The sequence below is a fragment of the Eubalaena glacialis genome, chromosome 12 (genome assembly GCF_028564815.1).
Source record: "Eubalaena glacialis isolate mEubGla1 chromosome 12, mEubGla1.1.hap2.+ XY, whole genome shotgun sequence".
NCBI classification, from domain to species: Eukaryota; Metazoa; Chordata; class Mammalia; order Artiodactyla; family Balaenidae; genus Eubalaena; species Eubalaena glacialis.
In genome coordinates this window covers 50,874,868-50,987,856 of record NC_083727.1, presented here as the reverse complement: position 1 = coordinate 50,987,856, position 112,989 = coordinate 50,874,868, and the positions used below count along the sequence as shown (strand labels likewise).

At 43.2% G+C, this 112,989-nt stretch overlaps 5 protein-coding genes across 15 annotated transcripts; 1 reads left to right on the top strand and 4 right to left on the bottom strand.

The window, feature by feature from the left end:
• Positions 1-10,899: 10,899 nt before the first annotated feature.
• On the bottom strand, positions 10,900-24,630 carry CD164 (CD164 molecule). The gene is made up of 6 exons (XM_061207093.1): positions 24,331-24,630; positions 21,351-21,434; positions 19,866-19,940; positions 18,368-18,403; positions 14,297-14,353; positions 10,900-12,635 (listed from the first exon to the last, which is right to left on the bottom strand). Exons 1-6 carry the CDS (start codon positions 24,512-24,514, stop codon positions 12,469-12,471), a joined length of 603 nt encoding a protein of 200 aa, XP_061063076.1. The 5' UTR covers positions 24,515-24,630; the 3' UTR covers positions 10,900-12,468.
• A 7,124-nt stretch (positions 24,631-31,754) lies between these two features.
• Positions 31,755-67,610, bottom strand: PPIL6 (peptidylprolyl isomerase like 6). 3 transcript variants are annotated; one of them, XM_061207090.1, is made up of 8 exons: positions 67,497-67,610; positions 64,591-64,686; positions 61,282-61,470; positions 58,131-58,193; positions 57,880-58,027; positions 48,093-48,149; positions 37,217-37,352; positions 31,755-32,347 (listed from the first exon to the last, which is right to left on the bottom strand). In XM_061207090.1, the coding sequence occupies exons 1-8, from the start codon at positions 67,596-67,598 to the stop codon at positions 32,236-32,238; spliced, it is 903 nt and encodes a 300-aa protein (XP_061063073.1). In that variant the 5' UTR covers positions 67,599-67,610; the 3' UTR covers positions 31,755-32,235. The 3 variants fall into 3 exon arrangements, with proteins under 3 accessions (XP_061063073.1, XP_061063075.1, XP_061063074.1); XM_061207091.1 differs by having other exon boundaries at positions 32,331-32,347; positions 37,206-37,352; XM_061207092.1 differs by lacking the exon at positions 64,591-64,686.
• SMPD2 (sphingomyelin phosphodiesterase 2) lies at positions 67,588-71,065 on the top strand. Of its 3 annotated transcripts, XM_061207088.1 has the most exons (11): positions 67,588-67,851; positions 67,977-68,263; positions 68,461-68,557; positions 68,673-68,749; positions 69,101-69,194; positions 69,350-69,439; positions 69,684-69,766; positions 69,894-70,026; positions 70,122-70,226; positions 70,408-70,561; positions 70,669-71,065. In XM_061207088.1, the coding sequence occupies exons 2-11, from the start codon at positions 68,214-68,216 to the stop codon at positions 71,049-71,051; spliced, it is 1,266 nt and encodes a 421-aa protein (XP_061063071.1). In that variant the 5' UTR covers positions 67,588-67,851; positions 67,977-68,213; the 3' UTR covers positions 71,052-71,065. The 3 variants fall into 3 exon arrangements, with proteins under 3 accessions (XP_061063071.1, XP_061063070.1, XP_061063072.1); XM_061207087.1 differs by having other exon boundaries at positions 67,588-68,263; XM_061207089.1 differs by having other exon boundaries at positions 67,599-68,263; positions 70,672-71,065.
• A 142-nt stretch (positions 71,066-71,207) lies between these two features.
• On the bottom strand, positions 71,208-82,733 carry MICAL1 (microtubule associated monooxygenase, calponin and LIM domain containing 1). Of its 4 annotated transcripts, none has more exons than XM_061207083.1 (26): positions 82,407-82,733; positions 81,966-82,129; positions 80,579-80,912; positions 80,278-80,485; positions 79,894-79,998; positions 79,571-79,675; positions 79,305-79,460; positions 78,479-78,579; positions 77,484-77,741; positions 77,115-77,230; positions 76,785-76,911; positions 76,503-76,584; positions 75,762-75,909; positions 75,142-75,332; positions 74,857-74,948; positions 74,689-74,730; positions 74,380-74,463; positions 74,108-74,264; positions 73,718-73,794; positions 73,157-73,427; positions 72,946-73,040; positions 72,566-72,679; positions 72,348-72,441; positions 72,063-72,162; positions 71,876-71,949; positions 71,208-71,484 (listed from the first exon to the last, which is right to left on the bottom strand). In XM_061207083.1, the coding sequence occupies exons 3-26, from the start codon at positions 80,834-80,836 to the stop codon at positions 71,336-71,338; spliced, it is 3,204 nt and encodes a 1,067-aa protein (XP_061063066.1). In that variant the 5' UTR covers positions 80,837-80,912; positions 81,966-82,129; positions 82,407-82,733; the 3' UTR covers positions 71,208-71,335. The 4 variants fall into 4 exon arrangements, with proteins under 4 accessions (XP_061063066.1, XP_061063065.1, XP_061063067.1 ...); XM_061207082.1 differs by having other exon boundaries at positions 80,579-80,880; XM_061207084.1 differs by having other exon boundaries at positions 74,857-74,945; positions 80,579-80,880.
• A 7,549-nt stretch (positions 82,734-90,282) lies between these two features.
• ZBTB24 (zinc finger and BTB domain containing 24) lies at positions 90,283-106,400 on the bottom strand. Of its 4 annotated transcripts, none has more exons than XM_061206949.1 (7): positions 106,273-106,400; positions 104,623-105,606; positions 101,784-101,951; positions 101,201-101,284; positions 100,433-100,516; positions 92,587-92,668; positions 90,287-91,800 (listed from the first exon to the last, which is right to left on the bottom strand). In XM_061206949.1, the coding sequence occupies exons 2-7, from the start codon at positions 105,575-105,577 to the stop codon at positions 91,080-91,082; spliced, it is 2,094 nt and encodes a 697-aa protein (XP_061062932.1). In that variant the 5' UTR covers positions 105,578-105,606; positions 106,273-106,400; the 3' UTR covers positions 90,287-91,079. The 4 variants fall into 4 exon arrangements, with proteins under 4 accessions (XP_061062933.1, XP_061062932.1, XP_061062934.1 ...); XM_061206951.1 differs by lacking the exon at positions 90,287-91,800 and adding an exon at positions 99,464-99,581 and having other exon boundaries at positions 92,604-92,668; XM_061206952.1 differs by lacking the exons at positions 90,287-91,800; positions 92,587-92,668 and having other exon boundaries at positions 100,449-100,596.
• Between the last annotated feature and the right edge of the window lie 6,589 nt (positions 106,401-112,989).

The following is a 112,989-nucleotide window of genomic DNA, read 5'->3' as shown; positions in this document are numbered from 1 at the left end:
AGTCTTTTTGTTCAGACAGGAAATTTTATCTTGGGTAAAGGAATAAATAAATAGATGAATGGAACGGAAGAGACAAGAGAAACGTATTTACATACATAAATTTATATATGATATATGTAGCTTTTCAAATTAAGGAAAAGGTTGGGTCTATTTGAATTAGATTAAATCATCACCTTACACTATACACAATGAATGCCAAATGGATTAAATATCTACATGCACACACACATGCATATGCACAGACATACAAACTTATTTCTGAAATAGGACATAAAAAACAAAAGGAAGATTGATGACTTTGACATCAAAACTAAAAATTCAACATGATATGACCAGGTATGATACCACTTACGATTTATGACCTCTCAGCTCCAAATTCATCCTTCACTGTCTTCTATGAAATAATGAATCTGGACCCTGTAAACATTTCTTCTTTGCCACCTGGCAAGATGTTAAGCTTTGTCAGTAGAGGGTGCTGGAGGGACCCTGGAGAAGGAAGAAGGGTTTCTATTCCAGGTTCTGGGGTCCTCCTCTAGGCAGGCTCCTGCACTATGCATGGCTTCTGCAGCACCAGGTTCCTGTAGCACATGCAGCTTCTGCAATGCCCAACTCCAGTGGTGCATGCAATTCCCTGGTGGAGTGCCACTGGCATGGCACCTCCTGTGAAGGGGCTTCTCCTGCCCCAGCACCCCTTTGGATGCTTCACAGCCTCAGTGAACTTCTCTGCCATTCAGCCTTGGCCACACCCTCTCCCATGAGGTCTGGATGTCAGCCCAGGAGGGTAGTGGCGGCTCCCTGTATCTGATATTCCTATATTCTTTAGAACTCTCTTTATTGCTTACCAGCCAATCCTCCCATTACTTCAATCCCTTGTTAAATAATTCTTTATATTAAACTTTCCCTGTTTGATTTCCATGTGATTTCTGTCACCTAAATGGCCCACGACCAATATAGAACTGATACCAGTAATGGAGTGGTCCTAGGAGACAGACCCACAAAGATGGGATTTGGGGATTTGTTTGGTTACATCCTTGGGCTTGAACACAATGCCGAGCTCCTTGCTAACGGGAAATGGAAGCCTGTGTGTAATCCTTTGCATGCAGTGGAATGACAATTAACCAAGCTACCACCTGTCGTAGACTGTGACGAAGTACCTGCTGAAGCACTACCTTGGGAACCTAAAGTGCTCCTACATTGACTCTCATGGCAGTAATGATGACCATAAAGACTGTGATGTGGGATGGAGTTTTGTTTTTTTTTTAATTTATTTATTTATTTTTGGCTGTGTTGGGTCTTCATTTCTGTGCGAGGGCTTTCTCTAGTTGTGGCAAGCGGGGGCCACTCTTCATCGCGGTGCGCGGGCCTCTCACTATCGTGGCCTCTCTTGTTGCGGAGCACAGGCTCCAGACGCGCAGGCTCAGTAGTTGTGGCTCACGGGCCTAGTTGCTCCGCGGCATGTGGGATCTTCCCAGACCAGGGCTCGAACCCGTGTCCCCTGCATTAGCAGGCAGATTCTCAACCACTGCGCCACCAGGGAAGCCCCCGGGATGGAGTTTTTTAAATGCACTTCAGCACTTAGGGAAGAAAATGACAAGCTCAGGTCCTTTAATTCCCAGCTCAAATCATGGCCCTGAGAACCAGAGAGCTTCGATAGTAGCCTTTTAAAATCTCTTATTTCTTGTAGTTAGGAGGATAATACTGCTAAAAGTCAAGTACAAATTTTAATTGTGCAAAATGCTAAATTACAAAGACAGTTGGATTTACAATCTTGTTGTTTCTCACTGGTGTTGAAATGGGCTCTCTCATTTCAGTGGTGATGATGCACTTCCAGAGTAGCAGAAGCCAACTGCCAAGACAAGGTGGGACATCTATCACAAAGGGCAGCAGGGACATATGAGTAGTCAAAATGCCTTGGCACACAGAGATCTTTGGTGGTTGATGCGTCTCCATGAATGAAATCCTATGGGCAGCCAACTATTGATAGAATATTGCTTGATCTACACAGGAAAAACTCTGGTAGCCAAAACCTGACTTGAGTAGGCACAATGAAGAGTTACAGCCTCTCATTCAGATTCCAGACCTAAGTCAATTCACAGACCAGGGCCCCTTAACTACAGGAGGTTAGATCCCCTTGAAGGTACATACCATAAATCTTCCTCCATTTTCCTAGGGATCTGTAATTATTTGCTAGAGTGACTGTTCATGAGAGGAAAAAAAAAAAAAAATGTAGACCATTTGGCATTTACTAGGTACTACCACCTCTAAATTAATTCTACCTTTAAATTAATTCTAATTCCTGGGAGCCCAAAACACCACTATGGCTCACCAGTCAAAATGAGGCTTACAGTGAGGTGATAGAAGCTTAGCTCAGGTCCAAATTACAGTAGACCCAGTTGGTCCAGTGTGGTTATTTCCCTACTTCCTGAATGTATATAATTGGAATAGACATAATTAGCAACTGAAAGGATTCGAATATTGTTCTCTGACCCATTAGTTAAAGGCTCATTATTGTAGGAAGGGATAATGAAAAGCCCCTGGAACTTCCCCTTTCTATCAAGAAACTAGAAGCAGTAACTGGGGAAATTGCAGAGATTAATGCCATCATCAAAGACTTGAAAGTAAGGGTGGTGATACCTTTAACATCACCACTTAACACACCACTTTGGCCTGTGCAGAAAACAGATGGATCTTAGAAAATGACTAGGGACTATCAGGTTCACACCTTAACCAGGTAGTGATTCCAACTGCAGCTGCTATCCCAGATGCAGTATCTTTTTTTTAAACGTCTTTATTGGAGTATAATTGCTTTACAATGGTGTGTTAGTTTCTGCTTTATAACAAAGTGAATCAGTTATACATATACATATGTTCTCATATCTCTTCCCTCTTGCGTCTCCCTCCCTCCCGCCCTCCCTATCCCACACCTCTAGGTGGTCACAAAACACAGAGCTGATCTCCCTGTGCTATGCGGTTGCTTCCCACTAGCTATCTATTTTACGTTTGGTAGTGTATGTATGTCCATGCCACTCTCTCTCTGTCACATCTTACCCTTCCCCCTCCCCATATCCTCAAGTCCATTCTCTAGTAGGTCTGTGTCTTTATTCCCGTCTTGCCACTAGGTTCTTCATGACTTTTTTTTTCCCCTTAGATTCCATATATATGTTAGCATACTGTATTTGTTTTTCTCTTTCTGACTTACTTCACTCTGTATGACAGACTCTAACTCCATCCACCTCACTACAAATAACTCCATTTCGTTTCTTTTTATGGCTGAGTAATATTCCATTGTATATATGTGCCACATCTTCTTTATCCATTCATCTGATGATGGACACTTAGGTTGCTTCCATATCCTGGCTATTATAAATAGAGCTGCAATGAACATTTTGGTACATGACTCTTTTTGAATTATGGTTTTCTCAGGGTATATGCCCAGTAGTGGGATTGCTGGGTTGTATGGTAGTTCTATTTTTAGTTTTTTAAGGAACCTCCATAATGTTCTCCATAGTGGCTGTATCAATTTACATTCCCACCAACAGTGCAAGAGTGTTCCCTTTTCTCCACACCCTCTCCAGCATTTATTGTTTCTAGATTTTTTGATGATGGCCATTCTGACCGGTGAGAGATGATATCTCATTGTAGTTTTGATTTGCATTTCTCTAATGATTAATGATGCTGAGCATTCTTTCATGTGTTTGTTGGCAATCTGTATATCTTCTTTGGAGAAATGTCTATTTAGGTCTTCTGCCCATTTTTGGATTGGGTTGCTTGTTTTTTTGTTATTGAGCTGCATGAGCTGCTTGTAAACCTTGGAGATTAATCCTTTGTCAGTTGCTTCATTTGCAAATATTTTCTCCCATTCTCAGGGTTGTCTTTTGGTCTTGTTTATGGTTTCCTTTGCTGTGCAAAAGCTTTTAAGTTTCATTAGGTCCCATTTGTTTATTTTTGTTTTTATTTCCATTTCTCTAGGAGCTGGGTCAAAAAGGATCTTGCTGTGATTCCAGATGCAGTATCTTTAGTGGGGCAAATAAGTATGCCCTTGGCACTTGTTATGCTGTTATAATGCCTTTTGCTCCATATCAAATTGCAAGGACCACAAGAGGCAGTTTGATTTTACCTGGAAGGGCCATAATATACCTTCAAATTCTTGCCTCAAGGCTTCGTCAGTTCTCCTGCTCTGTCATGATATAGTTCATAGAGACCTAGAGCATCATGATATTCCACAAACATCACACTGATCCACTACATTGACAAAATTACGCTGATTGGATACGATGAGCAGGAAGTATTAAGTACTTAGGTGCCTTAGTAAGACTCGTAAGAACTAGAGGGTGAAAGATAAATCCTACAAAACTTAACTGCAACAAAGTTTCTGGGGGTTTAGAGCATGATGAACCCCCAAGATGAAAGACATATTGCTTCATCTCATAGTATGTTACCATGAAAAAAGAGGTATGATGCTAAGTAGGGCTTTTTGGATTTTAAAGGCAAACATATACTATATTTGAGTGTGCTACTTCAACCAACCTAGAGAGTCACCCATAAGACTACCAATTTTGAGTAGGAAATCACTCAGGAAGGCCCTGTTGTGAATTTGAGTTAAAGTATAAGCTGCTCTGCCATTTAGGTCCTATGATCCAACAGAGCCAATGATACTAAGTGTCCAGGAATATAGGGACACAGCATGGAACTTCTGTCAAGTACCAGTAGGAGAATCACAGGGCAGACCCCTAGGATTTTGGAGCAAATCTTTGCCCTCTTCTGAAGATAACTATTCTCCTTTTGCACCTTGGTAGAGACTGAATGTCTAACCAAGGGAGATTAGGTGATCATGTAGCCCGAGCGTCCCATCATGATTTGGGTGTTGTAGGACCCACTTAGTCATAAACTTGAGCATGCACAGCAGCAATCTATCATCAATGGAAATGGTATACAATAGACTTAGCTTGCTTGAGCTGGTCTGCAAGATAAAAATAGTGTTCTTGAACACGTGGCTCAGACTCAATACCAACTCCCATTGCCTCTTCTCTCTCAATCCATACCTCTGACCTGAGGTGCTCTAACAACTAGCTGGCCAAAAAAGAAAAAAAAAAAAAAAAAATCAAGCCTGCTTTATAGATAGGTCTGCATATGTTGGTTCCACCCAAAAGTGGACATCTGTAGCACCAGGGGTGGACCTGAAGGACAATGGTGAAATAAAATCCTCCCTGTGAGAACTTTGAGAGTACATTTGGTTGTCCATCATGTCTGAATGAGAGATGACCACAGCTACAGATCTATACTGATTCATGGGCTGATGCTTTGGTTATCCAAGGACTAGGAGGAAACAGGATAGAAAGTCTGGTGATAAGGAAGTCTGGGAAGAGGTATGTGGATGGACCTCTGAGAATGGTCACACACTGTGAAGATATTTGTGTCCCATGTCAATGTCCAGCAAAGGTCATCCACAGCAGAGGAGGCTCTTATTAATCCAGTGGACAAAAAATAATGTACTCCGTGGGTGTCAGTCAACCTCATTCCCCAGCTACCCTAGTGCTTGCTCACTGCGCCCATGAACAATATAGCATTGGTGGCAGGGCCAGAGGCTTTGAATGGGCTCAACAACGTAGACATCCCCTTCCTAAGGCTGGCATGCACTACTGACAAGTGCCTAATCTGTCAAAAGAGCTAAGACCAATACTAAGGCCACAGTACGGCACCAATCCCATGGGTGATAGTCATCCACCTGGTGGCAGTTTGATTACATTGGACCCCTTCTATCATAGATGGGGCAGAGATTCAACTTCACTAAAATAGACATGGATTCTGGACATGAATTGCCTTCCTGTCCATAATGCTTCTTTCAGCATTACCACCTGACCCATGTCATATACTCATAGAATGCCTTACCCACCATCATGGCATTTCCTATAGCATTTCTTCTAACCAAGGAAACAATTTCACAATAAAGGAAATGCTGCAGTGAGCTCATGAAATTAACATACCCCAACACCCAGAAGTGGCTGGTCTAATTGAAAGGTGCAACAGCTCACCGAGTACTCGTGCATAACAGTTGGGAGACACCACCCTGCAAGGATGGAATTCTGTCTTAAAGGTAGCATCTGGCTTGAGATGGAGTATATGGGTCCAAGATCAAGGGGTGGCAAAGGGAGTGGCTCCTCTCACGATTATACTTCTCATCCCAGCAACCTCGAACTGGGCTGGTTTGGAGGTCTTAGTTTCCAAGGGATGCTTCAACTAGGGACACAACAATGGGCCTACTGATCTAAGATGAGACTGCCGCTTGGCCAGGATTCTTTTGCCACGAAACCAATAGGCAGCAAAAGGTTTTACTACACTGGCTGGAATGATCAATTCTGATCATCAAAGGGAGGTTGTATTGCTGGTACATAATTGAGGCAAGGACTATATCTGGAACACAGGGGATTCTCTGGGTACCTGAGAAACAGAAAAGGTTAATGAAAAATGACAGCGACCAAAACAGGTAGGACAATTAGAGGATTCAGAACCTTTGGTAATGAATATTTGGGTCACTCCACCAGGTGAAGAACCCTGACCAACTGAGGTTCTGACAAAGGGCAAAAGAAATATCGTATAGTGGAAGTTCATAAATTTAGAAACAAGGGCTTTGAATCTACCCCTTGTTGCCTGCTCCATCCATTATTATGGTGAAAATGGAGCTGGGCCATATGAATACTTCTTTTGCTAGGTGGCATGTTTTGTCAGTAGAAGGTACTGGAGGGACTTCTCTTCCTGGTTCTGGGTAGATTCTTACAGTGCCCAGCTCTAGCAGTGCATATAGCTTAGCAGTACAGTGTCACCTTACCCTGCACCCCCTGTTGGATGACCTCACAGACTGCCACTGGTGTAGTATCTCCTCATGGATAGCTTCCCTGGCACCATCGCCAAGGGATTTACAGCTCTCACAAGCTTCATCCCAAGAGCCACGGTTGTATCTTGATTTCTGGAATCCAGCCACAAGGAACATAGATAGTGGCTATTCCCTAGATTTGCTATTCTCTTTACTGCTTTGCAGATTTTTATTTCTTAAAACATTACAGATAATATGCCCCATCACTCCAATCTACTCCTACAGTTAATACTTCTGTCAAATCTTCCTGTTCATATTATGTGGCTTCTGTCTCCTGCTGAAACAGACACCAAAATCAAAGACTTGAAAATAGTGATTGAAGAAAATCCACTGACCATGGGTTAGCACCCAGCATATTTTAAGATTAAAAAATCTACAAAATGTTAAGACGATAGAAAAACAGGCAATTCACAGAGGAAGTACAAATTAATTATAGTCACCAAATAAATCATTCTACTTACCAGAATATTAAAATTTAACTTTGCCAATAGCAAGGTAAGGATACAGAAAACATTCTGGTATCTGCTGGTGGGGACTGGAAAGCAATCTCAGTGTGTTAAAATTTTTAAAGTGGAAACCCTGTGACGTAGCTGTCCACTTCTCCATGTTTACTCTAGAGAAATATTCATACATAAACAAGGTGACAGGTACAAAGATATTTAGAAAACAGTAAAAACTACAAATTACAAACAACCTAATTGTGCTTCAATAGGTAGATACTTACAATATTCACACTACATATACCAACAGAGAATTTAAGAATTTGGTATAGCTAATGAGTGGAAAAAAGTTGCAGGATAATGTTAAAATAAAAATCCACATCATATATTTTTTTAAGGGTACATTTAGTTATCTGTATATAAATTGCTGAGGGGAAGAGTTTAACACCAAACCAATTCTAGTAATTACCTCTGGAAAGTGGAGGAGGGCAAGGAAGGGGAAGGGGCTAGGGATGGTCAAAGCAGACTTTACCTGTAATAGTTCAAGAAAAAAAAATAATATGTATTTATTACTTAAATAATTAAAAATTAAAATTAAAGTCCTATCTTGAACTTTTTCTTCTGGCCAAGATGAAATAAGAGACTGGATATACCCTGAAACAAATGAAAAACTAGACAAAACACATTAAACAGTGGTTTTCAATACATTGGACTTTAGGCAAAGGAGGATAGTGATCCCCGAAGGAAAGAAAACCACCGACCCAGCTTACTGCCTTGAATTTCTAAGCCATGATGCAGGAAGGAAACAACCAGGCAGAGCTCAGTGGACTTCCTGAGTTGAGGAGATGGAGCTGAAAGTTAAGGGAGACGAAGGGAGATGGAGTTCCCAGGGCAGAGGACCAGGGAGGAGAGAACTACACAAAATGGAACTCCAGAGATTTGCAGAGGGCACCCCTCCCCTCAAGTATTCAGCAATGTATTGGTCAGCACATGTACATGAGGAAACTACCCAAGGCTGGGGAAAGGTTTAGAGGAAACAGTACCTGGAACGCACACAAGTCTAGGAATAGAGGCTGTTTCCACTAGCCCAGACCAGAAAGCCTCTTAATCCAGGGGGCACTACGTACACAGAACTGGGGAACAATTAGCCCTAGAACAAATGCTCTGGTCTCACCTAACAAAGCTTAAAAGCAAGACCTGAAAGGATCCAACTGTTTTCATAGTTTTCAACTATGTCCCAGAACAAAAATAACCGGTATCCAACAAGTTAAAATTTATGTCTGGCATGCAATAAAAAATTACCAAGCCTACAAAGAAGTAGGAAAATATGACCCATAATGAGTGGGGAAAAAAAAAGTCAATGAACAGAAACTGACCCAGATGTTAAAAGCTGTTATATGTTCAAAAAGTAAAGACGGAACATGTAGAAACATGAAAAACACCCAAATTGAACTTTTAAAAGTGACGACACCTGAAATGAAAAACACACTGGGTAAGATTAACAACAGATTAGACATAGCAGAAGTTGTTAGTGAACTTGAAGATGGTAATAATCTGACATGAAATAGAAAAAGATTTTTTAAAAACCTAAACAGTGCATAGGTAAACTGTAAGTCACCTTCTAGCAGCCTCTGTGTAATTAGTCTCCAACACAGAGAATGGAAAGGACAGAAAAAGATACCTGACGAAATAATAGCTGAAAGTTTTCCAAATGTGACGAAGAACCGTAGATCCAAGAAACTCAACAAACCTCAACCACAAGAAACAAAGAAAACTGCAGCATAGCACATCACAATCAAAATGCTCAAAATGAGTGATAAGGAGAAAAATCTTTAAAAAGAGGGAAAAAAAAACCATGTACTGAGAAACAAAAGATAAAGATGAGATTTCTCATAGGACACGATGCATGTGAGATGTTGGATCAACATCATTAAAGGGTTAAAAGCAAAAATGTCAACCTAGAATTCTATATCCAGTGAAAACGTCTTTCAAAAACGAAAGCAGACACAAAAACTGGAAGAATTCATCAACAATACCTGTACCATCAAAACCAGAAATGTTCAAGGTTAAAGGACATCCTTTAGGCAGAAGGTAGATACCACCAGCAACAGGTTATCTACACAAATTAAGGAAAAGCACAGGGATGGTAACTACATGGGGAAATACACAGGACTTTTCATTATCATCAAAATAAAAACAAGAAAAAAACCTATTGTGAACACCATTCTTATCAAAATAACAATTTTTCTCTAGCAATGTTTTTGGGAGCCTTCAATCCACTCTTCTGGGTTTTAAGGCTGATAGGTGAGTATTTATTCTCTCTTCTTAGTCCAAGTTCTGTGATTTAATATAGACTATAATGTTGCCCCAAACATGGGCCTAAAGAACCAGATTTCACATACCAGCATGTGGCTTGGTCCTAGATATTTATACCAAAGACTCTGAACAGAAACCCAATTTTACTTTATATGCAATCTGAATAAGGCAGAAAGTCACAAACAAGCTTTCAGATATCTAACAACAGATGGTATTCTCATAAATACTTGCTTAACTAGCACATAAGTAGATGATTTCTAATGATTTGAGGAAGATCAACTTGCATGTCAATCCCACAGGCATACCAAGTCCTCCCTCCAACTATCATTTCTAAGGCTATGTTCTCCACTGATGAATACGTCCCTTAGTTACTATCTGCTAGTCTTCAGGAGCGATGAAAAACTGAGGAGACAAGCCATCCCCCAACAGACTAAGGTAAACTCACTAGCATCAAACTTCATAATCAAAATATAAAAACATACTTTAGTTAATAAAAAAGAGCAGATTAATCCAACAAACATGTAGATTTATTTTAAATCAGTTTGGTACATGATACAGATTGGTTTTGCAGTTTTTAATGAACTGAAATAGAAATTTCTAAATACAGCAGTGTTTGTGCAACAAATATCTGTAAGGTAAAATAAGGGATTTTAATAGAACTACAATCTGAATGAACAAATCAGATGAAAAATCTGAAAAGGTTTCTATATACCTTCTGGATTAAAAAGAACCCAAAAATTATTAATGGCCCAAAACACTAAACTGCTAAAGGAAGAGGGGAAAAGCCTGTGAGTTCTGTTGTAAGAGCTCTTTTTGTAAAATCTAATTCCATATTATGATTCTGTTAGAGCAGTATTCAAAATTACAGAAGATGAGAGGCTTCATCAGCTATATTTTCACAAAAATAGCTATAGTGTTAACATTAATGTGTGGCAAGGTATTCCTATCTAGGTAAATGACAATTATACCATTGTAGCTAATTTTTACCACTTTGGGAGAATGGAAATTCTGTATATTTTCAACTGAATCTTGTATCTTAAAGCACTCACTAAAAACTAATAGCCATGGCACCATAATAAAATTTTTTGTGAGGTACCTAAAATATTACTACTGAGGGAAACAAAAATGTGAGGTAAGCCTACCTTTCCCCAAAAACCTTTGAAGCCAGAGATTTTAAACAATTAAGGCACTTGAAAACATTAGGTATATGTACCAATGTGCAAGTAAAACAAACTTTAGCTGTACCAGCAAGTAAAGAAGAAACAGTAAATCTTCATTTTAAGAACCTTTAATTATCTAAATGTAAGGAATTTTGGCTTATGAAATGGACCAAAGCAACTTGTCATTTCTTACTATAAAATATTGAAAACCAAGTGCTAAACACAGCCACTATAGGCTAAAGAAACTAAAACAAAAAACCTTTATGACCTAGAAAAGCAAAAGCTCATTTTAAACTGATTTAAGCCTCTGAACTAATCCAATGTGTCAAAGGCAGGGAAGAAGTATCCCTCTAAACCTGAAAAAACTAGTGCTTCATAAGGAAGCTAAAGAAATAAAAGTATGCATGCTTATTATACTACAGCAATTGAAACTGAGAAGAAGAAAGGATGGAAAAGGAGAAAGAAAAAGTACAACCTGTTTATCCAGGGCAATCATCATTAAAAATGTACAGTAATCTGATCAACTAAAATTTTTTCTGAAATTACACTGCTCACATTTGCTGTCTCAAAACTTAAAATGATTGTCTCATTTAAAGAGTTAATAAATGATTCTAAAACAACTTCTTTCTTTCTTGCCTTACAGAAGTTACTTTTCCAGAAAGCTTCGTGGAAATCCTTTTAAGGTACAACAGTTTTAGGATAATTTGTTGAAGTACAAAGGAAAATATAATTAAATCAACTTTATCTCTATACTTTTTAACAGCCATAAGCAAAATGCTGGGAGATTCAATAGATGAAGGCTTTTGACTTTGTATAACATCCTTTAAGTTACTCAGGCTTGAAATAAAGTAGGTACGTTTTCAATTAAATACTAACAGTATGGTATCTAAAAGCAGGTTTACTACTGCTCACATCAACAGTTACATCCTCAGACCAACCTTTCCCTTCATTAATGTGAAAGAACAAATCACCAACATTTTAAGTTAGTCTACCTTTCAGTCTGTCTTTTAAGGCACTGTTCTTTATTTTCTCAATGATATAAGGTGCTTTACAAGTATGAACAATAACCTGCTACACTTTGTTTTGTATCCTTTCCATTCATTTCTTTAAATCTGGAATGTAATTCCCTGTATGGCATCTTTTTTCTAATGTAGAAAAAATAACTTATCAAGCACAAAATTTTACTCTAAAGATACTAAATTTATAAATTTATTCCACTTTTGCAATGACAGCCCAAAATCCACCTGACTGATGCTCATTTGGCACATTCTTCTCAATTCTGGTCACTAAACTACATCCTGAGTTAGGATGAAAAAATGCAGCTTTCAGGCTTTAAAATGACTACATGTAAATTGCCAAAAGAGTCATGAGGTTGTCTGAGCAGGACAATGTTTTCCATCACTTACAGAGTTACATTTGGCATGTCAAGAGAGAACATAATCCCACAGCAGCAGCCATTTAAAATAAAAGAAGACAGCCACAAGGATTCATGCAGAATATTTTAAATATTCCCGTTGAGCAAATAGATTTAACTGATTTTTCTTCAAGGGCGATGCTCCTATATACATCCTTTGAAAAATTAAAGATCCTAGAATAGCGTCTTCCATGTGGGACATCTTGAAAGATAATATTTTGGTTTCAGTGAGTTACACACCAGTCCTTGTTAATTTAGCGGGTCTGTTTACAGAGTGTGGTAGTTTCGTTCTTTAGATTTGCAGAATTTATAGAGAAAGAAAATTACAGCCTGCACACCCAAGACAAGGACAATTCCTCCAATGAAACTGGCTGCATCAAACGTAGACTTCCGCGCAGGTTGTGAAGTCGGAGTTAAAGTGGTATTAGTTGTACCTGTTAAATGAAATGAAAGAAATAACAACACTTAATAAGTCTTATGATCCTCTATGATAATTTCAAGACTCACCTGAGCTTCTTTTTTGCCATGTGTTAAATTCTATAAAGTATTTCCTCTTGTGTCAAGTCTTTACAGCTTCCTAATTGAGGAAGACAACCATTTATCAATCCCGTTCTTCATTCTATCCAGCAACATCAAATGGTCAATGCTGCTATATAATTTCAAATATGAAAATGACAAAAATGACTCTCCTGGCACATTATGCCCTGGGAACATGTCAAGCACTTTTAAAACTTGGTTTCTTCAGACTACATATTTTAGTTAATTGCTAAAGTAAATATTAATATTTGTGTTTAAAATTTATACAACTTTTGCATTTTACTAAATATATAAGGTAAATAAAAATTTGATTACTTTTTCAAATTACAAAAATAATCTTAATAATCTACAATTATAATCTTATAAATCTGCAATTTGTAATTCTAACAAGCAGAACTCATCATTAAAGGCATTTAAATTTTACTCTGCAAATTTTATAATGAAAAAGTATTACCAAAGGAAATAAAGCACAAAAATTTAAATTCCTTTTCAGGCAGTAAAATGTTTCAACAAGAAACAAAACAAAAATTCCTTTTCAGAGACTAAAATGTTTCAAGTGGAGCACCATCCACTTTAACAAAAAGCAATTTCTTTCTTTTTTTTTAAATTTTTGGCTGTGCCACGCGGCACACAGGATCTCAGTTCCCTGACCAGGGATCCAACCTACGCCCCCTGCAGTGGAAGCGTGGACTCTTAACCACTGGACCACCAGGGAAGTCCCAGCAATTTTATATTTAAAATAAATTTTATTTTCTTAACTGGAATAGCAAATATACACTGGTTCCTGTGGCTGTATAAGTTGGCCAGCTTTAAAATTAATTACAACTGTTCTGTATTTCTTCTTGTGAAGACAGAATGGCTTCGCTGCAATTTAGAGAAAGGTAGCACAAGAATGAAACCAAAAGGATCAAAAAAACCATAAAATATTCACGAGAATCAAAACAGTATTATAAATATGGCTGGAGGGAAGGGTTCCTAACCTGTGTACCTACAGTGCCCTGTGGCATAACCTAAATATGATTTAGTTAATAACATGTCAAATCCTTAATTAATAAAAAGTTAATTTTCACACACACTATCAAAGGTTATAAAGGAATATAAGAAATGGTAAGAAATATGAATGAGGTGCACATTTGGTAGTGATCTTGGCTTTTTAGACCCTTCACAGCAAAAAGGATGGCTATATTACCTTCACTCAAATTGTCATGGTCTAATACAGCACACAACCAATCCCTAACAGTAATCAGTATTTAATTTTTAAGCTATAAGAAATTAGATTTCACCTACAGGTTGTACTAAAAGGGTTTTGGAAAACCATTACCATTTAATTCTAACATGTCACGCCAAATGTGGTTACACTTTAAAAATCCAGAAGAGGACTCTCAGCAAACATATCATTATTGCTTTAACAGCCTACTATCTTGGTCCTCCAAATACAAGAGATGAATTTCAGTTCATAACTATTCATGAATAAAATTGGACAGTGATAGCAGAAATAGTAAAAGGCAACACTGCACACACATCCTACCTCACTGTTAGTTTAAAAAACCTCAATTACCTGATGTAGTAGCTGTGGTGGAAGCTGTAGAAGGGGAAGGCAGAGTTGTGGTTTTAGCTGGAATGTAAACAAAATGTATTAAAAACTTAAATTTCTCAATTATCTAGCATCTTTTAGAAACACTACTACCACTTCAACATGCTTTCAAATTTTTTAGAGAATAAAGGCCAAATCTCAGTTAATGGTTCACTAACATATCTATGCATCCAAAATATTAGCTTTGAAGTGTATTTTAAAACATTAAGCAATCATAAAATTCTATCTATGTTAACATCTATGTACATATCTAAGTATAAAAATTTATGTATACACCTGGATAAAGTTGCAAAAAGACACACAGAAGGGCAAGAATTAGTATTTAGGTGAGGGAACTACAAGTTCTTCCCCAATAATCTTGCTTCCAAGACAAAAACTATTAACTTAATAAGTCATGGTAAGAAACAAATACAATTCAGTCTATGTAAGTATCAAGATTTGCTTATCTTCTTCATTTCAAGGGCTTGGCAAACTTTTCTTAATGAGGCAGACAGTAAATATTTTAGACTTTGTGCACTGTGTGATGCACCAGCAGTCAAAGACAACAAGCAAATGAATGGACGTGGCTGTGTTCCAAAAAATTTTATTTAAAAGAACAGGTGCCCTGGGGCCATAATTCCCCATCTAAATGATGTCAAGAGCCCAAGGGTAAGCTCTCATCTACCATACTGCATGAGTGTCTCTAAAGAAATGCACTCATGGGAAGAATCAGTTTGAATGTAAAAACATTTTAGGAACTAAAGCACTATATTGAGACTTCTGATAGTAGCGATACTACTAATAGATATTAGTAAACGCTATGATATGTTCACACACATTTATTTGTACCCCTTTCTCTCTAACTGTAAGCACCGCGGTCCAGCTCTTGGTTGGACAGTTAGGTCATCTTTCATTTCTGCATGCTATGAACATCTTACAGGGCAATATTTGATCTCATCTCTGATAGGACTGATTCTTATACAGAATTCCTAGATTAGAGGGTATGGTTATTTTAAGACTCACAATCCCTTCAAAGTTTTTGTTGCTTATACAGTCTATGAAACAAAAAAATACACTTCATAAATTAAACATATATCAAATTCTTTTCAATCTTAAAATACTAATTTTGTCTGACAACATTAGGGGAAAAAATTGGCAAATTTGCTATTTGTTTCTCACTACCCACCCTCTGAACATGGTAAAATATATATATATATATATATATATATATATATATTTTTTTTTTTTTTTTAATTTTGAAATCTGCACTGGTTTAAATCTCTGAAGCACTAGAAGCCCACTACAAAATCAATGAAGGCAGAGCTATGAGGTTTAATTTTTGGGTATTTGTAGAAGTTGCCCTCACTTTTTAAAAAATAATTCATTTTTTGAAATAGGCAAAACATTTACATATTTTTACTTTTGACCAAAGTATTACACTGGTAAAAATTTCAAAATCAGGCACTACTTAGGTAATACCTTGTTGACCTACCCTATGTTCCTTTCATTTAAAAAAATAATTCATAGGTTATAAAAGCTGCTACTGGTGATAGAAAATTTAGAAAATACAGTAGAAGCATTTAAGTGATTCTATCACTCTGAGAAACATGTTACTTCCTGCTGGCCATTTTTCTAGACATATATACAACAAAAAAATAAAATTGTACTGGAACTACTTAACACAGTTTGTTTTCTACTTAATATATATTTTCCACTGTATTTCTAATATAATTTAGTCATTCTACTGTAAGATATTATGTTACCTATAAATATTTTTATGTTTATAATACTTATATTATTTGTACTGGTGGAAGACTATATAATTAACCCCATTGAAAGCCTATCTACATAAATCAGATTCTCCTTGCATTGTTTCTTTAACAGTTCCTTTATTTCTCACTTGCTCTCTTCAGCAGCTGACACGGAAAGAGGCCATTATAAACGCTGCTCTTCAACCACTAATTACCACTCAATTGATGCATTTTCTGCAAGCAAGCCCTGACTTCCTTCCACTTCACAGAACCAAAGAGAGAGAAAACAAAAGACACTCAAGGAGATCACAGGAGAACCCAGTATGGAGCAAGTAGAACTACATCAAGATTCATAAGGAAGAAATGAAAAGCAACCCACAATAGTTTTGGGGAAACTATTTCCTCCTCTCCCCCTCTCTGTTCATATCCTACCTTCTGGAAATTCATATTCTTTCACTATCTCTGCTTTCATCAACTTTTAACAACATCCTCCTTGTCAATGACTTCTGGTTTTATGAGCACACCACTGTTTGCTCTGCAAAATACGTCCTGTAGAATTTGCAGATTTCCATGGAGTGACTACTCCCATTGTAGCCATTACTTCAAGCTGCCAACATAGCATCACCGAGGGTACAGGTGGGATGAGCTGTGCCAGCAGAAGCCGGTACAAGCTAGCTCAACACTGCCAAAGTCTTTCAAAATGAGTTCTTAGCTTTGTTTCACCATTTGACCACTTTTTCCTCTGAAAAACTACACTTAAAACACATACACACACAAACACGGGTTTCCTTAGGCACACGTCTCTGGGCTTACTTCTCTGCCCATCCCTACTCAGTTTCCTATCCAGTCCTCCTCCCACCTCTTAGACATTACTGTTCCCAAGAGCTTGGTCCTCAAGCCCTGTTCTCTCTCAAAGCTGCTCCAGTGGACTCTACCACTGCCTACACTGGTTAACTTATCTGTGCTGTGTAGCAAAGAGTTCTCCCATCACCTCAATCATCAAGTGCTTTCCTTTCTACTTCCTAAGCCAATTTGCATACATCTGCAACTCCTCCGCTATCAGTTCTCTAGGATTACTACAACAGCATATCTCATTTGTGTTCACTCTTGCCTCTTTCCAATCACCTCTCTACACAGTTAAAGTAAGTTATTTTATTAAAATGCAAATCTCATCATGCTTCAAACCCACCAGCAAAGTATACAATGGCACTTCCCAATCTGGCTCTTGACCTGTTGACTGTCCAGCTTAACTTGTTCTTGCCTTGTAGTGGACACTCCAAATGCCAATTCCCTGACTTTATTATATTCTTTTACCTCTCCTTCACATGAGCTAACCAGCCTGCTCCACTTGGGAAGTTCCCCTCAGATTTTACCAGTGTAATTTCAAGACTCAGTCAACATCTCCAGGAAGCTGTCACCACATATTACTCAACACACACACCTTCCTACAAATCCCCCAACACACTGTGCTTCCTGACCTTTCATAGTTCCTACAACAGACAAAATACTATCTTACTTGTGTTCCTATATCCCTATCTTCTAGCCTAGTACTTGTCCTGGAGAAGAGGTTTTTTAATTATTTACTCTTACTATCAAATTGGTAAAGATTTATACAAGGAGATATTATTTAATGCTGTTGAAGATGTGGTAAAAAACTTTCCAGTTGTTGACAGGAATGAAAAGCATATCTTTCTGGGAAGCAATCAGTATTAAGAGTCTTAAGATAATCATATCCTCTGACACAGAATGCTATTTGAATCAGTCCTACCAGAGATGACAGCAAATACTTTCCTATAAGATATTCACTGCATGAAGAATGAAAGATGACCTAACTATCCAACCAAGAGTAGATGGGTAAAGTGCATACAACAATGTGTGCAGTAAGAGGGAGAACAACTCAAATCTGCATGGGCATATCATCCAATTTCCTAATAAGTATATTTATTTGGATACACAGAGAGAAAAGTCTGGAAGAACTGAAAACCTTTTGGTGTACCTATGGATGATGAGAATTAATTTCCTTTAGGCTTCTATATTTCCTTAGAGTTCCACAAAATGCACAAAAAGCTGTTTGCAGACTCAACGTACAAAGCTATGGCAAATCTGCTCAAATTCAATGAACGTGAAACACTATAGTTATGCTTCACTGTCACAAATAGTACACATTAATGTAATTATTGTAGTCCAAGACTATGTCTACTCATTTTTAAAATCATACTAATGATTTTTAGATATTTAATTACTAAAGTTATTCATCAAAAAAAGCTTCAAAGGAGGGGGAAAAGAGTCAATTATCTTGTATTACCTGTAGAATTGGTTGGCAATGCTGTGGCAGTGGGCACTATTTAAAAAACAAACAAACATGTAAGTCGAAGCTGTCTAAAATATCACAACCTGTAACACTATTTCCCAACCTGCAGTCATCTGAGTACCACTTTTACAATGTTTTCATTTAAGTGCCACATATGGAGTAGATAGTTGCTCTGTCCCAATATTGGCCTTCCCTTCTTTAGAAATAGCACCAATTTTTAGTGACACCCTCCCATGCAAAGACATTTCTTAGCCTCCCCTGCAGCTAGGTAGCCATGTGCAACTGCTAGGAAGTATCTGTAAGGTAGGGGTCTCTCACTTTCCCTTCCTCTTCCTGTTGGCAGGAAAACCATTTTGATGGCTGGAACATAAGCATTCACCTTGGAGAATAAGGTCAAAGCCATTTCTGAGGAACGACACAGTAAAAACCTAGAAGGAGCCTGGGTCTCTAATGGTTGTAGAGATGCCTCTCTAGCCCTCTAGCTGCACTGAAACCCAGATTTACTTTACACGAGAGCCAAATGCATCTATCAATTAAACCATTTTAATTTGGGGTTTTATGTCCTTGATAGCCAAAACTAATTCTAACTGATACATCAAATGAGTAGAATTACTTATTCAGTTTTTCTTCAATGTATTTTAAAATTCTATACTTAATCTTACTTCTAAGCAATATCATTATAAAATCACAGGTACACACACATTAAAATAAGTATTAAAACTGTTTGTTCATTTACCACCTAAACCATATTAGGGACTCTACATTGGGTATAACTGATCTCATACTAACGAAAGTTTCAGTTACAAAGTTCAAGTTGGGATGGGGAGAGGGGAGAGGAATGGGGAAACCCCTACCAAAATTAAATAGTTACAGGTAGTCTTTCAAGGTTACTGACACACTCCAGAAAAATCTTTTATTCTATTTATTATCTACACACCAAATCAGGAGTTTGACTTTCCAATTAATTTATAATCGTTAGAAAAATCAGTTTTCATCTAGGAATTTTTTTAAACTATTTCCTGGGCAAAGAGTAAAGGTTAAATAATCAAGTTTCCCAAACCAAAGTACAGAAAATGGAGGAATACAGAGAGGATTCATTTAACCATAGCACAAACTATGCTCCAGACTGTGATAATCACCAGTACCATAATCAAGAAAGTGCCAGAACAAGGTTGTCCAGGCCTGTAAAATGCAAATAAAGAGAGGGTGTAAAATACAGTGAGTATCTGGAAGAGTTAAAAAAAAAAAACTTAGAGGAGGAAATATCTGTACCTACAGCACTCCACAGTATGTACCAGCAAATGACTAAATCAAGCTTCAGAACACTGTTCTTTCAGCAATCAATATGAATATACTATTCAGATCCAAGTTTGTAACGAGATTAGAATTATGGAAATGCTTTAAACCAAATATTGAAATAAGGCTTCCTGAGGCAATGATCTTCCGTACCTCTTCGTGGCCACTTTTCCCAGACGCCAATGTGAATACTTACCAGTACAGAATTCCGTGCTGTTCACCACCTTGCAATCACTAACTGTTGAATTATCTGAACAGTAGCTTTCACCTGCTATTGGAAGGGGACGGGAAGAGCATCAATTATTCACATTATCTCTGACTTTGTTACTATGCTCCAGAGTTGCTTCCAAAAATCGAACTCAGGTATAAACTCTCTAGAAGTCCACAGATAAACAAAATACTTTATTATCTTTTTCCCATTGTTTTAGACATATTGCACAGGATCTCTCCAAACATCCTTTTAAAATCCACATGAATATACTGAACAGATAAGTCAGAAACACGTATATCTCAGAATTGTGGTACTATACCAGGAAGGTTGCTAGAATCCACAAGAGGGCTGAGTCAGTAGGGAGAAGTCCTTAGAAACTAATAAAGGCTTAGTAAACACAGGAGGTGCCCCACAGCAGCAGTGGGATCTCTGTTCCAGATCTCTGCTTTAGTCTTCTACACTTTCTAAAACCACTTTCCTGGATGGGAAGACTTGTAACATCAGCAAGGGAAAAAGCCTTCCCCAACATATCCTACAGTAAGGCAGGCATTCAATCTCCAAAACTTGCCAACTCTGCCATACAAGAGGGGAGGGGCACACTCTTAAACTCCATTTTATCAGCTAAAGAAAAGTGACCCTTATACAACAAAGAAGTTAATTTAATTCAAACTTAAGCTAATACCTTAATTTTAAAAGAGGCTTTTAAACTTTGTTACATAGTGACAATTTCCAGAACTCTTAAATTTTTCAATGAAGAATAAAAAAGCTTAACATGTAGCTTTGGCTTTTTCTTTACATAAAAAAAAAACCTGAGAGATTGTTTTACTGATAAGAAAAAAATGCAACCATCTTACCTTAAGAAAACAATAATTTATGCTGTAATCCGGTGGTTCTAACAAAAACCTTATTGGCATTTCAAACTATCTCCATCTAGCTCTTTATCCCTCAATCAAAGATAACTTTAAAACTTAACAATAGCACAAAAAAAGTCACTTTTTCCCACCTCATTCTCCCATATCTAAGTATCCAACAATGCTTCATAAGGTCTCTTTATAGTTCATCTAGTAGGACATCTACAGAATATAAATGCCTCAAACATTTTTCTGGGGAACAGTTTTCAGGGGAAAATCCCACAGCTTTCTTTCACAGCTAATTTCAGTGTACTAGTATACTTAACCTAACCACAAAGGTCTAAAATTTCTCTTCCGTTTAAAGCTATTGAGCCTTAATTATCAAGTCTAAGAAATTAAAGGGGGGAGCATGGGAGACAACAAAAGATTTTAGGGAGAGTATTAAGCAATTGGTTAAAGTTTAAAGGAAAAGTATTTGATTTGCAAAATAAATAGTGCACACCATCCCAAATGTTTTACATAACTTTCAAGTGTTCAAGAATACCTTGCAGTATTTTTTAAATGTTAGAACAAAACAATATTGAACTCTCAAAATTAAAGCAATCCCAAAGTTTCTTACCTTTACATTCTATCCAAAAGCAGGTAGTGTTAGCAGCATTAGCATCAAAACAGGAAACACAGTTGTTGCGGCTTTCACAGATTTCTGGGGGTAAGAGTGGGGGTTAAAATATATAAAATCAATTAATTGGTATCTCATTTTGAGTTTGTACTAGTCACCTTTTATAAACAGCAGCAAGTATTACATACAGTACCAGACTTACTAATTCAGGAAAATGGCAAAACTTTATAACCCATCCACAGATGAATGGATAAATATGTTATACACATACAATGGAATACTATTCAGCCATTAAAAAAAAAGAAATCCTGTTATACACTACAACATGGATGAACCTTGAGGACGTTATGCTAAGTGAAAATAGCCAGTCACGGAAGAACAAATACTGCATGATTCCACTTATATAAAGTATCTAAAATGGTTAAAGTCTGAAGCAGAAAGTAAAATGGTGGTTGCCAGGAGCTGGGAGAGGGGAAATGGAGGTTTGCTGTTCAATGAGTATAAAGCTTCAAGCAAGATGAAAAATTCTGGAGATCTTCTGTGCTTATAGTTAATACTGTACAGTACACTTAAAATCTATTAAGAGGGTAGATCTAACGTGTTTTCTTAAAACCACACACAGAAAAAAAAAAAATTATAAAGTGGCTTACTAAAAAATTCCTATCATTATAAAAAACTTATGAAGCCAGAGGTCAACTCAAGAGAAAGGGGGGAAAAAAGCACAAGCTAGTGGGAACGCTCAATATTTCTTGGTACCTATCTAAACAACCCCTTTTTGCACAGCAACTATTTCAGACACTCAAGAGTTTCTTGAGGCATCCTTAAAAAAGAAAAATACTGGAAAAAAGGTTGTTTAAAAAAGAAAAATACTGGAAAAAGGCCAACACTATACACAGGGAAATCACTGCCCCAAAACATCAGATGCAAACTGGAATTTTTAATAGTAATAAAGATTTATTACAGGTTGAACCCAAGCTCCGATGATGCCTATGCTGAAAAATCTGAGATCGTAATTCATAAATGGTCCACTCTTTCCGGGGTTTTCCATGACGGGAGGGTAAGAGACAACACATCTGGAGGGGGCTACAGTCACATAATTTAACAAGTTAGCAAGGTCTTTGTCAATAATTTAAGCCAAACGGCTCTGAGACAGGACATCAAAGGCAGCTAACTACAAAGTCTGGACAAACAAATGGACTATAGAAATAGGCTCTATACATTTTCCTAGAAGCTAGATGCCTCCAAAAAACATTCTCATTTGCTTTCCCCGTGCCTAAAAAATAGTTCTGCACAAAAACATTGCATTTCAATATTTACCAGAGATTGGGACATATACTGTACCCTTTGGGGAGTGGCAGGGAGTCACAAAGTAGAAATAAGTTCTTCAGAGGTTTGTATACACATGAAAAATGCTAGTTGTTTAAAATCTTTTGTGCTTGATGATGAATATTTGGGTAGCACAGTGTATGTTAACTTACAACGAACTAAACTTGCTGCCTTTCAGACTGCAGTTTATCCAACCACCACTTAACATAAAACACAAATCATCTCCTTTGCACTCATTTCAATTACACAAATGCAATTAACATATTTCCAAGCCTCTCTTTAAACTCACACACACGCCACCCCACTCCCCCCCCCAAAAAAAAATTCTAGGAGGAAACTACCAAATAAGCGGAAAACGAAACAAATTCTGCTCTATCATCTTAGAAATAGTGCGGTTAGAATCTCCAGTATTGTACTGCAATTTCCTTTCTTCATTAAAAGATGTTTGAATTTTGCCATTACATCTTTCTAAATCTAACAAATAACATTAAGTTTACTATATATATAATTAAACTCCTACAAAATACAAAAACTAGAGAAGATATTGTAAAACAACGTGATCGGCCTGAAAAAGAAAAAAAAAAAGGTAAAAATTCTTACACTTCAGCAAGTCTTCGGTCTATATGCCAGTTACTCCTTACTCAATATTAACTAGGATAACCAATCACACTAGACTGCAAGTTCTAAATATCTAAGGAGGTTCTTCACCTTATCTAAAATTTATCTTCCCTCCTCTCGCGCAGTGTTGTCACGGCATTGACAATTTCTGCTGTAAGATTCAGTGTATGCCTCAACCAGTCTCCAAATCGACTGCAGAGCTTAACAAAAGGTCCTGATCGAGTTTTAGAAAAACGATCAAACCTGGGTTCCAATCTCAGCCTCACAATCTACTAAACATACGGTTCTGGCGGAGTTACTTTATCTCCATCCACCTCCTAGGTTTCACCACTTATCTTATAGTTTAGCCTAAAATACTAACAGATATATGCGAAGCACCGGGTACACGAATGGGTACTTTTTCTCCTTTGCACACAGCACGGAGTGCAAAACTTTAATTAATTAAATGCTCAAGCCTCAAATATATCCCGTACCTACCCGCCAAACCGATGTAATTAAATCTCAAGCGACTTATTTTTTCAGACCTAGCGCTGAGACACCAGCGAGCATTAGCCTGCAGCGTCTCTTTCCTTCTTTCGCCAACTTCGGGAGAAGCTTCCCTTCGAAAAGAAGACCTGGGTGGATAAACGACTAACCCCCGAGACAGGGAGTTCGGTCTCATCGCCAACTTTGGAGGCGGTAGCCTCGCCCCATAATCAACCTCACTGCCGCCACCACAGAAGAAAGCCACGTCCCCTTTTCGGAGCCTGAAGTGAGGCTGGAGATTACGAGGCACTTTTAAACACCACCTCCGGGCAGGACACTGTTGGGTCGTAAACAGCCCAACGGCCCTAAGGCTCAGCCGCCCCTTCCCCCCGGGGCGATCCCCAACCGCGGCCACCTCGGCCCGTCCCCGGCCGGATTCGGACGGGCCGCCATGTTGCCGGACCGCGGCCCGCCCCGGCCCCGCGCGCACCACCCGCAGGGAGAGCGGCTCGGCCGGGCGGGCGGGCTGGCGCGCGGGCGAGAGCAGAAAGCCCGTTGGGCCGGAGCCCACCTGGTGCTGGAGTGGTGACCGCCGGAAGCGTCGGCGGCGGCACCGGGGCTGTCGTGGTGGTGTTCGGTAGAACCGAGGGTGCAGTCTCGTTCAGGGCCAGGGTGGTGTCCTCAGCCGCGGTCATCACGCAGAGCGTGGCCAGGCAGCCAGCGGCCAAAAGCAGCGGGCGGAAGAGCCCCGACATCGCGTCCTCCGCGCTGGCCTTGGAGAAAAAGCTAGGACACCCAACACTGCGCCCGTCCCTCCGTCCCCTGCGGCGCCGCCTCTCAGACTCCACTCCCCCCGCGGGAGCGCTCCGGTGTCACGTGAGGGCGGCGTGCGGAGGCGGGGAGCCGGCGATACCAACTGGAATTCTACGGCAGGGGGAACAGAGGAATCGAGAGGAAACTGAGGGAGGATTTTCCCCCAAGCGACTGTACTGGCCAAGCGAAGAAACTGCCTAGACACAGGAACCTCTTTTATTTGCCCTCAGGTTGCCACACAGGGCATGGCTAGGCTTTTCTCGTTCCTGCAATAGAGAAGGCTCCCCCCCGGCTTGGATGGAACAACCTACATGATGTGGCGACTGCGTCCTCGCGAATGACCGGCTTGGTCCCACGTGACCTCCGGGGCAGCATCTCCCAGACCTGAGATTCGCTGGGCGGAAGTTGCTTTCAGGCGTTTTGTTGAGAAAGAATTAAGTTTGTACTGTCCTCCCGCGTTCCCAACGTGCTTGCATAAGTATCCTTCGTAGGACCCGCGCTTTTTTCCTTCAAAGTCGATTTTCCTGGAATTCTGTAACCTTGTGCTGGGACACCCCAGGGAAATGGAGGCACCACGCGGTTAAGGAGTTTCTGCTCCGCCGCCCACGTAATGTGAGCGGCTGAAACACCGAAAGCGGTTTCCTGCCTTCCAGCCGGGAACGCACACTGTCTACCTCTGTCACGCCTTCCCACTCTGACTTATCTGAATTTCGTGACGATTTCAGTTAGCGGTAGCAGCAGCCAGTCTGTGCCACCGCTGTAGTCGAAGAATCAAACAAAGACGCTATGGGTTGGAAATCCATCTGGTCTGTTCCCACCCCTACTTTACAGATGAAGAAACCGAAACTTAGAAAAGTGACTTGACCGAAAGTTACAATTGCTTGGCGTCAGGGCCGGATTTCGAAATGCCTGTTAATATTCTGTCACTGCTCGGGCTTTTAGTAAGGGTGAGCGCCATCTGATGCCCAACTCAAAAATATTCACAAGTGCAGCCATGCTTGTATCAAATGGTAAAACTTAGGTTATAAAAGCTGTATTTAACGCTGTTTTCAGCTATTTGTATTTATCATCTAATTTTAATTACGTGCATTTAGTCTAATAAAATAACAACATCAGTTGCTTTTGAGATCTGCTTTTCTATGGAAACCCCAAAAAAGAAGACTGCATAAGCGCTTTATCATTTTTTACCTAAACTTGAAGGCTTTCCTAACCCTAAAATCGAATCAGTGGGATCCTTCTGTACCCTCAGGACTATGAATATTTGTTCCATGAACTACACTAGTTGGAGATTTGCTTGGATGTAAACAAGAAACTCGGTTTTTGACTGATCCAACCTACGGCCAGAAGCGTGAGAGTACAGCCAAGTAAGTGAGGTCTCATTATCAGCCTTCAAACAAAGAAAGGTATTTCTTTTCTCAGGATACTTCTCACACGGTATTTATTTAGCACATAACCATCTGACACCAGACCAAATGAAGGCACGAGTCAGCTTTTTTTTTTTTAATATTTATTTATTCATTTGGTTGCGCCGCGTCTTAGTGGTGGCTCGCGGGCTCCTTAGTTGTGGCATGCATACTCTTACTTGTGGCATGCATGTGGGATCTAGTTCCCTGACCAGGGATTGAACCCCGGCCCCCTGCATTTGGAGGACAGAGTCTTAACCACTGCGCCACCAGGGAAGTCCCTCATTGTAGTTTTGATTTGCATTTCTCTAATAATTAGCCATATTCAGCATCTTTTCATGTGCCTGTTGGCCATCTGTATGTCTTTTTTGGAGAGATGTCTTGTTTAGATCTTCTGCCCATTTTTTGATACAGTTGTTTGTTTTTTTTGTTACTGCGTTCCATGAGCTGTTTATATATTTTGGAAATTAAGCCCTTGTCGGTTGCATCCTTTGCAAATATTTTCTCCCAGTCCGCAGGTTGTTTTTTCGTTTTGTTTATGGCTTCCTTTGCTGTGCAAAAGCTTATACATTTGATTAGGTCCCGTTTGCTTACTTTTGTCTTTATTTATTTTGTCTTGGGAGACTGACCTAAGAAAACGTTGCTACGATTTATGTCAGAAAATGTTTTGCCTATGTTCTCTTCTAGGAGTTTTATGGTGTCATGTCATATTTAAGTTAAGCCATTTTGATTTTATTTTTGTGTATGGTGTGAGGTAGTGTTCTAACTTCACTGATTTACATGCGTATAATACAGTTTTAACATGTATTAAACCTTGTGTAATATTTAAATAACTTTCAACAAAATTAGAGGATTGTAATAAGTGAAATATTAACAGTGAGCTAAAACTGTATATTCATATTCTTACTGTTCACATTGTGATTAGGGTTGGTGATAAAATACTAGGTGCTCTCCACTTTGACTATGGTATTTCCTTGATAATTGTTCCAGGGTTTCATAGGGGAGCATTATACTTTAAAGCAGGTGTTCTCAACCTTGGCTGAAAATAGGAACCACCCAGACGTTTTGAAAAATACTGATGCCTGGGTACTGATTTAATTCATCTGTAATAAAGTCTGGGCGTCAGGAGTTGTAAAAACTCCCCAGGTGTTTCTTGTCTGCAGCTTAGGTTGCAAACTACTGCTTTACCCTTGCTTCTCAAAGCGTGGTTCATGAACCAATACCATTCATACCACTTGAAAACTTGTTAGAAATGCAGGTCAGGCCTCACCTCAGACCTCCTGAATCACAATCTGCATTTTAACGAGATCCATATGTGCACCTATTAAAGTCTGAGAAGACTGCTTTACACTATAACCTGTGGAGAACTATTCTATTCTCCTAAGTGGCTGCAATTCTTAGTGGTGAATCCTCTACAAAATTGCATCAAGCAAGACATGTTGTGAAGTTTTTGTTTCTTTATTTGGGTTTTTGCTTGTTTTACAAGGATATGTAAGGTTATGGTACAAGCAACACAAAACTACTGGATATGCAGGAGTCTTGGAGCCCAGCCTAGGTTCCCTTTAGGCTGGCACTTGAGACATTTATTTTTATTTCTATACTGCTTTAAATCCTGGGCAGGCTAGGGCTTTTCCCATTGTATCTCTTAGTCCTTTAGGAAACTGAAGGAAGACTTGTTAATAACTCATCCCTTAGGAACAACCCCCAAGTTCAAAGTAAGCTACACCCAGGCAGCTTTCTGATATCCAGCATTACCTACTACTTCCCCCTGTGCCCAGGCATCCTTTGTGCTCCTCCCAATCCTGTCTTGTAGTGCTGCTTTTCAGCCGGAACACACCCTGATGGATATTCTGCTTATTAAAATGTTCAACTGATTCTGTACTGAATGGTAAGGAGCACTGCCTGAGCAGCCCAAGGGTCCCAGTCACTCTTCTGAAACCCCAGACTGCCCTGTTGCCTCTCTAGAAGCGGAGGGCTCACTTCCAGCCCAGCCAAGAGCTCTAGGACCCTGCACCAGGCCTCTAGTTGCTGTCCCTTCTGATTGGTCAGTGTTTGCATACCTCCCTGCTGCTTTGATGAAATAAAAGTTTCTTGTCTCATCATTTTTTCTCATTCTTTTCTTTTGTCACACTTTAGTGTTTAATAACTTTTATCTTTGTTCTGGACACCTGTATGCCACAAGTCTCTCATGTATCTATGACTTTCATATATCCCAGTGGTTCTTAACGTGTGGTCTCCAGGCCAGCAGATCAGCATCACCTGGTACATGTTAAAAATGCAAATTCTCCAACCCACTCCAGATCCACTGAACCGGAAACTGGTGTGAGGCCCAGGAATCTGTGTTTTAATAGGCTCAAGCATTTCTGATGCTCACTGAAGTAGAAGAACCTATGATTCACCACGTTTTCAAAGCCCCCTATCAAGTGTCAAACTTTGTAATTTGTGTTTTATGTGTTACTACTGAGTTTGTTACATTTTGTATGATGTATAAAATTTATTGGAGATATGGACCTACTAGATTTGCAAGCTTAAGTTGCGATTCCATTTTGGGAAGGGTAGTGGATGGTATAAGCAATATAGTAGTTTAAAAAATGAGTTTCCATGAGGGAAAGAGTATCACTAGGTTGGTAGAGATTAATTTTGAGGATATACCTTTGAATTAATTCAGTCAATTGGAAATTAGTATGTTAGTGAGAATAGCTAACACTGAGCATAACAGGGACTTGCTGTTCCTTAAAATGATGATGATGTTCTTTCTGTCAGTGGCAGTTTCTCTGTTTTTTGTGGGTTGACATTCCAGATGGGAAGATAATTTTTATCAAATTTCTGCTATGTGTCAAGGATCATTAGTGGTGTCTTCACAAATTACCTCAATCCTCAAACCACTATGAGATAGATGTACCCTGATTTTACTAGTGAAATTGAAGCCCAAAAGTAGATAATAGTATTGTTATTGATTTTATAAATTTACTCAGGGAACCACTGAAGTTTTAGAGCCTGAAGGGAGCTAACAACTTCTTTACTCCTATTTGTTCTTTTACAAATGAAGAAAATGCAAGGTTAAGTGATTTGGGCACCATTTTGCTAGCTAGCTGGGACTAAAACAAACACACCTGATTTTAAATATGTATCAAATGTAAATAGTATGGAATCCTGAGGTTGCCAGCCTATTCATTCATTAACAAATAGCTGGCATTGTTTGGAGTTGGGGAAAACATATTCTTTAGATAGAATTTAAAATATTTATCTCAAATCTCCCAAAATAAAAAAAATGAAAAGATACCACACTCTGCTTATTCACATGGCTTGGTGTAAGACAGAGCATATGTACTTGACTTTGCCATATCAGCATTTAGGGCTAGGTCACATAACTAACATTTTGTACAAAGCATCAGAATGCCTTTATTCTCATATTTGTAGACTTGGAAGAATTTAGAATTCCTTCTGTTTAATCAAATCAGAATCTTTCATTTTGGTTAAATCAAAGTCTTATATTTGGAGTTAATTGGGATAAGCTTCTGAGTCCTTTGTAACAATCAGTTTCTCCAAACGATATAGTTAAACATAAATCATTCTAAGACAATATATTCTAAGACAGAAGTATCAGTGCATGTACCTTTAAATGATGGCAGTAAGAACCACTGCATATACAGATCTGTGACTAAAGTTTCTACACAGCCTAAAAGTGGGAAGTGAGAGCAAACAAAGTGACCATGAACTTGCTTGCCATCCTTTAGGCGGTTAGCAGAGTTCTACCTTTATATTGCAGCCAAACTGAAAAATAAGGGGAGCTGGCATCAGTTTCTTAAACCCATGCAAATATCCCAGTTCTTTCACAATATCAGATAAATGCTTAATGCCCTAATACACAGGTTCATTGCCAGTAAGAATTGCTCTGCTGCTTGTTATTACATGACTAATGCCTGTAATGTTTTAACCAGGACCTTTGCAATGTGTCAGTTTCTTTCATCCCGTGCTTCAGGAGTTGCTGAGAGCCTCTGCGGCAAGCCCAGCGCCCCTTTGTTTGAGGTGTCACCAGTGTGACTGGAGGAACCCCTCCAAAGGCCCAGGGAGTGGATCTGGAGGCTTCATACAAACAGCTTGAATTCTCAGGTTGGCCAAAACTCCTAAGAGTAGAAGAAGAGGAGATACCTCCTCTTCAGTGTTTCCCAAATCTGGCTGTGAATCAGTCATTGAGGAGTGTTTTAAAAATACAAGTTCCTAGACAACACCCTGAAGGTCATATACCAGGATTTTATTAATCATACGTGTATCGAACACTTACAGCATAATTGGGCATATTCTAGATCCTGTCTACGAATTCCTGATCCCCTGAACCCTCACAGCAGCTCTGTGTGGTAGGTACTACTGTTTTGAGATGAGGCAATAGAGGCACAGTGAAGTTCTTACCTGAGTTCGTGCAGCAAGGGAAGGGCAGAGCCAGGATTCAAACTCAGGCTGCCTGGCTCTAGAACACACGTGCTTAACACGCTGCTGCCCCTGGGTCACTTGAGAACGTGACACAGGCAGAACGCTTCCTCCCCATCCACCTCAGATCTTAGGATAGAACCATATGGCAATAGCAATGAAGCTGTTATTAGAAAGAGAAAGAGAGGAAGGGAGGGAGGGAGGGAGAGAGAGAGAGACAGGAAAAGAGAGAAAGGGAGAGGGCAGAGAGAGAGAAAGAGAGCGCGAAGGAGAGAGAAAGAAAGGAAGGAAGGGAGGAAGATAGATGTATATATAGATGCCCGATGGCAGGAGTTGGGGATGGTGGGGAGCAAGAGAGTAGGTTAACTGTAAAGGGCTAGCCCGAGGGAGGTTTTTGTGGTGCTGAAAAAGTTCTGTGTCTTTATTGTGGTGCCAGTCACACAGATCTACAATATACAGGATAAGATGACAACTCTGCCATTGTCAATTGCCTGGTTTTGATGTTATACTATAATGTAAGATAGGACCCCTGGGGAAACGGTGATCTGTACACAGGACTGCTCTGTTCTATTTTTGCAATTACTTGTGAATCTATAATCATTTCAAAATTAAAAAGTTTTAAAAATCCTTTGCCTCCCTTTGGCAAGCCCCAAGTCAATTAGGGGGCTGTCTCCTTAAGATCAGCTCAAAGAGAGATTGTGCTTGGAAGACAAACCTTCACTTAAGGGCAAGAAAAGTGCAGTGGGTCTGGGCAGAGCAGCAGTTCAACAGCAGTGGTGGCGGCAGCTGAGCGCGGTCACCACTAACAGAGGCAAGCACCTCACTGACTGCAAAAAGGGGGCTGAAACATGTTGCGTATGTCTTGCAGTGATTCCCAAGTGACCAGTGCCCAGGAGGCTTAACTAAGAACCTCTGGGGAGAGAGCTAAGCGAATGCGCAGAATCCCTGTCCCACATCTAGAGACTCTGCAGGTCAAGGACAGGGTCCAGTAGTCTTTGTTGAAAAACTTCCCTAGGTGACATGGGTTTGAGAATCTCAGCTTAAGGAGCAGCTGATAACGCTGGATCCCGGGAACATCTCAGGAGTCCACCACCACAGGGACTCTAACCGAAGCCCTTGGTTTTCATAGAGTTGGTATGGCTCAGAGACAAGCATTCTATTCATAAAACCTTCTAAAGTGTATATCCTTTTCTGAATGTTATGTATAAACAACGAAATATTACAATGAATTTTTTTCTGTTGCCTCTCTTCTATTTGGTTATTTACCAATTTTCTTATGGCAGAAATATAATTACAGACACCAACATAATTCTGTTATAGGTACAAATGTTTTAGGATTCAAAGGCCATTAGGTACTGCTGCTACATTAAGAATGGTTTTGGCTACAAGTAACAATAATCGACCAAGAAACAGGGATCTATTTGTCTCAGATAGCAAGAAATCTAGACATAGGGAGTTGCTGGTATTGGTCCCGCAGCTCAAGAATTGGGGCTGACACCTCTGTTGTTCTCTTGGCCTTTCCTTCATGGCTCCAGCCTCTCTGCATTCAAGACTGGATAGAGGGGAAGGGGCAGGACCACTGGCATTCTGCTGCTGTCTCACTGGCCAGAACAGTATCCCATGGCTACTCCTAGCTGCAAAGGAGGCTGGAAAATTGTGTATTTTGCTTTAGGCAAGAAAGGAAAATGGGGAGGGATTGGGTGTTGGGAGAGCTAACCTACAGCGTCTGCCACAGCTTTCAAATCAAATTTTAACAAGCACTGTTTAATTAAATCTAGAAACAGCTGATCAGATGTACAATAATAAATTGTCAGAAAATACTGATAGGAAGGTTAGGCATAAAGCTCTCCACTGTCAATAATTACACATTGTTGTATTGGTCTTTCATTCTCTGTTGGAACCAATTCTAGTTGATGAAGAACATCTGTTCCTTCAATCAATTGCCTATATAGGAGAAAAAAATGGAAAATCCAGTCAGTCATAAATTTTCACATTTAGCTTACATTCCTAAATTGAGTCCTATCTAGCTTAGCTAAGGCTGTTTCCTACAAATTAAATTAACGTCAGTCATAAATATCTTAAATAGCTCTAGATATGTCCACTTTGCCATGCTCCTCCACACCTGCTCCGGGACCCTTCCAGTCTGTTATCCTCACTGCCATCAGAGCGATCTTTTAAAAATGCTAATGTGGTCTCACCTCCCCCACTTAAAACACTTCAATAATTTCCCATCATCCTTATGATAAAGACCAAAGGTCTCTCCCATGGCCGGCCTCCCCACTCCCCTCGAGGGTGCCTTGCAGCATGCTCCCTTGCTCTGTCGGCTCCAGCCAGACTGGCTCTCAGCACTTCAGCCACCGCCCCATGTGCCCTTCCTGCCACAGCTGTCTCCTTTGCTCTTGCCTCCCTCTGTCCCCTGGCCTGGTCATCTCCTGGCCTTCCTTCAGATCTTAGCCATCACTACCTTGGGGGATGTTTCCCAGACACCGCCCCCCTCCCCGCCCCGCTTATGTCAAGTTCCCCCTCTCCCTTATAGGAGTGATCAGGGATAAATTTGACATTTATTTCTATGCTTCTTGGATTAATTTCTGATTCTCCCCTGAGGGCAGAGATCATGCTTTTGCTTAGTGCTCAGTGCCTGGCACAGAGTGGGCACCTCATTGCCATCCACTGAATACATGAATAAAAGACAGCCCAGAGCCATGCTAGTTCAGGTCTCTGTACATGTTCGCTGGCCACAAGCCAGAACTCCCCGAGTGGAACTAGACTTCTCATGGTTCTCTCAACTAAAAAAAGGCAGCAGAGGCCAGAGAGATAGCTCTAAACATAGGACTGTGCCCTCTGCCAGTGTTTGGGTTGAAGCAGTGGTTAAGGGGAAGGTGCAATTTCCATTTCATGATCCTTTATGGGGACAGTGTCAGTGCTGACACTGACCATCTCTAGTCATTTCTTTTCTGGGGGGCTCTATTTTTGCCATCCCAATTAGAAAACATGACACAGAGCAGGACACAAGATACATTCTGAGGATGAAGAGCAGGGAGTAAATGGACAGATTCACCTCTGTCCAAAGAGGCTGTGAAGCCTATTCTCCACATTGGTTTCACAAATACTGAATGGGCACCTACTGTGTGCACCTTTCCACTGTGACAGGTGTTAGGGCACAAAGTAAGTGAGACTCAGTTCCTATTTCAAGTTGTTCACAGTGTGCCAAAGAGGACAAAGAGGCAGTTTGATTTTGGTAGTTAGGGGGGTATTTCTGACCTAAGCCTTGAACGGGATTTTGGCAGACTGAAGGAAGGCAGAACGTAACAAGACAAGCAAAGGCCCAGAGGCTGTTCTGGGAGGGATGGTACTCTGGTCTGGCTGAAGCTCAGCTGCCGCTCAGCTGCCATGTTCAAAGCTTCCAAATCTACATCTCTAGCCCTTGCCCAGCTTGAATACCTACTCCTGGTATTCAGGAGTTGCCACCTGCCTGTCATACAGGTATCTTCACTTGAAACATAACTTGTCCGTCTTGAATTCATGATCTTCTCTCCCATATTCTCCTTCTTGTATTCTCTACTGTGGTGAATGGCACCAGCCATCCAACCAGTTCCAAAATCCTAGGAGTTCCTCCAGATCTTCACTGCCCAATATGGTAGCCAATAGCCACAGGTGGCTACTTAAATTAAATTAAATTAATTAAATTTAGTTCCTCAGTTGCACTTGCCACATTTCAAGTGCTAAGTGGCTTATGTGGCTAGTGGCTGTCATATTGGGCAGCACAGATCATAGTACATTTCCATCACTGAGAAAGTTCTGTTAGATACCATTGCTCTATACCTTTCCATAACCTCACCACCAACATCTAAATAGCCATAAAGTCTTGTTGAATCTAATTTCCAAATATCTTTTGAATTCTTCCATTTATCCCCTGCTCATCTGTACTGCCAGTGCCTTAGACTAGGACTTCATTTATGGCCTACTATTACCATTGCTTCTTTTTTTTTTTTTTTTAACATCTTTATTGGAGTATAATTGCTTTACAATGGTGTGTTAGTTTCTGCTGTATAACAAAGTGAATCAGCTATAGTATACATATATCCCCATACCCCCTCTTGCATCTCCCTCCCACCCTCCCTATCCCACTCCTCTAGGTGGTTACCATCGTTTCTTAACTGGCCTTTCTACCTTCATTTTCATCCTTTGCCAATTAATTCCTCACTTCTGCTAAAAAGAGATTTTTTTCAGAACAAGAACCTGGTCATGTTGCTCCCAATTTAAAATTCTCCCATGGCTTCCCAGCCCCTTCAGGTGGGGGTCTGTGCTCAGCAGCATGGCACCCACAGCCCTTTGAGAGCCGGGACTTGGCTGTCTCATCTTCTCCAGCCTCTACTCTCTCCATTTCCCCCTGGGCTCTAAGCTCTAGCCAAACTAAATGACTGGTAGATAGGATACTCCTTAGGGTCTCTCTACGGAGGTTCTTCACTCTTTCTAAAATTTATTTTACTCACTTTGATTTCCAGCCTTCTCTATCTGGCTAACTTCTACATGACTTTCAGTACTCATTTCACCTTCTCATGAAGCTTCCCATGACTCCTCCCCACTTTAGGGGTCCCTTATAATTAATTAATTCCTCCCCAGCACTATCCCCAACGTATACCCCTTTGACCTATGTATGTGTGAATGGAGATCTTACAGGCTTATATTTTGATATTCTTTCCCTGTGAAACCACAGGGCAGGGCCATCAACAAGACTGTGGGTTGATGCAATCTCCCCTAAAGGGCATTCCCAGTGTCATCCATCTGAAGACAAGGCAAGTTCATGTACCAGAAACTAGGGCTTGGAAGGAGGGTCTGTCTCAAATAGGAAAGGAAATTTCTGTATCTCTCTGGACCTTGCTAACCATGTCTGGGCTTCTGGAAGCTCAGATAAACCTGCGGGTGCTCTGTGATGATAGGGAAGAGAAAGCATCTTCCACTAGAGGCAGCTCTACAGCAGGGAAGGAGGGTATCCCTGAAGGAGTTAGTTATATTTTGTCAGATTATCTAGTTGCCTATTATGGTATTACTTTTCTGCTTCTCGCCCAGCGTTCTGTCAGGTCTTGTTTAAATATTTCAGCCCAGACTCAGCTGTAACTTGGAGGCTTAAGGGAAAAAAATTGAGATTATACTTAGGCTAGAGCAATAAAAGCAGTGCAGCGCCTCCCTGAGGCCAGTGTGTTGGTGATAACAAATTAGTGCAAGAGATTCCCCTAAAGATGAATCACATAGAAAAAGGCAATCACCAAAAGGAGACCAAGCACTCCTCCTCTCCACTACCATCCTGTAGGATCTGCATTGGCTTTTACTAAGGAGTTGGAGGGTACTTATTGCCTTGCCCTCTCTCCTGTATTCCCAGTGCCCTCTCTCCTGTATTCCCAGTGCACTCTTTACAGGGCTTGCATGTTCATGTCTCACTGTCTTACAGTTGTTGGGTTTTCCAACACACTATATAGGCTCCCCGAAGGGCGGAAGTTGTGCCACATCACTCTTGCCCCAGGACTGAGCACCGGGACTAGCACTTGTTAGGTGCCTAATAAAATGCTGGTTGAATGAATGGGTCAGAAGGCCAGCAGCAGTGAAGGCTGAAAAAAGATGCGGGGCCAGAGGGTGGAGGACCTGGAATGCCGCTCTGCACTCTAGGCTCTATGCATCTGTGGGTGGAGGTGGTGAAGGAGGCACTAAATTTTTTAGAGTAGTCATGTTTGCGTTTGAGAAAGGTACCTTTCGGAAGGATATAAAGGATCACCTAAGCATATGGTTGAGGGCAAGATACTACCAGCAAGATGACAGGAAGATATTTAAAAGATCTAAGAAATTGTAAGAATTATTTGGATTTAAAAAATAATTGAAGAATGCATTTCAAAATCAGAATATAGTTTATTAAGACCAGGGAAGATGGAGGAAAATGCATTATTTTAGCTTATGTAGCTGTTAAAATCATCTCTTTAAAGAAATCTCCTTTGGATGAAAATATACTTTCTGCTTTTTCAACCTGGAAATATCACCTGCATTACACTGAAGGAATAATTGTGCTTAAATTTTTTTTTTAATTGTGCTTAAAATTAACATTGGCCTGGAATTTTTTCTGAGGATGAAGAGTCAGTAATTATCCCTGTGGAGTAGCTGGAATAATCTAATATTCAGAAAAGTTCTGACCCTTATACATCATTTCAGGAAAGACAAAGTAAGCTTCAATTTATATTCATTTCAGTAATCAAACAGAGATATGAAACACGGGAGTGATGAAAAGTATAGTCACCATCCATATTCGGTCCACATGCCTATAAGCATCTTGCTAATAATATTCTAGTAATTATTACCTGAGATATTTCCATATTTTAAATTGCTCAGTAAAATAAAAAGTTACTTGTAGCTTGGACGATTTTATCTCTCTCTTCACAATGTTCATGGACAATTACATAAATGGCTTCACCTCACTTCTGCATCTAAATATATCTAGATTATTAAGAACTATGGTGTTAATAGTTACTAAGAATTGACAATATCCTTGAGGCTGAAGATCCATAGAAGGATGGATGATAGATGGATGGATGAATGCACAGGACATTATAATGGCTGTGCCTAAATGGTTTCCGTGTTTATTATAGATAGCAAGCTTCTTATGAAATACTTATTTCTGAACATGTTTGTCTACAGTATTTGTATTACCTTTGCTTTTAAATTCTATTTTTAGTTACCCGTAGACTATGTACAATACTTACCCACATCTTTTTGAACCACATTTTTACATATATGAATATTATATAGACGAACTTACAATGCACATACCCAAAAGCCACATATTTTCTGTCTAGATAGGGAGCTGCTTGTAGTGTGATGTAGAATTGTGACCCATTGCTGTGACGGCCTTTGTTGACCATTCCAAGAACTCCCCTTTTATTATGAGGAATTGAGAAGTTTTCATCTAGAAAAGACAATATGCAATAGGTCACTAAAATATTTCTATTTTCTTGATTGATAGTAATACATAAAGCACAAACAATGCTTGGTAACAAGGGTTCCCAATCATATTTAGCAATATATCCCAAATTGTAAATATTCTATTTGTTTCATATTACTTTCACTCAACTGGGCTGTTAAAAAAGAGAAGCTGGAAAGTCTTAGACCTATTTGAGCATTTACCTTTAGTTTATCATTAATATAGCTAAAAACAAGTGTGCTAAGAAAATAGATAATGTAAAAGGAAGAACTTGAAATTAATAATATAAAAGGAAGCACATACCTTTTTTTAGGAATAAAAGTCAGCAAACATTCTTGTATTGTTTTGGCAGTAATATTTTATTCAAACTATCAATGTGATTATTAAAAATGACTCCTTGGAGAAACCTTTCACAGGCAGACCCTTCCCCTCACAGCATCTTCTGCAGACCTCTATTATAGTCTTTAAAACACTTTATATAATTGTTTACAGGCTGTTTCATGTTTGTGAAGGCAGGGGCTTTATCTCTTCATCGCTTTACCCCCAGGGCCTCCTAGCACATTACTAGGCACATGTGTGGCCTTAAATATTGATGATGAAAATAAGTTAATTTATGCTTATTTTTAGTAGTCTTTAAACAAATTTTAATCTCAAACCTTATATGGGTTGACCAAGATTTTGTGGAAAGTGATTTTTTTTAGTGTAAGATTAACAAGTAAAGAGAATTATACGGTGATTATCGGGCCACCATTTTCAGGAAGAACCATTTCCAGCATGAAATAAGATTTGCCTCCAAACTCAAAAACACAGAAGGAAGTAATAGAAGAGAAATTCAGTAAAAGTTTTCATTCAATAACTTTATCAAATTCTGGGAATAATTGAGAGATATGAATATTAACTGTCAAGATTTTCTTAAACTGCAATTGCTGAGTATTCTCATTTTACGTTTCAGAGCTAAGCCAACAAAGCAATTAAGCCATATCTATGGTGGTTACTTTTAGCTTGTTAAACTGCACACTGAATAAAGACCTCTGAAATCTTATGAAATGAAAATAAAGTATTTTTGTGCCAATATAGCTTTATAATTACGTTGATACTCCATATTCATTTCAGTGGAATAGAGAATAGCCCGTTAATTTCACAGAAAATCACATGGCATAGAAATCTGCCCAAGCAGAGATTCAGAGAGTTTTAACAAAATGGTATTTGTCATTGCTCTTAGATATTATGATCAATTTTTCTTAAATTCTGAAAGTAATTGGAAAGAAAATTTATAGAGTTGTAATATTTTTACCAAAAATTCTGTGATTATGGGAGAACTTTTAAAGCATTAAGGGTGTAACTTTGTTTGAAAGAGAAATCAGAATTCACCTGCTGAAGAAAATCAGTTTCTGAATTTATTTAATATAAAACTCATTCTGATGTTTATAATGAAAGCAACTACTGCTTTCTCAAGTTTGGGGAAACTGCCTCTATTCTCTCTGGTAAGGGAATAAGCAGACAATTTGGGACATTTCTATATAATTTTCTGAAGACAATAATGTCAAGTAGAAATTGGACTTGAATCCTGCAACATCAATTTTTTAAACCTACTGCCCTAATTTTACCAGCATATTTAAATAATAATAGCTTTTCACTAATTATTTATTGTTACATAAAAGTAAATTGGGTGTGCTACCTAGCATTTTTAAACTGCTGCTTTAATGAAATATTTTATTTTTAAAATTTTTAATTTAAGTATAGTTAATTTGCAGTATTGTATTAGTTTCAGGTGTACAGTGTAGTGATTCAGTATTTTTACAGATTATATTCCATTAAAAGTTATTACAAGATAATGGCTATAATTCCCTGTGCTATATAAGATATCCTTGTTGTTCTTCTGTTTTATACATAGGGGTATGTATCTCTTAATCTCATATCCCTACCTTGCCCTTCCCCCCTTCCCTCTCCCCTCTGGTAACCACTAGTTTGTTTTCTATATCTGTGAGTCTGTCTCTGTTTTGTTATATACATTCATTTGTATTATTTTTTAGATTCTACATATAAGTGATAACATACAGTATTTATCTTTCTTTGACTTATTTCACTAAGCATAATATTCTCTCAGTCCATTCACATTGCTACAAATGGCAGTATTTCATTCTTCTTTATGGCCGAGTAATATCCCATTGTATATATATATATATGTATATATATATATATATATACACCACATGTTCTTTATCCATTTATCTGTTGATGGACACTTAGGGTGCTTCCATAGCTTGGCTGTTGTAAGTAGTGCTGCTTTGAACATTGGGGTGCATGTATCTTTTCGAATTAGTGTTCTTGTGTTTTCTGGATATATACCCAGGAGTGGAATTGCTGGATCATATTGTAGTTCTATTTTCAGTTTTTTGAGGAACCTCCATACTGTTTTCCATAGTGGCTACACCAACTGCATTCCCACCAGTAGTGTACAAGTGTTCTTTTTCTCCACATCCTCTCCAGCATTTGATATTTGTAGACTTTTTGATGATGGCCATTCTGACTGGTGTGAAGTGATACCTCAGTGTAGTTTTGATTTGCATTTCTCTAATAATTAGTGATGTTGAGCATCTTTTCACCTGCCTGTTGGCCATCTGTATGTCTTCTTTGGAAAAATGTCTATTCAGGTCTTCTACCCATTTGATAGGGTTGTTTTCTTTTTTTTTTTTTTTGATATTGAGTTGTATGAGCTGTTTACATCTTTTGGAGATATTAACCCCCGTCGGTCATATCATTTGCAAATATTTTATCCCATTCAGTAGGTGTCTCTTTGTTTTGCGGATGTCTTTCTTAGCTGTGCAAAAGCTTTTAAGTTTAATTAGACTATTTGTTTATTTTTGCTTTAATTTCTTTTGCCTTAAGAAACAAAGATGCAAAGCAATCTACAGATTTAATGCACTCCCTATCAAAATACCCATGACATTTTTCACAGAACTAGAACAAATAATCCTAAAATTCATATGGAACCACAAAATACCCCAAATTGCCAAAGCAACCTTGGAAAAAAAAGAACAAAGCTGAAGGTACCACCCTCCCAGACTTCAAAATATACTACAAAACTACAGTAATCAAAACAGCATGGCACTGGCACAAAAATGGACACATAGATCAACGGATCAGAATAAAGAGCCCAGAAATAAACCCACGCACCCATGGTCAATTAATCTACGACAAAGGAGGCAAGAATATACAATGGAGAGGAGACAGTCTCTTCAATAAGCTGGGAAAACTGGACAGCTACATGTAAAACAATGAGATTAGAACATGCCCTCATGCTATATACAAAAATAAACTCAAAATGGATTAAAGACCTAAATGTAAAACCTGAAACCTAAAACTCCTAGATGAGAACATAGGCAGAACACTCTTTGACATTGAAATATTTATTTTAAAACATGTTGATTGTGTACATGACGTTAGGAATAAATAGCCAAGTGTTTATCAGTACTTGAATGGATAGATTATTCGGGTATATTCATAATATTAAACAGTAGTGAAAATGAGAGAATTCCAGCTATAGACGACATGGATGAATCTCATAGGCAGTGATAAACAAAAGAAACAAGACACAAAGAATGCCTGCCATATGAGTCCATTTATATAAAGTCCAAAAATAGTCAATAACTCTGTTATTTAGGGATCCATACACAAGTGTTTAACAAGAAAAGCAAGGAAAAAGTCAGGTTAGTGGTTACCTCTAATAGGGAGATGGAGTTATTATTGAGGATGGACAAATGGGGTGCTTCTGGCATGCTGGCAGTTTTTATTTCTTGACAAAGATGGTAATATGGGGGGTTGCTTTATAATTTTTTTTTAAGTTTATTCTTTTTAATATATTTAAAAATATATTTTTATTTATGTATTTACTTGGCTGCGCCTGGTTGCAGCATGTGAGCTCTTAGTTGCAGCATGTGGGATCTAGTTCCCTGACCAGGGATCGAACCCAGGCCCCCTGCATTGGCAGCACGGAGTCTTAGCCACTGGACCACCAGGGAAGTCCCTATAATTATTTTTAAATTGTACATATGCAGTTTCTCTATATAAGATAAATCTCACAATTTAAAAAAATGAATAGCCCTTAATTGGCTACCCAGACCACATTATCTTCAGTTCTTATTTCTACTAAAAAATACTTTTGTATAACTTAGTTGCATTATTGAATATTGACAGTGCATCAGGCTCTCTGCTTTTTATTAATGTTCACTTTCATTTAAAGACAAGGAGGGACCTCCCGGGTGGCACAGTGGTTGAGAATCCCCCTGCCAATGCAGGGGACACGGTTTCGAGCCCTGGTCCAGAAAGATCCCACATGCCGTGGAGCAACTAAGCCCGTGGGCCACAACTACTGAGCCTGGACTCTGGAGCCCGTGAGCTACAACTACTGAAGCCCATGCTCCTAGAGCCTGTGTTCCGCAACAAGGGAAGCCACCACAATAAGAAGCCCATGCACCACAACAAAGAATAGCCCCCGCTCGCTGCAACTAGAGAAGGCCCACACGCAGTAACAAAGACCCAACGCAGCCAAAAATAAATAAATAAATAAATTTATTTTAAAAAATAATAAAGACAAGGAGATCTAGGAATTAGACAAATGGATTTTAAGTGGTATATCTGTGAATTAGAGCACATGCTAATGTTAAGAAACTGTTCTACTTAATGTAACAAGGATAATACTGTATTTAAAAAATATATTCCTTTTTTTCTTCTGCTTTTCATATAAATAACATTTTCTCTAGTCAGCTCAAGCCATGGAGTCACCAATCCTTTGAGAGTGGGAAGGATTAGGGATATTATATAAGGAATACAAGGTGGCGGGGGGAAAGGGTTGATATTCAGCTTCTGACTTCAAAACAGGATTTGGGAAGAGAAAAAAAGTTGTGATTCAAAATAAAGCAGGGCTTCCCTGGTGGCGCAGTTGTTAAGAATCTGCCTGCCAATGCAGGGGACACGGGTTCGAGCCCTGGCCTGGGAAGATCCCACATGCTGTGGAGCAACTAAGCCCGTGCACCACAACTACTGAGCCAGTGCTCTAGAGCCTGTGAGCCACAACTACTGAGCCCATGTGCCACAACTACAGAAGCCCACATGCCTAGAGCCTGTGCTCAGCAACAAGAGAAGCCACTGCAATGAGAAGCCCGTGCACCACAAGGAAGAGTAGCCCCTGCTTGCCGCAACTAGAGAAAGCCCATGCACAGCAATGAAGACCCAACGCAGCCAAAAATAAATAAATAAATTTTTAAAAAAATAAATAAATAAAGCAAAACAGACTTTCCTCAAGTTAAAAAAAAAAGATTAACCAATTTATAAAACAATCAACTAATTGAATTATACATATATTTCATTCTTTTAAATTCACTGTGTTAAGCTTAATAAAAGTGATTTTTGTGGTTGTGATTGTTTTTAACAAGCCCTGGGTTTTAATTCTGCACCTCATGGAAATACAGTCCAATGAGAGAAATGTGGAGGAAGGTCTGGCTGTCAACAACGTATTAACATTCCATGTGGAGGCGGGGGTGGTGAGTATAAATGGAGGAGGGAAACCCATGCTTTAGCTGTACTGAGTACTGGCCCTGTGCTCTCTCTTTCAGCCACTCATTTCTCCTTCTGGAGCATCTCTCCTTTTCACTTGATTGTGTGAAGTGAAACACACAGACAAACTGAGGAATCAGAGCTTCCCTAAACCCACCGGGCTCCCTGGGCACCAGAGGAGCCAGGCATCCAGCTGGAGACTGAATCCCCATAGTATCTAAGGATGGGAGCAAAGGGGAATGGACGGTGGCACAGGGATGTCCAAAGGGGCAAGTGAAGAAATGAGCCAAGAGATCAGTCTCCTACTGGACAGAAGACCCAAGTTCTGCCCAGAATTGCACCTCCAAGCAGAAAGAGTTTGGGTGATCTGATCATGGCCATGGGGTGGAGAGGTATGGTAGACTCTCATCAGGGATTAAGGATGCCAGGAAAGCTGCCCAAACGTCCTTTCCTTGTCTGCAACATCTTATTTTCAGACCCAGCTCAGAGCTGCTGTGGGTGCCGCCCCCAGATCTCCCAGGCAGCTGTTCTTTCCTTTTTCATACAGCACTGGGTTCTTCCTCTGTAATGGCGATGGGCACCGCGCCTGTACTTTATCTGTTTAAATGTCTGTCTGTACAAAAACACTAAAATCCTGGAGTGTGGAAACTTGGTCACATCATCTTTGTTTCCTAAGGTCGTAGTACCATGTCGGCACCTAACTAAGAGTTTAAAGTTCTATGAGTAAATAAATGAGTGGTGTCACTTGCATGATTTCATTTGATAAAGCTGTCTCCACATGAATTTAGAAGGAAAACTAGCTTTTACTTTTCCCTTTTCCTTTGGCCATTGATTGAATATTATTTTTTTAAACCTTTTCATTGTATTAAAATGTAGACACAAAAAGCCATGGAACACTATAGTTAGAATTATTGTTAAAAGTTATTATAAGGCAAATACCCTTTTAACCACCATTCAGACCAAGAAAAAGAACTTTGCCAGCCTTCCCTCCACAGGTTCTACCTCTATCCCTTTCTTTTCTTACACTTTATCTGTTAATGAACCTAAGTTATTTCACCTCTAGAATTTCTCCCAGGCCAGAGTTTGCCGATTGCACACACGGTGCAGTTCAACAGGTTTCTCTGTTCCCTGTCCTGTGGGTTCTGTGCTAATACTTGTGTTGAAGATGCAGATTGTTTCACCTTGATTGATATATTAGGGAGGGAATGACTTGAGCATGATTAATCTCACCCCTGCTTTAATGCAGTTCCCTCCAGGAGAACCACCAGGCGAATGTAGGAAACTGCCTCTGCTGAACTGAGCTAGCAACCCAGGAACACACACACCTCAGACGTGACCAGCCACATCCGTCACCACGTATGAGCTGCGTCCACCCACATCTGGAGTTACAGCTTCCCTCTGGCTGCAGAGAATGCTCCTTCCGCCACCTCAAGATCACTCACAAGCTGCAGCTCTTCCCATGCCACCTCCACAGATGTCAAGGAGTTTTCAGGGTAAAGTGCCTTATTTATTATGGTACTGATGTATTTCTTGACCACATAATATATATAAAACTGTGTTACTGTTTTTATTAGGTTATTAACTTATTTATTAATGTGTCACCGAGGAATTTTTTTTACCTCAGTTTTGCCATAAGTCCTGTGGTTTTCATTGCATGATTTTACATAACACAGAGATTTTTAAGAACACATTATAGCAGAACTGATTGCATTTCTTGCAAATTGGAAGCTAGGTCCAGCAGCTTCATCAGACTCTTGTTCTGTCCCTTTGGTAGTGTGTCCTCTCAACAGAAGGCTCATACTGTCTGATTGTCTCTGTTTTTGTGAAGTTAGCTGATGCAGCAAATGCCTACATCCATTATTTCCCTGGAGGCAGCAAAATGGTGACATTCTAATTTTATTTTTCCTTTTCATTATTAATTGGAGTACTTTTATAGCAAGATGTTTCCCCTTATCTACAGTTTGGTATAGTTCCTATAGGAAAGGCAAGATAAATGCTTGATTCTTTACCTATATTTCAGTTTTCAGGATAATGAATTCATTTCCTATCATTCCCCCAGAGGTGAGCAAGTAGGTTTTATTTTATAATATAATATCATTATGAACTCATGGATTTAAAATATTTGTTGGGTTTCAATCAACTGTAATTACTATTCAAATTATTTCATCTTTGGCCAGTGAGAGACTCTTCAAGTTGGCTCCTGAGCCCTTTGCCATGACCCCAGTAAATCTTTAATAGCACTCCTGGCTATCTGATGCCATGATAGCATGACTGAGGTTCCAGGCTCATTTCAAAATTTCCTGTCTCAGAACTGGAATCTGCCATTTGTCCCAGAGGCCCTGGTTTCTTTAATCAAGAAATGACATTTCAAAACAACAATCTAAATTCCAGGAGTGTATGTCATTACTCGGCTGGTCATTGTTTGCAGATGAATTCCATGGGCAGAACTATAGATACAGGTATAGATTAGATATAGATATAGATATAGATACAGATATACTTCTTGAGTCTAAAGTGATATTTCCAATTCAAATTCAGGACTATGGAATATTTTACTTATTAACCTCTATCGTATTTCATCTGTATTTCCTTTCTTCCACATTGAAGATTCCAGTTCTCAAGGACACAGGAAATGATGAAATTAGAAATTCCCATAATTACTTACTTGTTTTTTCCTACATTATATATATAACAATCTCAAAATAATATTAATAATACCATCACCAATAAAATTTACTGAAAATAGTTTAAAATTTTGCATATATTCTCCCCATTTCTTTCATTTAAAAAAAATTGTTAGACTAAGCATGTAGTCATTGTATACCATACTCTCACCCTTTTAATCCTCATTAAATTTTAGTTTTATAAGTAACTATATGATTAATGCTCACCACCAGTTCTTCTTTCAGGGTCCCTCTTGTAATTTGGCTGAATGAAACTCATGCTACAGTCACTGATTCCTCAGGAAGGACTCATGACAACACTATTCCCTAAAGTTTTACATGTTGATAACTCTGTGTGCCCTTTATAATTTAAATTCAGTTTGACTGGATATGAAGTCCCCAGTTCACTTTTCATTTCCTTGAGCCATCCTAAATATATTACTGTATTTTCTTCTGGCATAAGAGTATGATGATAATGTACTTTTCTTTCCCTTATAAATCACTTGCTGTTTTTGCCTACCTGCCCAAAGAATTTTTTTCTTTCTCTTTAGTATCTAATAACGTTAGTAAAATATGTCTGGTGTTGGTTGTTCTGGTTCAGTATTGTCCGGTAGCTGTGTGTTCTTTCAGTAAGTAGTTTCAAGTTTTTAAACAGATATTTTTTACTTGAGGTATAAACATGCAGTAAAATGCATATATCTTAGATGTTTACTTTGATGCATTTTGACAGTTGGGTATAGTTGTGTAATCACCACCCAAAACAAAATATAGAATATCAAATCCTTTTTTATTTCAGGAAAGTTTTCTTTAATTATAATTCTTAGTGTTTGTTCCGTTCCCTTGCATTGGTTTAATTCCTTAGGAATACTTATCATCTGTATGCTGGATCTTCTCTTTCTATCTTTAATATTTATCACTTTCTTGTAAATCCTTTTTATCTTTCTTCATCTCTTTTTGGTTTAAAAAAAATTTCCTTCTTCTACCTTCTACTTCTCTTATTTTTTTATTTTTTGGCTATGCCACACAGCATGTAGGATCTTAGTTCCTCAACCGAGGATTGAACCCATGCCCCCTGCATTGGAAGGGCAGAGTCTTAACCATTGGACTGCCTATTTGGTCTTGTGTTCCTTCTAATTTGCTCATTTCTGAAATTTTCTTTTATTGTTAATTCTTTTCTTTAGTTCTGTAACCTCATGTCTAAAGCTTCCTCATTTTGATTTATGAGTTCTTTCCTGTCTTATATCATTGTCTTCATGTCTTTTAGCTCGTTTTGAAATTGTTACAGTTTTGCTCTGTTCTGTGAGCCTTCTTTCTAGGGTATTTTCATTATCTGTAGTGATGTTACTGTGCTCCTTTTTTTTTTTTTTCTTAAATAATCATGAAAATTTCTGCTGCTTTTTAATGCAACTTTCGTTTTATGTAAAATTAGTATTCCTCAATGTTTAGAAGTAGGTGTGGCTTTAGAAGGAAGGTAGTTTTCCTAACTTCACAAAGTTCCCTCTTGTGCTGTTTTCATGTGTTGTTCGGCTGTGTGGGAACTTGCTTTCTGAGATTTTCTGACTCTGTTGCCTTTCCCTCTTTATCACTGTTGTCCCGATAGCTGCATAATTTTTATTCCATTCCCAGCACTTCTTCCTCAGTGAGGGCCTGTCCTGGAAGAGAGGCCTTTCAGATCAGTTTTGAGAGTTTGCAGAGGTTAGACTGCTCCAGCCTCCTCAAGCCTTATGAGGGGCTCCATGCACTCACCTGCTATTGCCTATTGTGGGGTTCTGTACTCTCAGCTCTGTCAGATGCCCTGCTTTCTCTCACATACATGCTGATACCATCCAGATTTTGTGGCTGTTGGTAGTTTGTCCTTACCTGTTTATATTTGGAATTCATGTAGATACCTTGTCACCTAGTTTTGTTGTGTTGTCCATGGGTCTTTAGTTTTCCTATCTAATTTTTTTTTGTCTGTATGTATGTTGGGATTTCAAAAAATTAAAGAACTATGCCACCACCACTATCATCTTCCCAGAATCCCCAACAGCAGTCTTAGTAGGATGATTATCAAGGTACCAATTCTAAGTGTGAGCATGGCAAAGTACAAGCCTTAAAAATATAAATTCCCTTCTACCCCTACAATCCTAATTCTAGAAACTTATCCTAAAGAAATAACATAATTAGGCAAGTGAAAAATTTTATGTACAAAGCTGTTCTGAACTGGACTGGGATGCCTTCCCACTTACCCTATTTTAAACTCCCACTTTTAGTATGTGTACTTGTAGTATATTACCCCAAACACTATCTTATTTGGGGTTGTGAAATCATCCAGTCCTGTTAAATTTGAATAATCAATTAAAATATGACTGACAGGGACTTCCTTGGCAGTCCAGGGGTTAAGACTCTGCGCTTCCAGTGCAAGGGGCGTGGGTTCAATCCCTGGTCGGGGAACTAAGATTCCACGTGCCACGCGGCCAAAAAATAAATAAATAAAATATGACTGACAAAATTTAAAGATACATACCTTCAAATGTTGGTCCATAAATTGACTCTCCACCATCTCCTCTTCCAGCAACTATATCTGAGAAACAGCAATAAATAAACATTAACATTCTGAGACTAAAAAAGAGAATACAGTAATGGCAGGGAAAGAATGCTTTAAATTATGATTCCACTTATAACAATAACTAGAGTAAGTTACCTAATTGTTCAATATCTATACCATGAAAATATTTCTATAATGATTTCACTTTTATTTTGTAAGTACTTTTACATTCATGATCCCATTTTTTTTCCCTCATAACTCTGAAATAGGTTAAATTTAATGCAAAACCTTTGAAATGATGAAGTATTAAATTATAATTGTGGTCACGATTTAAAGAGTGTGTGTTCATATAAATTCTGCTTATTTCACAAGTTATTCCATGATACATCTTGCTTTTCAGAAAAATGGAAAGATTAAGCTGAGAGGATGAAATAGGAACAGTAAGGTCTTTTTAACACAAGAATAAAAATAGATACTCTAAAAAGAATTAATGTTCAAATTTTTATTCCTTATGGTGATAACTCATTTATCTGGTATTTTAGAAAAGAAGTTCCTTTGTAATATAATGAGGTTTTTTAAAAATGGTATTTATAGGACTTGTTTCACATTATATGCATTATATGCATATTTTGGCTTAGGCAGTGATCCTACTATAAAAATCCTCCATGCAAAAGTTATTTTTTTTATCGATTCACAGCTACCAGGGAAGCAAAGCTAGCTTTAATGAAACTAGAGGTCTCTGAGGTCTGTGTTTTCCCCATCACCCCCTTTACTTCCTTCAGCTCTCTAGACCACCCTCCTTGAATAGTGCGCAATAAATAACTGTTGAAGGACTGTGCCATTTAAACTCAATATGAGTGCTTTATCTATAATAAAAGAGTCTGTGCTATTTTAAAGAAATCTGATGCAAGCATGGGGAGAGAATTTATGCAGGACAGGGGCATATAGCATTTAAATTATACTATTCCTAAAGCTGGTTCAGAAGTTAACTGATAAACCTTAAGTCTCCAACTACTCTGCCTGATACTTCTGCCCGCCCCCCCCCCCCCATTCACCCCCCAGCCTATGGCTATTCTCAGGAGCCTGCTGCAATAGCCCCAGGCTAAATCCAGGTGTGCAGAACTTGAATGTCCTCTAGCACCAGTTCCTTCAGCTCAGGCAAATCTGCCCAGGTGATTCCCCTCCCCTGCTAACTTATGTAAACACCAGTGACACTCCCTTGCTCTCTGTCTCCAACACCTGCCATTACTCTTGCCCTTTGCTTTAGATCTCCCAGGTGAATATTTTATATTGACACCATTTCAATCAGTATTTAATATTTTTTGTGTCCATAACCCACCCCCTTGAATTCAGCTTTGGATATCTAATATTATTTCTATACTTCTGACAACAAATTCAGCAATGCAGAATAGTGGTTAAAAGTAAACTTCAAAGTCAGATGATTTTGATTTCAATCTTGATGTTGGTTACCTTTTCCAAAACTGTTTCCTCATCTATATAGACAGGGATAATGGGAAGTGCCTCCCAAGTAGTTCTGAGGGTTAAAGGCAGTCATGTAGGGAGAGCACATGGTGTGGTGCCTGGCAGAGTGTCATGCTCCTTCATTAGTGGCCATTATTATTGTGCAGCATCACACACTTATGGAATGTATCCTCTCATTATCATCTTTACCATCATTCTCATGACCATGATGATGATAAAATGTATTAAACTATTTCTCAAGAGATCCTTCTAAAGGCAGTAGGCCTGTGGGAGCCACAAAGAGGCTTAATAACTGCCAAAGTGGCTTAATAACTTGGTATCTTCATTAAGTTCATACTTCAGAAATGAACAGAATGTATGTTTCCTGTTTAACTATCTGTTCATTCATTCATTCATTCTTTTAACAAATTCTTAAAAAGCGTCTACTATATGCCAGGCACTGTTCTCCAACCTGAGGATGTAACAGTGAACAAAATAGATAAACATCTCTGCCCATATGGAACTTATATTCTAGTGAAAAGAAACAATAAATCAGTTAACAAAGAAATATTAATAGTATGTCCAGTGGTGAAAAGTGCTAGGAAGAAAAATAAAGCTGGGTAAGGGGATAGGAGAGCAGCAGAGAAGGGGGTGAGGAGAGGTATATGGAGAGGAAGGTGGCAGTTTTTGAATAGGGTGGTCATGTAGTCCCTGCTGAGATAAACTCTTAGCAAAAATCAGAAACAGATCAGGGGTTGATGCAAGGGCATACATGGAGGAATAGCTGGGTGTAGATATCTCAGGCAAAAGAAACAACAAAAGACCTCAGGGCACACATATGCTTGATGTGCTAAGGAACAGCAAGGAGCCGAATGTGTGGAGCAGAGTGAGCAAGAGGGAGGGGTCAGAAGATGAGATGGGGTTGGGGGGAGAAGGAAGGCTGTGTTGGGCCTGTTGGGCCCAAAGGGCGAGCAGTAGTGCCTGGAAGCATCCTAAGGCACAGCACCAAACCACACTTAGCTCCTGTACTCTGAAATTCTACTCACAGCCCTGTGGGAATCTGACATCTGAAGGAAGAGAATACTTAAAAAGCTTGGCACCTTCAATATACCATGTCACTGAATCCTCACCACAACCTGTGATATTATAATTATGATTAAGAAACTTATTCAGAGATGACAAATGCCTTATCCAGCATGGTACAACTTATATGTATCAGTTTGGATTTGAATTTAGTAACCAGAATTTCTTTTCCAAACTGTCCTTAAACATCACTGCCTTCTGATCTGAAACCATGGCCTGAGACCTATACACTTACTATTTGGAAATTTTACTTCAAATAAATAGACAAGTAACATGGCCTACTTTTCCCAAATTTTGCTCTGGGGCTCACATCGGTGAGGGGAGGTCTAGCCAAAAGCAAAACAAAGAAGAACACAGCATCCGGAAGCCCAACACATCAGTCAACACTGAACTAAGTATCAGGAGACACTGATATGGGCCCTCTTTTTTTTTTATTATTTTTTTAAATTAATAATTTTTTTTGGCTGTGTTGGGTCTTCGTTGCTGCTTCGGGCTTTCTCTAGCTGCTTCGGGCTTTCTCTAGCTGCTTCGGGCTTTCTCTAGCTGTGGTGAGCAGGGGCTACTCTTCGCTGTGGTGCACGGGCTTCTCATTGCAGTGGCTTCTCTTGTTGCGGAGCACAGGCTCTAGGCGCGTGGGCTTCAGTAGTTGTGGTGCGCGGGCTCAGGAGTTGTGTCTCGCGGGCTCTAGAGCACAGGCTCAGTAGTTGTGGCGCACGGGCTTAGTTGCTCCGTGTCATGTGGGATCTTCCCGGACCAGGGCTCGAACCCATGTCCCTGGCATTGGCAGGCAGATTCTTTTTTTTAATAAATTTATTTTATTTATTTATTTATTTTTGGCTGCGTTGGGTCTTCATTGCTGCATGTGGGCTTTCTCTAGTTGCGGCGAGCGGGGGCCACCCTTCACTGCGGTGCACGGGCCTCTCACCGCGGTGGCCTCTCCCGTTGCGGAGCACGGGCTCCAGGCGTGCGGGCTTCAGTAGTTGTGGCTCTCGGGCTCCAGAGCACAGGCTCAGCAGCTGTGGTGCACAGGCCCAGCTGCTCCGCGGCATGTGGGATCCTCCCGGACCAGGCCCCGAACCCGCGTCCCCCGCACTGGCAGGCGGACTCCCAGCCACTGCGCCACCAGGGAAGCCCCGGCAGGCAGATTCTTAACCACTGCGCCACCAGGGAAGTCCCGATATGGGCCCTCTTGAGGATTGTTTTATACTAACAAAAAATGGAGAACAGTCTAAATGTTCACTAATGTGAAATTAATTAAATTGGCATAGCACTAGGATGAAAAATTAGGCAGACCCTAAACATTTTATGTGTTTATGTATATTGACATATGAAGATGAATACTATATAAAGTGAAAAATAATTAGGTTAGAAAACAGTATTGGTGATATCTCATTTTAGAGAAACTGAAAAAAAAACAGTTGATTTACATACAAGATACTTGGATTAAATCTACATTTTCCTCCTCATCAGCCTCAGAATGTTCCAGATTATAGAAGAATAATGAAACATTATTAATTTAAGCCCCTGCATATTTCATCAAGTTCAAGCAAATCACCTTCCACACTAAGCCAATTAATTTTAAATTGCTGCCTGATTGCTCCCTATGGGATATCTCCTAAAAAGCCTCCAAATTTAATTTTGTGCTGCTAATCAGGCACCTAGTCTGTGTAAAGCCAAAGGACTGACCTGAACAGAAAGCAAAGATGGAGACCAAGATGCTTTAGATCTTACTTCAGTTGTAACAATGTAACATCTTTGGTGAGAAATAAGCTGTTTTCTTTCATTCTGTTTTCAAATTTCCACCTTTAGTATGTTTCTTAAAAGCACTGTATTTTCTACATACACTTTTTTTTTAGGTGAGCATTTAAAATTATCTTTCGGTTAAAAAAATGTTATCCTACTTTTTTCTTAATTTTTGAATTTTTTTTTAATACAGCAGGTTCTTATTAGTTATCTATTTTACACATATTAGTGCATATATATCAATCCCAATCTCCCAATTCATCCCACCACAACCCCCACCTCCCCGCTTCCCCCCCCTTGGTGTCCATACATTTGTTCTCTACATCTGTGTCTCTATTTCTGCCTTGCAAACTGTTCATCTGTACCATTTTTCTAGATTCTATGGCTTAATATACAATATTTGTTTTTCTCTTTCTGACGTCACTCTGTATGACAGTCTTTAGGTCCATCCATGTCTCTACAAATGACCCAATTTCATTCCTTTTTATGGCTGAGTAATATTCCATTGTATATATGTACCACATCTTTATCCATTCGTCTGTCGATGGGCATTTAGGTTGCTTCCATGACCTGGCTATTGTAAATAGTGCTGCAGTGAACACTGGGGTGCATGTGTCTTTTTGAATTATGGTTTTCTCTGGGTATATGCCCAGTAGTGGGATTGCTGGGTCATATGGTAATTCTATTTTTAGTTTTTTAAGGAACCTCCATACTGTTCGCCATAGTGGCTGTAGCAATTTACATTTCCCACCAACAGTGCAAGAGGGTTCCCTTTTCTCCACACCCTCTCCAGTGTTTGTTGTTTGTAGATTTTCTGATGATGCCCATTCTAACTGGTGTGAGGTGATACCTCATTGCAGTTTTGATTTGCATTTCTCTAATAATTAGTGATGTTGAGCAGCTTTTCATGTGCCTCTTGGCCATCTGTATGTCCTCTTTGGAGAAATGTCTATTTAGGTATTCTGCCCATTTTTTGACTGGGTTGTTTGTCTTTTTAATATTGAGCTGCATGAGCTGTTTATATATTTTGGAGATTAATCCTTTGTCCGTTGATTCATTTGCAAATATTTTCTCCCATTCTGAGGGTTGTCTTTTCATCTTGTTTATGGTTTCCTTTGCTGTGCAGAAGCTTTGAAGTTTCATTAGGTCCCACTTGTTTATTTTTGTTTTTATTTCCATTACTCTAGGAGGTGGGTCAAAAAAGATCTTGCTGTGATTTATGTCAAACAGTGTTCTTCCTATGTTTTCCTCTAAGAGTTTTGTAGTGTCCGGTCTTACATTTCAGTCTGTAATCCATTTGGAGTTTATTTTTGTGTATGGTGTTAGGGAGTGTTCTAATTTCATTCTTTTACATGTAGCTGTCCAGTTTTCCCAGCACCACTTACTGAAGAGACTGTCTTTTCTCCATTGTATATCCTTGCCTCCTTTGTCATAGATTAGTTGACCATAGGTGTGTGGGTTTATCTCTGGGCTTTCTATCCTGTTCCATTGAACTATATTTCTGTTTTTGTGCCAGTACCATATTATCTTGATTACTGTAGCTTTGTAGTATAGTCTGAAGTCAGGGAGTCTGATCCTTCCAGCTCCGTTATTTTTCCTCAAGATTGCTTTGGCTATTTGGGGTCTTCTGTGTTTCCATGCAGATTTTAAGATTTTTTGTTCTAGTTCTGTAAAAAATGCCATTGGTAATTTGACAGGGATTGCAGTGAATCTGTAGATTGCTTTGGGTAGTATAGTCGTTTTCACAATATTGATTCTTCCAATCCAAGAGCATGGTATATCTCTCCATCTGTTTGTGTCATCTTTGATTTCTTTCATTAGTGTCTTATAGTTTTCTGAGTACAGGTCTTTTACCTCCTTAGGTAGGTTTATTCCTAGGTATTTTATTCTTTTTGTTGCAATGGTGAATGGGATTGTTTCCTCAATTTCTCTTTCTGATCTTTTGTTGTTAGTGTATAGGAATGCAAGAGATTTCTATGCATTAATTTTGTATCCTGCAAATTTACCAAATTCACTGAATAGCTCTAGTAGTTTTCTGGTGGCATCTTTAGGATTCTCTATGTATAGTATCCTGTCATCTGCAAACAGTGACAGCTTTACTTCTTCTTTTCCAATTTGTATTCCTTTTATTTCTTTTTCTTCTCTGATTGCCGTGGCTGGACTTCCAAAACTATGTTGAATAATAGTGGTGAGAGTGGACATCCTTGTCTCGTTCCTGATCTTAGAGGAAATGTTTTCAGTTTTTCAACATTGAGAATGATGTTTGCTGTGGGTTTGTCGTATATGGCCTTTATTATGTTGAAGTAGGTTCCCTCTATGCCCACTTTCTGGAGAGTTTTTATCATAAATGGGTGTTTAATTTTGTCAGAAGCTTTTTCTGCATCTATTGAGATGATCATATGGTTTTTATTCTTCAATTTGTTAATATGGTGTATTACATTGATTGATTTGCCTATATTGAAGAATCCTTGCATCCCTGAGATAAATCCCACTTGATCATGGTGTATGATCCTTTTAATGTGTTGTTGGATTCTGTTTGCTAGTATTTTGCTGAGGAGTTTTGCATCTGTATTTATCAGTGATATTAGTCTGTAATTTTCTTTTTTTGTAGTATCTTTGGTTTTGGTATCAGGGTGATGGTGGCCTCGTAGAATGAGTTTGGGAGTGTTCCTTCCTCTGCAGTTTTTTGGAAGAGTTTGAGAAGGATGGGTGTTAGCTCTTCTCTAAATGTTTGATAGAACTCACCTGTGATGCCATCTGGTCCTGGACTTTTGTTTGTTGGAAGATTTTTAATCACAGTTTCAATTTAATTACTTGTGATTGGTCTGTTCATATTTTCTATTTCTTCCTGGTTCAGTCTTGGAAGGTTATACTTTTCTAAGAATTTGTCCATTCCTTCCAGGTTGTCCATTTTATTGGCTTGGAGTAGTTGCTTGTAGTAGTCTCTTAGGATGCTTTGAATTTCTGCGGTGTCTGTGGTAACTTCTCCTTTTTCATTTCTAATTTTATTGATTTGAGTCCTCTCCCTCTTTTTCTTGATGAGTCTGGCTAAAGGTTTATCAATTTTGTTTATCTTCTCAACCAGCTTTTAGTTTTATTGATCTTTGCTATTGTTTTCTTTGTTTCTATTTCATTTATTTCTGCTCTGATCTTTATGATTTCTTTCCTTCTACTAACTTTGGGTTTTGTTTGTTGTTCTTTCTCTAGTTCCTTTAGGTGTAAGGTTAGATTGTTTATTTGAGATTTTTCTTGTTTCTTGAGGTAGGATTGCATCGCTATAAACTTCCCTCTTAGAACTGCTTTTGCTGCATCCCATAGGTTTTGGATCATCACGTTTTCATTGTCATTTGTCTCTAGGTATTTTTTGATTTCCTCTTTGATTTCTTCAGTGATCTCTTGGTTATTTAGTAACATATTGTTTAGCCTCCATGTGTTTGTGTTTTTTACATTTTTTTCCCTGTAATTGATTTCTAATCTCATAGCGTTGTGGTTGGAAAAGATGCTTGATATGATCTCAGTTTTCTTAAATTTACCAAAGCTTGATTTGTGACCCAAGATGTGATCTATCCTGGAGAATGTTCCATGTGCACTTGAGAAGAAAGCGTAATCTGCTGTTTTTGGATGGAATGTCCTATAAATATCAATTAAATCTATCTGGTGTATTGTGTCATTTAAAGCTTGTGTTTCCTTATTAATTTTCTGTCTGGATGATCTGTCCATTGGTGTAAGTGAGGTGTTAAAGTCCCCCACTATTACTGTTTTACCGTCAATTTCCTCTTTTAAAGCTGTTAGCATTTGCCTTATATATTGAGGTGCTCCTATGTTGGGTGCATATATATTTATAATTGTTGTATCTTCTTCTTGGATTGATCCCTTGATCATTATGTAGTGTTCTTCCTTGTCTCTTGTAACATTCTTTATTTTAAAGTGTATTTTATCTGATATGAGTATTGCTACTCCATTACTACTCCAGCTTTCTTTTGATTTCCACTTGCATGGAATATCTTTTTCCATCCCCTCACTTTCAATCTGTATATGTCCCTAGGTCTGAAGTGGGTCTCTTGTAAACAGCATATATACAGGTCTTGTTTTTGTATCCATTCAGCAAGCCTGTGTCTTTTGGTTGGAGCATTTAATCCATTCACATTTAAGAAAATTATCAATATGTATGTTCCTATTACCGTTTTCTTAATTGTTTTGGGTTTGTTTTTGTAGATCCTTTTCTTCTCTTGTGTTTCCTACTTAGAGAAGTTCCTTTAGCATTTGTTGTAGAGCTGGTTTGGTGGTACTGAATTCTCTTAACTTTTGCTTGTCTGTAAAGCTTTTGATTTCTCCATCAAATCTGAATGAGATTTTTGCCATGTAGAGTAATCTTGTTGTAGGTTCTTCCCTTTCATCACTTTAAATATACCATGCCACTCCCTTCTGGCTCGTAGAGTTTCTGCTGAGAAATCAGCTGTTAACCTTATGGGAGTTCCCTTGTATGTTGTCGTTTTACCCTTGTTGCTTTTAATAATTTTTCTTTGTCTTTAATTTTTGTCAATTTGATTACTATGTGTCTCGGCATGTTCCTCCTTGGGTTTATCCTGCCTGGGACTCTCTGTACTTCCTGGACTTGGGTGGCTATTTCCTTTCCCATGTTAGTGAAGTTTTCGACTATAATCTCTTCCCATATTTTCTCAGGTCCTTTCTCTCTCTCTTCTCCTTCTGGGACCCCTATAATGTGAATGTTGTTGTGTTTAATGTTGTCCCAGAGGTCTCTTGGTCTTCATTTCTTTTCATTCTTTTTTCTTTATTCTGTTCCATGGCAGTGAATTCCACCATTCCGTCTTCCAGGTCACTTATCCGTTCTTCTGCCTCAGTTATTCTGCTATTGATTCCTTCTAGTATATTTTTTCATTTCAGTTACTGTATTGTTCATCTCTGTTTGTTTGTTCTTTAATTCTTCTAGGTCTTTGTTAAACATTTCTTTCAACTTCTCGATCTTTGCCTCCATTCTTTTTCTGAGGTCCTGGATCATCTTCACTATCATTATTCTGAATTCTTTTTCTGGAAGGTTGCCTATCTTCACTTCATTTAGTTGTTTTTCTGGTGTTTTATCTTGTTCCTTCATCTGGTACATAGTCCTCTGCCTTTTCATCTTGTCTGTCTTTCTGTGAATGTGGTTTTCGTTCCACAGGCTGCAGGATTGTAGTTCTTCTTGCTTCTGCTCTATCCTACTCTCTTGTATTACTTTTTAACCTGGAATATTCCTGGTAACACACTTTAGATTTGTTTAGTTTAATAGGGAATTTTTTAAAAGAGTATGACTATCTTAATTCATCATTTGGCCATATAAAACATCCTTTAAATATATATATATAACATCTAATATTAAATATATCTAATTCTATATGAATTTCACAAAGGCAGATAAACAAAAGTTTGGACATTTTGATTTAATGTTGCAACTAAGTTGTATTTAAGCTTTTAAACTCACCTCCTCCTTGTATCCAACCATTCCGTACCACTCGATGAAAAATGGAACCTGTGTAATGTAGCCTGATGCCACTTTGGGAAAACCCTGCTTTTCCTGTGCACAGGATCTGAAAATTTTTACATGTTTTGGGACATGTATCACAATATAGCTAAAAATAAAGATAAAAGGTTCAAAGATTAAAAACTTAACATTTTGACAGAGATTCTCACTCCCCCCAACTTATTAAAAAACAACAACCAAAAACCTCTTACCTCAAAAATCAATCTTCCAATTGGATAAAAATCAATAGAAATGTCCAAGAACACAAAATTATGCTATTAAAATTAGAGAGAAGAAGGTAATACAGGTCAGTGTTTTAGCAGAAGGTTTTAGAAATGACCAAAAATATAATAGAATAGTGTTTTCAGTGATAAGATGATTGACAGCATTAACAGTAGATAATGTAACAGCAAAATTAAAAGAATGACTTAAGGATCTTTGTTTCATTATACCAAAATTTTACTACCTAAATAACATGCTTTTTAAAACCCTTAAGTGGTAAAGCTCTGAATCACATTAACCTATCACACAAGACTGACAGCACATGGCCTAGATATCCACTGCATCACAAACTGGGTGTGGAAAGGAACACTGGTCATTCCCTCTGGAAAAAGCAGCAGACTGGGAATTCTTTTCTTTCCTGAGTAATTCTGGGAAAAGATCCAACATGAGCCCATGGATTTGGTTACTGTGTGTTCTGGATTTTCAGAGACTGCACAGATTAGCTGAGCAGAGCCAGGCCATAGTCTTTCTGAGCAGGAAAATAAGGCCACTATATGAATAGGAGATACCATACCAGGGGTAGGAAAGAGAGGATGCTGTGCTTTTGAGTTATTTCATTCATGACCTCATACTCCCAGATGCCCCCAGCTCTTGTTTTCAATTGACATCCTTTCTGGTAGAGACAGCTAACATTTGTGAGCCCTTGTCTAGCCCTACAAAGAGGCATCCAAAGTGAAAACACTGTTCTCCATCACAGTAGCATTCATTTAGGGAGCAGAACACATCTAATGGAATACATTTCAACTCTTAGGCACCATTCTCATATATAAAAATGCTGCCTGATTTAACAAGTACATAAGAATCTAGGAGGCATAATGAAAGAATCTAGGAGGCATAAATGAAATCACTTTTAGTTGTATCACTATCATTATTTTATGTCGCTCTAAGCTTTTTTTTTTTTTAATTAAAAGACTGAAATAGTATTGTAATATCTGGCATCCAGGAATGAAGTATTACATCCATACTTATTATAATTAATTTGTTTGTGCCTCTAAGCTTCTGTACTACAAGTTCTTAATTATAAAAGAATATTATAACTTTAGAATAAGAGGTATAATATAGTAAACTTCATAGGTTTAGGAGGAAAAAGGACATATTACAAGTCATAATTGATTTCTGAAGTGAGTGAGTCCATTCAGACATCATTAAACTTCCCTGGGCATCGATATATTATCTTTATGTGGTTGTCAAGAGTTGATAATTCTAAAAATTCTAATGAAAAGAGAGTAAGTGACTGTGACACAAGATAATGTCACCTAGCAGCCAAACCTAATTGTCTGCTATATCGTTCCAAACCAGAAGTAAACAAGTCCCTGGGTTTTACTCAGCACGAAAAATCTAGCCTCTGTGCAAAAAATCCAAGGATTTTCTCCGGAATCTGGGTCCTCTCTCCTTACTGCCACTAATTAATTCAGGCTGTCATTATTTCTAGCTCACACTACTATAGCAGATTTCCAAATGGCCGCCCTGCCACCAAGCTTTCCCCACTGTACCCTGTTTGGTCACAGCCCTGAAATTTTTTCCGAAACACCAAAGAAGATGATGTCATACTCTTGATGAAAAGCTCTGTTGGCTTGCTTCCTTCTGGATGAAATCTAACTAACTGGTTAAGAGTGGACAGTAAGTTCAACCTTTCTCTAGTGGATCTGGTTTTGGGGTTTGTTTGGTTTTTGGTTTTTTTAAACATCTAAGCACCTTTCCTATTTGAGAAACTCCTCACAAGGTTGCACCAGCCTCTGGAGAACCTCCTCTCTTTCCCCACTGTGTGTGAGCCAGGGTGTGGGCATATAACCTGAGCTCGACAAGTCAGGTGCTCCTGCCCGGGGCCTTAGATGTCTAGGAAGTGACAAAGACCCAAGGAGAGCTGAGAAGTTATGCTCGGTGAAGGCAGCATTAGGGCCATTGGGCACCCATGGCAGCATCCTGGCTGCACATTCCTGGGGCGTGACTCTGGCCATGTTTTCCTGCTGCCAGGTCTCCCTTGGTTCCTGCCTGCTTTCCAAAGCTGGTTCTCCAGCTTTCCTGTCAATTGTGAGGTTACCAACATCCTTTTAATACATACTTTTTCTCCTCAAGTTAATGAGAACAGCTTGGTACTGTTGGCACCAAGAATCCTGACTGATTCTCATTTTCCCAGTGTCATTTCCCACTAATTCTGGCCTCCCTGCTGTCCCCTGCCATTCTCAGAGTACACCATGTACTTCTAGACTCCTGTCCCTTTGGGAATGAACTGCTATGAATGTTAACTTCCTCCCCACACCCTAGAGTTTCAAGCATTTTCCAAGTGCATTGTTTATTCAACAAAATATTCACTGAGCACCTCCAATGTTTCAGATTCTGTTCAAGGCAGTGGTTGAACAAGGGTGAACGAGACAAGGTCTTTGCCTTTGCACAACTCAGATCCTAGCACTGGGTCTTTATGTAGGCACAGGCCACCATGGGCATGAAATAATTTTCAGCATGTGGTAGCTGTTGGCTACAAGGTTTCTGAGCAAAATTACATACTTTTACCTCTATTGCCATTCCACCCTGATGGCTGTCTCTTGCTCTCTGGACCTCACACTTCCTAACTGTCCTCTGCCGTTGGAAACCTCCCCAATGCCATAGCTTGTCTAGTCCTGCTCTTGCCAACTATGTGTCATGCTTTAAAACGTCACCTTCTCAAACTTGCCATTCTCTAGTGCAGTAGCTGTCACTTAGGTGTTAGAAAGTATTAATTAAAATATTTCATGCTAAAGGTGAATGAAGGATAGGCTTGACCTTCTCTGAGGGGGAAGGTCTTAATATTTTTAAATAGATGGCAATTAATGTATATAAGCTTCTAGCGGGGAGTAGGAATGTTTGAACAGGGATGATCTTCTCCCGGTGCCATCTGCCTGCTGTGAGATAGGCTTGCTTTACACACCACCAAGCCAAACCCTGCCATGAATCCTTTGCAACTGGATCATAAGGTCATTGAGAACTTAACCTAGTCTCTTACTCTTTTATATTCCCTTTGCTAGGTTATCAGTAATTAATGGTCAATCAATGTAAATGCTCAAAGATTCCACTATTTTCCTTTAAAAAGTTAGTGCAACTTGCCTTCGTGTCTCTTAAGAATTTGGCAGAATAATCCGTAGTAAGTGCTTCATAAAGTGCAGGAGGCTTAAAATCAACTATATCCCACACTTTGTGGGCCCATTTCTGAAGATCAAGTGCATCACCCAGGAGCTGATCGTTAATAAAACACATCACATAGGAAGAATATTCCCAGATTTCATTCTTAAGTTCCTGTAAAGGAAAAGGACCAAAAAAATGTAAAGGGGGGTGGGGGTAGGGATGGGGGGGAACCTAGCTAAACCCACAAGCCAGAGCTTGAATCAACCCTAGGGCTGAATCTTTAAAAAATATATTTTTTGCCCTCTTTCAGAATTTTGCTCTCAAAGGGAATTTAAGAACATTTTCAAGACTCTGACGGTGTTGAAATCAAAGAATGACCTAACAGTGATCTTTAAAATGGTACGATCTTAGAAAATAGATGGTAATCTGGTAATAAAAGTCTGTGTGCATAGCATACTTGTTATATTAATTTGAAAACAAAATGCAGTCTTTTAGCTTCATTTCTGAAGCACATTTTACTGTATGCATAGTTGGTTAGGGGTCCTAAATAAGACATGGTTTTCAATGGGAAGGATGGAAAGAACGCTTTTTTGATGGAGGGAAATCAGACCAGGTGAGGAAATGCCTCCTGAGGGCCAGGAGCAGTTTGCGGGGCACGCCAGGGGCCGTGAGGAAGAGAACTCACCTCTTCCATTACAATTTTTTTTTTTTTTTAACTCAAGTAATTTATTTATTTTTTGGCTGCGCAGCATGCGGGATCTTAGTTCCCCGACCAGGGATCAAACCTGCACCCCCTGCAGTGGAAGTGCGGAGTCTTAACCACTGGACCACCAGGGAAGTCCCTCCTTAACACTTTTAAGCCCTAAGCCCCTCAGAATGAAGTGCATTGGTGTTTTCATCCATACAGCACTGCCAGCCAACCTCCTAAACCTCAGTGTGTGGCCACTGAGTAATGTGGCCTCTGAGTAGATCTGGTTTATTATTACCTGGTGCCAGTCCTGGCAAAGCCATGCATCATCTGGGACAGCTGTTCTCCAATTTTAGTGGGCAGTCAGAATTACAGATTCCTGAGCCCCACCCCAAGTTTCTGATTCTGGGATGGGGCCTGAGAATCTGCATTTCTAACAACATCCCATGGGACGCTGCTGCTTTGGCTGGTCTGGAGACCGCACTTGGAGAAACGCCGGTTTGGGGAACGGTTTGCCTTCAGCTGCCAGCGTGCTCCATTCCCGGCTCTTCTCTCAGGAGGAGCTCGCTTCAGATTCCTCACTTCCTAAACTTGTTCATGCTGAACTGTCAATCGCTGAGCCTATGGGTCAGTACTCCCTGGAATGTTGAAATTCATCAGGGTTCTCACATTTTACGGGACACAAAACTTTAAAAAGGGGAGGGAAAGTTTAATTGTGGATATTTTAGCTAGCCTGGTAGGAGAAATGCAGTAGCAGGTACAGTTTACTCGGAGGCTGAAGGTTACGTGCCTTGTCTGGGTGTCTTCTATACATGAGGAGCCCTCATCGCCTGCCTCAAGATAGCAGGCTGGACCCGATGTTTTCTAGGGCTTTCCAGCACTAAGATGTATGATGTTGCCTTTTTTTGGAGGGGGAAAAAGGGCCTTCCCAAAGGCTCTGAAGCCATCCCTCATGGTTGGCATTACATTATACTGAAGCAGTGAGGCCAGTGCAGACTAACCTCAAATGTGCTAAGAAGCACTATGTATAACATAAGATAATGCTTATGTGAAAGGAGAACAAAAAGCTGGCCTGAAGAGGAAGAAGAGGTTAAGGTGGCAAGTATCCAGGAGATGAGGGAGGAGGAGGGAAGAAAGGAAAGACAGAAGTTAAGGATATGTGGGAAGAAGCAGCATTGATGACCTAGGAAGCCTCATTCAGGCCCCATGAGAAAAGCAGAAGGAAGAGAACACAAAACAGCTCAAGGTTAGCAACCCAGGCTGACAAGGGTCAGAAACTGGAGAATGGAATCCACACCAGTCTTTCAGAGTATGGTGGGAATACGGAAGAGGAATGGGTGCAAACCACGAAGCGTGAAATCATGGCTCTCCTGTAGGTGGAGAGCACGATACGATAGGCAGTTTAGGAAGTTTGGTGATAAAAATTAAGAAAAACATACTGTTTTACGTTAGGGTGCCCAACTGTCTGGGTTCGCCTAGGACTGTCCCAGCTTTAGCACTGAAATTCGTGCATTCCAGCAAACCCCTCAGATCCAGGCAAACCAGGACCACTGGTCACCCTAGTTGTTGTAATGATTAGAGTTAATATTTATAGAAGTCATTAGAATAGTGCCTGGCATATAATAAGCACCATAGGTAAGTGTTTGTTATGGTTCTGTTTGAATTATATAATGAAAATGTACTGTGGCTGTGAAAATGGTATGAGACTTAACATATGGTATTCTTGACTCAGTCTTGCACCGTTCATGTGACTGAGCAGAGAGTGAAGTAAAGCCACACTATCTGCATGATAAATCACAGGACATCCTTGTGCAATCTAGCACAGGACAATCAAAACTGCTCTGGTCAGGGGAAATGGGATCTCATCAGCCACTGAGAGATGGGGTTGGGCAGGGAAGCCAGGACTGGGACTCTACAGGACTGGGCCAAGGGTGACAAGCAGGAGGCGTACCCATTCTAGCCTGCCCCCCAACATGAGCTGTATCTGAGCCAGGATGCCACATGTTCCAGGCAGCACTACCAGTTAATCAGGGATGGCACCCAAGAGGAAACCAATCTGCCATCCCTGGATAAGCTCTGCCAGCCTTAGGGTCTGGAGTTCTCCAAGGGTACTGTTAGGGGGGAGAATGCAGAGAAGGAAGCTTCCATTAGGACACGGCTACCCTGTGGGAAGTTGGCGCCTACCATCAGAGCTCCCCTAGGCAACTCTACATGCTCCCCTGCTATATCTGTGCTGGACACCACTGAAACCTTCCAGAGTTAGGGCCAAAAGGAGTGCCAGACCACAGTAACCTGAGTGCGCGAGTGTCACAGGAAGTATGAGTAAGTGATATGCCGGGAAAGAGGGGCAGGAGTAAATAGCAGCACTGAGAGTTTAAAACTTACCTTTATCATATGCTTTCCAAAAGAAAATTCTGTAAATGTTTGACTCTTTCTTAAAATCAGCTTGGTAAAATGACTGAAATAATTTAGGAAAAGTGCATAATTTAGAGAAATAAAATCTAGTTGTATCAAAATTACTGCTTCAGTTTTTCCAAACCAATGCATATGTAAATAAATCAGGCAAAACTTGGCTCATTTCCCACACCCCAAATATCCTTTACCCTTTTTTTCTCCTGTAGATATTGATCCCATGCAAATTCTTGAACAGGAACTATTATAGGGTCTTCAAATTTGGATGGATAATTACTCTTCAGACTCTAAGTTTCAAAATAGAATAATTATTTTAGAGTAAGTTCTCTTTTAAAGTAGAAATCATTCCGCCCAATTTTTATGGGGTCTTCAGGAAGTTTTATGCAACATACACCCAAGCCACAGTCTGGCTTAGATGCCCCTTGCCAGCTCCCAGAGGCCCCTGTGCTTACCTCCAGTAAGTCCCTCCCCAGGCCATACTAATTGGTCTCTCATCTGAAGAGAATAAGCTCCTTGAGGGCAAAGACTATGCCTTAGTTTCCCACTGGCCTCAATATTTGGTACATAGTGGACCATCCACACATAGCAACTGCATAAACAAATGTACGAGTGAGTTTATGCCAATAGTTTCGTGACCTGCCATGTTCTTTTAGGACCAGTTTTTCCCTAAATTAAACTCTTACTAAACCTCAGTGGATCTATGGATACTTTTAACTAAAAGAAATGTTATTGCTTTAATTCACTGACATATGAAGAATGACCAAAAGGATATTGTTGTGGTTATACCCCTTGGGAAAAAGAGAAGTAAATATTAAATGTGTTTTGGTCTAGACATTGAGCATGTATTGACTTAATGTATTTTGTTTTGTCTGTATGAATCAGAGAAAATTCTTACTGGTTAACAACATCTGTCAAAAAAAAAAGTTTTGGTTCCTGTTATGTTACACTTTGCCTCCTCCTAAAGCAAGGGAAGGCAGTTGAGGCAGTAACAGTTAGGCATCACCTTTCTGAGCAGGTCTGAGAAGTAAATGGACCAACAGGGAAAAGTGTCATCTGGCCACTTCTGTTGTGGTCTAAGGGGACACTGGCTTGGCATGCTTCATCAAGGGTGGATAGTCCAAGGGGGAGAAAGCCAGGATGTGAGTGTACCCTGCCTTGGGACCAGAAGAGGGCAACAGCAATCTGGCCATTTCCTTCTTAGTCTGCTGTACCCACCCAACAGCTGATGTGTCCTTTTTCTCAATTCCAGTGTCTGTGCTCTGTCTGAGGCAGTCGTGCAGGATGACTGCTGTTTCTGAGGGACCATCTGGAATAACTAGTAAGCCCGATAGTTTTCAAATTAAGCATACTTAATCATGCTTTCTTCATAATTTGTTCCAGAATGGACTACATTATGTAATACTCTTTATAAATCTAAATCTTTCAGTTAATTAGGCATCAGGGATTGCTCACAAGTGATCATGTTGGAAATATATTCAAGGATCCTTTATTAACATAGAACTAACTGAATTTACATTCATATATTTTCATATTCAAATAGAGCTACAGTAGGCAAAATTTAAGAAAGTGAAAATTAACATTATTAATATAATAAAGACGTTGTTTTCTTGACTTAGTGTCCTCTGCAACAGGGGTTGGCAAACTGTGCCCAGCAGGTCAAAGCTGGCCCACTGCCTGTTTTGGTAAGACTTGAGAACTAAGAATAATTTTTAGATTTTTAAACAGTTGAAAAAGAATCACAAGGAGAATCATTTCATGTCCTGTGAAATTATATGCAAGTCCAACTGCAGTGTCCATAATAAAAGTTTTATTGGAAAACCACCATTCATTTACATACTGTCTGTGGCTGCTTTTGCACAAGGACAGAGTTGAGTAGTCATGACTGAGAAGCTATGCTCCAAAGGCCTAATAATTTTATATGTGGACTTTACAGAAAAAAAATTTGCCAACATCTTCTCTACAGTGTGGAGAAAACATGTGCCTTCAGAAAAGGAGCTAAGAAAAACAAGAGAAAAAAAATCCCTCACACTTATTATGTACAATTTGGGCCATATAACTTTGCTGATCCTATCAGCCCAGCTAACACAGTCCATAATTTCTACTTCTTTTAATGATCCATGTATCATTTTCACAGACTTCTTATCACTTGTTCTCTTCATCTTGATGTAAACTTTACCTATTTCACAGATTAGTCACTATTTCCTGACTTGATTTAAATTCAAACTAACTCTGTGAACTTGGAGCAGGTAAGAAGTTAGGAATTTCTTAAGATTTCTTCTATTTGGGAACATTTTGTGTCAAGTATCCAGCTGGGTACTTAGGGAGATACAGACATGAATAAGGCATTGTCCTGGAGTCTAGTGGGGCTTTGAAGGAGAGCAGCTTGGCATAATCTTAACAGCATTTCTGGAGCAAACCCCAAAGAAGTGCTGAATTTTACATTTCAACGTTTTATACACTTCTACATTTCTGCTGCATTCGGGTTTTAGGAATGCTGTGGCATTACTGACCTGGCCTAATTCTTACAGTTACTTAAAGTGTTTTTCGTTTTACATTGTTCTGCATGTTTACAAAGAAATGTCTGTATTCTCCAAAGCACTTGTGGGTCATTTGTTAAGAAATCCCGTAAGCACCTAATTCGATTGGAATGCAGTGACTGCTATAGAAACTTTAAAGAAAACAACAACAACAAAAACCCTCCCCGAATGAATAGTTTTCAAAAATCACTTGGGAAAGGAGTTTGTAAAAAAAATCAGCTAGTTATAATGGTAACATTTTTTTCACAAAGTTTTAAAATCTGTAATTTCAGTTAAAAATTAATGTGGGATAAAATGTGTGTTAATGTAGAGGTAGGAATCACCTTTATTCCCAACAAGGTTCTGAACGATTCCTTCGCTCGGATCTCCCTTTAAAGGTAGCCCTTCTCGAAGTGGAACTCCCGCCTGGACCGGCCCTCGCCCTCTGCACGCTGAGATCCATCCAGAGACAGCCCACCCCGGCCGGGACATCCCCTCCCTGAACCTCGACCCCCGCCACCAGGAGGCGCACGACCGGAAGCGGGAGGGGCCTTCCGCCCTTGTGGTTTCTTCGCGGTTACCTCAGCGGCGCTCTTCGCAATTTGAAAGCTGGAGCTTTTGAAGAGCCCCACCACCTTCACCTGCAGCGGCTGCTCGGGCGGCGTCTGCGAGCTGCTCGCCATGGCTGCGCGCGGGGACTCCGCGGGTCACAAACACAGCGCGTCGCCAGGGCAACCGCGCGGCCCCGCCCCCGCCGCTCGCCGGAAGGAGGGGGCCGGGGGCGGGGCGGTCGGCGAAGGCCCGGCCTTTCCTCAACTTTGTGTCTGTTGCTGTGGAGGCGGCCGAGAGGCTGGAGAGGACGCGTGGGAGGCCGCCACCAGCGACGAGCTCCGGAGAAAAGGAACGGGGACCCCACGCCTCGCGTGCTTCAGCGTGGTTCGCCGCCGCCCCCACCCCCACCCCCCCGCCCCCCCCACCCCCCCCCGACCTCCTCTGGGACCCCAAGCCCAAGGTCCTCCAGCGCGGTAGTCGCCTCCCGTCAGCGCCTGATTTCACCGCAGATCGCCTTTCCGGGTTGCCGCGCAGCCAGATTGGGGCCAGCCGGCCGGTTGCCCGGGTAACGCGGGAGGCAGTCCCCGGGCGCGTGCACTTCGGCGCCGCGGCCTTCCCGGGAGAGCGGGAGCAGGGCGACCACCTGTGCGCGGTGCCCCGCGGGGAAGGCCGCCCGCCCGCCGCTGTCCCCAACGCGGCCGTCGCTGCGGAAGCCGAGCCGTCCCGCGCCGCCGAGCGTCCCCGCCATGAAGCCCAACTTCTCCCTGCGACTGAGGGTCTTTAACCTCAACTGCTGGTGAGTGCGCCCGCCGACCCGGGTCTGGGGCCGCCGCCCTGCTCGCCAGAGGCAGGAGACCTTCCTCACAGCCGGGCCACGGCGCTCCCCTGCCCTACCCCTCGGGGTGCGGGGCAACCCCTCCCTCCGGGGCCCGCACCTGGCCGTTGCTGCCCGAGCGCCCCAGCCGTCACCTCCCCTGCGCTTTTCGTCCTCAGGGGCATTCCCTACCTGAGCAAGCACCGGGCCGACCGCGTGAAGCGCCTGGGAGACTTTCTGAACAGGGAGAGCTTCGACCTAGCTCTCCTGGAGGAGGTGGGGCCGCGCGGAGCTGGTGTGGAGGCCCGGCGGGAGTGGGGGCGGCTGGGGCGCGGGCGGGGGCTCCCGCCCTGGGGGAAGGGCCGGCAGGTATCGTCACCCCTCCCCTCAGGTGTGGAGCGAGCAGGACTTCCAGTACCTGAGGCAGAAGCTGCTGCCCGCCTACCCAGCAGCGCACTACTTCAGGAGGTGAGAAGCCCACTGGCCCAGAAGCCTGGTCTCGGAGCTGGAGGCCCTTGGCCCTGCCAGCCCTTCCCCATGCTTCCTGCGCCCGCCTCCCTCTTCCCCGGCGTCGTCTCTTCTGGGTGTGGGAGCGGGCGAAGGTGGAATGAGGAAGATCTAGCTCTTCAGCTCATCAAATTTATCATCAGGCCATCCTGTCAGCCCACGTAAAAGCCGTCGCCTTGAGCTTCGATCTGGGGTGGTACCAGCAGCAGAAGGAGAAAAAAGCTGATAAGAGCTGGGAGACGGGGGAGGGGAAGGGGGCTGGGTATTTCTCTCCCTGCTTTTGCGGCTCTTGACTAGGACTTGGCTTTTCAGCGGCATCATTGGCAGTGGTCTCTGTGTCTTCTCCAAACACCCAATCCAGGAATTCACCCAGCACGTCTTCACCCTCAATGGCTACCCCTACATGGTGAGCCTGACCTCTGACCTCTGACCTCTTCCACCTCCCTTCCCCACCCCGCCGCCCGCTAACACATGGTAAAGGAGGTGGCCTTCCTAGGGCTGCAGGGGATGGGCAGAAAGAGGGTAGCAGCGCCCTGAGCTCCCGCCCCCTCCTGCCTACAGATCCACCACGGTGACTGGTTTTGTGGGAAGGCCGTGGGGCTGCTGGTGCTCCATCTGGGTGGACTGGTGCTCAACGCCTACGTGACCCATGTGAGTGAGGCCGGCAGTGCTTAAGGCTGGGGCAGGCGGCCTGGTCCTGGGAGGGAGAGATGGGACTCCTCCTCTAGCCAGGCTGCCTTGGGGTGAGGTGTGGCGGCAGCATCTCCTAAGGCCAGTAGGCAAGGTTCACACATATTTTACCAAGCAGCGTGCCAAGTGACAGACGCAAGCTTGATTTACTCCTGCCTTTGGGAGCCTCAATCTCATTTGCAATTGTCTCCTCTATCCTGCTCAGCTCCACGCCGAGTACAATCGACAGAAGGACATCTACCTAGCACATCGTGTGGCCCAAGCTTGGGAACTGGCCCAGTTCATCCAGTGTGTGAGCCTGGGCTCGACAGGGGAAGTGGGATGGGGTCCAGGAACCGAGGGGTGGCTAAGGCCCCACTTTTAGGGCAGAGCTGATGAGGGAAGAGTTCCTGCCTCACCATCTTGGTTCCCCCAGCCACACGTCCAAGAAAGCTGATGTGGTTCTATTGTGTGGGGACCTCAACTTGCACCCAAAGGACCTGGGCTGCCGCCTGCTGAAGGAGTGGACGGGACTGCACGATGCCTTTCTGGAGACTCGGGACTTCAAGGTGAGGACCTGCCTGATTATTTCCCCACCTACACCCCCAGCCTCTCTCCCTCCTCCTTTCCCCTGCATCCTCATTCAAGCCCACTATTCACCTAGGGCCCTGAAGAAGGCTGTACGATGGTACCCGAGAACTGCTACGTCAGCCGGCAGGAGCTAGAGCAATTCCCCTTGGGCATCCGCATCGACTATGTGCTTTATAAGGTCAGGCCTCTCCCTGCAACATGCCTTCACCCTCTGTCTCTCTTCATGGCTCACCAGCCTATCCTGATTCTTTGTCCAACTAGTCTAGTCTTTTATCAGTGGCGGCTGGAGAATGGGATAGTCAGGAACTGGTTCTCCGGGAAAGGCGCTCTCAGAAATTTCTCTCTGGCTCTTTTTCTAGGCAGTGTCTGGGCTATACATCTCCTGTAAGACTCTCAGAACTACTACAGGCCACGAGCCTCACAGCGGCAGCCCCCTCTCTGATCATGAGGCGCTGATGGCTACTCTGTGTGTGAGACACAGCCCCCCCCAGCACAACCCCAGCCCTACCCATGGTGAGTCAGCCCCATCCTTTTCCTTGGCCCATCCCCACGGGGCAGCCCCATCCCTCTCTCAGACCCTCACTCTCCCTCCCCACTGCCGCGCTTTGTTCTTGGACCAGCAGAGAGGTCACCGCTGATCAGTGTGCTAAGGGAGGCCTGGACAGAACTGGACCAGGGCATGGCTCAAGGTCGCTGGTGGGCCACCATCGCTGGCTACGTGATTGGTCTAGGGCTTCTTCTCCTGGCGTTGCTGTGTGCCCTGGCGGCTGGAGGAGAGATCAGGGAAGTTGCTGTACTGCTCTGGACCCCCAGTGTAGGACTGGTGCTGGGGGCGGGTGCATTCTATCTCTTCCACGTGCAGGAGGCCAAGGGCTTGTGTCGGGCCCGAGCCGAGCTCCAGCATGTGCTGGGAAGGGCAAGGGAGGCCCAGGACCTGGGCCCAGAGTCCCAGCCAGCCCTGCTCCTGGGGCAGCAGGAGGGGGACAGAGCAGAGGAACAATAAAGCTTGACACTTTGGTGGCGCTGCCCTTTTCCTTGTAGAGGCAGTGATTGGGGCCAAGGGTCGGTGTGATTGTCACAGTGTAGACCTTCAGGCTCCTACACAGCTGCCCTCCCTGCACACTCCCCCACCTCCCCCCTGTAGGCAGCCAAAGTCCTGTTTACGGCAGAAGCTTTTTTATTGTAAACAGTGAGGCCTCTCCCAGGCAGCCCCGGTGAACAGGGTGGCACTGTCCTGGGGTGAGGCAGTCTTCCTTGCAGAGAAGAAGACAGGCAACCTACCCTCTTCTAGCCCTGGGGCCCTGGCCCCGAGGGCAGCTCGCTGAGCCTGCGCTCCTCCTGGAAGCGGATGAGGGCATCTCGCTGGTTCACCACATCCACTAGCTTCCTCAGGACCTCGTCCTCAGCCTGCTGGTCGGCAGCTGTCTTTAGGGTTTCTGAAGGGAGGAGGTGAAACTTACTTAGAGAACAGAGAACGGGGAGGGCGGCAGGAGAGGCACAACCTAATCCCGGCCTGTGTGACTTCTACAACCCCAGCTGTTTCCCACTCTGAATTTGGTTTATCAACACTAATGGTTTTCTAGCATTGTTTAGCAGCAACACCACTTTTAAAGGAATCTTGTGTAAAAGCCCAATTGTGCAGCTGTGATTGAGCTGAAGGTGCGGAATGTGGGCCTGGAGCCCCATCCTCTGGCTTCCTCCAGTTCAAGAAGCAATTCAGAAGGCAGTTCAGCCTCAGAGGTGCTCAGACTAGAGGACTGTTGCCTGGGCAGTATCTGAGATCACGAGGCTTGTGCAAATACCAGCCTCTCCCCACATCCCACCTACCTTCCCGGTTCATGTAGGTTCGCAGTTCTTGGTCCAGCTGCCACTGTTTCTCCTCCAAGTTCAGCTCCTGCACCCTGTGGGGGGCAGGGATAGAAAAGGCACAGGTGTCTAGGGTGACCGAAGACCTGGCTGTGGGGCCTGGCTCACACGCCATCGTCCCCCACGCCCCAACTCCGACACCCCTTACGTGATCATGAGCTCAGCCTCCTCGGCCACCAGGCTGTTTTTCTTCTGAACAAGCTGTAGCAACTGTTCTAGCCATAGTGCCTTTTGCTGTTCGGGGGAACCTGACAAGAAGGAAGAAGAGGGGCCAGTCAGGCCTCTAACCAGGGTCACAGGAATCACAGCATGAGGAGCAGAACCTGCTGTGGGCCACAGCCTGGTAGTGTGGGGGGGGGGTCGCTGGGGGTGGAACACAGGGCCAGGAGGCAGAGGTGTCCTAGGCTCGCTTATCCTCCCTGTCTTCACTCACTGCCTCGGCTCCTCAAAGCCAGCTCCAGCTCCGTGCCCTCGGCCTCCAGCTCCCTCAGAGCAGCCTCGATCTCATTTTGTCGCCGTTGGATGGCCTGAGTACAAGACAGGAGGCCCAGGAGTCTGTGGATTGCTCCAGAACAGAGTCCCGGAGGAGCTCTGATCCCCAGTCTCAGAACTCTGATCCCGTTAGAACGTCCGGGAACCCCTAGACCGCACCTGAGCCTTGCAGAACCGCTTCATCTCCTCCTCCTTAGCACGGCGTAGCAGAGTCCGACGCCACGTTGGGTAACTGTTCATGGTGCCTGAGTTCTTAGCCAAGTTCCACAGAACCTATGACAGGGTCAGGTGGAGAGGGGTTGGGAAAGCTCCATTTGAAAGGGACCAGAAAGACCCTGGGCTGGAAGTGGGATAAGTTCTGATAGAAAAGGTGGAGGCCTAGAGACATGAAAGCGTCAGACTAGGTGACAAGACATTCAGAGACATTTGGGCTCAGAAGAGGTTGGGTGCTGTGGGTTTCTCCCGGGCAGGGGCCAGGGTATGTTTAGTGGATGCGTGCTGGCTTGGGCAGAATAGGTGGCCAGGTTCCTCCCACTCACCTGTTCCGTGTCTGAGTCCAACGGCACGTCTTCCTCTGCTTCCTCGTCACTGGAGCAGGGACTCTCTTCTTCCTCCTCCTCCACGGCCACAAGAACTGAGCAGAGAAGTGGACATGGGCTGAGATCCCCAGGACCTCCCTCCCCATTCCCCACATCCCTGTCCAAGAATCCGAATACCACCCGCCCATCCCCACCCTGGGCCAGCAGCTACCTTGAGGGCTCTGGACTGGCATTCCCCAGCCCACAAAGCTTCCCTCTAGGGCCTGGCGGGCCAAGACGGAGCAGCTTCGGGGGGGCTTGGGTGGAGCCTCCATTTCCGGGTCAGGGGTGAGATGAAGGGAAGATAACCGCTGGCGTTCTGGGCTGGAGAGGCGGATCAGCCGACGGGTGGGCTGGCTTGGGACAGGACTGGTCCCCTCCTGGGGGGCCACGGGAATCGAGGGGCGTGATGGCATGTTATTCTCACTGTGTATGGGAAGGTCCTAGAAGAGCCACCATATGCTCTGGTCAGTGACCTGCCCAGTGTGGGTTGAGGCAGCCCCTTGAGACAGATGTGGGCCCTGGCGTTCATTCATTTATGCCGTCTACGGAACAGTGTCAGGCAGTGTTCTAGATACTTGGGATTCATCAATGAGTAAGACAGGACAGAGATCCCTGCCATCATGCCGTTTACACTGTAGTGGAGAACATTCAGTTACCCCCAGCAAAGCCTCGGGCTTAGAGAGCCCTTTCCTCTTTCCCGCCCCCCATCCCACACTTCCACAGCTTTTACCTGACTCTCAGGGCCTCTGTCGCTGCTATCCTCTTTGTGGCCTGGCTGGGGCAGGTGCTGGAGGCAGTAGAAATGTCCTGGGAAGGCGGAAGAGGGGAGGAGCCATCAGATGTAGGCAGCCCGGTGACCAGATGTTCAGTTTATCAGGGAAGGTGGGGGTGACAGGCCTCTGTATTGGCTGATAAATTTCTACCAGCCTCCTGGCTTCTCAGAACCCATTTGGGGCTTTGGAGGGGACAGAGGAGACGGAGCTCAGGAGAAGAAAGTGTCATCTTCAGCCTGTTTCTACCTCACGCCCAGCACCCCGGTTCCCCTCCACCTTCAAGCTCCTGGCCCCCCCAAGCAGGGCCAGACCCAGAGTCCCTCTGAATGCCTCCCAGGCCCACTCACCATCTCCTGGGTGCTGCCCGTAGCCACTTGGCCATAATGTGGCCTCACAGATATGGCAACGGAAGCAGCTCCGGTGGAAGAAACGGCCATTGGCACAGAGGCGTTCCAGGATATAGAGGTGTTCCCCACACAGTGCACACAGATCCTCGGCACTGGCCTGCACCAACCCCCAGGCCGCAGGTCAGCTGGAGTCCAAGGCAGCTGCCAGGTTTTTCCCTTCCCCTCCCTGCCCTTCCAAGGCCTCTGCCTGCAGACAGGGCCCCTGTTCTCACCTCCTGGTATTGGGATGGGGGTGCCACTGGTACATCAGGCTCTGGGACAGGTGGCTCCTCAGTACTTGGGGTCTCAGCCTCTACCTAAAAAGGTAAGTGCTCAGGCCCAGAGGTAGAGGGGCAGGATCAGCTGGGGAGTCCATGTGTACAGATGAATAGAAAGGACTGGAAGGGAAAGGGAGTGAGACTAGGAAGCGAGACTGGATGGGGGTGTTACAAGGAGCTGGGGTGGCGAGCGAGGCCTGGGGGGACAGGACATGGGAAAGAGTACCTCAGGGAAGGGACTGTCCGGCCCCTGCGTGCATTTACCTCCACGCGAGGCTTCTTGCCACCAGCATCCTCCCCGTTTCCCTGCAAGAAGTCCTACATTCTGAGCTCCCAGTTCTCCCCTTCCCCCATTCTGGACATCCTCCTCATCACCCCAGGGATCCCCACAAGGAACCCACTGCCCAGGCCAACCCCACCCAAACTCCCCACCTGGGCCCGGGTCCGTTGCAGGGTCCTCTGCAGTTTGCCAAGGAACAGTACAGCGCTGGCGGTGCCCGAGGAGCCTTGGCTGACTGGGCCTGCTGGGAGAATCAGGGTAGATGGGGGGCCGATACTGTACCCCCAGAACAGACAGCTATGTGCCAGCCCAGAAGGATAAAGGAAATCCCAGGCTGTCCCTTAGAGGGCACACACGGGCGCGCACACACACACACACACACACACACACACCCCCTCCCTCTTCACCCCACCCCGTCCTACCCGCCTCTGGTTCACCTGGGTTGTGAGGTGTGCTCTTGAAGGCACTATGGAAGTGGCTGAGGTAGGCAATGAGGCCCAGTGGGTCATTCCCTGCCACCATTGCCTGTGCGGACAACACGGGCGTGATGCCCAGCTCATGCTCTGCCATCTTCAGCGCCCAAGAAGTCGCTTCCAGAGCCCCGACTCCCTGCAGCTCTGAGGGTTCCCTGTGGGGCGTCAGGGAGAAAGGCCAGTGGGAGACCAGAACTTGCCCCATGGAAGGGGGAGAGACCAGTAGGGGAGGGACATCGGGAAAGGGAGGAGAGGGCATAAAGGGTTTTTTATTCTCTGTGCTACATAACCCCCACCCCCCAATGACAACAGCATCTGGCCTTGGGGGGCTTCTACCATTCACAAAACTCTCCGTATTGAATGCATTTGATTCTCATGGGCAGGCAGAGTCAGGTGGGAAATCTATCTCTAGGGAAGCGAAGTGACTAGAGCAGGATTATTAGCAAGGGGTGGCCTGGGACACAGCTGGGTGTGCTAACTGCTACACAGTGATCGCCCACCATTCCACACTGCCTGGAGAGGGAGGGGCAGAGGCATGAGAGGGATGGGCTATCAGGGACCCCCAAGCCCAATTCCTGACTCACAGTAGGCCGGGCCGCAGCCGGTGCACGAGGGCACACAGAGCCAGCCCATCCGCCCAGGAGGAAGACAGGTTGGTGACATGGACCCCTGGGTACCCAGCCGTCTGCTCCTGGCACCAGTGTAGCAGCTCCTCCTGGGTGGCCACCGACCCTGGGAGAGGAAGCTGCGCTGTACTGAAGGCACTGGGGCCCGCAGAGAGAGCCCAGCTGCTGGGTGCGGGGTCTATATGGGAGGGGGAAGCAGGACCCACGCCTACTGGGCACCAGCTTAACACTCACTGTCAGCAGCACCTCCTTCATCCCAGTTTTCTCATTTGAAAAAATCTTTCTGGCAATAAAGTACGGGAATGAATAGAGTGAAACCACTGCTGGCCACAGAGAGGGTAGCAGGCTATGAGCTGAGGGGCAAGGGAGGCCCAGAGACTAAAAGGAGAGGCAGGTTTGGGGTCTGCAAGGCGGGAAGGGGCAGAACAGCTGAGAACAGTGCAGCTCAGCTGCCATCCAGCTGTTGCGTTACAGTGGCTGTTGAAGTGCTGAAATACTCCACACTAGTTGGCAAATGGCTGCTGCTGAGCACCCCACTGCCCTGCACTCTCCAGGAGGCCCCAAACATCCCCACTGCCCAGCAGTGTTCCAGCACCCTGCTCCCTGCCGCCAGCGGCTACCACTGCTCTGATCACTGGTGCTTGTGCCTCACTGCTTGGTAAATATTTTGGACATGGCCCCGGAGGAAGGCCTGCTCACCAGTGGCCGGCTTTCCTGAGTCTGTCTTGTCACTCATTCTCCGCACAGGCTCCTTGGCCTCCACATCATACAGGTCTCGTACCTAAGGCAGCCCCTCTCAGGTCTCCAGGCAGGCGGACCACACACCCCACCCCACCCCCCGCCCCAGTCCATGGGGGAGGGGCTGCCTGGGTGGGACTCACCCACAGGGCAGGGACTGGGCAGACCACAGGAGGGAAGGCCTGCCCTGGGGTGTGGGAGCTGACCCGGGAAGTCTTGGCGGGCGGTGCCAGGGGTTCTGACCTGACTGGGGGTCACGGCCCGGAGGTTCAGGTTGGGATAGCGGGAGGCTGGGTCCAGCCCATACTGGGCCACATTGCGGTGCATGTTTTCTGGGGATGTCTGTGACAGGAGCTGGTACAAGCTCTCTCTGGGGAGATGAGGGGGGGGGACGGGCACAAGTGGGAGGGCACCATCAGCACCCACCCCTCCAGAAGTGCCAGGCCTTTCTTTCGTTCTCTTTTCCCTACGCCCCCATCTACTCAGCCAGCATCCCTGACCCTACTCCTGACTCTTGTCCTATATCCAGCCCTGCCCCCACCCCGCCCCCCAACTCCCCAAGTCAGGCCTCACCTCTCTGCCAACACCTCTAGGGGCCCAGCGCCCTCTGCCCAGCGCTTCACCATCCAGGCGGCGTCAAAGGCTGCCAAGAAGCCCCGGGCCACTCCAGTGCCCAGGGGCCAGAAGGGCTGCAGGGGCAGAAGGACAGGAAACAGCTCAGGGAGAGTCCAACAAGGGTGTCCACGCCCAGATGACCCCAGGGCCATAGCAGAGGGGGCCCTGACACAGCAAGCCACCCTCTGCTCCTCCTTACAAGAAGCAGACCTTTTTATACCCCCTCCTTCCCACGAGGCTGCTTCCTCCCCCAGCCAGGGAACCCCTGTGCCTCCTCACAAGGGGTCTGGAGAGCCCCTCCCCAGTCAGGGGACACTGACCCCTCACCTCCACCAGGCAGTCCCCAACCAGCCCCAGCAGCAGGCGGGCGCCATGCTTCTCCTGCACCCGAGCAGAGCTCTCTGCCCGCATCATGCTTGTGAAGTCAAAGGCAGAGACGTCGGGCCGCCCGTGGGCATCCTGGGCAAACTCCAGCTTCCCGAGCTTGCCATGGGTGGCGAAGTCGGCAGCTGCCCGAGCAAAGCGCTGCAAAGCCTCGGGCACCACATTGGCACTGCCCAGCAGCCGGTCGGTCTCCGGCCAGTCCTATGTGGCCAACAGATCAGAACCAGCAGGGTCAGTTGGGCCATCACGTCCCCGTAGGTGTAGAAGGTACACATCCAAAGGCCCCAATAACGGGCTTCCCCAGACTACACAGCAGTTGAAGGCTGAGCTGGGAGGAGAATTTGAACGTCCAGCCTCCCACGCTCAAGCCCCGTCCTCAACTCTCAGCCTGCCGCTCGCTGGGGGTCCCAGGTCCCAACCTGCCTCCAAGGCCCAGTATCATTACTGTTACCATACACCTGCTTTGGACAAGTCACTGAACTTCTCAGAGCCTGTTTCCCCATCATTTAGAGATAACGTACCTAACTTCTCAAGGTACTCATGTGGATTAGGTGAGAAAATGAACATAAAGCTCTCAACAAAGTACCTATCACATAGTAGGTGTTCAACTAGTTCATTCAGCAAATCCTTTCAGGGTGCTACTACATAGCAGGCACCATTCTAGGCACTGGGAATCATCAGCAAACAAGAGACAGACAAAACCCCTGCCCTCATGGAGCTTACATTGTGTAGTCCCGTGGCTGGTATAAGGTGTTTAGCCCAGAATATGATTCGGCTTGCCACGTAAGTCCCAGGGGAGAAGAGCTTATTGAGGTGGAGGAAGTGCCATCGCAGAGAGGATGGACTCCCTCCACACCCAGGGGGAGACTGTGTCCAGGCCTGGCCCCTACCTCCCAGGGCCCCCCACCCACCCCTCCCTGCCTGGGCCCAGGCCCCACCTGACGCAGCACCCCCAGCCGTAGCAGGCACTGCTTCTTGGCTGTCATCACAAAGTAGTGGGTGTCATCCTTGTAGTACACGATGTTCTCCAGATCAATGCCTGTGGGGACAGGGCAGGGTGCAAGGGATGTGCCTCCACCTCATCATGTGTCACCTCTCCAAATACCCCAGCCATGCTTGACCTCTGAGAGCTGGGATCACAGCTCAGCCTGCAGCGGCACCTCCACCCACACACACAGGGGGGCCCATGAGTTCTGGTGGCACAGTGGACCATCTGTCCCAGGCCCAGGAGGCCTAAAGGTGTGGAGCAAAGTGAGAAACTTGGGTGGGGTGGCAGCTGGGAGACGTGCACCACATAATCCACAGGCTTGCAGAGGACAGCCTGGCTTCTCCGACTGGTATGTGCACACTCCGGGGGGCGTGGCAGTGCAAAGCCAAAGTAAGCATAGGGCATCTTCTGGAAGTACCACTTTCATTTTGAATATGCAGCGCTTTGTTTTGGTTTGGTTTTTTTGAATTTTTGAATTTTATTTTATTTATTTTTTATTCAGCAGGTTATATAGCATTTTTATATTAAAGCATATGTAAAGAAGCACAAAGCAAAATCCCATGCACTTTGCGAGAGATTTCTAAGACTCGTCATGCTGGGTGGCCGAGTGGGGCTGTGGCTGCTGAATCCCTGGGGGCTCAGGTTCTTTGCTGCCAAGACCACAAAGATGGAAAAGTACGAGATTCCTTGGACTGCAGACAGATCTGAGAGGGAGAGGTGGGAGGCAGGCCACAGTCAGGCACGAGGAGGGGAAACCCTGTGAGGGGGGTCCTGACCTGTGGCTTTCAGCAGGCTCTGGAAGAAGCTCTGGTTGTAGATCCTGGCCACGCCGCTGATCTCGGGCACCTGTGTCTCTTCCACGGTGCGCCTGTTCACAAAGTTGGCCGTGATGCCAATGGCCAGTTTGCCGCGCATTTCCCGCACTGTGAAGCCTAGAGGTGGGGACAGGGGGGTGGTGGCAGGAGGAGGATGGGTGTAACAGCCTAGAAAGGCCCACAAGGAGCTCAAGATGCTGGCTTCTTCGAGGGAAGGGATCACTCACCTTCAGGGACGAATTTACCTCCAGCTGCAGAGATGAGGACATCAAATTCATAGTTGGCCAGTTGGGCTGGGGGGCTGGGCTGGAGCTGGGCACGCCAACCACTCCCTGGGGCAGAGGGTGTGAGTGGCACAAAGGTGTGGAAATCTGAAGGGGCCCCTGTATTCCCAGGACAATCCAGTGAAATAATTAAATAAACGTTTAAAGGGTTTTATGGTTTAGAAAGCAATGACACATTGTCTATCAAATTACACCTTCACAACAGCCATGGAAAGTAGGTAAGGAAAGAAATACTTGGGGGTCCTCAGGAGCAGCGAAGTACTTACCCTTTCTGGGAGGGGGCTGAAGGCCAGTGAAAGTGACACCCCAGTGAATTTCCACCCCCAGCAGTAATGCCACTTTCAACAAAAGCAGCTGAAGTTGCCGGATGCCTGGAAGGGAGAGGACATTAGGAACAGGGACCCCAAGTCCCCCCAGCCTTCCCAAGCACCAGTGTGTACCTGGTCAGAGCTGGAGAAAGTCTTAGAGATCACTCAGTCCAACTGCCCATTTTACAGGTGAGGGCCCTGAGTCCTGAAAGCCTCCTGGCTGAAGTGAATCTTATCCACCCTGCCTCTTGGCCGGCCCAGCAGCAGCCCCCCGACCCCCTCCACTGGCCTGTCTCTAGGCCCAGGCTCACCCGCCCCTCCAGGCCACCACATGGTGCTCACTGATGTGGTCCAGGGAGCCTGTGCAGAAGCGCCCATAGAACTTCTTGGCGCCGAGTGCCCGAAGGTCATGGATGGTGAAGGGCCAAAGGTGGAGCACGTTGTGGCGAGAGAACTTGGTGCGCTTTTCCACCAGCACCACCCGGGCCCCAAGCATCGCCAGCTCCACAGCAGCCCGCAGCCCACAAGGTCCGGCACCCACCACCAGGCACTGCGAACACACAAGGCAGCATCGGCATGGCATCTGGCCCCTCCTCTGACTCGCCCCACTCTCCAAGCCCCGTCCCAGGCACCGTGTACCCACCTTGGTGCTGGTGCAGGCCTGGCCCTGCTGGTAGACAGGCTGGCTTGCTCTCTTGTCCAGCTTGGCCCACAGTGACTTGGCACTCCAGTAGTTGAGCTGGGCCTTGATCTTGTGGTACTGGGGCAGCCCCCCACCGGGCTCCAGCCCCAGGGCCCTGCATAGCCCCTGGAAGCTGCTCAGCACATCCTGGCACAGCTGGGCCTGCAGGACGCTCTCAAAGTGGGCATGTGCTGGGTTGGTGGAGGTGGGTGAGGCCATGGAGACCTCTGGGGCTCCCAGGGAGGGGCAGGGGCACGTGGCTGCTGGAGAGAAGGAAGGAAGAGAAGGGAAGAGGCTGGAGAAAGGAGGAAGGGAAAAGGAAGGGGAGGAGAAGAAAGTCTGGTATCCCCAGGGAGCTCCAGGTCCAACCCTGATTGGCTCTGCTCCTCTCTGCCAGTTGCTCCAAAGACAACTGCTATCCCTTCCACTCCAAGTGAAATTTGCCAAATTTGGAAATGAAAAATCAGCAGTCCTGGGCACAAAGGGCATGCGGAAAGCCAGGGAGCCTCCAGCTCAGCCTTCTTGCTCAGGGATCTCCAAGCCCTGCTCCATCTCTGGGGCCCAGGGGACAGGAATTCTTACCCTGCCTTCCCGAGGCCCTGGAAGCAGGGCACGGGGAATTTCTCAGATGTCAAGAGGGCAGGGTGCCCAGGAAGAGAGCTTTCCGTGCAGTATAGACAGGGACAGATCTAACACCGGCAACACCAGCTGCTAGGCACATGTACTGCCCCATCTCACCCCAAGCCTCCCTGTGCCCAGCACCCCTCGATGGACTCAGTGCGACGCTGGGTGTGGGGTGCGTCTTATGCCAGGGGCAAAGTTCTCCTCCTTAGCACTGCTCATTGCCTCCCCACGGGGAGGAGATGGTCTCTAACCCCGTAGGTTCCACTTCCCACCACCAAAATACTGCAAGGAACAGCCCCAGGATGTTGCATCTGACTGAGTAACACACAACTGGGTCTATTTCTGACTCACTGTGGTCAAAATACTTCCCTTGTGACTTGCCACTGCTCCAGTGGGCCACAGTACGGTTGGGGGACTTGGGGGGGTGCGACAGGGCAGCAGAGTTCGCCCCTCCCAGCTTCCTCTCACTCCCATCGACACCCCACCCCATCCCTGCATGCTCTCCCAGGAATCTCCCGAGACAAGGCCTCCCTTTGTCCCCTTCTCCCTCGCTCGGGCCCCCACGCAACTTGAGGGGTGTTGGAGAGAGCTTTCTCACGCTGGGACCCGGAGGAATCAGAGGGGACGGGGATGTGGTTGCCCACGGGGGAGTTCGGGAAGGTGGGTGGCATTGATGGGGGAAGATCCTTGGGCTGATCCCCCTCACCCTGCTCGGTCGCCTTACCAGTCCCTGACCGAGCCCAGCGGCCAGGCCGAAGCAGGAGATGAAAATCGCCGCCGCAGGTCACCCGGACGGGGGCGGACGGAACGTCAAGAAGGGCAAAGGTCTCTCTTGGTGGGGTGGGAAGGAGGAAGACCTCGGCGAAGTGGGGAGAGGGGCGACCCAACCTGTAAACACCAGGACAAATAATGTGCGAGGGGTGGACCGGTCTGGAAGGATGGAGAGGGAGCTGGACCACTGGCAGCGGGGGTCGGGGGTACTCACACTCTAGACCGTACAGTTTGGAGAGGGGCTGAGCAGGGCGGAGGTGCAGAGAGACGGGCCGGATCGGCCAGGCGGAATTCAGGAGCGCCTCGAGCCACATTTCCCCGGAGGCGCATCCCTACTTCTACCCCGGGCCTCCGCGGGCGGGGGCCGCACATTTGGCGCAGCTGGACAACTTACCCGGGGGCTCGGGAGCCCGTAGGCGCCGCTTCCTGCCAGGCGGGCGTCCCAGTCCGGCGGGTTGGGGGACGGGGACGGAAGAAGGGAGGTGGAGGAGGCGCGGACCAAAAGCCGGGATTGCAGGGCTGCGCGCCGGGCGCCCGGCCGAGGAGTTAGCAGGGTGTGGGCTCCCGCACAAGGGCACGCGGCCCGCAGAGGCTTTATTCGCGCCTCATTAGCATCTCATTACCCGGCGTTTCCCGGCTGGGGGCAGCCAGGGCCCCGCCCATGGCTGCAGGGTGGTGCCCGGGGGCGTGGCACCGCAGGCGCCGCTTTCCGCTTGAGGGCCGAAGACCCGGGCCCTGCCTGGTGGGGGCCAATGAGAAGCGGGTCGGAGGCATCCGGAGCGCTACTGCGCACCCGCGGCCTCTGGCTCCATCTCGGAGCCTGCGCCTGAAAGCTAGCGCTTCCCGGGAGGGCGAGGCCACCCGCCCTTGCGTAGTACCTACTGCGCGGCCGCCCCCGAGAACTGGGCGGAGAGGGCGCTCGGACTGGGCAAAAAGTTTGCAGAAGCTGTTGGATCCATAGGTAGCATCTGCGCCCTCCTCACCTCTCTTACCAGGAGATCCACGGCCCGGGCGCCCCACGATGGATCCAAGCGCGGGGTCCGCCTCCCCTGCAACCAGTCTGCCTCTAGAACCGGGCTGAGGGCAACCGGCACGGATTTAGAGCCCTGGAAACTCGGCAGTCTGCAGCTTCCACAGCGGCATGAGTGAGCGGGCAAGAGGGTCTTGGGGGTGAGGGTACTAGACCACTACTAAGACAGGCGGAAATGAGAGGGGTGTTTGGGTGAGAGGCTAGTTCCCCAATATTCAAGAATGCCTTGGAGAAAGGACCCACAGAGCTGTCAGTGCTGAAAAGGGCTTGAGAGACCTTTGGGATCAACTTCCTCATATTCCCCATAAGGAAACAGCTGAATGTGAAGGCACTCTTCCAAGGTCATTCAACTAGTTAATATTAATAAAACATCAATCTCATTTGTTAAGCATCTACCATGAATATTACCTTAATCTCAGTGATCACATGAGTCCCACTTTACTGAAAAGGAAACTGAGGGTCACAGAGGTTCTGTGACCCACAACAAAGTTACACAGCAAGTGGCAGAGCTGGTATGGAGCCCAGGTCTATCTGGACTCCACTACACCAGTGTTGATCCAACGTGACAAATGAAAGGCTGGCTTCCTAAGAAGCTGTTTCTTGTTTGGAGGAAGTGACACAACAAACACTAACAAAACAGGAATGAATGGGAGGGTCCTCCCCTTGAGATCCAGGGACGGAAAAGAACTGGGTACCCTATGGCTCTCCCCTTCTCTTTATTCTCACTTTGCATTTCGTCTGGAAACCCTCTGAGAACAAGTAAGACCTGTATACTCATACTGCTCCCAGCTTGAGCTGAGAAGCAGGCAGGGAAGGGGAAGTGCCTGCTCTCTGCCAGGAGAGGCCTGAATTCAGCCAGGTCAGGCTCAGGAAACTAGGACAGCCTCCCAGTTGGACCCATTCTAGCTCTTGAGTATGACTAGTTGAGTATGACTAGTCATTTGGCTTGAAATCAATTTGCCAAATGTCGGACACACCTATATTTAAATACATAGTGTAAGAAGGGTTCTAAAGTCCAGTCTGAATGGGTTACCAGGCTTTTAGAATCACTCCATTTCCCTTTCATTAGCTGATGGTAAATAGGCAGCTGCTCTGATTTAGTGGATTAGCTGAGGCCCAGCAGGGTCTGGCCCTTGACTCAATGACTTGTGCTCAGCCAAACAGGGTTATGTGGCTGTCTGAATGGCAGATGGTAAAATTTGTCTTTAAAAAAGATCACAGAACAATAAATGACTTCATCAATGCTTAAAAAACTGCTGACTTGGGAGTTTCACTTTATGTTAATTAAAGATACACAGTGGAGCAAAAATCAATGGGGAATATATTGGTTTGTAATCTAGAAGATCTGGCCAAATGCCAGCTTTGCTTCACACAAACTTATGTAACCTTGAAAAGTCACCAACCACCATGCTCAGTCTTAAATCTAAATGGAGGCAGTTTAATTACTCAACCTCATCAACCCATTTTGATTCTAAAATCCTCTTGTTCAATGTTGGTGACTCTAAGAAATGTATATAGTCCAGAAGGCCCAAAACAAGTTCTATTTAGATTTTCTTCAAAAAAAAAAAAAAAGACCTCTAATAAAACTAAAAGAATAAATTATTATTTAGCTACAAGTGTTTCTCTTCTTAATTAGAATCTTATTTGGGTCATGATCCACATTATATGTGTATATGAAACTAAAAATACTGGCACAAACACACTGGCTAATTCATATTGGGTCAAATAAGTGGTTGATACATGAAAAGTCAGTCTGTGGTTTTTTGGCCATGCGGCACAGCTTGTGGGATCTTAGTTCCCTGACCAGGGATCGAACCCCGGGGCCTTGGCAGTGGAAGTGCCGAGTCCTAACCACTGGACTGCCAGGGAATTCCACAAAAAGTTAAGTTTTAAAAGAATCACATTCTAATGTTTTTGCAAATAATCACACCAGCAGTGGCCTAGGTCAAAAACCTGAGCCATTAAAACAGGATCCCTTTCCTCTAATCCACATCATGTTCTGTCTTCCTGCAATGCCATCCTTACTTCACCTCCTAACCTTTCATCTCCTGAGCCTGGAGTCGGAAACTAGATCCCTAGCACTGCAGGTGACGGTTCTAAACCACCCTATATATGACTTTACACCTGTAGGTCAGCGTGTTCAAACACCACAGCCATGGTCCTGGGTCAGGAGCCATGGCTGCAGTGTAAACAGGCAGACACAGCTCCTAATGTAAAAATAATTATCAGCTGAGACCAAAGTGTAGCCTGCTGTGGACGGATATGAAAGTGTGGCTTGATTGAGATCAGAGGGTCAGGGAGGATTAGAGGGTGAGGAAGCGACACTTGAACTGAATTCTGACAGATGTGCAGACGTTAGTGAGACAGAGAGTAGTGGGCAGAAACCTTTCAAGCCTGAGAAACTGCCTGCCTTAAAGCCTAAGGCAGGAAGTTGCTCGGTATGTTTGGGGAACAGCCAGGAAGACAGTGTGGCTGGAAGTGAGAATGGGGAAGGGACCCAAGAGGAAGATGGGTTGGGGATTTTATTCTGAGTGCAGTGGGAAACTGCAGGATTGTAAGCAGAGCAGAGATAACAATCGTATTTGCATTAATAACATGATATCCACGCACTTAGCAAGGCACTCTGCTTGATGCTAAGGGCACAATGGTTAAGCCCAGATAGATCACCATTTCCAGCAGAGAAAGGGGTGGGGGAGGGGAAGAAAGGCAGGCCTTGGCAGGAGTCCAGGCAAGAGGATATGGTGATGGTGTAGCAGTTGGGATTGAGAAGTGGATGGACTCAAAATATAGTTTGAGATGAAACTGATATAACTTGATGATGGATTGGGAGTGGGGGTGAGGAGGGGCCCATCAAGAATGACTCCCAGCCTTCTCTCTTGGCTGATAAGAGTGAGAGAATTGAAAGTTTCAGTTTCTCATTCTTTCTTACCCTTCCCTGCAACTTTATCCTCTATATGCCACTTTTTATTCAAATACCTTCCCCAGAAGTCAAAGTGTGATGATTTCATAGACTCCGAGATAACACAAGGGACAAAGATTAAAAATACAAATACGTTCAAGATCTGTTTACTTTCCCATATTTTTGTTACGAGAGTACTTTCATACTTCAGACATTAAGATTATAGGAAAATCTGCCCAGAAGCCACTTAATCATACTAGAATTATCTATGAGAGGTAGATTTTTAAAATGTAAACATTCTTGTTTATAACCCTAATTTAGCCTAAGGAAGCTTCAGTTTAACTTTTCATCTAACAAGGATAAAATACAAATGAACTAAAACCAAGAGCCAAACTATTCTTTTGGAAAATCTTCAAATCCATATTTTAAATCTAATATTATGGATTTTAATTCAAAATAAATAATAAATCTATGCTCTAAGACGGGGGAAGTTCCCTGAGCTCTGCTCAAATTTTTCCCTTTCTACATAGTAGTAGAAAGGGATACAGTAGTATTTTTCACTTACATTAAAAAAGAAAAAAGCTAAGATCTCTTGCTAATGTTACCTAAACTTGTTACCTAAAAGCTCTCCTACTCTGGTACATTTCCAGTGAGAATGGTGATATGTACATATAGTCCAGTCAACTTAAGTGTTTGTTGCTTAATTATGTGTAAAGAATTTGAAAGCAAGATAAACTATCACAGTGACATTCCAGCTTCTTTTAGAGGTCATTCCTTTATACCTGCTGTTTACAAAAGGCAAAAGGGGGATTTTTTTTTTTAGAGGTAATTCCTCCAAACCTGTTCTTTACAAAAACAAGACAAAGCGTTTTCTTTCAATTCTTGAGAGTTTAGGCTTATTTTAGTTTGGAAACTGAGGATGAAATTTTACCTGAGTACTTATAAGGGTAACCAAAATAAAGTAAATCTGCCCAAAATATAAAATATCCTCAATCAGAAGTTTAAAAAAAGTTCAAACAGAAGTTCAGGTTAGTTAAAGCATTTTCGCTTTAGTAGTAACTTTCAGCCAAGTGGTAAATTTCAATTAAGCTTTAAATGAATAGTAGTAAAATACTGACCTGAGTATTATTAATATGGTAGTTACTGCATTTCTGTAGAAAGATTGTAACTTTTACTATTATTGTTCTATGTAAAAAGTTTATGATTGTATGCTAAAATTTCAGACACAGACCCTCAATTTTAGTCAAAAAGGTTCTATTACATAAAGCAGATCATATGTAAAGAGAAATTCAGCTTAAAGTTTCAAAAGGCTGATGGTATTAAGCCCATCTGGTGGAAGCAGCCACCCCTGTGCCCCAGTTCCGGCTCTGCCACTTACTGTGTGACCTCAGGCAATGGACTTCATCTGTTGGGGCCTCAGTGTTCTCATCCATAAAATAGGCATAATAATATTACCTCATAGGAATGTCATGAAAATTAAGTAAAATAAGATTGTGCTGCAAATGGGTTACAGGTGTGTCCCAGACACTGCCTCCCGCCTCACGCCAGCTGCCGTTGTTACTGGCTGAATTGTGTCCCCCCTACCAAATTCATGTTGATGTCCTAACCCCCAGTACCTCAGAATATGACTGTTTGGAGGTAGTGCCTTTAAAGAGGTAACTAAATTAAAATGCGGTCACCGGGGTGAGCCCTAATCCAGTATGAGTGGTGTCCTTATAAGGAAATTAGGACAAACACAGAGGAAGCCCATGTGAAGACACAGGGAGGAAAAGATGGATGGGAGGCCTCAGAAGAAACCAATCCTGCCAACACCTTGATCTCAGACTTTCAGCTTCCGGAATTGTGAGAAAATAAATCTCTGTTGTTTAGGCCACCCAGTCTGTCGTATTTGTTATAGCAGCCCTACCTAGCAAACTAATATGCCAGTCATGGCCAGAGGTGCCTGGAGTCCTCTAACTGAAGGGTACTGTATAAGTCTTTTTTGTGCACCATGATATGGAAAAGGTTTCAGAAGCCCTAAGATACAGACCTAACACACCTGGCTTTCCTCCTGGCCTATAGTAAAGACTCAATATGTGCCAGATATTGTTATTATTCCAATTTATGAAAACCTAGGTGTAAGCATCTATAATGAGATTCTCATATTCCTTAGCATCATTTAACCGGTTGCTCACATTTACAACACAAGAACCAAATGCAGAAAAATACACAGAGGAGAGGTAGAAAGAGGAGTTTCAAGAAACACAGGGCCAAGCACAAGAACAACAGCTCATTTTGATGGCAAGAGCTCAAGTCTTCCCAAGGCTAGCCCTCTACTGAGAGAAAACCAGAGATTCACCTTCAAAAGCGACAAGGTCGTTTCAGCAGTCTGAAAGCATAATATTCTACTAATCCCCAAGAAGTACAATTTGTATTTCTGCACTTGTTAAAACAAGTATTTAAATTGTGCAAGCTTAGTACAAAATAAGTTGTGAAACAATTAGCCAGCAATTTCTCAAAGACACAATAGAAACATTTTTACGTACATGTCATTTCCTTTGGGTGCAGTCACTTAACTTTAAAATTGAGGATACCACCCTGGCGGTTAAGACTCCATACTCCCAATGCAGGGGGCACAGGTTTGATCCCTCGTAGGGGAACTAAGATCCCGCATGCTGCACAGCATAGCCAAAACAAACAAACAAAAAAACCAATGAAACCGTAAAATTGAGGATTTCCTTCAAAGGGGCAGAATGTATATTTGGGACACAGAAGAGAGGCTTGATTTATAAAGCTATCCTTTTCTCACTTCCCTTTGACAGCTGGTCAGATAACCCAGAACTCTTCCAGAAGAGATTTTTATGGCTGAGACTGGCTCTCACGCTAGAGACGGGTAGGCCTGTGCCACAGGAGCCACTAGCCACATGTGGCTACCAAGTGCTCACAATGTGGCTAGTGTGACTGAGGAACTAGGTTTTATTTTTAATTAATTCTAATATAAATTTAAAAACTGATGTTTGTTATTGGGGAAAAAATTATGTCTGAAACTACATGAATATGTGAATCTAGGTTTTTAACTGTAAATTGTATAAATCCTAAAAACAGATCAAGTGTGTCCCATGAACATTAGCATCCAAACTGAGTGTGCAGTAAATGTAAAATACACACCAGATTTTGAAGACGTAGTATGAAAAAATGAATGTCAAATATTATTATATTTTAATATTGAATATTTACATGCTGAAATAATTGGCACATGTTGGATTAAATAAGCGATTTTAATCTCACCACTTTCTTTTTATGTTTTTAATGTGGCTACTAGAAAATTTTAAATTACACATGTGGCTCACATTACATTTCCCTTAGCGCAGAGGCAGACTGTCATAAAGCTACTTAAACTTGACTTGTAAATAGTCATATGACCATACTTCCTGAATAATTATCCAGCTACCCAGAGTGAGTAGTTAAGCATTTATCTGCTTTAATACTATATATCTCCTGGAGAAAATGTGGGCCAGTAGGCTTTGAAAAGCTGGTAAAAACACCGCACTTTAACAATAAGGTTAAAGTAAATAGTTTAAATGACTAAAGTCAAGAACCTGAAATAATATTTAGGGCATAAGTGTATTTGTAAAAATTATATCTCTAGTCAGGCCTAATTTAACATACCTTGGTTGACACATATAAATCATTTATGAATTTTTGAATTATATACAATAAAATATACTTTGCTAGATATGTCAGAAAACTGCTTTCATCTTCTCTCAAACCTTAACAGTTCTGTATTACTTTAACCTCCAAACACTTATTTGACTCAGGTGGAAATCAAAGATCTCTAAAACAAAGAGTGACTGACATGAAGATCCTGTTGACTTTAGGGGCGATTACCCCTACTCTCCACCAGCATTATGTTAATTAACATACACTAGTGCCCACCTTTTCTCAAAAATCTTCTACCAGTTTACTTGAGAGAAAGTGCTCAATGTATTCAATAAAATAGGCTGAGCTGGAAAAAACTTAACCCAAACATAATTTAATCTTCTGACGATTATTTAAAATCACACAATTACAGACACACGCTGGCTACTAAGTCTCTGAGGCTCAAAATTATTTTTAAGATTAGGAGAATTTACTTTTAAAAATTATGTGTCTATTTTGTGAGATTTAACCTACTTTGTAATAAAAATAGATTATAAGTTCCTATCTAAAAAGTTATCAGACACAATACATAGATCAACATTTTCAGAGATCAATTAGAATCCAGTAGAGTATATTTAACATAAATTACACTGAATTTTATATTCCAGGATAGTTAAGAAAGCTTTAACTTCATCATGGAGATCAAATATCAAAGCTGACAAAAATTCAGAATTTATTTGGGGTGAATATCTTGATCCAATTTCATACTTTAATTAGACTTTTAAATTTTTAACAACCTGCTTTTAAAAAACATGTAGATCTATGTTTCTCAGAAAAGTCGAGTTTAGAATTTAAAAAATAATCCTATTCTTTTGGCTTTCTTGTTTTGTGAATTTTGAGTTAAAATAGACATTTAGGTCACATGTCTTTGACTCTATCTTAAACATGACATGATGAGCCCACGGTACCACACAGAGATTAAATCTTGAGAAATTACTCTGTCTTAGGGGATTGGAAGTTATTAAAAGGACAGAGTCCCCAAAGTTGTAATCTGTCATATTCGGCCCCAACTTGTCTTGTAGTGGCAATTATGTTGCCTAAGGGGGAAGGGACAATGAACCATTGTACCCAGTACAACATATGATTTTCTTCATTCTAAAAAATAAAACTAGAAAAGTCAGCAAGACCATAACTATGGCTGTGAACATTTAATACTCACAGAAAAGTTTAATGCAATGCCCCCCAAAGAAAAGTTACACAAGTCTTTAAGAGATGTAGTAAATGAAAATGAAAACCATTCCTCGATATTGAAATGCTAAATCCAAATCAGTATTAGATATAAGACACGATATACACCATCTTGCCTCTTGGATGGACGCTATCGGCCAGCTCAGTGAGCTACCACATCTCTGTAAAAATCTGTGAGTGAGCGTTGCAGAAAGCCTGACTTCAAGCACACAATCCAGTCACAGCGGGCTGACGGAGAAGAGACCGACGGAGCAGTCAGGCACGTGTTTGGGTCAGCTCTGCTCCTGGCCGAGCGGCGTGGACTGCGGCACCTGGTGGGTGGGTGGTGGCGGAGCAGGATCCTGTGTCAGCTGTAGGTGCTGAGCCGGATCTGAAGCACTTGCTAAATGGAGCTCCCCTGTTTGCTCTTGATGGGCGTGAAGATGTTCCAGAGTTTCCTTGGAGAGTGTGATGACGTGCACCGGCTCGGTCTGTGAGGGTTCCATCTGGCTTTCAATCATATTGAGGCTTTGAATGTGTTCTGTCTGCTCCTGTTGAGCTGAAAGAATTAAGTTCTGCAGTTGCTCTGGCTGCTGCGTGAGCAGGGTGAGGTTAGCAGCCTGTTCTGCCGTCATGTTCTGGGAACTCTCTGCAGTGACGATGCTGATTCCTTGGCTGGGACCAGGCATGAAATTGATGTTATGTACAGAATCAGTTACAAGAAGCTGAATTTCCTGCTCTCCGGAGGTAGAGAGTTGATAGGGCTGTAGCTGAAGAATATTCCTGACCTCTTCAGCATTATTATTGCCGGAAACACTGCTGGCATCGGACGCATGTTTCTCTTTGCTATGAATTTTTAAGTGAGCCTTCAAGTTGTCTAAGCGAGCAAACTGTAAGTTACACTCAGGGCAGGAGAAAGGCTTTTTGCCCGTGTGCAGAATGCAGTGTCTCCTCTTGGCACTCGAGTCAGAGAAGGATTTGCCACACACAGTACAGGAATATGGCTTTTCTCCTCTACGAGAAAGTATACATTTCATTTTAAAAACAGGAAGATCTATGTATCACTTCCTGATCATTTAGGGAGAAGCAGTCAAGAAGAGAGGAAAATCAACCTGACTGGGAAGCATAAGTCATGGGTTCTCTTACTAACTTAAGTACTTGGAGCAAGTCACGCCTGCCATGGGCTTCAGTTTCTAATCTTAAGAAAAAAAAAAAAAAACAATGGCAGGGAGGGGTGTTTGAGGACAGGTGGTAGATGGGGCTGTGACGCTGGGTCAGATATGATAAAACTTGATGATTCCACAGTGTGTATTTCAGATAAGAAGGTAAATAGTAATAAATTACACACCAAGTTCTTTTTTGTTTTTAGTTCTCACAGCCAATTTTTAGATTCTAGAAGCCAAATAAATATATATGATTGATTTCAATATTAAAAATTTGAGTAGCCCCTGATTATTTGTGTTAGAAGAACTACTAAATCAAATCTGGAAATAAGTTGTGTGAACAAATAATTTATTCAGAAAATATTAAATTTAATATTTAGTTTTGATTGAAGATAAATCAAAATTTAAGAAATGACATCAATAACGCAAACTTTTGCTGGCCAGAATCAGATTTCCTGATTTGGCCTAAGTGAGGAATTTCTTTATTGAAAAGATAAAACAAAATAATAAACTGCCCAGGAAATTCTACTAGAGTAATAATTTGGGGAAAAGGACTATATAGGGAATGTATGTCACCCTACTGAACGCCAGGGTTGGATGAGGACTCCACGTGAGAAAAGGATCTGCAAAACTTTACCGATGGATCCTGATGTGGGTCTGAAGAGAACTCTTTGCTGTGAAAGATTTGCCACAGATTTCACAAGTAAATGGCTTCTCACCTAAAAAAGGGGAAAGCGTTCAGAAATATACATCCAAAATAAAACAAAAAGCAAAAACCACCCCATAGTTTCACAATATAAAAAAGAACAAAGGCAATACCACTTGAACCCTCAATAAGCATGAGTGAATGAATGAAGCACTTAGCGAGCACCTACTACGTACCTGAGCACTGTGTCCCAGGTGCCAGGAGGATACAGGGAAAGTGGGTACGGTTCTTTCCCTCAAACACTTAAACACTGAAACAAGGAGGTAAGTGATTCTACAAAGGAAACACATTCGCTCCTGTACAGTCCACCCTTAGGTAACTTACACTCCCACACTTTACTGCTTGACCTTCCCAAGGGCCCCTGAGTACTAGGGTGACTTATGGATTATTCACATTTATATCTACCTTCCCAGTGTATCCAGAACCTGAGCACTTCTCACCACCTCCACTGCCACCCCTGGCCCAGGCCGCCATCACCTCCCTGCAGCAGCCTCCTCGTGAGTCTGCCCACTTCTGCTCTGCTTCCCTGTCGTCCACAATGAATGAGGCAACTGGAGTGACCCTTTACCCAGTCAGATCCTATCACGCTCTGCTGCAAGTGCTCTAGCGGCTCCCCATCCCATCCAGAGATAAAAGCCAAAGCCCTGGGCCTACAAGGAATCACAGCTCTGACAGATCTGTCCACCCACTGCCACTCCTCGCCCCAAACCTGCCTAACCTCACCGGGCACTCTCCCCTGCTCACCACACAGCCTCTGGAGAGCCCTGAACACCACACCCCAAGCAAGCCGCGCTCAGGGCCCTCGCACTCATCATCCCCTCTCCCTGGCATGTCTCCCCCAGGGTCTCCCAGTGTGGTTCACTCTCCACACTGCCTTCAAGTCTCTGCTCAAGTGTCACATTACCAGTGAGGCTTTATCACCACCCAAAGCACCGCCCCAGCACGTCTTGGTCCACTTTCCAAGTCAGTTTTCCCACAAGGCTATCGCCACCTTATATACTGTATGTTACTTATTACCTATCTCTCCCATTCTTATGTAGGATGATTTGTGGGTCTGCCTACTCCTAGGACCCCAGTGCCTAGAACTGGGCCTCGCACACTGTTCCAGAAATCCTTGTTGAGTAAATGAATTTCACAGAGTGGGAACTAAGGCCCACATAAGATGTCGTGACTGCTCCAGACCCCTAGTGGGGTCTGGCAATTTTTTTTTTTAAAGAAATAAATTTATCTATCTATCTATCTATCTATCTATCTATCTATCTATCTATGGCCGCATTGGGTCTCTGTTATCGCGCACAGGCTTTTTCTAGTTGCGGCGAGAGGGGCCTACTTTTCATTGCGGTGCGCGGACCTCTCATTGCGGTGGCTTCTCTTGTTGTGGAGCACGGGCTGTAGGCGCACGGCCTCAGTAGTTGTGGCTCACAGGCTCTAGAGTGCAGTCTCAGTAGTTGCAGCGCACGGGCTTAGTTGCTCCACGGCGTGTGGGATCTTCCCGGACCAGGGCTCGAACCCGTGTCCCCTGCATTGGCAGGTGGATTCTTAACCACTGTGCCACCAGGGAAGTCCCTGACAATTTTAATAAGGCTTCAACAGCATTTATTTAGCACTAGTTTATACACTGCACATACAATGACAGACTGCCATGCCCTCCAGAAATGCAACTAAGTGATCCTAATGCAGGCAAGGGAACTATGAATTTGAAAAAAAAAAAAAAAAGAAAAAGAAAAAAGCAAAATCCCACTTAATTATATAACAACAAGGGATGAGTGAAGTGGGGGATGGTCAGGTAGCTTCCCTTTCACAGCATCTACTAGAAAATTCAGGTGAGATGTTTCCCCAAGTTCAATCTAGGCAGAGGACACTTGTGACAATTTGGGTGAGTCTGCGTCTTTGCAGCAGTAACTCTTACCACTCCAAAGGTTAAAACCAGGCCACTGCCATTCTTTCCATAGCTTTCCAACCAGAGCTGCGTTCTATTCTGATCTCGGTTTTTCTCCCTCTCCCAATTCCAAGACTGAGTACCTGCTCTGTCCTCTTGTCACTGTAAAGTTCTGTGTGGGGAGCACATACAACAACGTTCACGTTATCATTCAATTCCATCTGGGGTTGCAACACCTCAGGGATTCTGTTGGCAAATGTTTTCAATACTGGAAATTCTTTCCAGAAACATCCTCGAGCACAGTAAGAAGGCAAATTTTCCTAGCCAACGTGAATCTGGGGAAAGTCTTCCTACTCCTCTGGTTCCTAACTTGTTCTGTTTAACGGTTACACGGCTCCACGGCCTCCGGTTCACCGACACACTCCTTCCTTTGCCTCAGCTCTACAAGGATGGACGGACCCTCAACAAAGCACGGAGCTGAGAAACAGAAAGGAAACAAAAGACAGGATCACAGCCTAAAAAAGATACACATGGTAATCAGGTACCGCAGCAGGGCTGCAGCTGACTAAACACTCAAACGAGTGGTATCAACAATACTGCGGAGAGGGTGGGTGAGGACGAGGCAGGAGCTGGCTGGACTGGAGAGGGGCCCCATTCAGGTACTAGGATAAGCAGAATGACCACACAGCGGGTGTCGGAAATGACCACAGCAAGGACAAAGAGGGATGAGGATTGACTCTGAGGAGCCTGGGACCTAAAAGGTGAGGCCAGGCCACGAAGAGCCGTAAATTCCAGGCAGAGGACCCGTGGGACTTCTGGAAGTTTTTAGCAGAAGACAGACAGGACAAAGTACTAAGAAAATATACGTGGGGACGGTGGGTAGGGGCGGCTGTAGGAATCTGTGTAACAGTCTAAGCCACAGTGCCGAGGCCTGGACCAGGAGGTGCAGGAAGCAGATGGAGAGGAAAGAGAAAAGGTGAGGTGACAGGGCCTGGGTGGCAGCGGGGCCAGAAGGGAGTTGGTTACAGGAGGATCAGACAATGGCAATGAAAGGACAGGGCAGAGACACAAGTATGACTATAGGTTCCACCCAGGGGGATACTGACAGAAATATTTAAGTAACTCAGAAGTTTTCCTTCCAGACCCTCTCCTCAGCTGTACATGCCACTCATCCCACCCCACTCTGACGACCTGTGAATCCCCATCCCAGCTCCAGATGGTACCGGCTCCTGCGGGCTTGTTGGGTATCATGGCCGGGTTTCCTACCCCATTGGCTCAAACCCAAGTGACCATCTTGGTTAACGCAGCAGCGTCCAGCCCCTGACCCAGCCAGGCCCGACAGTCCAGTCTGCTCCGAGTGCACATTCGACTGGCGATCTAGTTCTGTACATTTAAATTCCTCAAACAGCAGCTTTCCTTTTCTTCAAAAATCAACAATGTTCACTGTAGAAGACTCAAATAATACTGAAAAGCACAAAGTGTACAAAAAACACTCAGAATTCCCCTGTAGATTGCCACCTCACACTGTGATGAACACCTTTACAGGCGTCTCTGTGCACACACACAGGTGATATACTATGTACACCATGAGATGAGCCAGTGCATGCTGGTCTGTAACGTCAAATGGGAATGGAAAATTCATCTTAAAAAAATGGTTAAAAACAAACATTTTAAAAGGGTGTTTTGTGTTCCACTATGTATCTTGTCCAAAATTTGCCTAACTAATCCCTTACTGAGGGACATTTAGGTCACTTTTAAGCTTGTGACATTATAAACAATCCTGCTTATGATGAACATCCTTATGAAAACATCTTTTCACAACTGGACAGCTTACCTTTTGATTCATATTGCCAAAGTTCTTTCCAGGAAGTTCCCAAATTCCTTTCCCATCAACAGAACTTAAAGATGCCCATTTCCTCACATATTTGTCAATCTAATGGGCCAAAAGAAATGCACATTTCTTTTTTTCTGACAATTAATGCAGTTAACATTGTTTCAGACGTCTACTGGCCATTCCTATGTCTTTTTCTGTGATATGCCTTTCAGGTCCTCTTGCCCAGTTTTCTCCTGGGGCACTCATGTTCCCATATTTGGGCTATTAACACTTCGTCACACATGCAGTGACTCTTTTTTCCTAGACTAAAAATCTCTTAAGTACATCTCTTCTGTCCACTCTCTTGACTTGAAGGCCTTCATCTTTCTTCCCCAGAGCCTGGTAACTGGCTCACCCCCACGACCTTCCCTCTCTGACCATCCTCTGGGGCTGCCTGAGTCCTTTTCAATGCACGAACCAAAATATGCCTCCTCTCTGCCCAAAAACCACCCCCCGCTTCACCAGGGGCCTGCCCCTTGTCAGCAGTCTCACTCTAGCTGTTCACCGTGGAATTCCTCACTACGGCCCCCGGACGCCGGCCTCTCACATCGTCAACCCCACGCATCCTGTTCCTGTCTGGAAACACCTCTTCCAGCTTCCTCTGTCTGTCTAGCACTTACTCTGCTTCAAGACTCAGGTCCTTCCTCTGGGACGCTTTCCCAGACCTTCCCAGGGCAAGTGAAACACTTCTGTCCCTATGTTCACACCTCTACTGGGGCTCGTATCACGCTGTACTGAGGTTCTTATTAGATCACATGTAGACTCTGGAAGGGCATGTTACAGTGAGGGGCCCCCAGGTCTCTCAAAGTTGGGGACGAGCAACATTAATGGATAGTCTGAAAATGTGGCTGAGATTTAGGAAGCTTCAAATCCAATCCAACAAAATGAGGCTGTGAATGAAAGCTGTGGCTCAATTAACTGTGTCACAGGCAGGGGATCTACCTGGGAGTAAGTGGGAGCCCACAGGGGTGGATCAGTGTTTACCTAACACCACACAAGGGACAGGGACACTGGAGGGCTGGGACTCTACTGTGTGTACTGTGGTCAGAGGCCACGCACCAGGCTTCTTCATGACCTGGGCTAATTCTCTGAACTTGCCCCCAGCTCACCAAGCAATCTTGGGATCACTAACTTGGTTTGCAGGTACAGTGATGTCAGGAAGGCGGTACTGCAGACAGCAGAAAGGTGCAGTCCCTTTGTTAAGTGAACACACTTGATGGTTTATCACTCCTTTGCTTGGCATGGCTTGGCTCAGTTCCTGAAAGCCTGACCAGCTCCAGGTATGGGGAAAAAACTGAGCTGCAGCGACCTCGTTGGCACTGCCTGTCACCTTGCTGGCATTTCAAATTGCATCCGTCCCCCCGCCACTGAACATGCCCTCTAGCGAAGAAAGCACCTCTTGTTTATCTCTGATTTTTTGTGCTTGGCAAAGGATATCTAACCCAGAGAGAGTTTGCACTTAAAGAGCTAAGAGAAGAGAGTCTTGGTTTTCCAATGGGCATGGCCCTCTCGGCAGGACCCGCCTGCCCTGCCAGCGGCTGTTCTCACCACTGTCCGTGGAGGCTGAGCACCAGCTCTGCCAGGCAGCCTCTCCCAAACCTTCCTCTCTGCCCGGGAAGCAGGCGAGCGGCACCCCAACTCTTTTCAACACCAATGTCGTGCATATTCTCCAGGCTAAGGACAGATGGGGCACAGTCTCTGCTTCCAAGAGCCCAATCTTTTGACGGGTTTGACCTCTTATCTCTAAGTCAGACAAACCACTTTACAGAGTCCCCCGTCTCTTCTCCTACCCATCGTCTCTTCTCCTACCCATCGTCTCTTCTCCTACCCATCGCATCCTCCACTTCTCTCTTCTGCTCCTCAGGGTAGCGGGTGGAGCGGAGTTTGCTGGGATCCTGGAGACAGGACTCGTGTTGCTTTCACCCCCAGTTCAAGGCCTGGTTCTCCTCAGAAAGACCAGAAGCCTCACTGACACCTTATGCTCAGAAGATGAAACGTCTCACCCCGGGCACTGCGCCACGTAACCGAGGCAGCTCGGCTCTCCTCCACCTCCGCCCTCCCGCGGGGGTTCTCTTCAGAGCCCCACACGCTGCCTACAGGCCTGTGTGTAAGCACGGGAATCTCGACCGCTGCTCGCGGTGCCCCGAGCTCGGACACAGATACCCAGCCGTCTCCTCCGCTCGTGCACCTGGGTGCCAAACGGCCGTCTCACGCCCCACGTGTCTGAAGTCTAACTCTCCATCTGTCCCTCCGTCTTCCCCGGGTTCTCACCCTTCCGGCCGCTTCCGCCTCCCCTCTTCTCACCCCCATATCCAATCATGGCCCCATCACGGAAGTCTTCCTTCCGAATACATCTGGAGCTGGGCCACTCGCCGCCTCCCCACCACTGCCGCCCTGCGCCAAGCCCCTGTCCCAGCACCGCCTCCTAATGGGTCTCTCCACCCTCCTACGGGCGCCTCCACCCCTGCCTCACCCCACACGCGGCTGCTGTGATCCTATTAAAATTCTGTGTTACATCATGTCACTCCTCGCAGTAAAGTCATCCCATTCGGAATAAAATCCAAAGTCTTTACTGTGCCTTCAGAAGTTCTTAGGCCTCAGCGCACACTAGAAAAACCTGGGGAGCTTTTAAAAATGCCAATTCCAAGGCCTCTTCCCCAGTCACTTCAATCAGAATCTCTGGGGGTGGGAGCAGGCTTTGTCTTTTTTAAAGCTTCTCAGGGGGTCGAAGCACACAGCCAGGCCGGGAGCCCCGTGTCACATGGGCTCCAGCAGCCTCTGATGTCCACCCGCACTGCACCCTCCTACTCCCACCGCCCTGGCTCTGCCCCGGCACGACGCTGCACCTCGGTCTGCTCTGCCTAGGACGCTCTTCTCCGGGGTAGACACGATGGCTCGCTCACTCCCCACAGCACACAGATCTCCATCCAAGCTGGCACCTCATCAGCAAGGCCTTCCCGGACAAGCCCCCATGTCAAAGGGCAGCTGCCCCTCCTGCCTCCTGTCCCTGTGTTTAGTTCTTCAGAGCACTTACCCCCACCTAACAGGTTACTCACTCGCTTGTTCTTTGTCTCCTGTTTGAATGTTAACCTCTCAAGACCAGGGGCTCTGTCCATCTCAGGCAGTGCTGTATCCTCAGGGCCCACAACAGTGCCTGGTACCCAGTGCCTGGTACTGTTCAGTAAATATGTGTTAAGTGGATGAATTAAATTTCACAGAACCTATTAATGATGTCTGTAGAAAGACTGTATAGAGATCCATTTTCATAAAACTCATACCCTATGAGATATTCAAGAAAGTAAATGACTTTAAGGAGAAAAACTTGTGTTTTCAAAAAAATGTCCAAAGCAACATAAAGCAATCTGATATATAATGTTGGTAGACAATTTAACAGAATCATTAAACTATCAATCTAGAATGGGAAGTTTTTCTTAGAAAAACTAACAGGTTTCTTTTTAAGAAATGTTTCTTTTTAAGAAATGCTTCTTACCTAAAGTTCTAAAAGGCCCACATTTTTACTTTTCTGATCTTAAATGAAAGAATTTGACCTGCCCTAATTGATCCTGCCTCCTCTTCATCCTGGAAGCTGATTTTTCTAGAGGTGGTGATGCTTAAGTTATAAGTACTGGTTCTAGGAGAGAAAGTGGAAAAATCCTCAGTGCCTGTGCTGCCTTAGTGTCTGTTTCGTTTTCTAAAAAATTTATCTTGATAATCTTCAATGCTGAGGTAAATTAAAATTTAAACACGCAACCTGATTCAGACTTGTACTATTTTGTGGTATTAGATGAGGTTTCATCTACGAACAATGCTCAGTAAGTACGCTCCATTTTGCTAACCTACAGACATGGGATGTCCCCACAGGACTGTGTGACAGCATTCTGCCTGGGCTTTTTACGTGATCTACTCATAAAATTCCCACACAGTTTACAAAAACTCAGTCTGAGGAGGGGACTCCCAGTACTTCATTTCTCGCTCCCCTAAAAACATAAAGCACACTAGAAAGACAGGTCGAGAGGGACTTTTACCCGTGTGTGTCCGTAGATGTTTCTTTAGCTGAGACACATCCATGAATTTGCGGCGGCAGTGGCTACATTCCGGTAACGAGTGGCCTTGTCGCAACAATAAAAAAAGTGTCAGTGCATATATGCTGTCCCTGCATTTCTTCAGTGATTTGTGTTAAAGCACTTCCCTGAAAAATAATCACTTTAAATATGGTACTTCAATAACACAGCAATTTTTAAATTAAATTTGGTAACAGTTAATAGTTTCCTAGGCATCTCGGCTCACTGCTTCCCCAACAGAGGTGGGACCCTTCCAGTCTCCCAAAGTGTAATCTCCTTTTTCCCTCAACGCACTGGTGTCACTGTGGCCAACCGATCTCAAATGATGCTCCCAATCCCCCCTTCATTTATTTTCAGTTGGCAGGAAAGAAAAAAGGACAATGGGTGGAGCCAGGCTGCAGAAAGCCTGGACTGACGGCTATGGGGTGGTGACACCTCTGTCCAGGCACCACTAACAACCAATCGACTGGTGCCCTCTTAGTCAAGTGGTGCCTTGAACAATACCAATTTTAAAGGGTTTCTGCGTGTGGCACCAAAACTGCGATATAGAAATTTAATATAAATCACAAGGTAGTAGAGAGTAACCCAAGGACACCTAATTTAGATTGCTTTTTAAGAACTATTTCCCTAAAAACTCATTTATCTTCTACAATATGAATCTACTGTTTCGGAAACAATTTGTATTTGTGTTTCTCCCCCAACCAATCCAAATTTTCTCTCACTTTATTGTACCTGTATGAACTCGGTAATGGCTCTTTAGTTGTCTTTTCTGGCTGAAATATTTTCCACACTGATCACATGTAAAAGACTTCTGTCCTGCCAAACAAAACACGCAAAAAACTATAAAGAACTAGAATTCTCACTAATAAGGTAAGTATCACAGTGGGCCCAGGTCCCCATTTTCTACAAATAACACAAGTGACTTGTCTACAAACCCAAATGCCTTCAGAGTCTACCACAGTAACATAAATGTGCAAAAGCAAATAAGGCAACAGGGAGTGGTGGAGACCGGGGCAGAACTGGAGAATTCAAGTTCCCCCCCAAAGGCATCCGAAGTAAAATAATTCTAAACTCTGGTGCTTAAACAAGTCATGACTGCACACTGCACTCCCAGCAGCCAGTTTATAAACCCTAGTTTAAGGCTCAACGCTGTGCAGAACTCTAAACTACGCTCTGACAGATGCACAATTCTGTCTTTCAATGATATCATGTGGGGAATGATACGAGGGTGAGAAAAGACCATTTAGATCACGGTAATGCCCACCCCAGGAATGGGAACCTGGTGGCAGCTGGCTCCCCAGCGCAAGCCCGCTACCTGAGTGCAGGCTCATGTGCTCCAGCAGCGAGTGCTTGGTGGTGAGAGCCTTGCTGCACACGGTGCAGGTGTACGGCCGCTCGCCTGTGTGCATCCGGGTGTGGACCTGCAGGGAGTGCTTCTGGGCAAAGCCTTTTCCACACTCATTACATTTGAAAGGTCGCTCCCCTGGAATAAGAGCCCCAGAAACATGATGTAAGCAAGAATCTGCACATCCTTCTGTCCCCTCCCAAATTAAAACGACAGTGAACAGGAGAGACAACATCAGCAATAACATTTTGCAAGATGGAGCTAGACGAGTCCTACGCCAGTGGTGAGGAGCGCTGAGATACACACAACCTAATTTAAGACAGAGCCTCCACAAGGTCAGGAATTGGTGGCACCTGTTATCTCTGAAAATAGGGGTGAGGGAGGATAAATGACAGTCTGTTTCAAAGGTAGTTAGACCCCCCAGGTCCAGTCTCCTACTCCATGTAACCAGGAGACTGACCCTCTCCCCAGCAGAAGACGGAGGCTGTTCTCTGAAGAGGGTAAATCAGATGAAGGATCTCTGGACTAGGGGTCTCCGGGTTAGAGGTCTCCTAGCGCAGTGGAGTGCCAGTACCACAGGGAGAGCAAGTCAAAGTTTACGTCTGGGATGAGACTCCCCCCAGCTTTCTGCCCCCTCCTGCGCTAGACGCTGGCAGCCAGGCCCACAGCCTCCAGGTGGGACGTGGGGCATCTTCTCCTGGAATGCGAAGGGCCAGCGGTTAAGAGAGCTGAAAACGTGATGCCAGGTATCAGCAAGATGCCTACAGGTCCTGTCTACATCTGCAGAGTTGCCAGTAGCTTTTAGCAAACCATTCTTGCATGTAATTAAATATGATTAAAAAAAAAATCGGGGCTTCCCTGGTGGCGCAGTGGTTGAGAACCTGCCTGCCAATGCAGGGGACACGGGTTCTAGCCCTGGTCTGGGAAGATCCCACATGCCGCGGAGCAACAAGGCCCGTGAGCCACAATTACTGAGCCTGCGCGTCTGGAGCCTGTGCTCCGCAACAAGAGAGGCCGCGATAGTGAAAAGGCCCGCGCACCGCGATGAAGAATGGCCCCCGCTTGCCACAACCAGAGAAAGCCCTCGCACAGAAACGAAGACCCAACACAGCCATAAATAAATTAAAAAAAAAAAAAAAAAAAAAATCACCAGACAGTCAAGGAAGGCCTTTAGTAGTAGAAATAGGTACCAAAACGGATAAGAGAAAAAGCAGCTTGCAGAAAACAGAGACTGCCCAGAGTGAAGAAAGCATTAAAAACTAACAAGTAAATGTTGTTATTAACAGGCTCACAGAGGATTCTAATTAAAAACAAACAAAAAAAGAATTTAGAGAACAAAAGAGCTCCTAGAAGTAAAAAAAAATAAGAGTAGAAATAGAAAAACAATAAAAGTTGAAAGATAAAGTGGAAATCTCCCAAAAAGTAGAGCAGAAAGTGATGGAAAACAGGAGACAAAAAATAAGAAAATTAGAGGATGAGTCCAGGAGGTGCAACATCCAAATAGGAGGAGTTCCAGAAAGAGAGAGCAGAGCAAACAGAGGGGGATCATCTATGAAATAATTCAGGAAATTCTTCTGAAACTAAAAGGTGGTTTTCCAGACTGTATGGATCTATTGGTAACCACTCAAATGGAAGAAAAGAGACCCACACTAAAGTGATTCAATGCAAAATTGCAGAAACCACGGGAAAAGGGAAGATGCTACATGCTGTTTTCCTTAATGAATCTTGTAGAACTATTTAACTCCTTAAACTAGCCTCTGTCACAGTTCAACAAATATTTCTCAAGTGTCTATTGTGTTCAAAGAACCAAAATTCAGGGTTCTCAGTCTATCTGTACTTAAAATCTCCGGGGAGCTTTTAAAAACACCAACACTCCAGGCAATGAAATCAGAAGCTCTGGGGCTGGGACCCAGGCCCTGGTAGTTTTAGAAGCTCCCTCGGAGACTATAACATGCAGCCAGGTTGAGAACCCCACTGCTGGATGCTGCCAGGTCATAAGACAGCAGGCTGCTGGATGACAGAAGTTTTAAGTACCAGACCCTATACTTATGCTTACAATTAGGTTGAGGGATAGATTACAGGTATATAACTACAGCCTGACCCAAAGCAGAGTGAGTTAGGTACATAAGAGAGAGCTCAAAGGAGGAGGGATTTCTGGCTAGGGCTACACTGTCAGCCTAGCCACCATCTGAATGGTGGCTATTCAAATTAATTAAAATAAAATATTCAGTTCTTTAGTCACACTCACCACATGTCAAGTGCTCAAAATACACAAGTGGCTAGTGGCCACCAAAATGGACAGCATAGATACAGAACATTTCCATCCTCACAAAAGAGCTATTGGCCAGCACAGGGCTGGAGGGACTAAAAAGGAAAAGACATTTACAGCTAGATGGCTGAGTGAGAGAGCTGTCCAGACAGATCTGGGCAAAAACACAGCTATGGTCAAGATGAGGAATCTTCAAGAATCATAAAGCATATTAAATTTGGCTACAGCTTGATTCCTGGACATTCAAGCCTTGAACCAACAACTTCAAATAAGTAGAGAGGTTCTGGAATCAGGTTCCTTGGGTTCAAATCCCACCTGTCACTGCATGGATGCCCTGGGCAAGTTACCTTCAGCTTTCTAGACTTAGTCTTTTCATCTGCACAATATTAACTGTCTCACAGGACTGTTGTGAGAATTCAATGCAATAACATGTATACATTATTACAATGCCCATCACATAGACATTGCACAATAAATGAAAGCTGTTATTATTGTTACTTCTCCAAAACACATTCCAATAAGCTGTGAAAGAGTAATTACCCGTGTGGCTTCTCTGGTGGATTGCTAAAAAGTGATTATACTTAAACACTTTGCCACAGTCTTTACAACGGGCCTCAGGGCCACCGGGGCGCTTCCTCCTTCCACAGACCCTCTTGGCTGAACCCTGGTCGTCTTCATCCCCAACAAGTTTGTAATCTTTCAGTTTGACGGACCTCCGAATCCTCCGCTTGCTGCACCGATTCTGGCTGTCCTGCCCATCCTGGGTCTTGGGATCACAGTTCTCATCTTTTTCAGCTGGCATTTCCTCCCCTCTACCTGGCTCACAAGCCGGCTCAGATTCTTCCAATTCTTTTGCTGGAATCTGTTCATTCAGTACACCATCGTCTCCCTCTTTAACCACAAAGTTTTGCCTATTCTGAACTGAATTGTTCACTCTCAGCTGTATTTCTTCCTCTGCAGCCAGTTCTGATTTCCCCTCCTGCAGACTGTTGACTTTTCTTGGTCTTCCCCGTTTCCGCTTTGGATGATCATTTTTCTTATTAGAAATAACAACCACTGGAGCACCAGCTGTGTTCAAAGTCGGCGGCTTTGGGGAGCTATGATTATTTTGAAAGTCTGTGTAAGCCTTTACCAGGTCATAGACTTTTAAGAACTGGGCAGTAGCCAAGATTTGTTCTGTACTTTTCTCACTGGCCTGGAGACAACCCGTGTAGATAAATTCCAGCAGGATACTAAACGTGTCGGCAACCATGCCTTCTAGCATATAAATGGACTGGCCAATCTCCCCCTCTTCAGCAAACATCATTGAGAAGTATTCACTACTGGCAGCAAGTAAGGCTTTGTGGGCCCGGAAATGCACATTCTCCACGATTAAAGTAATGTCACAGAGGAAGCCTTTCTTCCTCTGGTCCTCGAAACTGGCCAGGATGGTGTCACTGTGAGTGTCTGAGTGTACAACCAGCTGCCCAGAAGGCTCTGATGATGTTTCTGCCATTTTCTTTAGAAGCCCAAGAAGAATTAAACCTGAAATAAGAAAATAATGTTTAAAAAGGAGGAGACATTCTCTAACAAGATTAATCCCAGCCCAAAGGAACCTACTAGTCACTTCACTTTGTTGGCTAAATTTCATCATTTACCACTTTTAAAAGACTATTTAAAAACTTAGCTTTGGGTTCTCATTCCTATCGTACCATTACCCAGCTGGGTGAACTTCCGACATCCACGTGACCTCTCAGGGTCTGTTTTCTGCTTTGTAAAATGAAGGAATTGGGATCAACCATCTCTAAAGTCCTTCCCTGCACTAACTTTCCATAGTTGCACAAATATCAGAATGAAAACTACAGTGTCGTCGATTTTACATATTATTAGCCATTTTGCCTGTGACACAAAAATAGAAAGAGCGAAGAAAAACGAAGTGAATTGGGGTAGCTGCAATGAAGTAATAATAACGTAAAGCACATCCGGCCTCCCTCTGGAAAGGTGGCGCGGACCGCCCAGGCTGGCGCCCGACGGTGCGGGGAGCTGCGGGAGGGCGATTCCCCGGAGCCCGCCGAGCTGGGAGCGGGCCGCCGGGGAGGCCCCTACCTCCGACCCTGGACCTCTCGGGCCGGGCCCAGGAGCTGCCGGCTGGGGAGCGGTCGACACGGCCGCGCTGCCGCGCCACCGACGGATGGCCAGTGGCGGACCTACCTCTCCGGACGCCCGGCAGAGTCCAGATCGCAGGTGGCCCACCCGGGGCCTGGCGGGCGCACCCACGCCGGGCCCGCCCAGGCCCCCAGCTCCGCCCGGCAAGCCGCTGCCGTCTCTGCGCCGCGCGGCCTCTGCCCCTGCGCCGCCGCCGTCGCCGCCGCAGCCAACACGGAAGCGCCGGCGCCGGGACCCGCCTGCGCGGACGCCGGACCACGTGGCCCGCGGAGGCGCCCGGGGGCGGGGCGGGGTGGAGTGGAGCCTGAGGTCCCCGGAGGCGCCGCCAGCAGAGTCCTGGCAGGTCTGGTGTTTGCGGTTAGTGGGGGGCGGCGGGCAGTAGCGGCGTTGTCCTCTGCGGTTATGGAAGTTTTATATCCTATTAGCTGCTCACTGACACCTTAATCAGTTTTGTCTTTTCTCCTTTCTGGACGCTGAAGCCGGCTTTCAGGTCTCTAATGTGTGCCGAATGAATGAAAGCGCCTTTACATTCACCGTCATCATCAGCATCAGCATCAGCATCAGCATCAGCATCAAAACCATCATCCAATGCCTGAGTCCAAGGGCGTGAAGAAAGCGCTGCAGTCAAACAGATCTGGGTACTGAGTGATCCTGATCAAGTTACTTATCCTCTCAACCTTGTTTACCTTATTTGTGAAATGGAGAAGTTGACACCAGTGCCAACACTGGGTGGCTGTGGGGTAAACAAGATTAGGTATGAAATGGGCTTAATTGTTTAATTCATGTCTACTATCATTAAAATGATCATTATTGTTCAGACTTTCAGCATCTTTCTTCAGTAGACTATTAAGGGCTTCTAACTAGCCTAAGTTGCAGTGTTGTTCCCTCCAATACACGGGAATACAGGAGATCTTTCCAAATGCAAATCACATCCAGAGACTGAAGTCACTGCCCTGCTTGGGATCCATTGTGGCTCCTTTGTACCCTCCTGATAAAGGCCCAGCTTCTGGATATGGCCTACAAGCCCCACCCCAATTCAGTCCCCTCCTACTTCTCTCTCCAATTATTTCAGCATTTTCCCTCAGCTTATGCTTCACTAACACCTAATTGTTTATAATTTATACCCCCCAACACACCCTTCCAGATCCCCAGCTTGCCATCTCTAGTCTCCAAGAATTTGAAACCGTGGGCATAATTACCTCCCAGCTCTTTAAAAATTTTACTAGTTTTTATTAAAATTAGCCTCTTCTTTGACATTTCCCCCATTGTCCTGAATTGCCTCTAAACCCCAGGATTTTCGGAGTCCAACCACTGATCATTTTACTGTCTCCATAGTTTTGTCTTTCCCAGAATGTCATATAGCTGGAATGATATGGTATGTAGCCTTTTCAGATTAGCTTCGTTCACATAGTGATATGCATTGAAGTTTCCTCCATATCTTTTCATGGCTTGATAGCTCATTTCTTTTGAATAACATTCCATTGTCTGAATGTACCACGGGTTTTTGTTTTTTTTTTGCTTTTGGCCCTGCAGCATGTGGGATCTTAGTTCCCCAACCAGGGATGGAACCCATGCCCTCAGCAGTGGAAGCATAGAGTCCTAACCACTGGACCACCAGGGAATTCCCTGGATGTACCACAGTTTATCCATTCACCTAATGAAAGAAGTCTTGGTTACTTCCAAGCTTTGCCAATTATGAATAGGGCTGCTCTAAGCATCTTTGTGTGTGTGTGTGTACACATAAGTTTTCAACTCATCTGGGTAAATACCAAGGAGTGCTACTGCTGGATCATATGGTAAAAGTATGTTTAGTTTCGTGAGAAACTGACAAGGCATCTTTCAAAGTGACTGCACCGTTTTGCACTCCTAGTAATGAATCAGAGTTCCTGTTGCTCCACGTCCTTACAAGTGTTCTGGATTTTGGCCATTCTAATAGCTGTGTAGTGGTATCTCATTGTTGTTTTAATTTGCATTTCCCTCATGACATATTACATGGGGTATCTTTTTATATACTTATTTTCCATCTGCATATCTTTAGTGAAGTGTCTGTTCAGGGCTTTTGCCCAGTTTTTGACTGGGTTCTTCATTTTCTTATTGCTGAGTTTTAAGAGTTCTTTGTATATGTTGAATAGCAGTCATTTATCAGGTATGTCTTTCACAAATATTCTCTCCCAGTCTGTGGTTTGTCCTCTCATTATCTTGACAGTGCCTTTTGCACAGCAGAAGTTTTTAATTTTAATGAAGCCCAGCTTATCATTTCTTTAACAGGTCATGCCTTTGGTGTTGTATCTAAAAAGTCATTGCCATACTGAAGATCATCCAGGTATTCTCCTATGTTATCTCCTAGGAGTTTTATAGTTTTGTGTTTTACATTTTGATCTGTGATCCATTTTGAGTTAATTTTTGTGAAGGGTGTAAGGTCTGTGTCTAGATTCATTGTTTTACATGTGATGTCCAATTGTTTTAGCATCATTTGTTGCAAAGACCATTTTTGCTCCATTGTATTGCCTTTGCTCCTTTGTCAAAGATCAGTTGACTATATTTATGTGGGTATATTTCTGGGCTCCTTTTTCTGTTTCATTGATCTATTCATCTATTCTTTCCCCAAGACAATTACAGTAGCTTATACTCTTGTAGTCGGGTAGTGTTAGTCTTCTGACTTTGGGCTTCTCCTTCAATATTGTGCTGGCTATTCTGTGTTTTTTGCCTCTCCAAATAAACTTTAGAATCAATTTGTAGATATCCACAAAACAACTTACTGAGATTGGGATTGGGATGGCATTGAATATATAGATCAAGTTGGGAAGAACTAACATCTTGACAATATTGAATCTTCCTAGTCAGAACATGGAATATCTCTCCATTTCTTTAGTTCTTTGATTTCATTCATCACAGTTTTGTAGTTTTCTTCATATAGATATTTTACATATTTTATTAGATTTATACCTTAGTACTTATTTTATTTGGGTGCTAATATAAATGGTATTGTTTTTAATTTCAACTTCTACTTGTTCATTGCCAATATATATGAAAACAATTGATTTTTGTATATTAACCTAATATCCTGCCATCATGCTGTAATCACCTATTAATTCCAGGAGGTTTTGTTGTTGTTGTTGATTCTTTTGGATTTTCTATATAGATAGTCATTGTCATCTATGAATAAAAAAAAAATTCCTCCTCCCCGATCAGTATACCTTTTATCTTCTTTTCTTGTCTTACTGCATTAGCTAGGACTTCCAGTGTGATATTGAAAAAGAGTTGTGAGAGGGTACATCCTTGCCTTATTTCTGATCTTAGTGGGAAATCTAGTTTCTCACAATTAGGTATGATGTAAGCTGTGGATTTTTGTAAATGCTGTTTAACAAGTAAGGAAATTCTCCTCTAGTCCTATTTCACCGAGAATTTTTATCATGAACGGGTGTTGGATTTTGTCAAATTCTTTTTCTGCATCTATTAATATGATCATGTGATTTTTCCTCTTCAACCTGTTAATATGATGGTCTACATTAATTGATATTTGAATGTTGAACCAGTCTTGCATATCTGGGATAAATTCCACTTGGTTGTGGTGTATAATTCTTTTTATACCTGTTGGATTCAATTTGCTGATATTTTTGTTGAGGATTTTTGCATCTATGTTCATGAGAGATATTGGTCCATAGTTTTCTTGTAATGTCTTTGTCAGGTTTTGGTATTAGGGTAATGTTGGCCTCATGGAATGAACTAGGAAGTATTCCCTCTGCTTCTGTCTTCTGAAAGAGACTATAGAGAACTGACATAGTTTCTTCTTTAAACGTATGGTGGAAATCACCAGTGAACCCATCTGAGCCTGATGCTTTCTATTTTGGAAGGTTATTATTTATTGATTAAGTTTCATTATCAATATAGGCCTATTCAGATTGTCTGTTTCTATTTCGTATACCATAAAATTATCATAAGGAACAAGGGAAAAATCAAAACAATTTTGGAGGGGAAGTCCCTGGTGGTCCAGTGGTTAGGACTTGGCGCTTTCACTTTCGAGGGCCCAGGTTCAATCCCTGGTTGGGAAACTAAGATCCCACAAGCCACGCAATGCAGCCAAAAAAATTTTTGTTTTTTTGGACAAACAAAAACTGAAATCATTAACTGTCAACAAACCCTACTCTAGGAAGGAAAATAATGCTAGGAGGAAAGTCTGAGATGTAAGATGGAATGGTGAGAGACGAAAAATGAAAAATCTAAACAAACTCTGATTATGAAAAGAAAATGCCTAATTTGGATAGTAAACAAGTAGACTAGATCTAAAACATTGAATAAAAATAGCATTTAAGATGGGAGCTGGTGATTGGTATTAAGTGTTTTAAGGATAGAGGTATTGATTGCCTTTAGACTAAGTATGCATGTTAAGAATAGTGGTAACCACTCAATGGATATAAATAGAATGCAGGCACTTCAAAACCCTTAGAGGAGAAAACAGAATTAAAAAGTCCTTAGTCAATACAAAAGAAGGAAGGAACAGATAAAAAAGAATTGGAGAATATGTTGAAAAGTTAGGCAGGGCCCTTACAAGGCCTTTTATGCTGTATTAGTCAGAGTTATCCAGAGAAACAGAACCAATAGGATATATAGAGATTTAGATTTATTATAAGAAGTTAGCTCATATGATTATGGAGGCTGGGAAGTCTTAAATCTGCAGTATAGGCCAGCAGGCTCAAGACCTAGAAGAGCTGATGGTGTAGATGAAGTCTGAAGGCATGCTGCTAGAAGATTCTCTTTTGCTTGGGGAGGCTGGTATTTTTGTTCTATGCACATCTTCAACTGATTAGATAAGACCCACTGACATTATGGAGGGCAATCTGCTTACTCAGAGGTCATTGGTTTACATTTTAATCTCATCCAAAAACACCCTCCAAATTGACACATAAAATTAACATATACCAAGAGTAAGGAAGTTTGATTTTATTTTAACTGAGATAGGGGGCCATTGGAAGATTTTAAAATGGGACTGATGAACCTGATTTATGTATTTTAAGAGTATCCAGGTACTAGATGAAAAGTAGATCCTAGAGGGACATGAGTAGAGGTATAGACACTAGGTGAAATCAGTGCAAAACATGAGAAAAGTCCAGACTCATGGTATACTTTGGAGGTAGTTCTCTTTGACAGGGCTTGTTGAGAGAGTGGATGTTGGGAGTGAGGGAAGGAATGTGATCAAGGTTAATCCCTAGGTGTGAGGCCAAATCAACTGAGTATACAGTATTACCATTAACTGATCTGGTGGAAAACTGGAGGAAGAGAGGTTGGGTGGATAACAAGTATGGGGTGGACATATTGAATTTGAGATGTCAACTAGATAACCAAGTAAAGATATACAGTAGGCAATTATAGATAAGAGTCTGGAGTTCAGAGGTGAGAAAAGAACTTGAGATATTAATATTTGAGTTATCAGGGTATAGACTATAAATTATTTTAAGTAAAATCACTTACAGAGTGAATATTGATAAAGAGGGAGTTTTTCTCTTTCTCCACCAAATCCATTGTCCACCCTTGTCTCCATCTTTGGCCCTGGGAGGTTGCAAGGACTTCATCAGCAGAGCCCAGCACATACTGGCTTCTGGGTGGATTGGGTCAATGGAGAACTTGGCAGGAGTTTGAAGGAAGGAGAGGGCCATGATCAGCTGGCAATTGAAGGTTGGTGAAAGCCCTTTGCCATTACAAAGGGCATCAGAAAACATCTTTGTAGGCTATGATAGTTGACTGATAACTGTAGCTGGAAGAAATTATAGCCCAAGGCTCATTATGACTGAAAGGGATTTAAAGGGAACAGAAAGGCAACTGACAATGTTCAATGCCAATGGGGCATTTTCTAGGGACTATAAAGCACTTTATAGGGATTTTATAGCACTAATTCAGTAGTGCTCCAGTTTCTAGGCTCCATATCTCCTGCAGTACACAAGGGTGGTGTGTATCTGTTTATATTTTTATCTCTTACCCTAGATTGGGAGAGTTCCTTGTAAATATGCACATGCCTGTATAGGTTAAGCAGATTTCAACATGCCTGGCTCACAGGTTTGGGGAATATATGTGTTCCTTAAGCCTTGGAATGACTTTCACCTCCTGGTTAGAATCTCAATTTTGAAAGGTCCATTAAATTCAGATGTTACCCTTCTAAGTATTATTCCCAGAACCACCCATAATTAAGGGCCCTCAGGCTTTGTAGATATACCTCTACTCAGGCCTTCATTTGTAAAAGCAAAACAAAAAGACCAAAAAAGATAAAACAAAAAAAATCACCCACAATGAGACTGAGGCATACATATATAAAATATATCTCTCACTTTTTCCCTGTTCTTGAACTCCTTCTCCTTCACCAATGAATTTATGAAAACTTTTAATAAATGCACTGAGAATAAAATGAAATATATAATAAAACTGAAAATGTTTTTGAAAAACCATAGTATTTATTACTTTGAGTTTTGAAGAATTTAAAACCACAGCTCACAACATATCCTGAAATTAATTCTTGGCGGCTTAAAGAATTAAATATAAACACACACACACGAAGAAAACAAAATAGAATATTTATTAAATCTCTGAAGATGGAAAAACTTCCAGCGCTTAGAAAAGTATTCAATATCATAAGAGGAGGATGAACAGCTCTTACTTTGATACCTAAAAAATAGGACTTATTTACTGTATATATTACATAAAGAATTCATGCAAAACAATTTAAAAATACCCAATGAGTAAAAGCAAAGGGCATGAAATAATAATTCACAA

What these genes read in the sequence shown, in the direction of transcription:
- CD164 (XM_061207093.1), bottom strand. Translation starts at nt 24,514, where the DNA reads ATGTCGGGGCTCTTCCGCCCGCTGCTTTTGGCCGCTGGCTGCCTGGCC. An exon ending in CAGCACGGAATTCTGTACTG is followed by an intron (nt 18,404 to 19,865) that starts GTAAGTATTCAC and finishes TTTTTTAAATAG; the next exon opens with TGCCCACTGCCACAGCATTG. An exon ending in CACCACAGCTACTACATCAG is followed by an intron (nt 12,636 to 14,296) that starts GTAATTGAGGTT and finishes TTCATTTAACAG; the next exon opens with GTACAACTAATACCACTTTA.
- PPIL6 (XM_061207090.1), bottom strand. Translation starts at nt 67,598, where the DNA reads ATGGCGAGCAGCTCGCAGACGCCGCCCGAGCAGCCGCTGCAGGTGAAG. An exon ending in TTGCGAAGAGCGCCGCTGAG is followed by an intron (nt 64,687 to 67,496) that starts GTAACCGCGAAG and finishes TTTGAAACTTAG; the next exon opens with AGTCTGAAGAGTAATTATCC. An exon ending in TTATGGACCAACATTTGAAG is followed by an intron (nt 37,353 to 48,092) that starts GTATGTATCTTT and finishes TGTCTTTTCTAG; the next exon opens with ATGAAAACTTCTCAATTCCT.
- SMPD2 (XM_061207088.1), top strand. Translation starts at nt 68,214, where the DNA reads ATGAAGCCCAACTTCTCCCTGCGACTGAGGGTCTTTAACCTCAACTGC. An exon ending in TCAATGGCTACCCCTACATG is followed by an intron (nt 69,195 to 69,349) that starts GTGAGCCTGACC and finishes TCCTGCCTACAG; the next exon opens with ATCCACCACGGTGACTGGTT. An exon ending in CAACCCCAGCCCTACCCATG is followed by an intron (nt 70,562 to 70,668) that starts GTGAGTCAGCCC and finishes TTCTTGGACCAG; the next exon opens with CAGAGAGGTCACCGCTGATC.
- MICAL1 (XM_061207083.1), bottom strand. Translation starts at nt 80,836, where the DNA reads ATGGCCTCACCCACCTCCACCAACCCAGCACATGCCCACTTTGAGAGC. An exon ending in AGGCCTGCACCAGCACCAAG is followed by an intron (nt 80,486 to 80,578) that starts GTGGGTACACGG and finishes GTGTGTTCGCAG; the next exon opens with TGCCTGGTGGTGGGTGCCGG. An exon ending in GCCAGTCCAGAGCCCTCAAG is followed by an intron (nt 73,041 to 73,156) that starts GTAGCTGCTGGC and finishes TTCTCTGCTCAG; the next exon opens with TTCTTGTGGCCGTGGAGGAG.
- ZBTB24 (XM_061206949.1), bottom strand. Translation starts at nt 105,577, where the DNA reads ATGGCAGAAACATCATCAGAGCCTTCTGGGCAGCTGGTTGTACACTCA. An exon ending in GCACATGAGCCTGCACTCAG is followed by an intron (nt 101,285 to 101,783) that starts GTAGCGGGCTTG and finishes TTTGTTTGGCAG; the next exon opens with GACAGAAGTCTTTTACATGT. An exon ending in CCATTACCGAGTTCATACAG is followed by an intron (nt 100,517 to 101,200) that starts GTACAATAAAGT and finishes TGTTGCGACAAG; the next exon opens with GCCACTCGTTACCGGAATGT.